The sequence below is a fragment of the Periophthalmus magnuspinnatus genome, chromosome 15, assembly GCF_009829125.3.
Source record: "Periophthalmus magnuspinnatus isolate fPerMag1 chromosome 15, fPerMag1.2.pri, whole genome shotgun sequence".
Lineage (NCBI taxonomy): Eukaryota > Metazoa > Chordata > Actinopteri > Gobiiformes > Gobiidae > Periophthalmus > Periophthalmus magnuspinnatus.
The window spans coordinates 29,268,408-29,376,998 of record NC_047140.1 but is presented as its reverse complement, the minus strand read 5'-3'; the positions used below and the strand labels follow the sequence as shown (position 1 = coordinate 29,376,998).

Below are 108,591 nucleotides of genomic sequence, written 5' to 3'. Positions count from 1 at the left end.
ACAGCAGTGCACACAGACACGGGAGGTGAGGAGGGTTAAGTGTCTTGCCCAAGGACACAACGACAGCAGCATCCATCTGTGTGAGCTGTGTCTGCTCAGGGCCCGGGACATTAAAATGATCTGACTCCACTGGGGGCCACTGAGGCGACCCGCGAACAGTAAGATGCAGATTATAATAAATAATAAAATAAGTGTAACTGAATAACAGCCAGAGACACTACACTCCAGACAAAGCTCTAACATCCCCCTGGAAACACTTTAATGTGATAAATGATAAACTGCCATTTTGGAGCAAACTTAAGAACAAGAAAAATCAACAAATACCAGAACAAAACCCAAAGAGCCACACACACACGACACGCACACGACACACACACGACACACACACGACACACACATGATACAGGTCAGATCAGGTCAGTCAGAGTTGTTTGGTGAAACTTCAGGGAAAGTGCTGAAATGCCATCCACAAGAGTAACGTGAAACAAACATTTACTCGTCTATTACCTAATCTTTTTTCAACAATGAACTAAATATGACACATTTATCCTCATATGTGGCCCTGTACTACAAAGTAATAAGCTGTTTGGGGGGCCCCCTGTTGGCTGGTTGAGCTCAATGCATCTGCACACACTGCTTATGCCAGGAAACATAATGAGACTGTAATAAGTTTTATCGGGTTAAGTGTTTTATTATGGCTCCACCTTCTGTAACAGTTAGACATAAATGAGCCTGATGTAGATGATTTGTGCCACAGTGAGCTCCACAAAGGTTCAATCAATTCTCTTTGCATGTCATCAATACTGTTCAATACTGGAGTGTGGGAAGCGGCGGGGGCCTGCGTACACAGGGGTACTCTGGGATTCATGGGAGTCATTTACTTTTGTGTTTGGTGAGTTTTTAAAGACATGTGTTTACTCAAACTCTGAGTTTGTCTGAGTTTATTGAGGCGACGAGTAACACAAAACTCCTGAAACACAGAGAAATAAAATGTATTCTTAAACGGCTCATCATTAATACAATTTGCATCTATAAATGACGTGTAAAACGGTCACCTCACTAAGCCGTGTTTGCACTGTTGTTCTGATGTTGCTGTTGTATTTTATTTTATTTTTAAGTATATCTTTTTTAACTTTATGCACGTCCTTATTTGTACTTATTCAGTGTTTTTATGTTGCACTTTATCACCAAAGAAAGTTCGTAGTTTGTGAGCTGTGTTCACCGACAATGGCAATAAAAGTCTGACTGTAGGACATGGTAGGGCACATGTGTCAAACTCAAGGCCCGTGGGCCAAATGCAGCCCGCCATGTCATTTTATGTGGCCCGTGACAAAGTAAATTAAAAGGTATGACTGTCTTAAAATGTCAGTTGATCATTAGCTACACAGTTACACAGCCATTTTTTTTTTTTTTTTATATCTATCCAAATCCAAATGGAATATTTGTAACTTGAATAAGCAATAAATATAGAAACGGTTCATTAACAAGATTAAAATGTGGTGACATTTCTCTTACAGTTCTGGCCCTTTGAGAGCAACCATTTTGTTGATTAAGGGGTGAAAATTAGTTTGACACCCCTGTGGCAGGGGCAACAGTGGCTCAGTTGGTAGAGCGTTGATCCACTGATCTGAAGATTCACACAACAAAAATAAATGTTCAACACAACATCAACACAACCACTGGTAAAAAGACGACAAATTCTAGAGGCTCACAACAGCGATAACCACAAGTTTAACAGTATGAAAACATGTGAGGAAGTGGGTCGGCCAGAGAAAATAAACAAATCTAGACATTTATTTCTTGGTTTCTGGTGCATTTTAATGTGTAACTGATTCAAAGTACATACGCAGAACAAGTCTAGGTACAGGAAATAAAAAACATCTAGTTGTTTAAGAGGGAGACTAGTAGACTGTACAAACACCCAAGTGATATTTAGTTTAGTTAGTTTACAGGCTGTTCTGGGCCCTGTAAGTGGTTTAGTCAGGCCCTGGGTGTCGTTGTGAGTAAGAAGTGGGCAGTGAACAGTGAGCGTCAGACGAGTGCCGTTGTGTCATCTGGAAGACACAGTACGGTGGAGGTTTCTTGGATGTAAAACGCTTTGAGAGCCTTGAATTTGGAAAAGTGCTGCGTAAAAATATGATAATTTACATTAAACTAGGTCAGATTTACCATCATGAACCGTTTTGCTAATATATGATTCATCTTATGGAGCTAAAGTGATTTTTTTTTTTAGCTTCCTCAAAACTGATAAGAGGGAGTAATACTTTGACAGTAAAGAACTTTTATAGTACCTTTGATAAAAACAATATCCTAATCTCATATTATAAACTAGTAGGTCAGTACTTTACAGGAAGCAAAATTACTTCCGAGTTGGTGGAGGGTGAATGAGACGCTCTGAGTCACTGCTGCTCTTGGACACACTCAGAACCACAGGGCTGTTACTATGGAGACGCCTATGAGGTACTCTGAAATGTGTAAGATGATACCGGAAAATACATGAAAAAAGTGACCCCCGGACGCTCCTTATCATGAATCACTGTAAATCTAAAAAATGTCAACTCAATTTCACTTTGCCAATTTGCATAGATGTAAAAAAAAATAAATAAATAAGACTGTAACTGCCTATCTAATGATAAACTGACATTTTAAGACAGTCATAAACTTTAATTTACCTTGTCGCGGCCATATAAAATGGCATGGCGGGCCAGATTTTGCTCCTGGGCCTTGAGTTTGACACATGTGCTGTAAATGGTCTTCAGATGTCCTAAAATACACAAAAAGAAAATTGGGTTTTTCTTTACTCGGTTCAAGTTTCCATAGAACATTTGAAACAACTTCAGCTGATAAAAGTGCAACACGAAACAAAGAAAAAGAACAACAAAACACTTGCATTTCCTGTCGGGTGTTAAATGCCAGGGAGGAGACGTGGGTTTTCAGCCTGAGATCGTCTGACAGGCAGAGGGCGCTGTTCCACTGATCCGAAGGCTGGAGGTGCAAATCCACATCCACCCACGCGCAGTTTGACGTGCGATTCCAGCTCCCACAGATGATGTCATTCTGTCGTTGTGTCCATAGGCAAGACACTTAACTCAGCTCGGCCCCCGGGTCTGTGTGCACTGGTGTGTGTGTGTGGGGGGGGGTGTGTGTGTGTGTGTGTGTGTGTGTCTTGATGTGACGAGCTTTGAGTGTCTTGAAGGTGGAAAAGAGCACTTATTTTGTACATTCTGAACATGCTCATTTATTGTGTTTGACCTAAACAGCATTTACACGAATAAAAGACTAAACCAGGACTAAACCAGGACTAAAACAGGAATAGACCGGGACTAAATCAGGACTAAACCAGAACTAAATCAGGAATAAACCAGGACTAAACCAGGACTAAACCAGGACTAAACCAGGACTAAACCAGGACTAAACCAGGACTAAACCAGGACTAAACCAGGACTAAGCCAGGACGAAACCAGGACTAAACCAGGACTAAAACAGATGGACATTATGCTCTGCCATCACAAAACTGCAGCTTCTTTCTGTCCCGAGTGTCCGCACAGAGACTGAAGTGGCATTTCAATATTCTGCACCTTCAACATGGAATAATTTACAAAAAGTCTTGAAATTACAAGAACTGACTTCAATAGTTCAATTTAAATCACACACAAATAAACACAGGACGCACAAGACAGAAGAAGCTCACACACAGTATACAGACCCACTTTTACTCTGTGGCTTTTAACTCTGCGTGAGTCGTATGGTCCTCTGTTTTCTTTTATTGATTTTAATTGCTTGTTTTATTTGATTTTATTGTTTTATTGGTAATTGTTTTATTGCTTTTATATACATATTTATTATTTTAATTATTCTATTTGATTTTAGTTTAAATGTTGACTAGTTGTTTTTATTTATAATGTATTTGTGCAGCACTTTGGAAACTGCATTTGTTTGTGAAATGTGCTAAAAACAAGACTAAACCAGGACCGAACCAGGACTAAACCAGGACTGAACCAGGACCAAACCAGGACTGAACCAGGACTGAACTAGGACTGAACCAGGACTGAACCGGGACTAAACCGGGACTGAACCAGGACTGAACCAAAAGTAAACCAGGACTAAAATAGGGCTAAAACAGGACTAAACCGGGACTGAACCAGGACTAAAACGGGACTAAACCGGGACTGAACCGGGACTGAACCGGGACTGAACCGGGGCTAAACCGGGACTGAACCGGGGCTAAACCAGGACTAAACCTGGACTGAGTGTCTTAAAGATGGAAAAATCTAAACTATTTTGTCCTTTCTGACCATGTTCTTTTGTCATGTCCATTACACATTTGACCTAAACAACATTCCCAAAGACATTCCCACTCATAAAATCCATATTGATTCCCATTCCCTGAACCAGGCCTGTGTAATACGTGTGTGAGCGCAGAGACGGTTGTCCGGCAGATATTGACGAGGCTCTATTCAAATGTAACGGGGTGGGCTCTGTGACCCTCCCCCTGTCCCGCACAAAGGACAGCACCTGGTCCAACAGAGGGAGAGTGTGGTCATCATAATATTGACTGTTGTAATGTGAGAGGTCAGGACACAAAAGCAGAGTTCACACACACACACACACACACACACACACACACTCAGAGGGACGGTCCCGCGCTGAGCTGCTCCGGGACAATTAGGATCAAACACTCAAACTGTAAAATTGACTTAAATGAAGCTCGGAGTGTGTCTTTTTAATAAAACGCACACCTTAATTAGCCTCAATAAAGCGCAGATAAAGAACAAAAACATATAATAATGACCAGAACCTACTACTGGGATGAGACGAAACGCATTCACTCTGGAAAAAAAAAAAAGTATGTCCAGAATTCAAGTTTCTCTGGAGATGGGACCTGCCTGGACGATGGAGGAATCACACACTGCGTCTTCAACATGGAATAATTTACAAAAAGTCTTGAAATTACAAGAACTGACTTCAATAGTTCAGTTTAAATCTATGTTGAAAGGTTTGGAAATTAAGTCTATGATTTGTAATTGTTTTTTAAGAATCCATTTTGTGATGTGTTAATGTGTGTGATGTAACAGGACTCCCTTGAAAAAGAGATGAGTGATCTCAATGGGACTTTCGTGGTTAAATAAAGGTTAAAAAAAACAACAAAAAACTGAAGAAACTACTCAAAATAATCCAGCCCTGGGTCAAAATTGGGTCAACACACATCTGGGTTATTCTGAGTCAGCAGTTTGGGTTGTTATTTTAACACAACTTTTCGACTACGTAATCCTGGGTTATATAAACGAGGACTAAACCAGGACTAAACCAGGATCGAACCAGGACTAAACCAGGATCGAACCGGGACTTAAACCAGGACTAAAACAGGACAAAACCAGGACTAAACCAGGATCGAACCGGAACTAAACCAGGATTGAACCGGGACTAAACCAGGATCGAACCGGGACTAAACCAGGACTAAACCAAGACTAAACCAGGATCAAACCGGGACTAAACCAGGACTAAACCAAGACTAAACCAGGATCAAACCGGGATTAAACCAGGATCGAACCAGGACTAAACCAGGACTAAAACAGGACAAAACCAGGACTAAACCAGGATCGAACCGGGACTAAACCAGGACTAAACCAGGACCGAACCAGGACTAAACCAGGATCGAACCGGGACTAAACCAGGACTAAACCAAGACTAAACCAGGATCAAACCGGGACTAAACCAGGATCGAACCAGGACTAAAACAGGACAAAACCAGGACTAAACCAGGACTAAACCAGGATCAAACTGGGACTAAACCAGGATCAAACTGGGACTAAACCAGGAGAAAACCAGGAAAGGTGAGAAAATGTCCATTATGTTTTGTTTTTTTTGTTTTTTTTTACCTTTATTTAACCAGGAAAGTCCCATTGAGATACTAACTTTTCAAGGGAGTCCTGTCCAAACAGCAGCACAATTATAGTTACAGTTACACACAGACATTTCAACACATCACAAAATGGATTCTTAAAAGCAATTACAAATCATACACTTAATTTCCAAACCTTTTGATTTAGATTTAAACTGAACTATTGAAGTCAGTTCTTGTAATTTCAAGGCAAGTTTATTTGTATAGCACAATTCGTACACAAGGTAATTCAAAGTGCTTTACAGAATAAGAAAGAATCAAACAAAGAAGAATCACACAAATCAGAACATAAATAATCACAAATAATCATCATAAAATTACTATTAAAAGAGAAGAGTGCAGAATAAAAACCTTTCATTCATATGCACAGACAAACCATTTGGAGACTGGATTTAAATATTGTCAAAGTAGAGGCCTGTCTCACATATATATTCCAGGTTTTAGCTGCATAAAACTTAAACGCTGACTCCCCATTTTTAGTCCTGACTCTGGGCACCAGCAGGAGGCCGGTCCCTGAAGTCCTCAGAGTGTGAGATGGTTCATATGGCACTAACATGTGGGAGATGTACTTTGGACTTAGGCCATTGAGAGACTTATACACGAGCAGAGCTGCTTTAAAGTCTGTTCTTTGAGCCACAGGAGCCAGAGACCTGAGCACAGGACACATGTGTGAAGTACTTCCTGGTTCTAGACCTGAGCACAGGACTTATGTGCTCGTTCAAGACTTTTTGTAAATTATTCCATGTTGAAGGCGCAGAATATTGAAATGCCACTTTTCCAGTCTCTGTGTGGACACTTGGGACAGAAAGAAGCTGCAGTTTTGTGATGGCGGAGCATAATGTCCATCTGTTTTATGTTGGATATACAATATAGAGGGAGCAGACCCATAATCCCTCTGTAAATAAACATGTACCAGTGGCTCTGAGTTCAGCCTGTGTATCCAGTGCTGTCTTTGAAATGTCCTCACTCTGTGACAATGACCAAAAAATAGACTTTCCATCTTTCACTGGTGCATTCTGGGAGATGAGATTCTCCTGCTTCTTCATTTTATGGTATCGAAGGTTTCGTTATCAGTTATAAGATGTTTATGGAAAGTAACGGTGTTGCTAAACTGGCTACACGTTGATACTGCCACTTTATTAATGTAGTTGTTTGTCATATTTTGTGTTTTATTTTAAAAATGAAAAGTAAAAAAAACAAAAAACTTTAATGACAAAAAAATAGAATAACCCAACAGCCCTAACCCAGAAAATGGACAGAAATAACTCAGTATTTTCAGGGAGATAGTTACAGACCGTGAGGCATTTGTATAAATTATGTGTTCATTATGATTTAAGTGTTTGTTCATTATGATTTAAGTGTTTGTTCATGCTTTTTAAGAATATAAACATGTTGGAATTTTTTATTTTTTTTTTCATTCTAGAAGCGTTTATGGAAGTCAGTTCAATTCAATTAATTTATTTTTGTAACGCCCAAAATCACAACAACAGTTGTCTCAAAGGGCGTTCATGTTTTGGTTGATGGGGGAAACCGGAGGAAACCCATCCAGACACGGGGAGAAACATGCAAAACTCCACACAGAAAGGCCTGGGCGACACGGGGATCGAACCAAACCTTCTTGCTGTGAGGCACCGTGCTGCCTACACACAAAAACAAACAGGAAAAATCAGACAAAACAAGAAAAATCAGTGGTGCATATGTCCTGTTTCATTCTGTCTTTGTTTATTCTTTATCTGGGACCGTGTACAAATGTGTTACTCTCACAAAAGAACAGATTATTTGTACCAGATCGTCGTAACGTCTGACAGGAGGGACCAAAAATACAGAACTTGGGGAAAGGTTTTACAGTGTTTATTTACAGAAGTGCAAAGTGCAAAATGACGGCAGATCGATTGGTGAGTCGGGAGCGGGGCGTTTGCCGTGGTCCAGGGACAGAGCGTGAGTGGCAGAGACTGAGACGGGACAGACAGTACCTGTAGAGAAGAACAGGGTCGGTGGCGGGACAGTTGAGCGGGTCCAGGGAGCGGGATCTGGTGAGGAGCAAGAATATCCAGTTTAGCAAAGTCAAAAAGTGCAAAAACATGAACTGAGTCAAACAGGGAGTACCACAGCGATATGTAGGCGATCTGGCGCTGAGTGTCCGGTCCTAGCTCCTCTTATCCTCCCCAGGTGCAGCTGATTGCGGATTAGCTCCAGGTTTGAAGGGGAGGAGCCAAGATGTCCACCCCAGCTCCAGACTCAGACACAGAAGGGAGGGGAAAAAGCACAAAAAAAAAAGTGCAGGACCAACAGGACTGGTTCATAACTACACTGATTCAGATCTACAATTTCAAACTGTCCGGAGCTGGTTTGCGGTTTGGAAATATGCAAATTAATTGAAACTGCACAAGAAGTATTTATAGGTTTGACAGTTGGATGAGTTTTGACCATTGAGAAAGTTTGAATAGCATTGAGCTGCATGTTAATCTCTCTGAAGCGCGAGAATACCAGACATGGAGGAGGATATTTCCATTTTGCTTCTGCTTTTTTACTCATTTGAACTTGAAATAACCGTTTTTCACTTCCAGCTCCACCAACGCTGGCTCCAATTCATTTTAAATAGAAAAACTGTCACTCCTCTCTGTGTAATTACTGCAGTGAACCTCATTATTTGGGTCTTAAATGTTCGTATTAACATGATTCTGGTGTTTTTATTTCACGTTTGTGTCTGTAAATCAAGATATGAACATTAATAACAGACAAATCCGACGCCTTCTTTACCTGAGATCACTCCCTCTAGTGTTTTGTATTTGACTGTGTGGTTTCAACCTAAATATCTTGCATTTACAAGCATAAAGTGCGCCAGAGTAAACACTAGATCATCTGTTAGCGACTCAGATCTGGTGGTTTGCGTTTTATTTCCGCTCTTGGCTCTTTTGTTCAGTGTCCAGTGGTGATCAGCCGCAGTAATAATGACATGACTGAGTGTTTTAGTTTAAACCTCTGACAAATTGTGAATCATTTAAAAATGTTGTCGTAGGAGTAGTGCAGGAATTTGTGAACAAAGTCACTGTTTGAACATCTGGAGGGATGTACCAAACCAGCAATTAAGTTCCAGACAGGACTTGATCGTGGGAACACTTCCGGCTCCATCACCTCTGGCCTCCATTCACTTTCCATTGCAAAACTGTGGCTCCTCTCTCTGTCTCTGCTGCTTCAGACTCGTCATTTTGGTCTTAAATGTTCGTATTAACCCTCTACATGATCCTGGGGTTTTTATTTCACTATTGTGTCTGTAAATCAAGATATGAACATTAATAACAGACAAATCAGGCGCTAAACCAGGACTAAAACAGGACTAAAACAGGATTAAACCAGGATTAAACTAGGATTAAACCAGGACTAAACCAGGACTAAACTAGGATTAAACCAGGACTAAACCAGGATTAAAGCAGGACTAAACCAGGAGTATACTAGGACTAAACCAGGACTAAACCAGGACTAAACCAGGATTAAACCAGGATTAAACCAGGACTAAACCAGGATTAAACCAGGATTAAACCAGGACTAAACCAGGACTAAACCAGGACTAAACCAGGACTAAACCAGGACTAAACCAGGACTAAACCAGGACCTTTGACAATGTTTAAATCCAGACTCAAATGGTTCTGTTTATCTGTGCATGTGACTGAATGGGGTTTATTCTATCTTGATTTGTTGTTTTGTGATTTTAATGTCTTTCTTATTCTGTAAACCTCTTTAAATTACTTTGTGGACCAATTGTGTTGTACAAATAAACTTGCCTTGCCTGAACAGAGACCCATGAAGCAGAGTGTGGGCGCTCTCACTGGGTCTCCTTGTGCAAATAAAGATAAAGAAAGAAAAAAAAAAACCTCTTTATTTGCATTTGAGATCCAACGCCTGATTGACACACAGTAACTGAAAACAGGATGTGTGTGTGCATTGTGCGTGTGCGTGTGTGTTTGTGTGTGTGCATTGTGCGTGTGCGTGTGTGTTTGTGTGTATGTGTGTGTAGGTGTGTGTGTGTGACAGGGCAGTAGTTGTCACGTTGGTGTTATCAAACAGTAGTGACAGACACAGTCCTGCTCACACATGGACCTGGTTAAACACACGACTCACATAAACACTGAGAAAGTGTCAAAGTCTGTGCTAATGTTGTTTCCTCCTCAAAAACAGACCTGGACTTGTGTTTTGTTTCATTCACACATGTTTGAGTAACTTTATTATTAGTCTGTACATCTCCAAACCTCATAATGATCTGACCCAGCTCCTTTAAACTACAAAAGAATGTCTTGAGTTACACTTTTGGCAGATGCTTAATTCTATTGAATGTGAAAAAGCAAAAAAAAAATAATAATAATAATAATAAATAACTAAGAGAGACATAATGAAATGCTTAAAAAATTTAATTCTCAATGGGGAACAAATAAGAGCTTTTTTTTATACCATCTGTCAGCCTTTTATTGATTATTTTAATAATAGATAAATATGGAGACAGTCCTCCTATGTGTATAAATATTAATATGTTTATGGACCTGTGTGTGTATGTATATGTGTAAGTTTGTATATAGATTTAGTACATGATTACTCTTATTTTTTAAACAACTGTGCAGGTATTTAATTCTGTTATTTTTATTTATTTATGTATTTATTTTATTTTTTATTCATGTATTTATTTATTCATTTATTTATGTATTTTTATTTAGTATTTAGTATTTTTATTTATTTATTTTTTACTTTTTATTTTATTTTTATTATTTTATTTACTTATTATTTATTTTTATTCTTTCATTTTCATTTTTTTGTTTGTTTTATATTTCAAAAACATAATAATAAAAAGAACAGCTACTTTTAACTTTAGTTCAGTAAAAATGGGTAATTCCATGTCTGAAATGATCCAAATGATTCTAGTAAAAACACAGCGGAGCACTTCCTGTCTCACCACACGATGACATCACAAGGTGGAACAGAGTGTTTTCAGTTTGAGAGAAGAACTCAGCCTAAATATGCAGATGTTTGTGCGTTAAACATGTGCGAAATGAAACAAAAAAACACAACTCCAGGTCTGTTTGTGACGAGGAAACGACATTATAACACAGATCTGAAAACAGTGTAACACGGGACGTTTAAAAACTTAAGTGACTGTCAAAGAAAATACATTGTAATGGTGTAAAGTGAAATAAAACGGAGGAGGATTCGTGTCATAACCCTTCCAAATAACCACACACATGCACGTATATATTTAAAAGTATCGCAGCAGAATTACACTATAAACCTTCGATACTCACCTTTTAATGAAGTGATGTTACTCTATATGTTTTGGTGAACTTGTTGTACAAAAGGGGATGTAAATGTAAGTATGTGGTCAACACCAGCCCCTGTGTAGCTGCACGCGCCCTGTACATGCAGCAGGTCAATCGAGTCAAACTGGAAAACAAAAGCTTGAGGTTAGACATGTGCATCACTTGTTCAGTGAGGAAATGGAAAAACAAACCTCGTTACTCTAATAGTTGGTAGAGTGAAAGTGTCACCTCCTCCTTAGAGTGGAAAATCTCATTCTGTTTACATTTTAGTTTTAGGATTTCGTTAGGCAGCGCAAGTGTGTTTGTACAGCACAGACGGTGCGCAAAGTCATTTAAAGTGTTTTACAGAATAAGAAAGACATTAAAATCACAATGCAACAAATCAAAATATAAATAATGATCATAAAATTTACATTAAAATGAGGAAAGTGCAGAATAAACCCCTTTATATTCATATTCACAGATAAACAGAACAGAAGTACAGGCCTGTCCCACATCTACAGGAAGAATGTTCAAGGTTTTAAGTCTGGTTTAGTCCTGGTTTAGTCCTGGTTTAGTCCTGGTTTAGTCCTGGTTTAGTCCTGGTTTAGTCCTGGTTTAGTCCTGGTTTAGTCCTGGTTTTGTTCTGTTTTAGTCCTGGTTTAGTCCTGGTTTAGTCCTGGTTTAGTCCTGGTTCAGTCCTGGTTTAGTTCTGGTTTAGTCCTGGTTTAGTCCTGATTTAGTCCTGGTTTAGTCCTGGTTTAATCCTGGTTTAGTCCTGGTTCAGTCCTGGTTTAACATGTCAGAGATGAGTTTTAGCAGAGCATAAAATAGGGGGTGACGAGAGGGGAGAGACATTCAAAGCTAATTATTGATGTTGTGACCTCCTCAGCCGTAGTACCTGTTCGATATAGTGCAGTACAAATACCTGTTAGATATAGTGCAGCACAAATACCTGTTCGACATAGTACAGCACAAATACCTGTTCGACATAGCGCAGTACAAATACCTGTTCGACATAGTGCAGTACAAATACCTCATGGCCTGTTTTTTGCTGAAAAGTGACGTCAAACTCATTTATTTACTTCACGACATCAACCAAATGATTAACTGAGGGAGAATCACCACAACGAGAAAAAAAACGAGGAAATGATTCTTTTGGTAAAGCTGCAAACTACAAATGAGAAGGAAAAACTCTAAAAGAATAAAAAGAAAAAAACACAAAGCAAAACAAAATGATCCAGGTGATTCAGAACAGTGTGAGTTTGTTCAAATGTCACATGAAATAAAGTAAAATGCCATTAAACATCTGAAAAACATGATTTTCACAGACAGGATGCTGCTCTTTACGTTAAAGGTCCTGGTGTTTCCCCCGACTCACGGTGCAATATTATAATTTCACTGGAGTTTATATAAAGTGAAGTATTTTCTCTCATAATTATTGAGCAAAATATATTTAAAAAATCACGTAAAAAATAACATCTACAGTGTGAGGAAAAGCTGCCAGGTGTACATAAAATAAAGAAAAATACTTCAAATAAACAAACATACTTCGAATAAACAAAAACATTTCAAATAAACATACTTCAAATACACAAAAAATACTTAAAAGAAACATATTTAAAAGAAACAAACATACTTCAAATAAACAAACATACATAAAATAAATATAAATACTCCAAATAAACAAAGGTACTTCAAATAAACATTCTTAAAACGAACAAAAATACTTCAAATAAACATACTTCAAATAAACAAACATACTTAAAGGTGCACTATGTAACTTTTCTGTTTGTTTCCCTGGAGATGTTCCAGAGTAAATTCTTAGGAATGTATATTGATAAATAAAACACACATTGAGGAGCTGGTTAAAAAAATGATCCAAAATTGTTGCCCTGCTGTTTAAAATACATGTCCTTCCATTAGAGGCTCTGCTGACACTATGAAGATCTTTGTTCCAGACTCACCTGAATTATTGAATTATTGCAGTGTGATCTGGTCCATCTCACACCGCAAAACTTCAGATATTACAAAAAAAAAAAGCCATAAGGGCGATCACCTGGTCCTTGTCAAACTCTCCAACACATCCACTCCTCCACAGATATGGCCTTTTAAATCTATGTAAAAGTAACATCACAATGCTCGTCTAATGTACAGTGTGGTTCATAAACTAAAATGTACGGCAAAAGTTAAAATCAGGACTAAACCAGGACTAAACCAGGATTAAACCGGGACTAAACTAGGATTAAACCAGGACTAAACCAGGACTAAACCAGGACTAAACCAGGATTAAACCAGGACTAGACCAGGACTAAACCAGGACCTTTGACAATGTTTAAATCCAGACTCAAATGGTTCTGTTTATCTGTGCATGTGACTGAAAGGGGTTTATTCTGCACTTTTCTCCTTTAATGTTAATTTTATGATGATTATTTATGTTTTGATTTGTTGTTTTGTGATTTTAATGTCTTTCTTATTCTAAACTAAAATGTATGGCAAAATAAAATAAAAAAAAAAAAAATTCCATAAACTTTACAGCTTCTTGGGGTTCCATGTTTTTCACCGGGTCAATGTGAACGATATACACTTCTATATGTAGCATGTAAACGCTGAGGTGTAGATGTGTGTGTGTGTGTGTGTCCTACTAAACTTTGACCATTGTGAAAAATAAAATTGAATTGAGAATTGAATTGAAACTGAAAAAAACTGAATTGAAATTGAGTTTGGCATTAAATGGATCAAGATTGTATTTATATAATTGCTGGGTTTTTTTTTATTGCTAAAAAAAACCTTTAAAAACATGCATTATTTCTGTGACTGGGCTCGCCTTTCCATAGATTTGATCACACAAAACTTCCTTAAAATAAACAGATGTATTTAAATAAAGACACACACTTAAAATAACTGTACCAATATTAGCCCGAGCTGTTTCGGTTCATATAATTTGCGTTAAAGCTCAGCGTGTGCCACTCTCATGTTCAAAGCATGTTAGTGAGAACTTTCCACAGAGACAGTGGGCTGACTCAAAATGAGAAGTAGGGTTTCCTCTTCGACCCATAGGAGTGGAAAAAGAGCTTTCAAGTCTGCACACATGAATGCATATGGACACAAATACATACCATAACAACATCACTGTTACAACGACCAAAATAGAGACACGTACAGACGCCTCGTACGGGCCTTTTGTTCACGAGGCGTCGACCTGTTCAGCCAAAGCAAACGGCTCCCGGGCAACAGTGACAGACACGGGACTGAGCAAACACGGGGTTTAAACGCAAAGAGACGTCCCGAACACTCAACCGGGACAATCTGTGAACCAGACCGGCACTTTACAAGACACTTATGAAATATTAGAAAGGATTTAATCGTGCGGATGTGCAGCATTTTGTGTCGTCTGTGGTCAGGACGGTGTTTGTGCTCGTCCCAAACTTGAATAAACCAACAGTTACATCAAGAAAAAAACATGACGTGAATGTTTTCTCAGCAAAAACGATGACGTGCGATGAAACTGTCCCAAGAGAAAGCGGGATAAACTCCGTCCGACGCATCTCTGGGGTTATATCGCTTTAATAACACAGTGGATGTTGCATTATGGCCCGCTGGTTTCGTTCTGCTGCTGTTGCTTCTGCTGCTAAATCTTCACTTTTCAAAGAACGACTCGCCCCCCCAAACCCTTCGCCTTCAAATACCGCCGTCATTGTTTGATGTTTGATGCATTTTTTCTTCATTAAAGCCAAAAAAACTACACTTTCCCCGCTCTACACACTTAGACGTTTCTCCTACAGTCAGATATTCTTCTTATTTCAAAGCGTGCAGCAGAGTTTGTGAGTGGGAGGAAGAATAAGTATGATTGGAAAAAAAAAAAAAAAAAAAAAAACCTCGCTGAAGTTGTGAAAATGGTGTGGTTTTTGTCATTTAAAACCTTCACCCACGCAAATAAAATACACAAAAACAAAGAGTTGCTTGACGCTAAACGCCTTATACATCATCAAACTGCTTCATTCAAACGGTTTTGTCCATAAAAACATAAATGATTATTAGAGTAATGGCATTTTTTCCCTCTGACTCACGTATTTCAGTAAGTTACATGTCGTACCTCACGTTCGCTCCTAACTCTGACAAGAACCGCGTTGCCCTGGATCTAAAATGGCGGCGTGTACGTGTCAGACATGCCTCTGACACTCTGACATTTCATTTTGAACGCTCTGGGGTTGGATCGTCTCGTTTTGTCGTTAATAATGAGTTAGTTTCGTTAGAATATTTATTTCAAACCTGCACATACTTCACATACAGTATATTTCACATAAGAACATAACAGTACAGACACAGATGTATATATATATATGCACAGGGCCGGTACAGACTATAAGCAGAATGAGCAGGTGCTTGGGGCCCCGTGGTCAGCAGGGGGCCCCTAAGAACGCATACATTTATATTGAAAAAATTTAATATATCAAGTTTTTTTTATTGGAAACGGGGCTAATGTGTTCACTGCGGACGAAATATCCCTCTAAAACAATTATATTTGTTTTATATTTATAGTAGTAAAATATCTGCTGCTGCTGCTACGTTTGTTTTTGAGTCAGGCAGAGGTGAGGGCAGCTGTAATGTAAACGTAAGCCCACTGTCGCCAACTGGAACGCATTAAAATCCACCAGAAACGTGTCTAGAACTTGAAAAATCTTGACTCGCCCTTATATGTTTGTGTTCTGTTCTTGTGACTATTAATATTCTATCAGAGGATCACAGTCATGGGACACATTACCCGCCCATGTCAGGAACTGTGGGTCCTTTTTCAACCTTCAAGAACACTCTGAAACATTGGTTGAAAAATAATTAAACACGTTCACACAGGTAGATTATTTTCTTCTTGGGGCGTCTTAAACTCAGAGAATGGTCTGTTGTGGTACGCTTGTTGTCGTGTCTATGTGCGCTTTTGTCTCGTCTGTGTGTTTCTTTAAATGTACGATGGATGTAAACGAGCTATTGTGCTAATTCTGACATATTTACATTGATGCTGTTTGTTGACGTTTTCATTAATATGCACTGTCCTGATTAAAATAAATAAATATTTGTGACATTCTGGATGTTTTCAGTCTGATGTTGGTCAGATAAACACAAATATAATCGGTCAAAGTGATGAAAGCAGAGTCAGAATGTCGTCAAATGTGAATCACCAACAGCTGAGCCAGGAGGGGGCCCCAGAGACACATTCAGCTTAGGGCCCCCTGAAAACTAGGACCGGCCCTGTATATACATGAAACTGAAACTGGGATGGCTGAAGGAAAACTAACAAATATCACTACAAATAAATGTTTTCAAGTCGCTTTTCTGGTAAAAATCTTGACAGAAGAACAGCAAATGTTCCATAGTACGTTTTGTGTTAAGTGTCTGGCTTTTGTAAGATGCTATATGTGAATGTTTGAGATTAAATTGGCAAAAAGATGTAAATATTAAGATAAGTAAAGATGTGTGGGACGGGGTTGTTTCAAATGTAAGCTGGGCCAAAAGAGAGATGGTAGCAGTAAACTTATTCATCTTTTTATTTTATTTTACTCCATTAAAGCTGCACAAAATGAGCTTATTGCTGAAGAATAACTGCTGGAAATGTCAAAGTGCCTTCTGGAAACGTCTCATCGTGTCTAAATTTTGAACTGATGTTATTAAAAACCTGGAAAAGTGGATTGTCGTACGTGTCCCAGCGTCGCTACAGATGTGTCTTCTGGGAGGTAAGTTGTCTCTTTCCTCCTGGATTCATAGTGGACATGTGCGGTTTTATTGTGGCTGGTTTTATTGTGGCTGTAGGACTAATTTTGAGGGAAAACAGAGAGCACCGCATTTGAAAAACTGATGTGTAAATTGTAAAACATCAGACCAAAACCAACAGGACATGGACTCACTTTTTGTCCTTCATGGTGAGTAATAAACCGCTTGATTAATCCTCTCAGTTGTCGTATGTTTTGTTTGCGTTGTGTTTGTTTTTCGTTCTTAAAATATTAGAAAAATGTTAAAGAACACACATTGGATTAGAGGCTTTCGTCTCGCGCACCTGGAGCCCACCTCAGTCAGAAGCTGATTTGAAACTTGTTTGTACGTGCGCCCTTTTCATCAGCACTTCCTCTGGAGTCTGGGGTACTTTTGTGAGCGCCCCAGTGTGTGCGTGTGTGTGTGTATGTGTGTGTGTGATGTGGTGCGGTACAGCGAGGGGCACACGCAGCTGCGCTCTATCAGCAGCTCCATCTCTTTTTAACCAACTCGACAGGTGTGTGACGAGCAGCTCTCTGGTTTACACAGGCACAGTACGGTCAGATAATGTTTGTGCAGAATCAACACGTTTTTATTTATTTTTGCGAGTGGAATGACCTCACTGGGGCTTTACATCGAGACTTCCTGTTTGTAGGAGGGGGATTGGAGGACCTGACCTGGCAGCCATTTTGTGTACTGTGGTCAGAGATGAAGAGAATACTTTGAAAATGTTACAGAATACTGAGATCCGGTGTCCTCGTCTGTGGACAACACATTTTGGGCTGTTTAGGACACAGTGCAAATTTTTAGCAACAGCAACAAGAACATGTTCAATTTTGAATATTTCTAAGAGTGTAGAATATTTATTTTATTTTTATTTTTATTTTTATTTTTATTTTTATTTTTATTTTTATTTTTATTTTATTATATATTTTTTATTTTATTTGATTGATTTATTTTTATTTTATTTTATTTTATTTTATTATTTTTTTAATTAATTTATTTTTTTTGTATTTTAATTAATTAATTTATTATTATTTATTTATTTTATATATTTATTTTTTTCTCATTTTGTTTTTTACACAAAATGTATGTGTTCAAGCACTTAATAGTTTTTGCAGATAAAGTCCTGCAAGAGCTCAGGAGATTAATAATACTGTGTTCTAATACTTTCACATTGAGTTGCATTATATTATAGTGTAAAAACATGACGTATAATAAAAAAACAACTTTATATTTGTGTAACTGTTTGCTCTTCATGTATGTGTCACTGATTAGACAAAGAAAAATGGCTCATGCCTCGTCACAATCGCTGCGTTTTCTATTTTCTTCACTAAAATGCTGCAGTTTGAAGCCAAAATTGCGAGATCAGGTACCACAAAGTAACTGTACCAGAATACTCAGTACTACGGTTAGTCAAAATTAGTATTTGTGAAGATGTATTTCAGTCACTTCACACTGACTCTGGTCCAAAGCAGCAAAATGATCCAAAGAAGAGTTTTTGTAGAAATGTTTTGTAAAAGTAAAACAGTTTTGGACACTGGTCGTCTGAGTGAGTGATGTGTTTTGTTCATTTTTACGTTGGTGCTTGTGGTTTTGTTTTCTGTTGTTTTGATCACACATCACATTTTCATGTAAAGTCACAGCGATGACTGTAGATGAATCAAATGTGTTCGTCTACAGTCCTTTATTATTTCCGATTCTGACCACGAGTGCCCCTGATTGGCTAATCCACCTGTCAATCACGCCCATCTGAAAACATACAGGGTTGAAAAAATGAAAAAAAATGTTGCTTTTCCACCTTCAACGGTCAAAACGATTTACATCAAGAAACCGCTCACACATTCACACACCACTGGGGGGCGACGTGGGTTAAGTGTGTTGCCCAAGGACATGACGGCAGCATTATCTGTATATCTGGAGGAGCTGGACCTGTAGGTCACTGGATCTGACCGCTCAACCAGTGATGTTTATGTCGAGAGCGGGATTTGAACCGTCAACCTTTGGACAAACACTGCACGGGATGAGCCACTGTCGCCCCAACATTTAAAAATAAAAATAAGCTCAAGTTCTAGAGACGTTTAACCTCCTCAGACCCGAGCTCTTTCATGGATTTATTCATTTCTCTTTGTTATTTAAGCTGATTGGACCTGATGAAGTAAAAAACAAACAATTATCTTTTTACTTTATGTAGTTTTTGAGAAAAGTGATGTGAAACGAACGTCCTCATATGTGCACGTTTTAATTCATTTTATCGGGAATAATAAAGGAAGGAGCTGAAAAACATGGCGGATTTCTGTAGAATCAGTGAGCGAAGTTTAAACTCTGTTATTAGTTTGAATAATGATTTGGAAAAACTATTTATTAAGACCCTGAACACAGCGACATTTGTCCAGAGTAAAAACAAAATGAGAAACAACAATTGTGCCTCTTGGAAAAACGTGTCCCGTGTGAAGAGCAGGAGCCTTTACACAAAATAAAAACAATATTCTGAACATTATAAACTCTTAAATATTCTAAATTGAACATTTATACATTGTTCCTGTTCTTCTTCTTCTTCTAAAAATTTGCACTGTGGCCTAGACGACCCAAAACGTGTCGTCCGCAGATGAAGACGCCGGGTTCTAGCAGGTTAAAGAATTAATTTTATTTGAATGACAAGACACAGCTGCTTCTGTTCTGGTGTGGAACTGTGTGTGAAGGAAGTTTAAACTAAGTCCATAGTCCAAACTTCTGTGTGTGTCTATGGAATCCCCAAACAGTGAGTAAAAGCGTCGCTCTGTCGCCCCCTTGAGCACATAATCCGACATAACACAAATCTGCCAAGTGACATATTTTGTGAAAGATTCATTGTCTGACATGTGTTTCCAGTGTTTACCTCCATTTTCATGTCCAGATTAGTCCACAGTTCCTCTTCAGACTTGTCCTGTGTCATTAATACTAAAAAATTTGAGTTTTATAGGCGAAATAAAATGAGACTATTTATTTATTCCTAGTGCGTTTCTGTTTGTTTTGAGACGATTAAACTCCATAAAGCCATTGGTCTGTATAATCCAGGTTACTCTATACTCAGTAGTTCTTGTCATGAGCAGAGCAGTGTTGGTGTTTCTAAAAATGAGAGTTTTTAATGTGACGCTCCTGCTGCTGCAGACAGTTTCCAGTGCGTGGGAGGACGCGGGGGAGGAGGGCGGAGGAGGAGGGGTTTCCTCTCACATACAGGCATCCCCAAGTGTGAAAGAGACTGAGGACTTTCCCCTGAGCACACACACACATGCACACACACACACATGCAGCACACACACATGCACACACACACACATGCAGCACACACACACACGCACACCCCTGCACACACACACATGCTCACACACACACACACACACACACACACACACACACACACACACACACACACACATACAGCACACACACATGCACACACACACATGCACACACACACATGCACACACACACATGCAGCACACACACATGCTCACACACCCACGCTCACACACACACACACATGCACACATGCCCACACACACATACAGCGCGCACACACACACATACATGCACACCCCCACACACCCACACACACATGCACACACATGCAGCACACACACACATGCACACACATGCAGCACACACACATACACATGCACACACATGCAGCACACACATACGCACACACACATGCACACACATGCAGCACACACACACACACCCCCACACACATGCAGCACACACACACACACATGCACACACATGCAGCACACACACATACAGCACACACACACATGCAGCACACACACACATGTAGCACACACACATACAGCACACACACACATGCTCACCCCCCCCCTGCTCACACACACACATGCTCACCCCCACATGCTCACACACACACACACATGCTCACACACACACACACATGCTCACACACGTGCAGCAGGCGTTTGGCGGGGGGGGGCCTCTGTGCACAAGTCTGTCCAAGAAAGAGCTTTTTCATCAAACTGATTAGTGTTATCAGTGTTTTTTTTTATCAGGAAACAGGCTGTAAATCGATTATTCTGCTAATAATCTGCAGAGTTCAGGTGGTGCCATGGGTTACGATGGATTATGTCGACTCTGCGCTTTCTGTTTTCTACAGATCTGTGATGTTAAATAGATCCTAAAGGCTTTTCTAACCTAAATAATCGAGTGACATTATACACACACATGCAGCGGTGCGACGTAATCAAGTAAAAGTAGTAAAGTACTGTGCTTAAGTAAACATTTTAGGTGTCTGTACTTTATTTAAGTTGATTTTTTTATGTGATGGTGGGACTTTTGGCTCTTTTATGGGATCTGAAGCTTTTGGATCCATCCCAAAGAGCCGTTCAAAACACCGGCTCTTTTATGATTTATTCATATGACAAAAGGCAACGTGAGAACTCATTTTATCTGCAAACTAATCACAGAAAGAATCAAAACAAGGCTCAGATGTGTTTAAAATGGTTCAAACTGACAGTGGGAGTGTTTTTTTTTTTCCTTCAAAATATTCAAAATCGCATTACAATGATGATAATGTTTAAAATAGCTGTTATTATTATGCCAAATGTGTTTTTGTGTCGTCTGTTCTGCCTCTGAGCTGATTCTTGTGTTGGTTCAAAAATGCATACAAATTAGAAAGAAAATGATTCACCTTTTTTGAAAAATTAGATTCAGTTCCAGTCGTTCACGTTCAAGAATTGTTCAAAAGATACGACGTGTTCACAAACGTCACAGGACTAAACCAGGACTGAACCAGGACTAAACCAGGACTGAACCAGGACTAAACCAGGACTGAACCAGGACTGAACCAGGACTAAACCAGGACTGAACCAGGACTAAACCAGGACTAAACCAGGACTGAACCAGGACTAAACCAGGACTGAACCAGGTCTAAACATGTTGAATCAGGGTTTCAGTTTTGTTCAGTTTAAACCTGGGACATTCTTACTGAAGATGTGACTCAGACCTCGACTTTGACAATGTTTAAATCCAGACTCAAACGCTTCTGTTTATCTGTGCATGTGACTGAATGGGGTTTATTCTGCACTTTTTTCCTTTAATGTTGATTTTATGATGATTATTTATGTTTTGATTTGTTGCATTGCGATTTTAATGTCTTTCTTATTCTGTAACTGCACACGGCTCTTCTGTGGTGCAGTTATGGACGTGGGACTTTCTGCAGGTTCACCGTGACCTACAGCTCAGGATGGGATAATAAACAATAATAATAATAATAAATAATATCCTTTATCGTGATAAAAACAATCAACAATATTCGTGGCACTTTATATATAATCATGATAATCACAAACAAAGATAATCACCATTGTGTCGCTAGAATGTGCAGAAAAAAACTGATCATCTCCTGTAGATCACCGTTTTTTTCACTTATAACAAAGTACAATACAATACGGAACCTATTCATAATATTAAAATAGTAATTACTTATATCCAGAACATTTTTAAACAGTCAGCAACAATAATTATCGTGACATAATCATTAATCACAATTATTTTGGCGATTTTGTGATAATAGTGACGTCAAGTTTCAGTATCGTCCCGTGCTCACCTACAGCGACGACTTTATGCTTCTGCTGCACAGTGTCAGTGCGCCGTTTGTGGACGCCGGCATCTCCACTGAACGTACACATTTACGCGACGTCTGGAAGTGTCTGGAGATGCATCATAAAGACAAACAACCTCTGCTCTGGGACGCACTGGACACAGACTCCACTCCTTCATCAACTTTATGGACTCATTTGGTTGCTTCGTGTACTTTTCTTTCTTTTTCAAACCATGGACTGAAAAATATTTGTGTCTGAAATAAAGAATAAATAAAATAAGATAAAAAATAAAATAAAAAATAAGATAAAATTAAATAAGATAAAATTAAATAAAATTAAATAAAACATTAATAAAATTAAATTAATAAATCTAATTAATAAATCTATCTTACTGAGAAATAATTCAGCTGGAGTTTTCTGCAGCTCAAACGCACGGAGCAAAAAACATTATTTGCTGGTCTAACTTCCTGTCCAAAATCGAGATCTGAATATGTTACGTATATCTGAGGTTTTTTGGGTTGTTGTTTTTTAACTATGTGGATGCTTCTTTCAAACTGTATATTCATGAGAGATACACAATATTTGTACGCTCAGTTCTTTTTTATGTATAGTACAAAATATATGTATATGTATATGTATCCAATCCAATCCACTTTATTTATATAGCACATTTCATAAACAAATTGTTTCCAAAGTGCTGCACAGAGACAAAGTGACATAAAAAAATAAAATCAATAAAATCAATAAAACACATAAAAATAAATAAAATAATATGTAGGATATGTATGAATATGTATAATGCAATTTCTGCTGATGGAGGAAATTTGCAATTACTGTATGGAAGGAATTCAAACCTGGACGGGATTATTTTCAATATTTTACTTTTTATATTATTTATTTATTTATTTTATTTACTTATTTATTACATTCTATTATTTCTATACATTATTTTGTATTTATTTTGTCTTTATCGTGTAAAAAGGGGGGAAAATGTAATTAGACTGTAACCTGTATAGCTGCAGTTGAGAACAATACTTGAATAAAAAATTTTATCACAAAAAATAAATAAAATAAATCAGCATTCATGAAGCTATGGAAAAAAAAAATCTCTACAGGAGACGCAGACGTTTATATTCTCCATGTCTTAACTTCCTCAACTTTAAAAGCCGTTTACAGAAGAAGAACACCACACTTTCTCTTTTCCCAAAATGCGTTTTAATTTTTTTGTAGTCTGTTGCCCTCTAGAGGCAAACAAACACCATCATGTTCATTAATATCAAAATCTAAAAACATAAAAACGGAAAAATCTAACATTTCTTTGGCAAATTAAACATTAACAGTCGAGTCCAAAGCACCTGCTCAGAACATCACCGTCACCGTAATTCTGAGGTAAATCGAATAATAGAAAAAGGTTTAACGTCATTGCAATAGAAAAGTCATATCAAAATTAGCTTATAAGTGTAAAGATATAAGTCTGTCGAACCTTTACATGATTAAAAGCATTACAAAATCAATCATTCTTAGTCAATTCAGCCATTATTTATAACAAATACTGACTGTAACAGCGTCATGGTAAAAATATAGTGAAATAGCACCACACATGACAACGTATGGAGAGGATGGACACTATATATGCATGAAAAATACAAAAATATCCGTTTACGTCACTCACACAGACCTCCGGACGCGGACAGTTGCAGCATCGGGAATTGCGTAATTGTTCCACCTGGAGTTGAAGTGTTTTACTGCAGTTTTCCACATGGAGTTTTGCAGTTTGTAAAGTATTATACAACAGAAGTGGACTTGGAACTCCACCACCTCTTGGCCGCCATCGCAACTGTTAATATTCCAGCTGAGATGACATACGAGGCCCCGCAGAGGTGAAAGGTCGAGGTGTACGCTCCTGTCGTATCCACCAGCAGACCTACGGACAGACAAGAACGTTACGCAACATCAGTGTCAGATAAAAATAAAAAAAACACGCTCTTCGGTGATAGTTCCAGCGTTACCTCCGATGGGCGGGCTGACCAGGTAAGGTACGGCGTGGAGGAAGTAGACGACGCCCAAAGCCGGGGTCAAGCACGAGGGCCCGACCACATCTGAGACGACCACGGGGATGAGCGCCACGTAGGCCCCGTCGAAATATCCGTAAAGGACGACGCACACGGCGAGACCGGGGAACGAGAGGAGGAACGGGAAAACCATACAGCACAAACCCTCCATCAGCACCGCGCACATGTAGTTCAGGAGGCGGTGTTTCTTCAGGAATCTGCGAAATACAACGAGTTTGGGTCAGAAAAATGCGCTACGGTTGATTAAAACAAAGTAAAACTGATGCCAGAGCGTAAAGAAACAGCGAAACCTCAGCCAGATGAATGTGTAAACCACTTTTAACGGTGAATTAGCGACGGCGACACAAGAAAATACCACAAAAACGAAACAATATTGACTCTGGTGTTTACTATAGACTGTATATATAAATGGACAGCGCTAACCTGCTAGTTCGCGTTCACTTTGAAGCTTCACTACGGGATTTGCAAGACTGTTTTTTTTTTATTTCAAGGTGTATTATGCAACTTTTCTGGTCGAGGGTCCACTACTTTTGCCTGAAATGGTGATGGTGACGACATAGAACACGGCTCAGGGATAAGCTCCTTCTAGACTTCTGTTTGGATGAGAAGGAGGTGGAGCGTTGACTGTTTATGTAAATCAGGGGCAACAAACACATTTTCACAAAGGGCCACATCAGCAAAACGGTCACTATCAAAGGGCAACGTGTAATGCAAATAAACTACTTTTTTAACTTGTTCATTAACCGTCTCTGTATTTATTTCTTATTCGAGTTACAAATATCACATATACATTTCCATAGATGTAAAAATATGGCTGTGTAACTGTATCTCCTGATAAACTGACATTTTAAGACAGTCAAACCTTTTAATTTATCTTGTTGTGGGCCACATAAAATGACGTGGGGGGCCAGATTTAGCCCGGGGGCCTTGAGTTTGACACATGTGATGTAAATAGACTTTGTTCATAAACCAAGATATGAACATTAAAATCAGACAAATCAGGCGCCTTCTTTCCTCGAGGTCTCTCCCGCTAAAGTTAGCAACAGGTTTGATTGACAGCGTTGCTAAGCCGCTTATTACCTTCAACGACCTCGCTCTGTATTGGCTCTTTGGTTGCTATGATACTCCCAAAGTCGCCCTATAACCGCTCTGGCCTCGATGAGCTTCATTTGACTGGAGCCGAACGCTGCGGGTGACGTCACGCTCACTTAGTCCACGTCAAACTCAAGGCCCGCGGTCCAAATGTGGCCCTCGATAAGGTAAATTAAAAGGTAAGGCTCTTAAAATGTCAGTTTATCAGGAGATACGCAGTTAGATGGCCATATTTTTTACATCTTCGCAAATCCATATGCAATATTTGTAACTAGAATAAGTCGTAAATACAGAAACAGTTTATTAACAAGTTAAAAAAAGCAGTTACGTTTATTCCTGGCCTTTTGAGGGAAGCGATTTTGCCGATGTGACCCTCGTTGAAAATGCGTTTGACACGTCTGGTCTATGTTTACAGAGCTCCTGGTTTGTCATGTATCACTGAAAAACTGTATTTTTAAACTGTGAAAAGTTTAAGATCTGAAAACACTGAGAAACGCCCAAAAGACTTAAATGTAAACTTTACCTCCTCTAAGTTTGGATCATGACTGAGGCGCCGTGGCTCTGGCCCTTTAAACACGTTCTATGACGCAATAAACTGTTTAAACGAGCAACACGTGACCTAACAATGTACACATAATGGTACACAGATGTATGCGTATAGTACATCCATTGTGTCAGTACTTTTTGTGTTGGTTCCAACTCAGGAAGTAAGTACTACTATTGTGCTCAGATCAGCAAATACAGAAAGTACTATTTTTAATCCAAACGTACTGGATGTTCTTTGGCGTTTTCATATAAAAAGATAAGAACATTATTTATGAAGTCGAACCGAATCAAACAAACATCACACCCACAAATTCCCATCCACTTACGGCCGGTCTGTGATCCAACCAAACGTGATGTTCCCCACGATGCTGCTGATGCCGAATATGGACATGAGGAAGGCGGCGTTCTGGTGGTCCACGCCCACACTGAGAGCGTAGGGCACCAGGTAAACCAGGGGGGCGCTGCAGCCGAACGCCATGAACAGCACGGACACCAGGAGGATGAGGAAGTCCGGGTGGAACAGGAACCTGAACTCCTCCTTCGACTCCAGGCACAGACACAGGCCGCAGGGTTTGGGGCTCACGATGCAGGCGCGGGGCATGTTTGCATCGCCGGGTAAAAAGTTCTGACTGTCTTTATCCGCGGTCGTGTTCTTCAGGTTCATGCTCGCCACGGTCCTGCTCTCGATAGACTTGTTATTGTTGGAGTTGTTGGCGTTGTCGTGTTCGAGTTGAGCCAGTTCTTCTTTGGTGAGATCTAATGAAATCAAGTCGGTGTTTTTTGGCATTTCGTAATCTTTCTGGGCAGCCATTTTGTCTTCCCATATCCTTTGGAAATGAAAAACATTTTAAGTTTTAATATTTGTGGAAGATGTTTGTCAGTCAGGTGTGGTTCATTACTTTTTTAGTGTTTTCGTGTTTCATTAGTTTATATTTTGTGAATTTTAAGCTTAAAACTGCAAAAATGTGAAGCCCTGACTTTTCATACTGGCATTTCACAGTTTCGTTTTTTGTATTTTTTAAACTGAAAACAAGACTAAACAACATTTTTGAACCGTACGTGCATGACTTACAATCTAAGTAGGTAAATAAGATAAATTAAAAAGCTCTTACACAATAAAAACATTTTAAAAAAAGGTTTAAAACATGACTTTTTGAAAATTATACGACTCAGGAATGATTAACGTGAACTGTCATGTTTTGTAGTTTTTCTTTTGTTTACATATCGAATAATTTATTCCATCCATTTTCTTCCGCTTATCCGAAACCGGGTGGCGGGGGCAGCGGTCTAAGCAGGGACTCCCAGACTTCCCTCACCCCAGTCGCTTCCTCTGAGTCATTTGTCGTAGAACTGATGCTGCTTTTCTTTGAATTGTTGTGCGTAAATTCAGCCTAAACCCTTTCGGTCATGATAGAAATGTTATGTACAGCCTTATACAAGTTGAATAATGTTTAATGAATGTAATGACTGAATAAAATATCGATAAAATATGTGGGCGGAGATAGGGGGTAGGTGAAAACTGAACTTTTTGGAGCATTCAGGCCTTGTTTGTGCAGAAAACATGTATGAATCAATCGAAAGACAACTTGTTATAGTGTTTTAACTTGTTATGACCTGGTGAAAAACTGATAAAAGTCCATTTTACATAATCACTCTGCACAAAAACAGCGTCCGTCCCAGATCTGCCTCGGTTTCATTGCCTTTTGGTTTTGTTAAACGACCCTGTTTTTAATTACACTGTTTTCTAGATCCATGTTTATAATGTTGTTTCCTCGTCACAAACAGACCTGGAGTTGTGTTTTGTTTCATTCACACATGTTTAACGCACAAACCCTGCAGATTTAGGCTGAGTTTTTCTTCTTTCAAACAGTAAACACGCTGTTCCACTTTGTGATGTCATCATGTGGTAATACAGGAAGTGCTTCTCTGTGTTTTTAAACCCCTTTTCTTCTTTTCGCTTGAATCATTTGGATAATTTCAGACCTGGAATTGCCAATTATCTCTACTGAACTAAAGGTAGAAGGAGCGGCTAACTTGAAAACTACCACTTCGTGACATCACAAGGTGGAACAGAGCGTTTTGAGCTTTGGAGATGTACAGACAAATAATAAACCGTTACTCAAACATGTGTGAATGAAACAAAACGTAACTCCAGGTCTGTTTTTGATGCATTCACAGCATTAAAACATGACTTAAACCTCACAAGAGTCACTTTTTCATAATATTGGAACTTTAAAGTTAGTTTGTCTTTTATATTTTCTTGGTTATTTCTTTCAGCAGTACTTTTTTTTAAAATTTGATTCACTTACAGACGACGATTCCCAAGTCACATGAGGCAGTAAAATCCCCCAAAACTAATTACGATGTTAAATTTCATCCAGTTGAACCTAATTGTGTCGTTGTATAAAACAGTATTGAAAGACTCCACATTGACTCAGCTTAAGTCACTGTATTTGTGTTTAAAAAGTACACAGAGAGGAAGTACTTGCCTGTCGTCCTCTTCAGGTTTGGGTTTGACGGGCCTCAGTAGAGCTCCACACACACACAGATTGGCCACGAACCCGCCCAGGACCAGCAGAGCCCCTCTCCAGGAGTACAGCTCTATCAGCAGCTGGACGGCAGGGGCCAGGATGAACGTCCCGATGCCGCTACCTAATTAATAAATAAATAAATAAATAAATAGATCAAATTAAAAAAATAAATAAATTGATACAATAAAAAAATTAATGATAAATAAATAAACAAATACATAAATAAATAAACAAATAAATAGATCAAATAAAAAATGTATAAATAAATTGATAAAAAAAAAATAAATAAATAAAATAAAAAATAGATAAAATAAATAAATAACTAAATGGATCAAATTTAAATATATATATAAATAAAATGGGGAGGTTATAATGAGGTTGACAAAATAAGACATATTTAGGCAGAGCAGTGTTATGGAACATAAGTGTCATATTGTGATTACCTGAGAGGCCAATGCCGTAGGCCAGAGCTTTTCTCTCGTGGAAGTAGTTCCCCACCATCGCCACAGATGGAGTGTAGCTCAGAGCAAACCCAAGCCCTAAGGAACAAATTCATGTATTTACTGCAGTGTTTCTTATTGTAAATGTAGTAAAACCTTGAGGAAACGCCATCTTTTACCTGTCACAATGCCCATGGTCACATACAGATACGGCAGACTGGTGGCAAACGAGCTGAGCACCATCCCAGTGAAGGACAGCAGCCCCCCCGCCATCACTATCGACCTGCACGAGAAGTGGTTCCCGAGGAAACCCCCCAGAGGCGCTAGAGAGACAAAAACACAGTTACGACGTAGAAATTTAAATACAAAGTGGTGTTTTTCCAGTGACTTTACCACAAAACATCGTGATCCCATCGATGGTGCTGTGGATCCAGGCCGTGGAGGAGTAATCCCGACCAAAGTTCTGCTGGAACTCTATGAAGAATATGGACACGCATCTGCGAAGGAGGACAAAAATGAACCGGTTCCCTTCTAATCAGGCATGTTCTGATGTAGAAATGATATAATAAATGAAATGATAAAAGATAAAAGAAAAGAAATGATAAAATTAGCTGAGTTATGCATCAATTCAGCTGATATCCTGGCTGGACCTTTAATTCGATGTAATAAGACTATTTATAGGCTAATTTTGGTCTACAGTGTCTCAAAATGTTGGACTTTTATCCATGTGAAGCTGTTCTCTAGATATTTGAAGAATACGTAACAGTTAAATATAACAACTGGATCCCTTATGTAATACGTTAACATTTGATTTAAGGAAGTAAGTGCCATGTTCTGTCTCTACACTGAGCGAACAGGGGCGTCAGACTGGGAGGGGGGTAAAGGGCCCAGGGCGGGGGAGGGGGGCCCTGTATAAAGTCTATAATGGGCATTTTTCATTGAATAACATGTAGTGTGAGCCCAGTAAGATGATTTGTGCCCTAAATTTGGTGCTATCGGGTATTGAAACTGAAAAAAATAATAATAATACATGAAAAATTGATCAGTGAATCCCTAATTTTAACTAATACTATTATCCAGTCTTTGTTTTGTTGTCGTGGCCTGTAGACAATACTTTTTTATCAATATTTTAAAGTCCATTGCGAGGCCTGACTGAAGTAAACACTGCAGTTATTTTCAGAAATTAACTTTTCTCTTTTGTAGAAATGAAAACAAATGATACATTAGCATTTCTTGCACTCGTGTGAGCAAACAGCCACTTCTTTAGCTTCCATTAGTAAATATATCGGCTTGATACACTGGGATTTTTTTACTGAAACCAATATCTGAAACCACGCCCCAGTCCAGGCTCCAGATACACAACCAGTCACAGGATCTGACACGTTTTTCTCATTATAATGTTCTGTTTTTTCATATTTAAATTGTAGATTCTCACTGAAGGACACACATGCAGTGGAGTAAACAAAGTGCGAACTAAACATGTTTTATATTTTCGATTCTTCAAAATGACCTCACTTGGTTTGATCTCTGCTTTGTTCACTAATGAACCTCGACAACACAACGATGTGAACTGAAACACATTTGAGACGAGTCTGTGATGAAGCTCAGTGAGAGAAGGACGAGGGGTTTATCTGCTGATTCTTTACATCTTGGTCCATATATTTGATGGATTCAGTATGTGTCTACAGCATGGACTCTATATATAAACGGACATAGCTAACCACTAGCCGCCGCGTTTCAAATAGGAAGTGAGCCTGAGCGCACTTCTGGCTCCATCGACTCCAATTCACTTCACATTCGAAAATTGTGGCTCCTCTTTCCATAACTGCTGCTGTTAGACTTGTGATTTCGGTCTTAAAATGTTCGTATTAACCTGCGCCTTCTTTCCCCAAGGTCGCTCCTGCTAGCGTTAGCAACAGCTTTGATTGACAGTGTTGCTAAGCGCCTGCTCCCTGCCAGACCAGCGGTGTGGGCGGGAAGGGGCGTTACCTTTAATACCCTCGCTCCGGATTGGCTCTTTTGTTGCTGTGATATTCGTGGTAGGAATTCTTAATACAGCTCCAAATTCAGTGCTAAAACTGCTCTAACCTCGATAAGCTTCATTTGACTGGAGCCGAACGCTGTGGTTGACGTCTCACTCACTTAGTCCACTTTTTTATACAGTCTATGGTCTACAGCACGTGTCAAACTCAAGGCATCCAAATCATTTTATGTGGCCCTCGACAGGGTAAACTACAAGGTGTGATGGTCTTAAAATGTCATTTTATCAGGAGATACACAGTTCCACAGCCGTATTTTTACATCAATGCAAATGCAGATGCAATATTTATAACTAGAATAATTAATAAATACAGAAACTGTTAATTAACAAGTGAAAAAAGACTCCACAGTATCAAAAGTAAACATTAAAAACGCTGTGATGCTGTGTGCAAATTTTTGACAGCTCCTGTAAGTTACGTAACAGTCAGTTATTCTTCAAGTGGCGACGTAACAGCAAGTTCAAACATATTCAGGGCCAACAATAACCTTTAGATAGTGAGTGATTAGCCCAACCGTGAGCTAATCTCTGGAGTCAGTTGGTGGTTTTCAGACTCTAGACTGTGATGATGTCAGACTCTCAGACCGGGGTCAGTTTGTCCTGTTCTTTACATTGTGTTTGTGCCATGAAATCAACTTAATCATTTGTTTCAGCCACTAGACCCAAGAACTCGCTGTACTGCACATATCTGCATCTGCCCCGTCTGTGGTAAATATCATTGGAAGATAGAATGTTGTGACGTCATCTGAAATCAACGATATATAATATACAACCGATATAACACACACGACCTGTCAAGAGTTTGGACACGCCCTCACCCGCTCTCATTCAATGTTTTCTCTTCATTTTTACTACTTTCCACATTTTTATACAAACAGAAAACATCAAATATATGAAGAACGATAAATGGAATTATGCTTTAAAGAAAAAAGGGAAATAATTCTACCAAATATATACACACACCGTATTTTCCAGACTATAAATTACACTTTTTTCATAGATTGGGGTGCGATTTATCCTCAGACGAGACTTATATTTGAAATATATGTTTTTTTTCTTTATTATTATGTATTTTTTGGCTGGAGCAACTTACACTCCAGAAAATATAGTGCATATGTTTATATTTTGGTTTAAAATCCTTAAAGTATCTACCTTTTTTTTGTTGACAGCGCTTCAAACCCTTGACCTTCTCTAAAAGTCTCGGAAATTGTTTTCAATGCAAAGTGCCCCATGTCTGGGTCAAACGCAGAGATAAAAAGAGTTATTTTGAGTTTAAAGTTTTTGTTTACTACCTTCCACCATATCACATGTTTTCAGTCATAGTTTGAATTCCTTCAGTGAGAAAATCCATTGTAAATAATCCCGAATCCCAAACCTCGACATAAAAAAGGCTACACTGCTGTTGTGTCGTTGGGCAAGACACTTAACCCATTTCGCTCCCAGTGTCTGCGCAGTCGTTTCTTGATGTAAAACGCTTTGACGGCCTCGAAAGTGGAAAAATCGCTAAGTAAAACTGTGACCATTTACTATTTACTCATTTAAATAATCATGGAATTAAAGAATAAACATAAATCAATGCAAAAATGTCCAAACTTTTGACTTTTGGTCGTGTATTAAATCAAATATAGACCAAACAGATTCAGCGAGGTCAAGCGAACGTCGCACAAACCCACCTGGTCACGGCGCGAGTGCAGATGTTCGCCAAGAAACACCCGGCGACGATCATCCAGCCCCAGCCTCCCTCCTTGACCCTTGACCTCCTGCCCTCTTCTGCCATGATTCGCGCCGTGTCCAATCAGTGCGCTGCGTTCTGCCTCGTCTCTCGAGTGTCAGGGGGAAGCTCAAGTTCACCGTCAACAGCTCCGCTCATCAGCTCTGACTAGATCCAGTCGGGAACCTGTAACGTCACCATATTCCTCTGTCGTCCTCCTCGTCTTCAGCTCCTAAACGGAAAAACAAAACACACGACTAAACAAAACAAGAAAGTATCATACTGTACACACTGTAACAAAGATTTGGCTTGATTTCCAAAGTGCTGAGACCTTGAAACAACAAGATTCCTGGACAGAGTTTGAAACGTTCACCTGATAAGAAGCTCCGAGTGAAAATAGACACAGAAGCAACTGCGTAAAGTATCAAAACTGCTCAGAACATAACGGCACAGCATGGAATATCTCCAAAGAATGATGGTGTAGACGGAGAACGGAGCAACCTGTCCCGTTTCTCTGGCACCAGATAAAGTAAAAAACGTTTTTTTTGATAACAACTTCAGGACTTGGATTTAAAAAACTGCTTAAAACTAACTGCAAACGTGACACTTCAAAGCCCATACGCCCAAAGTACAACGCAGATACTGGGATAAGAATGTTTGTATTTAAAGGCGCTCTGTGTACCCTTTCTGGTTGGACAGTCCGCAGTCTGCTTGTCGCCGTGGAGATGTTTTTGATTGTTTTGCCTGGAATGATCCCAGTTGTAGCATTAGAGGGAAGTATCTGTGCAAGGGCGACCACTTGCACGAAAAAAAAATGCACGTTTCAAGCTATTTCCGAGCCAAAAAAATCATCATAGTAAGCGTTTAATGCCATACTGTGTGACATTCCAGCCAGTGCAGTCGTATCTGGAGATAAACAGGAGGCTGACAGTGCAGTTTTAAGTTTAAAGCTTGAAGTAAACCAAAGAAAACCAAAATATTCAGACTTTTGACACACTCGCATGCAACAAAACGCGAATAAAAACACAAACCTTGAAAATGCCTCCTTAAAACGACCTCTGGATTACTGTACACATTGCGCTCACAGTAGTCGAGTAGCTGTTGGTTTGGGGACTAGATGCACATGTTGTTTTCCCTGGAGACTTGTAATCTGATCTCTAACCTCTTTAAACGCCTTGACTCAGCACGAGCGTCTCCTGACACATATATCTGGGCCATAACAGGTTAATTTAGTGCTCGCCGGTAAGGATATATGTTTGTTTACTTTTCCGGACATTTTTATTGCAGCTGTTTATGTTTTCGCTTTCCCAACCGGCTTCTGGCATCAGGTTTTCAGACATGTGACTTGTCCGTGTGTCAAAACAGTGGAACTTCATGTCAGGGGTCAGAGTTCAAGGATCAGCAGGTTTGTCACTGAGGCCAGGGACAGATCAAGAATTCCAGAGCTCCCCTAAAATTCTTGCACCACTTTTCTGCACGTGGAGGTCAACCTCGGGGGCCCTCAGCTCCGCCTCTTCCTGTCCCTCCTCTGAAACGGGGTAGGATCCACGTGAGAGCGCAGTTATGAGAGTTCTTTGTGTGCAGCCCCTCTCCCCAAATGCGTGTACAGTAGTTAAAGTTAGTACTGAAATCAGGCGGGAGTAGAACCGCAAACGTGCAGAGTGACAGCACGTTTTGTCATATCCACCTGTTTCGTCTGCCCCTATAAAGCCCACTCCAGTGTTTCTTCTTCCTTTTTCTTATTTATTTTATCAAAACACAGGGTTATCATAGGTCAAACAAACACAAAACAACAGCAGCGTCTCTTATCCGACCAGTAAAAGAGCATCAAACTTCCAAGAACGAAGGTAGAAACATGCACAACTGATAAAAAACCGCTCAGACTGCGCCGGTTCCAGAGACAAAACAGCAGAAAACAGGAGCAGATCCGCACTGCACTGCACATTTATTATTTATTTTATAGCTCCACAATGTGACGTTTCAGAGTCAAGCCCTTCTCCGGACAGACAGAGCGTCTACTGTGAGCAATCAAGCGTCACGTATATAAAAAGCACGACACATTATCAGATATAGATAAGACACGATCACGTTATCTCTGGATTTGTTTTTGTTGATTTTTATGTGAAGAACTTTGGTCCGCTGACATTGTTTTAGAAATAAACTTGGATTGAAGTGATTTAACGGTTAGAAAATCAACGAAAAAGGTGTGAACTCTGGACTAAAATACCATCTCGAACAGAACAAACTCGTCTGGATTGAGTCGCACCAGATATAGATGGTTCTTATTACCTCCCGGGTGCATTTCCTCGTCTGTATCTCTAATGAAGCGGTGGCCTCGTTCACCTGGCCAAAGGTCTCACAGCTGTTCTCCGGTTTCATCACCTGTAGTGCCGTAAGTTCAACTGGACAAAAGCAAGCCTGACACATCGATTCACTGGACTTATCCGCAGAGAATCCCCCTGACACCTGTCCATCACAACAGCACCACAGCATCTAAAAAGTGTGTTTGTAAGGAGGACGCTGATGTTCTGCACCAAAAACTGTAGCAAAAAAGGCAAAACCAGGACTTTTAGAAGGAGAGAATAAGAGGAAATAAAGGAGTTGATGTACCTGAGCTGCCATTTACCCGCTTCTGCTTCAGTGTTTCATGGTTGTAAAGTGAGCGCGCAGAGACCGGCCCCACGTCTGCCCCCGAGAAGAGTCTGCGTCTGTGTGGAAGAAGAGGGACAGCAGCTCGGGGAGGACAGGAGAAAAGAGGAGAGGAGGAGGAAGAGGAGGAGAGAGAGGAGGAGGAGGAGGAGGAGAGGGGGTCCAGGGGAGGGAGCATTTGCATAAAAGGTTCAAGTGAATATGAGCAGATGTCAGGAGAGGAAAGATAACTGCGGGTGAGAGTTTTAAACAGGTGGAATGGACACGTTGGAATGACAGATTTTGGAAGTTTTTGTTGTTCGTTTGCAGCAGAAAATTGGACTAATATCACAAAAAAAAATTAAAAAGTACTTTATTAATTCTTTATTATTAATATAAAACCTCACACCAAGGTTTGATGAAGTACAAATGTGTCTGTGCAGATCTGAAGCAGGAGCGTTTCAGCCGATCTCATTTGAAAAATTTTTACAATAAACTGAAAGAGTGTGTGTTTGGAAAGTAACAAAGTACAAGTGTAAAGTACTGTACTAAAGTAGAAGTGTTATGTATCTGTACTTAAGTGAAATACAGATACAGTAGAGACTTTTTACTTTTACTTCACTACATTTGAGAGCAGTATCTGTACTTTACTCCACTGGACTGTAAAGTAAAAAGTAGAGGGAGTATTTTGATCATCTTCCTGGAAACACCTTGACTCAAGCTTTTTGAGTAAAACAAAAATAAACACAAAATTCATAAGAAAAATAAGAAATTGATTTGTGTTGTTACTGTGGCCAAAATATGTGTCATTTTTTATCAATATCACTACATTTATACTTCAGTGAAATACTTTAACTTTTTACTCTTTTTTTCAGGTGATACTTTTACTTTTACCTGAGTAATTTTTCACCTCTGTATCTGTACTTTTACTTAAGTAGTAGAATTGAGTACTTCATCCAGCACTGCTCAGTTCTCATGATCCTCGCTACATAGACCTCTCTCTGAAACAGGAGAGCAGACTCTGAAACAGGAGCGCAGACTCTGAAGCAGATTCTGAAGCAGGGACGAGGACTCTGAAGCAGGGACGAGGACTCTCTGAAGCAGGGACGAGGACTCTGAAGCAGATTCTGAAGCAGGGGCGCAGACTCTGAAGAAGACTCTCTGAAGCAGGGACGAGGACTCTCTGAAGCAGGGACGAGGACTCTGAAGCAGGGACGAGGACTCTGAAGCAGGGATGAGGACTCTCTGAAGCAGGGACGAGGACTCTGAAGCAGATTCTGAAGCAGGGGCGCAGACTCTGAAGCAGGGACGAGGACTCTCTGAAGCAGGGACGAGGACTCTCTGAAGAAGGGACGAGGACTCTGAAGCAGATTCTGAAGCAGGGACGTAGAGTCTGAAGAAGACTCTTTAAAGCAGGAGCACAGACTTTCTGAAGCAGGTCTGTGGAGGAGCGTGTGGTCGTGTCACGTGACCAGCTCAAAGGCAATGGCTCTGACAGTTTTAATAAAATCAATACTTCTACAAATGAAATGAAAAATGAAGCTCAAGTGAATCATCTGTTATCGACTTATTCAGTCTGATTCACTCCTGAGTCACATCACGTCCGGACTTAGATTTTATAAAATGTTCTGTTCTGTCTGTTCACAGTATCTGCCTCAAACCCAAAACACTGCACTTTTCTGCTCGTATCAGTTGCAGTGTTGCATTATGGGAACTTTGCAGCGCTCTGAGGTGACCAAGGATCCACAGGAGCATTCTGGGTAAATGAGCCAAACGGAGGAAGACGTGGATCTGGAGGAAACGCTCTGTCCGCTCATGACCATCACTGTCACTTTTATTCCTACTGACACAAAACCATATTTATCGTTTTAAATGTTGTAAATCTCTGAAATTGCTTAAAACGATCTGCGCCAAGAAAATGTAATATTCACTGTCCCGTCATTTTGTTTTAGTTTAGTTTTAATCTCCTGAGACCTGGCGTCCTCATATGTGGACAACACGTTTTTTGGCTTGTCTAGGCCACAGTGCAAATTATTAGATGAAGAATAACAGCAACAAGAACAGCAACAATGTAAATATATTATTTATATTCATTTTAACCGTTTAGAATGTTTAGAATATTTTATTTTATTTTTGTTTGTTTTTCTTCCTGCTCCTGTCTCTTCACAGGAGACACTTTGTTCCAAGAGGCACAATTGTTGTTTCTCATTTTGTTTTTACATTCAGGACAAATGTTGCTGTGTTCAGGGTCTTAATAAATAGTTTTTGCAAATCATTATTCAAATGTTTTATCAAAATGAGTAAAATGTCACACATGAGGACATTTGATTTACATATTTTTTTCTCAGAAACTACATAATGTAAAAAGATAGTTCTTTGTATTTAGACTCATCAGGTCCCGATCAGCCCAAATAACAAAGAGAAGTTAATAAAGCGACGCAAGAGCTCGGGTCTCAGGCGGTTAATTTTGTTTTTATAATCTCAGTGCAAATGTGCTTCTTTTTCTGCCTCACAAAAGCTGTAATCCACATTTTATTTTTTATACAGTCTGTCACGTCCCTCTGCAAGATAATGTAATTAAAAAAATGTGCATGTGCAAATGTCATGTGCATCCTGCCTATGACCTCTGACCTTTGACCCCAGCTGCACCTCACACCTCACAGTGATTTGTCATGTTTCAGGCAGTTTACACTTTACACAGTTCAGTTCACGCACGACCGAGCTCCTCCTGTGGTGACATCTTTGATGAGTTTGAGAAAGATGAAAAACTAGGGGCGCTGCCATAGCAACTAATCAATTAAAACTAAATATTGTATCATTTGAATGGTGAAAAGTCCTCAAAATGTCCCCCCCTGTCACAGAAAGCTGCAGCAGATGAATACACAGCCTAACGTAGCCTGCGGTGCAAAGAAGCGGCATGTTTCAGGAGCGCCGTCAAACACATCCACGGGTTTGTCTCCGATTGACGCAGATGCTGTGAATAAACCAATCAGAAGCTTCCAAACACGTGACGTCATCATGCGTTTCCAGATCGTTTAAATGTGCAGTGATCTGACTGTGTGTTTGAAGAAAATCTGGAAAAAATGTCACACAAAAAAAATCCTTCTTTCATTATTCTGGCGTTTAATGAATAGAAATAATGTTGTTAATCCAAACTGACCTAAAACAGGAAAAGTTTGGTCTGATTACATGTCACACAGTGAGAAAAAAAACACACGCATGTCTGTCTTTTTATATAGTGTGTGTAAACGTGTGGTCCTGCAGCGTCGTGCTCCTGAGGGTCAGAGTTCACAAACTGAGAGGAATGTTTCACTTATTAATTTTTTTCACGTGTTTTTCTTCACTTTGCTGGGAATTTAAAAAAAGGACACCAGGTTATTTCAGTTAAACATTTATACTGTCATTCTGTGTACTGCCATATTGTGTACTGTACTCTGTGTACCGCTATACCCGGTTTATGGAAGAAGAATACTTTGAAAATCTAGGCTATTTACTTAAACAATAACTAACATCTGCATTAAAATGTTTTTCTCCATATTCTGATACATGGTCCTGTGTTCTGAATACTCTGAATACTTTTACCCAGAGTTGCATTTAAATTATAGACTAAATACGCAACCATAGGATTAAAAACTACTTTGTTTCTGTGTTTTCTGTGTTTTCTGTGTTTCCTGTCACTGACTGAAGATGGAAAAATCTCACCTGTCTCACCACAAGAGCTGAGTTTTATATTTTTCTCACCAATTCTTTGCAGTTTGAAGCTTAAATTACATCATCAAATACTGCAATGTGCTGCTTTGATTTAAGGAAAGTAACTGTACTCTGAATACTACAAATGAAAAAGTATATTTAGTTACTTCCACTGGGCGTATCGTTCATTTCTTCAGAAGCTTTTGAGACGTTTCACTGCTCATTTTTAACTTTACCCTCACAAAATCTACTATTTTTAATATTAAGGAAGACAAATGTTTGATGATTAGTCTGATCTTACAAGAATTCACACACAGTAAAAGAAAAAAATCTAACTTTTTGTCCAGTTTTTGACTTTTTCCTTTACTATGGCTCATACCTGAACACAGTTACAGTCAGAACGAGTTTATATTTTAACAAAATAAAGCCAAGTAGGAAAACAGAAACAGAAAACGGAGTACAGTTTTAGGTTTATTCCATTTAAAAATCTCTTCACATCAGAGCATACATTGCACAAGGCAGAGAGTCTCGTCATTAGTCGTTTTAACCCTCTTTTCCAAACCAGAATCAACAGCAGCAGCAGCAAAAACTGGCTCTGAACCACGAGCTCGTCACCAGCAGCTCTCCGGTTCACCCACCGAACCCCGGCAGACCTAGACTGACGCAGCAGCAGTACACTAAACGCTAAACGCTAAACGCAAAACGCTATCTTATCCACATGCTTCAAGCGGCCGCTGCTTTGGAATTTCAAAGTGTTGAGGAAACCCGGCCCTCGCGCGGATCTCGACTCTCGTCAGACAGATGCTGGTGTTGGATAAAACCTATTACTATTTATTTACAAAATCTCTGTACAATAGAGGCGAGGTTTAGTGCTGCCAGGGTTTCAATGCCATGTTTGCACAACAGGAAGTCTGACCTTATTAGGTATCATGATGCAGGCTGGGAAAAACAACCATAGAACACAATGTAGTACTGCAGTTCTTTACAGGAAAAGCGGCGCGAACACGAACGGGAACATAGTTTAAAAACGCGGACAGATGCATAGATCCAAAGACCATTCCAGTTTTAAAAAGGTGCTTCTTTCTGGTCAGCAGTGGAGTATGCGAGTAAAAGTACAGATACAGAGGTAAAACGTTACTCGAGTAAAAGTATTTAAGTGCTTGTTTAAAAGTGTTTGTTGTTCGTTTTTTAGTGTTAAATGTAGTAATACTGAGTCAAAATGATTCATATTTTGTTCCACTACGAATCAATTTCTCAATTTTTCTCATGAATTTTGCGTTTTTATTTTTGTTTGCTCAAAAACGAAGCTTGAACTCGAAAACTTTAGTCAACATTTTTCCACGAACTTGGTAAAATAACCCCTCAAATCAGATGAAAAGTACTTTTTACTTTCCAATCGTGTTAAAAAAATGTAGTGGAGTAGAAAGTACAGATACTGCTCTCAAATGTAGTGCTGTAAAAGTAAAAAGTACTTAAGTAAAGTAAAAATTCTACTTTACTTTGTTTTTCACCACTGCTGGTCAAAAGAGAAGCTTAAAAAGGAGACAACTCTCTTTATCAAGATTAAAACAGGACAAACTGAGAATAAAAAAAGAAAAAAACAAATATAAAACAAGCAAAATTCCAGATAGACATAAAAGTTTGAGTTTGGTGCAGTGTTAGATCAGAGGAGGAGTTACTGCATAGGCTTTAGATGATTACTTCAAACAGTAAACATTCCTAATAGTACTGCAACATGCTCCCTTACGTCATGGTCCCACAACAGCAAAATACACTGGGCTATTTTCAGATACAAAATATACTGCGGTGTTGAGTTAGTACATCTATGAATACTGAAGATATGGGTCAAAGAACAATGCCATATCTCAAAAACAAACAGAAAAATACAGTTTAAACAGTTTGGACGTGTTTGCCTGGGATCCAGAATACACACTTTGCAATACTTTGAGTCTAGTCACCCATGAAACAACTTTTTTTTCAAATGGGCGTGACTGACAGGTGGAGTAGCCAATCAGGGACATGCACAATTTGTCCATATCGGAAATGAAATAGGGGGAAAAATATCACATGGGCTGAAAAACATGGACAATTTCTGTAGAATCAGGAAACGAAGCCTAAACTCTGTTAAAGAGGCGACCAATGAGCTGCGTCGTTTCACATGTGTCACTGAAATAAACAGATCTGATTGGACCGGGTTTGTAACCAGACAGATAGAGCTCAACAGTGACCGCTCAACTCGTGGTTCTGGAACAAACTTTACCATTAATTTTTCTGAAAGACTTTCCAAAAAAAAAAAAAGGATATTAAAAGATCAGGAGTAATCAGTTACATTGTAAGTACTGACCACAAGTTATACCTATAGTTTAATTTAAAAACTGTTTCTGAAAGGTTATAAACTGCGACGCTATTAAAACATTTAGCATAATCTGGCATTTTAAAAGACCTTTTTAGACTTAAAACAACCACATTATGCAGATTAGTTAGCACAAAGCTGGTTAGCGACGCCTTTGAACTCTTAACATCTGAATTTTTCCAAAAGTCTATGAGAAAAATTAACGTAAAAGTTACTTCCAGAACAGTTGAGCTTCATGTCAATCTGTATTAAAAAAATACAGACATCATTCTGGATTCACCGGGCAAAAAACATCTGAACAACAACACGATGAAATTATAAAATGCCTCAATTGACATCACAGGCCAAAAATGTCCGTACATATCAAAACGTAATAAAAACCAAATTCCTGCTTTTGTTTTTTTCTTTTAAACTGCAGTTAAATGCACTAAATAGTTCAGAAATATTAAGAACGAAAAGAGTAACTGAAGGACACACGTGAGTTAAGCCGAAGTGAAGGCCTGTGGGGGAAAGGTTATGAGATTTTAAAGCAAAGGCGACACCTGCTCAAGGCTACGGTTAGAAACGCAAACGTAAAACAAACAAGGCAGATACAGGAAGGGAGAAAAACACCACAAATACATAAATATCATCATCGTTGCAAGACTTGGTACTCAAAGTTTCCCCAGAGTTAGTAGTGTGTCACGACCCTCCGTTTACGTTAAAACTATCGTCGTCTACTCAACTATTCAAGATTACACATAGAGTTACAAAAGCGAGTCGATTGTGAGGGTCAAAGTTGAACACGGGGATCAGTTTAAGTTTGTAAAAAGAATCCGTTATGTCGTCATCGTTATCTGGGTCGCTCTGAAGAAGATACTAAACAAACGGGATTTTGTTTTTACTGTAAAACGCTGCGGCTACTTGGGTAAAATCAAGCTCGATCTCCGGTTGGTGAGGCCTTAGAACGATACAAAAAGTTGGAAAAATACAAAAATATAATGCACAAAAAGTAAAAGGCGTTTGTTTAAGTACAGTGCAGTGCGGAAAAGTGAACGCAGAAGGAAGCGGAGGAGACTACGGTTAAAAGCGTTATATCACACACAATACGACCACGTTAAGCTTGTTCGGATTAACTCTGAATAAATAATAATAAGTAGTCATGTGGCGTGATTTTTTTTTCCTGCAGATGTGAAAAATAAAAAGTCAAAACGCAGATTAAACCGTTGCCTTTTTCAGTACCTTGCTTGGTCATCTGAGTGTAACGACTTACTGGGTCACGAGTACAGTTTGCATATGCCTTTAGGAATAGTTTCCCTCTTGGTCCTGTCCTAACACAAACACGTACGCATGTAAAACTCTTCAAGGCAGCAGATGGCGCTGTAGTTTAGGTCACTTAGACAATAGGTGTGTTTAAGATGGTGAAATCCTCGCCGTTTGGATCGTCGGCTGCAGGATGAGACTGAAATCAGCACGGACGAGCCTGAGAGAAGAACACACATCTCACGGTAAAGTTCACGAGTTTACGCCTGGTCTGTGGTGAAAATTACTTTCATCTCAAGGTATTTATGGGTTAATCATGTGTAGAGATGAGGCTCTTTCTGTCTGATGATATAAAAGCAGATAGAACGCAGCTGCAGTCGCTTTTCTCGCCTTTTTCCCTCGTCTCTCAAGGTGCCTGCAGCCATCTCGATCTCACAATATCCGCGCGACGGCACCTGCGATACCTCAAATCGACTGATGGCTGCAGCGCCTTTGCTCATCTTAAACGCACCCGTTGTGTCGTAGGGCAACAGGGGGCGTTGCTGAGGCAGAATGGACCGATATTTCTGCTGTAGTGCTACCAGGTGGAAGACAATGCCTTGGTCCCAACAATGTAGAACTCAGTGTCGTAAAGATGAAGCCGGCCTAGGACACTTCTAATGGCGTTATCGAGCGGGTTTTAAGAGCAGATCAAAAATGTTTACGTATAAGAAACATGTTTTGCTTGGCTTAAAAAAAAAAATAATGCGAGTTGGACAAGTATTTAAAGTTTGGCTTATGCGTGTGTGTAGTGTTGTGGCGAGTGCAGCTACTGGCACTTGGTTTGACTGTAAGAGTGAATGTAAACTGTATCAGACAAAAAAAAAAAAGACTTTGCATCACTGGGGCACTACAGCGTTCAAGACTTAATGCTACAGTAGTTATTCACACAAACACGCAGAATAAAACCACTCCATGTCTCCCACAAGTCACAGGAAACACTAGAGTCAAGTTACATTAGCATAAATTAATCTTACATAATAAAATCTCTATTATAAGGGAGCCTCTGCTTGGGAGAAGAGTATTAGAAGTTATCCTTATTTACAGAGTATAAATTAATAAAATGGCTTTTCCCAGTTTCTGTATCTACAGTATGTCCCCTCCCCTCGAGAGTTCCTTTAGCGGCCTCCAGGAGACCGATGAGCAGCATTGAGAAACACAGTCGGAGCGTCGACAGATGTTGACATCACAGTTGAGAGAAGCACGTGCCGGTCACAGGTCCTCGGAAGCTTTGAGCAGCTCCATCAGAGCCCCCACCGCTCCAAAATAACCCTGAGCGAGAAGAGAAAGGAGATAGTACATTGTACAACAGCCCAAAAGTCACTGAGACTTTTAAATCTTCAATATCTCCTGTAATTCTTAGGTTTTACTCAGCAAATTTTAGCAGTACGTAAACTGAACTGAAGATTTTTGGAGATATATACAGTTAACTTGTTGTTTTTTTTTCTTTTTTCTTTCTTTATTTGACAGGGACCATGTACAAATTCATTAATCTTACAAGGAAAAGATGATTTGTACCAGATTTAGCTACTGCTACTTTCCATCTGCAGTCCCTGGGCAGGTGAACACACATTAAAAAACACATATCAATTACAAGTACAATATACGACTACCAATTTGCCATACAATAATAACAATTAAATACAATAAAAAAATGACTCCATGTCCAGTACAGTATGTCCCCCCCAGTCCAGACTAATATAAAAATCATTATGTGCAGGTTTATACAGTGAGGACAGAGCAGCACCAACTAACTACACTGATGTGGACACGTTTGATTATTTAAAATGGACTTTTTCAAATTTGTAGTAAAACTATTAAAATCCACAGACAATTTCAGACTGTCTGGAAGCCGATTCCTCTGCCTAATGGTTTGATAAGAAAAAGCCGATTGAGCAAAGGCCGAGGATCTTTTTGGAACTATGCAATTTCGGTTTACGGAGGAACGAGTGGATCGGGTAGTTTGTTCAGAACAAAGGATAGTAAATTTTTTAATGTAGGTGAAGCTGCATTATTAATAATTTTGAATAATTTTCTTAGATTTGAATACAAAATTAAATTATTGAAACTGAACATTTTATATTTACTTAAGATGTTGCAGTGGTGATAATGGAGGTTTTTTTATCGAGCACCTTTACTGCCCGATTATATATTATGGATCTGAGAGATTTTAAAGCGCTCGCATTGAACTTTTCACTACTTAAACTCGGGGAAGTAAAAATGACCAAATTTTTAAACATTTTTGTCTTGAACAGCCCGATCCAACACACTTTGCAGAACATTTGAAAGCATTTCCTTATTTGATCCTCAATATTACGTTTTAAGCCTATAGCGTCGGATGTTACCGTCGGTGACAGACTCGCGGTTGTGGACTTTCCATTACTGTAACTGTAACCAATCGTGCGATCATGTAAATTCAAACGGCGTCTCGAAGCAGAACCACTTATTTTACCAAAGATTACAAACTCATAAGCTGCAGAACTTCAGATATTCTTTAGTAAACGTCCAAAAAATATGACCTGGCAAAATGTCTTAGCTGCATAAACGCCTGACTTTTTTTTTATAGGAAGGGCTGTAAAAACCTAACCCTGAGTACAATCTGCAAAATCTCTAGTATAAATGTTTACTATTGTTCAAATACGTAATTTAAAGTGTTTCTGAGCTCGCCAGATAGTTTTTTCATTGTTTGCTTGCATAAAAGTTACTCAAAAGTACATTCGTTTTTTTTCATTTTTCTTCTACTTAAACTGGTATTACACATTTATTTGATGCATCAATGGAAAAATAAGGATGGATTTGTAAAATAGAGGTAGTTGTGAGAAAAAGGGCAAAAGTACATGTTGATACCTCCTTTAACATGATTTTTATGGCTAAAAAAAGAAAAAAAGTCTAGGTGTGCTATAATGGTCGATAATGTACTGATGAGTCCTTAAAGGGTTAAGTCGTTTATCGTCTGAGGTTTATTCACAAACACCTTTTCTTTAAGATCGCTACACAGGAAGTAATCGGGACTAGTCAGGTCTGTGGAGATCACACACTGCCCCCTGTCTTTGAAAAACACTTATTATTCCTTTAATGTCGTTTACGCTCGACCCGTGTGACTCAAAGTTCCACTGTACAATGAGGGTTCGTTCCTCGGTGCTGGATTTGCTCAGATTAATGTGGGAAGAGTCTTTCTAAACGCTCTGAAAAAATAAAGAAAATATGTAGAAATAAAAAGAGTCATGATTTTTTTTCAACGGTCAGTGACTTTTGGAAAATATCTGCGCAATCCCTCAGTCGTCCAGGTCCGATCCATCGCAGAAGAAAACGTTGTAGGAGTGAAGACGTTTCTTGGACGAGCAGCGAAACGTCTTCACTCCTACAACGATTTGTCCAGTTGACAGATTTCATTTTTCTTTCCGATTATATTTGGAGTTATTTTGAAATTACAGCGCTTTTTTACGTTTTGCTCACCTCGTGTTCCAGAAAGAGCGCCTTTAGCTGCCCTTTGGACCAGAAGTCCATGGCGTAGGCTAGAAGTTTGGTGGATACTGTGTTGATACGAAGAAAGTTCCCGACAAACACCACACGTTCAATTTTCTGCAGAAACAACACACAGATCTAAATACAAAAAACAATCTCAACTATTTCTGCGTTTGCTTTTGTCTTTACTGACACTTTCCAAACACAAGGTGGAGCCAGAGAGAGGATGAGCGTAGTCAGAGTAGTAATAGTAGTACTGCTGTTGTATTACTGGTGATGTTTGTGACGTCTGCTTGTTTCTTTTGTGAATTGCTCGTCTAAACACAGCGTTTTTTCAGACTTCCACGTTTATTTAAGTGCATTGACCCAACGTCAGATTACAGCCGGGTCAGTGCGTGACATTCTGACCTCACGTCGTTAAAAATTCAGAGGAAATGTCAAAGGAGAGCGGGAGGTTATCTGCGCACTGTACACGCTTTTGTGTTGTGCAACCTGAGACTGTGTCAAAGTTTTAGTTACACTCTTCATTACAGAAAAGTCTTTTATGCTCAGTACATTTAGCTTTATATTTAGAAGTACACGGGCAGAACAGTGAAGTATACACGTTGAAGTACCTACAGAAGTTTGTCCGTGTGCTGTGATAGCCCTGTACAATGCTGCTTGATTGCCATGCCACAAGGCAACACTGTAAAGAAGCCCACAGAACACAGAGATCTCCGCAGCTCGTCCGCACAAAGCGAACTTACCCGTCGTGCGACATTCAGACACGTGCGAGTATGTGCTCACCTCATTGACGGCGCACATGCGAGCGATGGAGCCGATGTTGTTAGTGATGGTGACGAGCGTGGCCCGGGCCAGGTCCTCTTTGCTGATGCTGTCGCGTCGCTCTTTGCACATCATGTGGCCAAAACTGGGGTCAAAGAAATCAGACAAAAAGGTTTGACATTTGTTTTGCATAAAAGAAACAAGAAGAATGTGAACCCTCCGGAGAGACGTGTCTGTGATAATGTTCTGTGATAATAATGGGATCAGTTATTATGCGTAAACATGTTTTGGCACATCCTGAGCTAATGATGCCAATAAAAGCTGGTCTGCTCACTTCAGGTTTATAGACCAACCTTTGAACAAACTGGACGTCATAGCCCTGATTTAGACCTGGTTTAGACCTGGTTTAGTCCTGGTTTAGTCCTGGTTTAGTCCTGGTTTAGTCCTGATTTAGTCCTGATTTAGTCCTGGTTTAGTCCTGGTTTAGTCCTGGTTTAGTCCTGGTTTAGACCTGGTTTAGACCTGGTTTAGACCTGGTTTAGACCTGGTTTAGACCTGGTTTAGACCTGGTTAGACCTGGTTTAGTCCTGGTTTAGACCTGGTTTAGACCTGGTTTAGACCTGGTTTGGACCTGGTTTGGACCTGGTTTAGTCCTGGTTCAGTCCTGGTTCAGTCCTGGTTTAGTCCTGGTTTAGTCCTGGTTTAGTCCTGGTTTAGACCTGGTTTGGACCTGGTTTGGACCTGGTTTAGTCCTGGTTTAGTCCTGGTTTAGTCCTGGTTTAGTCCTGGTTTAGACCTGGTTTGGACCTGGTTTAGACCTGGTTTAGACCTGGTTTAGTCCTGGTTTAGTCCTGGTTTAGTCCTGGTTTAGTCCTGGTTTAGACCTGGTTTAGACCTGGTTTAGACCTGGTTTAGACCTGGTTTAGACCTGGTTTAGACCTGGTTTGGACCTGGTTTGGACCTGGTTTGGACCTGGTTTAGACCTGGTTTAGACCTGGTTTAGACCTGGTTTAGACCTGGTTTAGACCTGGTTTAGACCTGGTTTAGTCCTGGTTTAGACCTGGTTTAGACCTGGTTTAGTCCTGGTTTAGTCCTGGTTTAGTCCTGGTTTAGTCCTGGTTTAGTCCTGATTTAGTCCTGATTTAGTCCTGGTTTAGTCCTGGTTTAGTCCTGGTTTAGTCCTGGTTTAGTCCTGGTTTAGTCCTGGTTTAGACCTGGTTTAGACCTGGTTTAGACCTGGTTTAGACCTGGTTTAGACCTGGTTTGGACCTGGTTTGGACCTGGTTTGGACCTGGTTTAGACCTGGTTTAGACCTGGTTTAGACCTGGTTTAGACCTGGTTTAGACCTGGTTTAGTCCTGGTTTAGTCCTGGTTTAGACCTGGTTTAGTCCTGGTTTAGACCTGGTTTAGACCTGGTTTAGTCCTGGTTTAGACCTGGTTTGGACCTGGTTTAGACCTGGTTTAGACCTGGTTTAGTCCTGGTGTAGTCCTGGTGTAGTCCTGGTGTAGTCCTGGTGTAGTCCTGGTTTAGACCTGGTTTAGTTCTGAGTGTAAATGCTGACATTGGTGTATTTCCCGTGGCTCTTTTCACACTCTAAATGCTTGTGGGACGGTGACGGGGCTGTGCTCACCTCGATGCCACCGCAGAGCCCTGCAGCCCAAAGCGCTCGTAGTCTCCTCCATAAATATCTTTGACCAATTTGTCCACATTAGTAGAATCTCCCTTGCTGGCCATTTCCAGAGCTTCTTCAAACGTCTCACAGCCCGTGAGCAGACAGCAGAGGCCCAGGAACGTGCCACCTCCGAGACTGAACAAGAAAAACACAAGAGTCACACCCAGGGTTTGTCATTCTATAGAGTCTGTGTAAAAGCCAAAGTCAAATCTGTCAACTGGACCAAGCGGCTCATCCAAGTTCTCAAGAAGCAGCGGAACAACTTTTTGGTCCATTTATTTTTGAATTTTCCATTGGGCATAATCTTTACACACCTGGGGAAACATCATCTGTACAATTTACTATTTATAAACGCAGGAAGTTAGGTTTTTAAATTACGTTTCCATAATGCCAAAGGAAGAAAAACAATAAGGAAGTTAAAAATAGACTTGTCTTCCTTATTGTCAGGATGGAAAGAACCGCCCACAAACTTCTACGAACAAGGCAGACACACCACAAACAAGTATTAATCTGACTCTCCGGCGTAAACACTCGGAGTGATTCTGTGTAGTATTTGAAGTACCTCGTGCCAGTGACCCGTTTGTAGTTGTCCTGAGAATGCACGGCCAGGATGGACACGCCCGACCCGATGTTGACCAGCAGCATGGGGAAGGGGTTGTCCAAAGTGCAGGGCCTCTTCACACAGTTCTGAGTGTCCGACGGGTTCTGAAAATAGTAGCACTCGGGGTGACCGTTAAAACCCACGCGGTCGACGAACAGCAGCCCCCGGATCAGGCAGTCCAGCTCGTCCAGCTTCAGGAGCTCCAGGTCGGCCATCTGTGGGGGGGGGGGGGAGGGGTAGAGCGAGAGAGGGGGGGGGGAGAGAGGAGGAGAGAGAAGGAGGCAGGAGGAGGGAGAAGAAGAGAGGGAGAAGGAGGCAGGAAGAGAGAGAGAGAGAAGGAGAGAGGAGGAGGGAGAAGGAGGCAGGAAGAAAGAGAGGGAGGGGAGGAGGGGGAGAGAAGGAGAGAGGAGGGGAGATAGAGAGGGAAAGGAGGAGAGAGGAGCAAAGAAAGAGAGAGAGTGAGAGAGAAGGAGGCAGGGGGGAGGGGGAGAGAGAGGAGGGAGAAGAAGAGAGGAGGAGGGAGGGGGAAGGGAGAAGGAGGGAGGGGGAGAGAGAGAGAGAAGAGGAGGGAGGGAGAGAAAGAGAGGGAGAGCGGAGGAGGGAGAAGGAGGGAGGAAGGAGAAGGAGGGAGGGGGAAAGAGAGTGAAGGAGGAAAGAGAAGGAGGGAGGGGGCAAAGAGAGAGTGAGAGAGAGGAGGGGGGAGGGAGAGAAAGAGGGAGGGAGAGAGGAAGAGGTAGAAGGAGGCAGAGGGAGAAGGGGGAGAAAGAGAAAGAGAGGATGAGAGAGAGGAGGAGGGAGAGGGGGAGAAAGAGAGAGGGAGGAGGGGAAGGGGGGACAGAAAAAGAGAGAAAGAGAGGAGGGAGGGGGAGAAAGTGGGGGAAAGTGCATAGTAAGAGGGAGACAGGGAGAGATGGGAGGGGTGCAGAGAGTGAGAGAGGCAGGTGGAGTAAGAGGTGAAGAGAGTGAGAAGGAGGGAGGGGGAGAAAGTGGGGGAAAGGGCAGAGAGAGGGAGAGAAGAAGGGAGGGGGAAGAAAGTGGGGGAAAGGGCAGAGAGCGAGAGGGAGACAGTGAGAGAGTAGAGGAGTGAGGGATGAAGAAGGGAGGGATAAAGAGTGGAGGGGTGCAGAGAGTGAGAGATGGATGGAGGGAAAGGGAGAGAGAGAAGGAAGGAAGAGGAGAGAGAAAGAAGGAGGGAGGGCCAGAAATTGGAAGAGAGGGGCAGAAAGAGACGAAGAGAGGGAGATAGTAAGAAAGAGCGAGAGGAAGCGTCAGAAAGAAACGAGTGAGGTGAGGGGGAGAGAAAGAGGTGTGAGAGAGATAGAGGGGGGGAAAGGAGGTGTAGAGAAAAATAAGATGAAATGATCTCACCATATGTCAGGCTACACCACAGTCAAATGTTTGGACTCAGTCTCTTTATCTGTTTTTTCTTTATTTTCACTACTTTTTACATATTATAAACACACAGAAAACATCAAATATATGAAGTAAGATATATGGAAATATGTAGTAAAGAAAAAAAGTTTAATATCTCTATTTTTGTGTGTATAAAAAATGTAAAAAGTAGTAAAAATAAAGAAAAAAAACACAGAATGAGCTGCTGTGTCCAAACGTTTGACTGGTGGTGTATTTGTACTTTTATTTTCACAATAAAATGAGCCTAAAATCCTAAAGTTCCACTAAAAGCAATGTCGAAAACTGAACTTAGCACTGAGATTTCCAAAGACCACAAGGACATTGACTGACAAATATAATGATTGCAATAATAATTTGCCAACAACAAACAAAAAGCAAAAGAAAATGTAAAGACGTTAAAGGGCTCAGACGACACGATTCTCTGATCTGTGTTATTATGTCATTTCCTCGTCACAAACAGACCTGGAGTTGTGTTTTTTTGTTTCATTCACACATTTTTAACACACAAATACACCTGCATATTTAGGCTGAGTTCTTTTCTCAAAATGAAAACACTCTGTTCCACCTTGTGATGTCATCATGTGGTGATACAGGAAGTGCCCCACTGTGTTTTTAAACTCCACACACCTTCACTATAGTTCAGTAGAGACGGGTGATTCTAGGGCTGAAAAGGAGGATTAAAGGTAAAAGGAGCTGTTCACTTGAAAACTACCACTTCATGACATCACAAAGTGGAACAGAGCATTTTGAGCTTTGGAGATGTGACAGACTAATAATAAAGTGTCACTCAAACATGTGAGAATGAAACAAAACACAACTCCAGGTCTGTTTTTGAGGAGGAAACAGTTTAGTCCTGGTTTAGTCCTGGCTTAGTCTTGATTTAGACCTGGTTCAGTCCGGGTTCAGTCCGAGTTCAGTCCGGGTTCAGTCCGGGTTCAGTCCGGGTTCAGACCTGGTTTAACCCTAGTTTAGTCCTGGTTTAGTCCTGGTTTAGTCCTGGGTTAGACCTGGGTTAGACCTGGGTTAGACCTGGGTTGGACCTGGTTTAGACCTGGTTTAGTCCTGGTTTAGACCTGGTTTAGTCCTGGTTTAGTCCTGGTTTAGACCTGGTTTAGTCCTGGTTTAGTCCTGGTTTAGTCCTGGTTTAGTCCTGGTTTAGTCCTGGTTTAGACCTGGTTTAGGCCTGGTTTAGGCCTGGTTTAGGCCTGGTTTAGACTTGGTTTAGACCTGGTTTAGTCCTGGTTTAGTCCTGGTTTAGTCCTGGTTTAGACCTGGTTTAGACCTGGTTTAGACCTGGGTTAGACATGGGTTAGACCTGGGTTAGACATGGGTTAGACATGGTTTAGACCTGGTTTAGTCCTGGTTTAGTCCTGGTTTAGACCTGGTTTAACCCTGATTTAGACCTGGTTTAGACCTGGTTTAGACCTGGTTTAGTCCTGATTAACAGAATTATAACATGATTTAAACTTCACATTAGTCCATTCTGTGGACTGATAAACTCTCATTACTGATACTGAATAACTATTTTTTTGGCAAACATCAGACTCACGGTTCGGAAATCATTCTCGAACTTGTAGGCTCCGCCCCCCGTGGCGCAGAGCGTGGTGTGCAGGCTGGAGAAGTTCTTATCGCTGCCCATTTGAATGAAGCGATGCATGGCCTGTGTCGGGAAGCGGATAAAGTGGAGATTCCCGGTCCGGCCGCACATGGTCAGGTTCCTCAGCTCCAAGTGCACATCCCGGACGCCCGTTTTACCTTCACAAACAAGATGGCGGACTGGTCAGATTCAGGTATTTAAACTTAATGAATGCAGCGTGATGCTGCGGCACAAACCATAGGCCACGTTTGAGGTGAGGTAGCGGCGGATAGACTTGAGGTTTTCCACTTCCTCCTGTTCTTCTTCTGCGGTGATATCGACGGGTTCGAAGTACACCAGCTTCACCAGGGTGCCCCCGATGTCCATGCCAAACCAGGGGAAGGCTGCGCATAGAAAAAACATTATAAATACAAAAAAAAACAGCGGTTGCTTTAAACAGGAAGGCCTCCCAACTCAACGCAATATATTGGATTTTGCCTCAGCACTAAAACAGAAAAAATACTAGTTTCCATGGCAACTGAAACCCCATCCACGGCGGTTTCTTCTTTGTCTTCAGTTCTCACTTCAATCTGTACCAAAATATGTATTAAGAATATTCATTTTTTGAGTGTATTCTGGTACTTCTGGGATAGTTAGTTCCCTAAAATCAAAGATAAAAAAAGGTACGTTCTCATGAAACTGAAGCATCAAACTGCACAGTATTAATGAGGAAAATGGAAAAAACAGCTTTGTGCAGATTTCATGTACGATAAATACACGTGTGCGTTCTTTTATTTTGCTTTACTGGGATATTTTTTGGGCTATATCATAAGCTTTAAGTCAGAAAAAGGTTGAATTAATAGCTGTTATGACTCATTATAGATGCAAATGAGGTACTTTGTGTTTCCTTTTGCTGTTTATTTATTGCAGTTTGTGTTTTTTTAACAATATTGTAGATTTATAATAGTTTTCGTGGTTTAAATCTGCTCTTGGGTTTTGTGTCAGTGGCTTAAATGAGTTTCAGTGTTATCGTTTATCGTTTTCATTGACTTCAGCGATATATCGAACTTCAAAATGTGTTATCGTGTAAAGGCCAGTTCATTTACATTTTTTGGAGATAAATTACAGCTGCACTTTCATTATGAACACTAGATGGCGATAGTTAGGTACTCCTCCATATTAATAAAGGGATTAAGGTGTGTGTGTGTGTGTGGGGGGGGGGTGTGTGTGGGGGTGTGTGTGTGTGTGTGTGTGCCAGGTAGACTATAGTTTTGATTGTGGTAATTAAAAAAGGGCGATATATTGGTTCAAGTATCAGTATTGGCCGATTTAGACAGAAATTCGCTGATATCGGTATTGGTTGATATCGACATTCAGTACCGATATTTGTCTTGGCTGTGCCCCATTCTCTGAGCTCCTTTTCGAACAGACTAATGAGGAAAAAATGGAGATATAATGGCGTCATATGGTTGTATTTTTACACCAACAAAAAGATTTTATATTCCAGATAAACACATTTTCATGTTATTATTTTTATGCAAGTTAATTAATGATCTTTACTTCAACTTAAAATAAAGTTGTGGGTCTTGGTATGGATTTTAAAAGGGAAATATCGTCCTGTACGGGTTTTTTCATGGCTGATGCAGATACTGATTGTTTAGAATCCAGAGTAAATAATGGCTGATGAGCTCTGCCGATATATTTGGGGTCGATATCTAAGGCCGATTTTGATCATTTCCCCCTAATTGTGTTTTGCTGTTGTGTAATTTCAGTTTACCCCAAGTTCCTCCACAGCCTTTTGACCATAAATGTGCAAATGTGCGTTCACACCAAGACGTAAAAAAAAAAACACGTTGGACACCTCTAGTTGGACGCCTTTGCATTTGAGGACAAACGCTTTCGATGTGCATCAGTCGGAGAAAAATAAAGTCTGCGAGTTCCTTTGGGTGTTTCGTTTTCCTTGCGTCTTTGTGAACGATGCAGACCAGTTTGAGAGAGTCGCTTTAGTGTATTTATGACATAAAACCCATCAACGAACGCGATCGGCTCTGCGGCGGCGCGTCTGAGTCTGTGATTAGCCTTTCTGCTAGCCGGTGCGCTCAGCAAAATTAAGTTAAATCGCTGTAGCGTAGCCTCTGATCGGTCGACACTACACGTCAAACTCTATCGTCTGACGCTTGGGACGAGCGAGTAGAGCGTCCGACCCGTGAATGCTCAAGACACGCCCCGTCAACGCCAGATTCGCACCGCTCTGACGCTTGAAAACGCAGAGTGGCAAAAACACGCGTTCGCCATAGACTCGCATGTAAACTGGACGCTCCTGACGCCCCGGTGTGAAAGTACCATAAGAGTCGTGTGTGTACTCATGTTTTCTACAGTTGTCTCTTCACACTCAGGTGTTCAAGTACAGCTTTATGTTCCTTAGGCAGCAGGTCGGCTAAAACAAAATATTGACCTCTGCTGAAGATTTAAGGCCGATCAGCAATGTATCGAACTTCAGAATGTGTTATCGTGACAAAGCTAAAGTGAATATAGACGATAAACGATAATACTGAAACTAATTTATGCCACTGACACAAGTTTAACCCACAAAAATATTCTAAATCGCCAATATTGTAAAAAAAAAAAAAAAAACACAAGCTAGAATAAATCGCCAGCTGAATGAAACACTTTAGTTCTTAGTTTGCATCTGTAATGAAGCAAAAGTTATGAATTCCACCTTTTACAGCTTAAATCTGACCATATCGCCAAAAAATAACCAAATATTTTCCAGTACTGCAAAGAAAATGTACACAGGATAAATATTGACCCGAAAAAATATTGTTCAAGCTTTCATATACTGAATGATAAGTCAATTTATTAATTATCATGACCAAATAAACCAAAAAAAATGCAAGTATCAGCCAATCGTTACTATCTCCAGCAACACGGTATATTACAAACACAGCCTTTAATGCAGGTATTTATAAAGTTTACTTCCTAACACCCCGCCCTGCATATCTTTCCTTTCTAAACTAATTCCGTTATTTTGTCTGATGAACCTGAGAAAGCGTTTTACAGCCACTTTGACATATTTTTTATGTTCTCTGTGACGTCCTTATCTTTATTGTCTCGAGGTGTTTGCGAGTTTTGTCCGAGTTATCTTGCCCGCGGTTCTTAACGTGGAAGCTATGTGGAAAATTTTAAGCGTAGAAAATGAAGATGCCATAGCACAAAAGGTCACAATAACAACCTTGTGCCGCTGGAAAACACGTGGCTGTTTTGACAAATGCAATTGTAGAAAACATTCGAGTCCCAGTGCCATAGTTCACATGCACAGCTGCAGATTCATTAGGTTTTGCCGTAACAAAAAGAGACAGAACCGTTTCTTATTGCTGGGTTTCAGATGACATCCACACATTCTACAGGCCAATCATGTTTAAACGGCTCATATCACGCCATTTTCTGATCTGCGTTATGTTAAAATGCAGTTTCCTCGTCACAAACAGACCTGGAGTTGTGATTTGTTTCATTCACACAAACACAAACGATGCATATTTAAGCTGAGTTTCAGTTCTTCTCTCAAACAAACGGATAATTTCAGCCCTGGAATTGCCCATCTCTACTGAACAAAAAGGTAAAAGGAGCTGTTACCATGAAAACTAAATAAACAAACAAACAAAACACAACTCCAGGTATGTTTTTGAGGAGGTAACAGCATTAGAACATGGCTTAAACTTCACAATTTTGCATAATATAGGACCTTTAATACAGGGATAATGTTGTTTAAAGGCAATTTTTTGTTGCAATACAGAAGGATTTTAGTCTAGTTACATATAAAAATGATCAAGTTCAACATTTGTGAATTGTCTTTTGGATATTTCACGACAAAATACAGTGTAATCAATAGGAAAACCTGGCTCTTGCGCCCCCTCTGGCAGTATAACATCATCACGCACAGAGTCCCATCTCTTATTCAAAGACAAACTGTGAGGATAAAAAGTACCACTCTTCCATTTGTGGTATTTAATGCATGTGTCGTCTAAAATACTGGGCAATGCAACTAATTCTGAACTAAAAACTAAACCCGTCACAATAACTCGACTTATCGCTCAGTATATGAAACCTGGAACAATATTTTTGAGGAGTTTTGGGGCATTTCCCATGTGTTTTCTTTGCACAACTGGGACATTTTTGGTTATTTTTGGCTGTATGATCAGATTTAAGCATTAAAAAGTTGATTTAATAACTTCTGTGACTCATTACAGATGCAAACTAATACTAATTTAAACAATATTGTAGATTTAGAATGTTTTTTCTTGGGCTTCTTTGTGTCAGTGGCATAAATGAGTTTCAGTATTATTGTTTATCATCTGTATTTACTTAAGCATATATATTGACCTTCAAAATGTGTTATCGTGACAGAAGTTACACACTGACATACTTTTATTTTGAAAAATGCCCCTCCATGTTCAGACTGAGTGGCCCTGAGGCAGAACGATGGGATAAAAAAAACCAAAAGATTCAAGAAAATATTTATAAACTGGAAATATTTTGAAAAGGAAACATTTTTCTAACAGAATAAAAACAAAAGCAGTTGCACATTCTATGGAATAACCACAGTAAATAGTTTTTTTGGTCGATGACGCTGTTGTTTTCAGCCAATAATAATAAAATCTACACCTGTCATGATCATTCAGCATATGAAAGTTATATTTTGGGGCTCAATATTTACCGTACGCACAATTTCTTAGCAAAAACTGAGATCTGAGGTATTTTTGTTCTAATAAAAACAGATTTGCGCTGTATAAAGTTGAATAAGTGACTTGTATGGATAAATTACTGCTTCATTCTGTCTTTTAATGATACTATTTATTTTAAAATCATTTACTGGAATTGTCTTTTTTTCCTGCCTAATTATATCAACACACACACAGAAACATGTTTTTTAAGGAGACAAAGGTTCACTTCATGTGTGTCTGATCCAAATTCTGTATTAATGATGAACATGAGTGTGTGAAGTGTCTCTGTGGTTTCACCGTTCACTGGTTTGGGTAAAATGATCACATGGTCACATTTTTACATAGCGCTTTTCCACCTTCAAAGCGCTTTAAGTCAAAAAACCACACATCTATTCATACACCAGTGTACACAGACACTGGAGGCGAGGTGTGTTAAGTGTTTTGCCCAAGGACACAATGACAGCATTCATCTGTGGGAGCTGGAATCGCAACGTCAACTTGTGCGTCAACGGATCTGTCTGCTCAAAAAATGACATTTATATAGAGAGTTTTCCACTGTTTACTTCATTTTCTTGTTTAAAAATACAAAAGGACAAACTAAATATTAAGTTTATCTAAAGAAATGTAGACTTTTATATTCACTATGTCAAAATTTTACACGTTTGAAGCTGTGACAGAAGAAAATGCCGATGCTCGTATAAAGTTGCCACCCATTTAAAAAAAATTCGGAGTGTTGCGATGTGATCTGCAGAACCTTAATGAGAGCCGTGCAGAGATTCTCAGGGCTTATTGAGGCAAAGTCCACTCTCAGATTACAATCACTTCTTGTGCATTCAGGTTGGGTCGCTGAGAAACACGATGTTTGTTGATGAATACCAACCATTTTAAAAGGTCCTATGTTACGCAAACCTGATTCATGTGAAGCTTTAAGACATGTTAGAATGCTGTTACCTCATAAAAACAGACGTGGAGTTGTGTTTTGCTTCATTCACACGTTTGAGAAACGCTGTATTATTAGTTTGTTTACATCTCCAAAGCTCTAAACGCTCTGTTCCACCTTGTGATGTCATGTAGTGGTTGTTTTTAAGGAGTTACCAGCTCCTTTTACCTTTAGTTTCGCAGAGATAGGCAATTCCAAAGCTCAAATTATCCACATGATTCTAGTAAAGGTGTGAGATTAAAAGTGTTTGAGAGAAGAACTCAGCTTAAATATGCAGGATTTGTGTGTTAAACATGTGTGAATGAAACACAACACAACACCAGGTCTGTTTGTGACGAAGAAATAACATTAGAACATCAGAAAAGATCACAGAAGTGTAATATGGGCCCTTTAAAGTTAACTAGTATTCCTTTGTGCTTTGCAGTGCTCAGACCTTTTGTGTGGTCACCTTTTACCTCTTTAATAACTACGCGGTTTACAGTTTAACCTTTCGAATTCACCTATTGCACAACTCCTTCTTTAAGTCAAGATCTGTTAGCACTGACCAACGAGGAGGATGTCGTGTTCTCATGCAAACTAACCAGATCCTGCTACAGTCGCTAACAAAGGCCAGTCTGTAAGCAGTCCCCTCTTTGTGCTCTTTCTGAATTAAAACCCCATAAAGGGCAAGGCCAAAACCGGAGGTGGTTGTATTGGTAAAGGTAAGCGATACTACCTGCTCTCAGATACAGTTCATCTGACTGGCCTCGCCTTGTACAGAACTGTCCAAATAAGCGTAGTTACATACCGAAGGATCACTGTGTGGCATTAGCTACACAAACCAGAACCAATTATACAAACAGATCAGCTGTGAAATAATGCACAAACGTGAGAACAGAACCGTGCCTTCCTCTACGTCATAAAAGAACATAGATTACAATATAAACATAATTTTCCCTGTAAATATATTCATTTGATTCAGCTAATGTTATAATTTGCACATTTTAAACTGCATTATTCATCTAAAACAATAAAAGAAACAAGTTAGCCGACTTCCGTGTTAGAAAACGGTGTCCAATGAGAGCTGACGTCAGTGTAAACGTCGTCAGGACAAAACGCCGTGGAGCTGTCGGTGTGGATCGTATGGATAACTGCACATCACACGAGCGAGCAGACTTTCAAAATGACTAGGCGACGCTGCTGAATCCTCTGCGTATCACTGATTAAGAAAATATACTCGAAGAACGATGTAAGTAGGTTAAAAACGTGGGCGTGTACCGGTGGCGGTGAAAAAGGGGGTTGATCTGCAAAATGGCGTCTTGAAAATAAGCGATTACAGATTCCTCAAACATGCACGAATCGCTCCAAATACAACTTCGAGAGAGTAAATGAGAAGGTAAACAGCTAGAACATGTGTTTCCTTAGTTTTATTATAACATTTATGAAACGTGAACTGTGCATGGAAATAAAAACTCTTGAGATATTTTACATCCGAATTTGAAAACGCAGAGAGAGCCATTACAGCAGTGAAAATGAGTCACTAGAGCTGAAGTACTAAAGAAAATCTCAGATCGAGTATTGGTGATACCAGACAAACCACAGAGCCTCTTTCATATACACAGTACAGTGTCATTGAAGGCTGTGACTCTCTGCACACCTGGACCAATGCCCACAGTCTGCTCTTAAATGGCCTAGACTTTCTCTTGTAATTGCTATACACACTACTGTCAGATAACAAGATTTACTACCTACACACTGCAGAATTGTAGTGCAGTAAATTGATTCGGCCTTAACTTAACTGGTTTATAACATGAATCTGCGGAACAAATAAAGGGCTGGTTTGAGACTAAAGATCATAAGGTTATTGGGGTTTATCAGAGCAGCTGGACTCTACTCAAAATGACTGGGTGGATATTTCAAAATCAACCAGTGTCCCTTTGTAGTGAAATATGAGGCAGGGAATTCTATTAAATATGTCCAAATGAATGCAGTGTACTACAAATTAAGCTTGAATTGTGCATTGTTTTGTATTTTTCCTTTCAGACTAAGACCTTTTACATACTTGTAGAATGTGCAGAGGTCTTGACTTTCTAAGAATCAAAATTGTACTCAAGCAGAGCAGACTTTTGAGCAGCTAAAGCAATGCAGACACACTGGTAGAAGAGCAGTGACAGACAGGACACCGTGAGACTCACATGCACTAACAATAACAACATAACTCTGTTAAGGACAACAACTTCATACCACGTGTGTCTACTCAGATTACAATAATTAAAGTAGCTCAGTCCTATTAACAAAATTAACTTAGAAACATCTTCTTCTTAATTTTACCCAAGATCTGAACCACAACAGAAACCACAAAGCACTTACCCGGTTTCTTATCACTAATGAGCTTCATGTTGTAGTCACTGTTGGGAAGTGGAGTCAGAACTACTTCAGTCTTGTAGAGAATGCGGCTTTGACAATCTGTCTACTCTTTCATGATGGCTCAACACAGTCAAACATACAAAATTTAACTCATTCTTTGCACTAAGTGCCACTTTCTACCAGGCTCCTGTCACATCAGGCGGAAGCACCACGCCAGTAAATAAGAGGGCGTGGCCCTGCCTCATGGAGACAGAGGGCGCGCGCTCATTGGCCCAGTCAAGCCAAGCCCACTTATCAGGAGCTTTTTCACCACCGCCTCTCCACCAATCACAGCACACCAGCGGCAACCACAGGGTCCACAAAACAAAAGGGGGTCTCCCTGACGACGAGGCTCAGAGCAGAGAAATGGGATGAACGAGCTGTGAGGGAGAACTGTTTGTGCTCACAGGCTGTGCCCCTGCAGCCTGGAGCCTGTGCCCCTGGAACCTGTGCCCCGCAGCCTGGAACCGGCGGGGGCACAGCCTGTGAGCACAGCCTGGAGGAACCTGCAGGTCCACAGTCTGTCTGCAGGTCCACAGTCTGTCTGCAGGTCCACAGTCTGTCTGCAGGTCCACAGTCTGTCTGCAGGTTCATAAGCTGCAGGTTCACCCAAATTCTACAATAACACGTGCATTATTCAACACAACATTTTTGTGCAAGGAAAAAAAAAACCTCTAAGAGCAGTAATATCCACCAGTTATTAATATAAATCAAAGTTTTCCAGTACATAACAGCACATTTCCATAGAAGCTGTGAGACTCACGCGGGCGGTTCCGCCGCACAGACTCGGTTCTCCTCCGGAGCCGGGACCTCTTGGCGGGGGAGCCGGTGCAGTCGGGCTCGTCCCCGCGGTGCAGGTGGTGCATGTCTCCGTTGCTGCTGCAGGCTCCGTTCGCTGTCACGGAGGTGAAGCTCCTCTGCCCGTTGGCCACATGAAAAGGCCCTGACGCCCCCTTCTTGTCCATCATTGACTTGGCTTTATCCATGACAGCTGTTAGCCTAGCTTTAGCTTAGCATCTGCAGAAAAAAAGGAAAAAGCCTCGTCGCCCGTGAGAGAAACAGGCTAGCGCCGCTTAGCTTAGCCGCTAACGTTAGCACCGAGGAAACACAGAGATAAACCCCCCGCAGCTGCCCCGGGCCCTCGGCTTCACAGACACAACCACAAACAGACTAAAGCCGAGCGCACATCGCAATAAGGCGGAAACGCGCGTGTGTCCAAACAGCGGCTCCAGGCGCGTCCTCGAGGTCACTCTCGGTCATTTCCCACATTGAGCTGCGCGCGGCGCTGCACGCGGCTGCACGCGGCGCGAGGACCTACGTCACACGGCTCCCACAGACCCACGGCTGAACCCGCTCACCTCCACAGACAGGAGCAGAATCCAGACAATCGAGTCTATGTTTCTATTTGGAGAACTTTATTAAGATAATTAAACTTCACACCCGCGCGTCTCTGAGGCGCGCGCAGCTCTGCCTCTGTCAGAAACATTCCCCCAACATGAATGTAAATGCAGTAATGTCACTCTAGTGTGTGTTTTATATGTGGGGCCGATGTTTAATGTAAAAGAAAAAAACAAAACAAATAAAATCCGTCCTGATTTGTGCAGCTCTTCAGGCCTGTGACTGTCATGGACTCACTGCCCCCTAGTGGTGACACTGTGGCACTGATCCTGCTCTTTATACAGCCTGCACTATATATAACATGTAATAGTATATATACACATATACAGAGAATGGTGCTGCTGATGGTTGGTGCGCGTGAGGCTGGATCGTTTTCGGGAAGAATCAGAATGTCAATGTTCCTTGGTGGGCATTTCCATGGCAACAGGAGGGCTCCGTCTGTCTCTAAAGTAAAGATTACAGAACGGGTTAGTATCATTCTTCTAGATGAGGGGCAAATCCAGCGGTGAGATTGTAGGTGACATTATCTCAGCTTGTTTAGGTCCAAAGGTTCAAAAAACACAAACTGGGACTTTGTCTGAACGTAAGGGTAGAAGTTACACAACTGTTTTACACCATATAATATCTATAAAATGGATCTAAGTGTACATTTTTTATTTTATTTTGATAATTTATGTCTGAAATTACGGGCAGGTTTGTGTTTTTTTTTGTTTAGTAATGTGGTTTTGGGTATTTTATGATCATGTAAGTGCGTTAATGTCTGCATATTTACTCTTACACACGATGACTTCCTATGCCTAAGCTTAAAAATATAATGTTCTTTATTGATTTAGCACAGGTCAGCTTAACACATTTACATGATATGAAGTGAAGGCAAAGACGAGCGCATGTTTTCTGAGTTGAAGATGCTACCAGGGCAACTCCGCCCCGTCCCAGCTGTAGGCTTTACCAGTCCGGCTGATATTCAGAGTGTCGATGATGCTCATGAGGCAGTTGACGGAGTGCTCGGTGCTGAACAACTTGTCTTTTGGGACATTCTTGTGATAAGGCCTGGACAGATCTGTGTTCACTGTCCCGGGATGTAAAGACACACACAGCACCTGAAGACAACAGTTCATCTTTGTGAGGACCAGTGGACTGATGTACTGTATTTTCCGGGCTATAAGTCGCACTTTTTTTTTCATAGTTTAGCCGGCGGTGCGACTTAGATGTGGAATTATTAAAATATATAATTACACATCTTCGTTATTGTCACACTGACAACCACACGGGGGCGCTCTAGGCTTGTGTACAGGTATCTACTACTCCTGTACCACTGAAGATTTAAAATTTCAACATTACGGTAATTTAAAAGACGTCTGAGAAAGACTTTTGCTCATGTTCACTAAAAGAAAATCATATTCTGCTGAGTCTGATGAAGCCACTTCCGGAGTTGGTGGATTTGTTCAGAAGCGACACCGAGGATGAAGAATTCAGCCGATTTTTTGATTTGGAGTGAGATCCAGAGTAAAGTTGTTGCTTGTTTTTTATGTTTTATTTATCTGATTAACTGTTAATATCTTACGTTAACAAACCAGACACGTGTTCAGTTCTGTCTGTGCTTCATGTAGCTGAATAAATATAAATGTGTTACGTTAGCATTAGCGTGACGTACTGATATTCAGCCTGTTATTGTTTTTATTATAATTTGCCTTTAAAGATAAAATGTCTGTTCTTGGTCTCGGATTTTGTAACATAAATTTCCCCAAAACTGTGACGTATACTCCAGTGCGACTTTTATATGTTTTTTTCTTCATTATTATGCATTTTTTGGCTGGTGCGACTTATACTCCAGAGCGACGTATAGTCCAGAAAATATCGCACAGTCATTTACCTTGGATTTGCCACGGCCCAGTTCTATGGACAGATTTCTAGTTGCCATATTCAGTGCTGCTTTTGACATTCGATAACTGTACCATCCACCAAGACCTATACAAAGAAAGCAGCATTAACAGGACAACTGACTGATGATGAGTGATAATTTACCCTTGAATGATCCAGAACACCCAGGTACCAAGTAGTATCAGATATTTCTACTCACCATTATCACCAATGGATCCGACTTTTGCAGTAATGTTCACGATGATTCCACTGTGATGTTTAGATTTATTTTCAGGCTGTTGACCAAAACCACCTCCACCTTTCTGCAGAAGTGGCGCAAAATACTTGGCCATGACCAGAGGACCCACTGTGTTTGTCGTCAAGGTAGATATGACGCCCTGTTACAAGATAAAAACAAAAACACTTTAGTCCAGGGCCGGTCCTAGCTTTCAGGAGGGCCTAAGCTGAATTTGTCTCTCGGGCCCCCGACAGTGGATGGTTCAGCTGTTGGTGATTCACATTTGACACATTCTGACTCTGCTCTCATCACCTTGACCAATTGTTTTTGTGTTTATCTGAACAACATCAGACTGAAAACATCCAGAACGTCACAGCTACAATAGTCACAAGAACAGAACACAAACATATAAGGGGAGTTAAGATTTTTAAAATTCTAGACGTGTTTCCAGTAGATTTTAACCCTCTGGTGCACAGCGGTCACTGCAGTGGACAGCCACTAAAACAACTTTCTCTTTAATGCATTGGTTTATGTGGTGGAGCCTCTGGAGTGCTCTCTGCTGCCACACTCCATTGAGATCAATTCAGTGGTCAGTCGGTGTAACTGCAAGTAAATTTCCTCTGGTTTTCTTATTCAGGCCTAAACATTGCATCTAAACAGTGTTGAAATTTCCCCAAAAATGTTTAAATGTTTTTCAAAGCATAAAAAGAAAGATGTGTTTGTATATTTACAATAGAACACAAGTTAATTCATATTTACAGACAGTTCACAATGTTGTTTCATGTCCCGAGAAGAAGAAAAACACTTCAGAAAAAAAAAATCTTGACCAAGGCTTTCAAAATTCATGCATCAGAGGGTTAATGTGTTCCAGTTGGCGACAGTGGGCTTAAATTTACATTATGTCGGGTCCTTGCTCCGGTGTAAACACAGAGCTGCCCTCACCTCTGCCCGACTCAAAAACAAATGTAGCAGATATTTAGCTACTATAGATGTAAAACAAATGGCCCTCAAGAGCCCATACATTTATATTGAAAATAGTATATATCATGTTTTATTGTTAACAGGGCTTGTGTGTTTACAGCAGCTTAAATATCCCTCTAAAACAATTACATTTGTTTTATATCCATAGTAGCTAAATATCTGCTGCTGCTACATTTGTTTATGAGTCGGGCAGCTACGTGTTTACACCCGTACAAGGACTCTTTATAAGAATCAGAAGACTTTTTAATGCCATCGTCAGTGAACACAGCTCACAAACTAGGAACGCTCTTTGGTGATAAAGTGCAACATAAAAAACACTGAATAAGTACAAATAAGGGCATGCATAAGTTAAAAAAGATATATGTTTGTGTTCTGTTCTTGTTACTGTGGTAGATGTGACATTCTGGATGTTTTCAGTCTGATGTTGGACAGATAAACACCAAAACAGCTGGTCAAGGTGATGAGAGCAGAGTCAGAATGTGTCAAAAGTGAATCACCAACAACTGAGCCAGGAGGGGGCCCCAGAGACAAATTCAGCTTAGGACCCCCTGAAAGCTGGGACTGGCCCTGACAGTAAGCCACATAGGGGGGATGACTTAAACCACACATTTAGGCGTGTGAGGGAAGCTTATTTTCCCTCCAGTGTGAGTTTTTATATTTAGATAAAGGCTGTTAGAGTCAGACCTGCGCAGACACATCCCTCAGACTGGTCTCTCCTTTCCCTGAGGGGTGGAGCAGGGCGGAGGAGTTCACGAGCAGGTCCAGACGCCCAAACCTCTGACTGACCACCTCTGAGACACTTCGGATGTCCTGCTCCTGATCCACGTCCAGCCCCAGCAGCGTGACCCTCCCCGCGTGCACAGCAGACAGCGCCTTTAACTCGGATGCCCCGTCAGGATTCCGACACGTGGCGATGACAACGGCTGGACTTTTATTTTTTAAGATGTGTTTGCAGAAAGCGAGCCCCAATCCTCTACTGGCCCCTTGAATAAGCGCAACGGGCGCAGCCATGACTCCAAACAGCAGAGAGTACATAAGAGTGAGTGTAAGAGGCGTTTAAGCTGCAGCTACAGACGAGGAAGACTTTTATAATACAGCAAATTAGTCCACATAATTTAAATAAAAACACTCTGTAGTATTATATGTTAATTGGACTTGTTTTTTAATGTAAATATCCAGTTACAGCACAGGAAATGCACTGAAATATCATTTTTTAATTAAATTGCATTGCGGAAATTAATGTTTTACGAGGTGTACTTAAAGGCAGCACATTTCACAACAAAGGTACAGCGCCCTCTGCCGGTGTTTATGAGGGACACTTACACAACCGCCTCATTTTCGACCAGGGAATCTTGTTTTTTCCTTTTAAATGTGTTACTTTATTCGTTTTTTTTGTATATTTACTGCATAAATACACATAAATCACTTCATCATCATATTATCTCCCGTCTGTCTGTGCGGTTGGTGCTGCTGCAGTTCTACTTCTGTCCTGCAGGTGGCGGCGTTGTACTGTCTGAGCTGGAAAAGGCCGCGAAGAAGAGCGCGCTAAAGGCGGTTGCTTAGCGACCCGTGGAAGCTGCTGGAGCTAAACGAGCTGCTAACGGATGGACCGGGCTTTTTTAGACAAATAAATGGCACCGAAAAGAAAAGGACCTTTACAGTTGATTCACAAAGACGTGGACACGATTAAAAAGAAGGTTTGTTTGACTCTTTATTTCTTTATTTAGTTTATTTTCTCTTTTGTATGAGTGAGATTTCATTACATTAGCACTTGTACTTGTTATAAATAGTATTAATACATAGATTTTTCTGCTTTTAGGTTGATTCTTTAGCGACTGATGTGCGAAACAAGAGTGGACCCACCTCAGATTTAATCCAGAGGTATTTTTTTCATTCATTCATTTCCATTATTATTCTTTACAGTTTAGTTTTTACCTCAGTTATTCAAACAGGTGCCAAGAACTGCAGATAAATGGAGAAAAGACCCTAAAAGCACTTAACGCATTGACAAAGGTTGGTGTAATGTGGCTTCATTTTATAAAATCAAGATGAGATTTGGATGAATTTGCTTTTGAATTTGCTTCTGTGTTGGAAAAGGCAGATGAACCAGCCCCGGTTGGGAACTATGATCAGAGGAAACAAGAGGAAGTAACAAAACTGCAGAACATACTGAAGCTTTTGGAGACATTGTTTTTGGAGCTGTCACCGCCAGGACCCAGCTCGACGACAGAGTCAGCCCCGAGCGCACGTCTGATACGCTCCATGTGGTTACACCTGTCCTAATCAATATAAATCTGTGTTCAGGGACATAACGACTGAAGCTGGTGAGAAAGAGGAGGAAGAGGCAGACGACAGTAATGAGATCAGTGATGAGGATGATGATGAAGACACTGAGGATGTGAGCCCCTCTCAGTCAGACCTCCGCTGTTACACCGTCCTCAGTGACTTCAATGGGGAACAAGAAGGAGATCTGTCTGTGAAGGTAAAGCTGTTCACTTTTACAACATTTTTGGGTGGTGTAGTGGCGTCGTCCCTCCCCTTGAGCATTTGCCTAATGTCTCTGCCCTCTCTTGCCCTGTTTCACGCTACAGTGTCCTGTCCCATAAAGCCTTCCAGCCAGAATTTTGTATTTTTTAAAGTTCTATTTATTTAATACAGGAGTTTTCGTTAGATTTACATAAGTTTACTATTATGTGAAATACCCAGTCAGAACATAATTTGACATATTTGCTTATATATCTGTATTATGTATATTTCTATTATGTGTGAAAAGGATAATATTCCGAAGTAGTACAATAATGAACAATCATTTATATCAATTAATCAAATCAATCAAACTTAATTTTTATTAAGTTTAACAACCAAAGCCGACCAAAGTTCTGCACAACATTAAAAACAACATAAAAAACTATAAACAACATACAAATAGGTCAACAAAGCACATTACACCATTAAAATAAAGAAAGTGTCACAGAGCCACTAAGTGTTAAAAGCCATTCTAAATGAGTAGGTTTTAAGTTTGGCTTTGAACAAAGGCAGGTCAGTGATGGAACATAACTCAATGGGCAAAGAGTTCCAGACTGAAAATCAGAGCTATGCTAATCTAAACAAAAGGACGTAAAAGATAATAAATAGATAAAAAGATAGAGATGAGGCCCAAATACTAACCTTCCATCAGGAGCCCACGGGAGAAGCCCCGGCAGCCGCAAACGCCCACTGCTCTGGGCACAGAGCGAAGAGGAAACACTGGAGAGTCTGAAAGTGATAAAACAAAATGATTTAAAATTTAAGAACTAGAATTAAGAATGTAATATAAAATAAATAAGTATTATCAGTGCATGTAATAATAAATAAATACAATTAAAATTACAGATATCAGGGCAAGAAACTCAAGTAAAAGTAAAAGTATCACCTGAAAAAATCTACTTCAGTAAAAGTATTAAAGCACCTGTTTAAAAATGTACTTAAAGATTAAAAAGTAAAAGTATTTTGTGCAGATTTTGAGATTTAATAAAGCTTCAAATGTAGTGATTTTGAACTGAATCAGTTTTTTTGTTTTTTTTCTGCAGTTGTTTTTATTTATATATTTTTGTTTGTTCAAATTATGAACCTTTACTTTTCATTACAGTTCAAAAATGTAGTGGAGTAAAAGTAAATGTATCCACAAAAATTTTACTCATGTTTAACTTAAGTACATATTTTAGGTTTCTGTAATTTACTGAAGTACTTTACTACTTGTACTTCACTGGTCCTGAGTCATGAAATACTCTTGTTCTTGGCTGCAGAGAGGAGAAGTTTTGACCATTATTAGAAAAACAGCTGATGGATGGTGGCTTGCCCAAAACGCTGGAGGAAGCAGAGGAGTAGTGCCAAAAACCTTTTTAAAAGTAAGTTCCATATTTCAAATGTTATATTAATTTAATCATTAGGAAACGGACGTCTCACTCAATCCAAATCATATTTCAGTTTGGCCTCGGCGTGAGCGAAGAGGAAGAGAGTGACGATGACGAAGGTGGCAGTGATGAAATGGAGGACGTCCCAGAAAAATCAGATGAAGAAAAATGTGGAGATGCCGAGAACAGACAAAGGTTTAACTGAATCAAAAACAGCTCCATCTGATTAAACCATAGACTGTGTGTATAAATAAACCTTTTAAATAAACCAAGCCTCCTACATACAGTCTATGGATTAATCACATGGATGTTATTTTTCTTTCTTTCTTTCTTTTTTTATTCTTTTTTATTTTTTATTTTATTTATTATTATTCTTTTTTTCATTATTTTATACTCATTTAACATATAATAAAAAGGACAAAAATAAAGAATAAATAAATAGTAAAGAAAAAGCAGGTGCAGGAAGAGGCAAAAAACTCAAAGAGCTTATATTAAAGTCTCCACCTCATGAACACATCAAACTGAACAATTTAGCCGTGCATTAGTTAAAAAAATACATTTACGGTCCTTTAAAAAAATAAAATAAAAAACATTCAATTCAAACATGGATTAAAATTCAATTAATCATCCAACAATAGAAAGATTATCAAACATTATCATGTAATATCAAACATTTCCTTAAACTCTTTTTAAATGACGTTTCTGGTTTGCATCATGAGTCAGATCTGTGCACCGGCTCCACACTTTAGACATATTTCTGTGTCTCAGGCCAAACTGGAACATGTAAATTGTAATTCTTTTTATTTTTTATGTATTGATTTTGTTATCATACCAATTTAAAAAAAAAAAACTGATTGCAAAAAAAATAATGATAACAAAATCAAGATAAAATAAATCAAAATCTAAATAAATAAATAAATAAACAAAATAAAAATCCCCACAAATTGCGGTTTTGAGGAGCATTATATCTATGAATCTCTGAGTTAGTTTTGATGTAAAATTTGAAATGTTCCGGGATGGTGGCTCTGTTATAAAGAATTGTTATTTATCAGATGTGTCTTTTTATAAATACATCATAAATATTAAGAGCTTGTACAATAAATGAGCATAAGATGTGGCACAGAATGAGCCACACGTTTTTGCATCATCAGTGTTTTCTCTTCTGCTCCATCTCCTGACAGCACTCCTCACTCCAACTGGTCTACGGTGAGAAAAGCCTTGTCTGAGGTTTGTATTTGCTCATTTTGTAGCTCCTCCCATAACGTAAAGGCTCATGTTCAATGTGTTTTAGATCGATGCGACTGACGTCCTCTCTGCCATGGGAGCGATACCTTCAGGATTCAGACCATCAACCCTCAACAAACTGCTCACAGAAGAAGGTGATTCGAGCACAATGTTTGTTTCGATTTAGAAGTTATCAAATCTATAATTACGTTCATATATTCGACAGGCATAAAATACAAAGGAAGTCATTACCTCCAGCCTGAACTCAGTGAATCCCAGCTCTCGTTTAAAGACCTCTTCTTGGACCCAGACTCGGGCAGAGTGAGAGCAGAACAAATGCGGAGCAAATGTGATCTCTGAAAGTAATTTGAAAAATGTATTTATTCAAATGATGTCTTTTCTGGTGCGCAGGTCCGCCCTCGACAGGTTAAAGTTAACGTTTGTTTCACTCTGTGGAGCTGTAAGCAGATTCCGACGCCTGGAGTGGGAGTCCAGGTCCTCAGTCGACACGTCCACCTCTGCGCCTTCGACGGGAATCAGGTCACGAGCATTCACGTCATTTATTTCAGTTTTTATTTATTTATTTAATTTTTTTTGTCGTCATATACACCACCAGTCAAATGTCTGGACACACCTTCTCATTCAGTATTTTTTTTCTTTATTTTTACTACTTTCTACATTTTATATACATGCAGAAAACATCAAATATATGAAGTAAGATATATGGAATTATATAGTATAGAAAAAAGTAAATACTAAATATTTTCTACATTTTTTATATATATATTCTCATCCTTTATATATTTTATTTTTTTCTTTGCTAGATAATTCCATACATCTTTCTTCATATAGTTGTTGTCTTCTGTGTGTATAAATGTAGAAAGTAGTTCAAATAAAGACAAAAAAATAAAGAAAAAACAGAGTGAGAGGGTCCTGTGTCCAGACTTTTTTCATGGTGTTTAAACCTACACAACCAGTCAGAAGTTTGGACATTCATTTGTTTTTCTTAATTTTTCACTACATTTAATATATACACAGAATACATCAAATATATGAGGTAACATATATGGAATTGTGCAGTAAAGAAAAAAAGTGAAATAACTACTAAATATTTTTTGACAAAGGGAAACCACTTTGAGGATTTGAATATAAATATTTTCTCTTTACTACATAATTCCATATATCTTACTTCATAGATTTGATGTCTTCTGTGTGTATATAAAATGTAAAAAGTAGTGAAAATAAATTAAAAAAACATTGAATGAGAGGGTGTGTGTAGACTTTTGACTGGCCGTGTATAGTTGTGAAATAGTCCAGAAAATACGGTATGTTTTTTAAAAATATGAATAGTGTAATTATCATTTTAAACAGTTTATAGAATACAGCAGCTTCAAACTCAGTGTCATTTACTGATGTTATTATCCACCTTATTCGGCCCCGCCCACTTTAGCCCTAAATGCTCCTAAACCGCACGTTCTTTGTGGTGGTCCGCTAAATTTCAGTCATTTCAATGGAGAATTTGAGACAAGTTTTGCCTCTAAAATCTGACAGAAAGTCGGTTCAATTGTGTAAAACGTTCAGTGTTCATGTGAGCAACAAGTCGACATTGCTCCGACTCTGGAGGCTTTAAAACAGCTCTGTAGTCCATTTAAACGTGTGTACTGTCAAGATCAGCAGCCTCACACAAAATAATACAACCTGAATGAAGATGGCGGCGCCCATGGCAACGTCCAGAATAAGAAAGTTGAAAACAGCTAAAAAAAAACAAAAACGTTTTGCTTATATGCCATGTTTAGAATATCATGTGCAGTAAAACATTTGAATAAGCTACAAAAACAGATAAATAAATAAATAAACTAACTTGCTGCATAATTCTTTCCAATGAGGATAAAACGTGACATTTCTGAACAACTTATTTGATTGTAAAATATATGAAACTCTTAAAGTTTTTATCTGTATTTCAGGTGTTAAGTAACATCCACACGGTCAGAGCGACTTACAGCCCCAAGAATCCAAAGACCTGGACCTTCTCACCGAGGGTAAGACAAAGACTCTGTGAATGTAGAATGTTCTTCAGACCAAACTGAGACTCGTCTTAATGAAAATAGAGTTTCAGTCGTTTTACTGCTGTGTGTTTGTGGCAGATGACGGGGATCCTGCCCACTCTGCTCCATGGAGACTGTTTTCTACGCTCCGACTCATCCTCTCCGGATCTCGGCATCCTCTTTGAACTGGGAGTCACTTTTATAAGAAATGTAAGACACACATTTATTTAATACAGATAATTATTACAGGATCATTAAGAAGATTTCACACTGCTCACTGCTCTAATATGAGTAATTCAGCGATAATTGGACCTAATCGAGCCTGAAGTACAGTAAGGCTCAGTGCAGTACATCCAGAACACTGCAGCTCGGGTCCTGACTAGAACCAGGAAGTACTTCACACATGTGTCCTGTACTCAGGTCTAGAACCAGGAAGTACTTCACACTACACCTGGACTACACCAGAACTACACTGGGACTAAAACTGGACTAAAATGGGACTAAAATAAGACTAAAGAGGACTAAACCAGGACTAAACCAGGACTAAACCAGGACTAAACCAGGACTAAACCAGGACTAAACCAGGACTAAACCAGAGCTCAACCAGGACTAAACCAGAGCTCAACCAGGACTAAACCAGGACTAAACCAGGACTAAACCAGGACTAAACCAGGACTAAACCAGGACTAAACCAGGACTAAACCAGGACTAAACCAGGACTAAACATGTTGAATCAGTGTTTCACTTTTGTTCAGTTTAAACCTGGAACATTCTTCCTGAAGATGTGACTCAGGCCTCGACTTTGACCATGTTTAAATCCAGACTCAAACGGTTCTGTTTATCTGTGCATGTGCCTCTTCTCTTTTAATGTTGATTTTATGATGATTATTTATGTTTTGATTTGTCGTATTGTGATTTTAATGTCTTTCTTATTCTATAAATCACTTTGAATTACTGTGTGGACCAAATGTGCTGTACAAATAAACTTCCTTTGCCTAATTTTCAGTCAACCGGTGAAAGAGGAGACCTGAGTTGTGGCTGGGCTTTTCTGAAGCTGATGGATGACAGTGGAAACCTGCTTCCCAATAGGTGCTGTTTCAAACATGTTGGATTTTCTTTATATTTTTGAATTTAGAAATGATCAAAAATGACAATAGTTCTTTTAAAGGTTCAATATTACTCTATTTTCTGATCTATGTTCTAATGTTGTTTCCCCATTTAAACAGACCTGGAGTTGTGTTTTTTTTGTTTCATTCACACATGTTTATCACATAAACCCTGCATGACAATTACCACGTCATGACATCACAAGGTGGAACTGAGCATTTTGAGTTTTGGAGATGTTTGAATAACACTTTATTATTAGTCTGTAACACGTGTGAATGAAACAAAACACAACTCCAGGTCTGTTTTTGAGGAGGAAACGACATTATAACATGACTAAAACCTCACAAGAGTCAATTCTACATAATATCGGATCTTTAAAGTTCTGTTTCATGTGTAGAACCTACGAACTTCCAGTTAACGGTGGGACGCCCTATGAGAAAGACGTGGCAGTGGAAGCTTCCGTCAACAAAGGATGTAAGACTCTGAATTAAATCTGTTATTAAAATGGTTTTGTATTTTTCTTATACACTGCACAAACTCTTAAGACTCTATTTACTCCCTCTTCTTTTTCAGCCCCGACCGGTGTTTTCCAGCAGATGCTCCAGTCCAGACGACAGCCCAAACTCATTATTAAACTGAAATCTGCCGACAGCCGCACCAGGACACAGCTGAGGTGAGGGACAGACATACGATCGTTTATTTATCGGATAGCGACACAATTTGGGGGGAAAAATCCATCGTGATTATAGTCGCAATTTATATTTCAGATCAGGACTGAGAATTCACACTGTCCAGTTTAAATCAGACCTATTCTGCAAAATGGATTTTTCATATCTTATTTTGTATCTTGCTCTTGAGTACCCCTTCTAATCATATAATGGTGTTTTTTTGGGTAGTTTTCTTACTAATACAGCCACTTATAACAATTACATTTTCTTATTTAACGATAAATATGTCAAACACAAACATTATTAAAGTAAATTGTATTACTAAGAACATTTTAGGTTCGAGTACAATTCAATTAAATCAATCTGAGACCAGTTTAAATACCCCCTGGCAAGTGCCCATAGATTGTATGCTGTAAATTTCAGTCTATAGCGCGCAGCTGAATTTAAGCGGCTAAATTTTAAGAGAAATTCAAGTAATAATAATAATAATAATAATAATACATTTTATTTATAACGCACTTTACATTCAAACAACAAATCTCAAAGTGCTACAGTAAAAAAGACATTAAAAACAGAAGACAATTAACATTAAAAAGAGAAGACAATTGGTGTAAAAGCAATAAAACAATAGCCAGGTGTTTAACTGTAGGCCAAGGTAAAAAGGTAAAGTTAATATTTATATTTCAGATCAGGACTGAGAATTCACAACGCCTGGTTTAAATCAGACCTATTCAGCAAAATGGCCTTTTCAGAGCTTTGAACCGTGTTATAGTTGTTTCTTTTTCATTGACTGTCTGAAGTTGTATTTGGAGTGATTTGTGCATGTTTGAGTCATCTTTAATCTCTTATTTTTCGAGACACCATTTTGCGGATTAACCCCGTTTTCCCCGCCACCGTACGCCCACTGTTTGTTCTTCAGGTTTATTTTCTTACTCAATGATACACGTAGGATTTGGCAGCGTCGCATAGTCATTTTGGTACAAATTTTTAAAAATCCTCTACATGCTTATGCTAGTGAGATGTGCAGCTGTCCATAGGGGGCGCCAACAGCTCCACAGCTCTTTGTTGTTCTAACGCAGAAGTCAGTGAACTTGTTTGTTTTATTAAGTCGTTTTAGATGAATATTATGATTTAAAATGTGAAAAATATAACATAATGATCCCCGGGTGTCACAGATTATAACTCTAGAGCGACACAAGCACAACAGAGCTGAATTAAAGAGAGCTCGCCTCCACCTGCTTCTCTCCGTAGAGATGTTATTGCTTTGTTTAGAATGTATGAGTCCACAGTCTGGCATTAAACGTACTGTACCTATCTCCATGGAGACAGAACAGCACATAGCACCACCAAATTATAGGGTCTAGTCTGTGGAGAGGCGAGAGTCCACTCATAATTTAACTGAATCTACATTCCCCGGGGGTGTGGCGCTAACTGTAGGCTCTCCCCTGTCTGAGGTGTGTTAAGACTTTAATCTGAGTTTTATTTTACCATAATCTGATCATAAAGAACTGGTCCAACTGGAATTTCTGACAGGTGATCTGATTTGTGCCGTTAAACACATATAACATTACAGTTACAGTTTTTCTCTTAGTCTCTCTCACCTTTTTGTTGAGAGATGAACAGTTAGTCTTTGCGATTTGATCATTTAACAAAAAAAAGAAGTTTAAATGTATCTTTATTTCTACAGAGAGAGAGACGCCCTCTTCAAATACAGAGAAAATACAACAAAACTAACATTTAAGTCCATTTAAAACATTAAAAACAGGAGCAGATGTGAGTTTAAATGTTTATCACAAGATTATTAAAATGCATTTGCGGCACTAAAGTAAAGTAAATTTTGCTTGTGCTTGAAATATATTGTATTTTTGAGAAGGAAAAACATTCAAAAGCTTTTTCCCCTTTCAGTTCTAATGGACCAGTCCCTTAGGCTCATACAATATAATCACGACATCTTAGATTAAAAGTTTATGTATCAAAGTTCAAAAAGCAAGTGAGATATTGAGTCTATCGTCGAAGTCTCTTATAAATACATTTTATACAGTGTTGTTCTCTTCTGACAGATAGCGATGGCCACTTTTACTTTTTCATTTCAGTGCAGTGACGGGTTTTATATTAACAGCTCTATTTTGCGTTGTGTTTCTCGTCAGCCTGCTCCCAGACACTCTGCTTCACTGTCTGAGCTGCGTCCACGTCCTGACTCTGCACAGACAGCTGCTGGCCGACGCCCTTCTGATGGACAGGCCCACGATGCAGAGCGCAGGTACACAGCCAAACGAGTATATATAGTATGTCATATAAAGTACTACGTTCCATTTAACATCACAGGACACGCACTGTTTCTCTGTGTAGATCTGATCTGCAGCCCGGTTCTTGCCACGTTTCCTCAGCTTTTGGATCAGCCCGATCTGCTGGATGCTCTCAGGGTAAACGGAGTATTTCATTATTTCATTATTTCACGGCAATACAGATTACACTCAGCAAATTCAACTGGTTTTGTTCTGAAAAATGTGCCCGTTCTCCTGGTAAGATGATGATTAAAACATTATACAGTAAATAAAGAAAAAATAAACCTATTGTTATTACTAGGGCTGCAATGATTCATCAGAATAATCATTTTTTATTATAACAAAGACAGAAAAATTATTCAGTTTAAATGTTTTTCACCCCTATGTCCCTAATACAATTTTTTGTTAATAAATATTGTCCATCTAGAAGCCTTCAGTCTCCATATTTCAACTTTTATTTTGTTAAAATGTATTTAAAGGTCCAATATTACGGAAAATTGACTCTTGTAGCTTTAAGCCATGTTCTAATGCTGTTACCTCTTCAAAAACAGACCTGGAGTTGTGTTTTATTTCATTCACACATGTTTGAGTAACACTTTATTATTAGTCTGTTACATCTCCAAAGCTCAAAATGCTCTGTTCCACCTTATGATGTCATGAAGTGGTAGTTTTCAAATTAACAGCTAACTTTTACCTGAAAAGGTAAACGTTAGCTGAAATGATCCAAATGATTCTAGTGAAGGTGCGTGGAGTTCAAAAACACAGTGGAGCACTTCCTGTTTTACCACATGATGACATCACAAGGTGGAACAGAGTGTTTCTGTTTGAGAGAAGAAACAAAACACAAGTCCAGGTCTGTTTGTGATGAGGAAACAACATTAAAACAGATCAGAAAATAGCGTAATATGGGCCTTTTAAATCAGCAGTGCACAATAGAATTACTTTTTGACTAATTTAACAATTATTGGGCAAAAAATGTATACGTTTGTAGAGTCGATGATGAACACACTTTCACTCTTTTCTCTAGAGCGCCTGGATGGACGCCGACTCCAGCATGAGCAGATCACAGCGGGTTCGTGACGCTATTTCAAAGATCCGACGTCTTAAATCCGCTCGCATTTGTAAATAATTGTTCTTTTGTCTGTAGAGAAACCAGTCCCACGTGAAGCAGGAGTTCTACAGAGTCTACATGTCGTCTGTCTACTTCCTCCTCCACTGCCCCGCGCTGCCGAGCTACCGCTGGGCCGACCCCACCGCGGAGGAGCAGAGAGCGCGGGTCATTTACACCACACTGGACTCACTCAAACACAAGCAGCAAAACAGCGAGACACTAGGGGGCGCTGACGTCTACCTGAGCCCGGACCACGAGCACCTGGCCTTTGATATCTCAGAGTGCAGCTTTGACCTCCTCAGTGTCGCAAGGTAACGGCAGGAGGGTCAGGTTTTAGCGTTTGAGTCTTAATCAGTCACAGTAATAAAGAAAATTAGGACAAATTGATAGATTCCAGATTAGAACTGTTTGGGGAAAAGTCTTTATCGAGTCACAGAAACTTTATATTTCCTGAAAGCAGAGATGAAAACCTCACTAAACTAAAGATTTAACACCAGCTGTGGTCTAGTTAAACCCTTTGACTCCTCCAAAATATTACAAAATATTTACAAGAGCCAAATAAAATCTATAAAAACATGTTTCACCACCTGCTTAAAACTTTTGCACAGATCTCAGTGAGCCACATAAACTCTATAAATCAAAAGTTTGGACACATCCTCTCTTTTAGTGTGTGTTTTTTTTACTACTTTTTACATTTTAAATACACACAGGAGACATCAAATATATGAAGTAATATATATAGAATTATGTAGTAAAGAAAAAAGTAAAAAAAAACACCCTAATAAATATTTTTCGATAAAGCAAAGGTTGGCTATTTGGAGGATTTGAATCTAAAATATATATAAAAAAATTACCATGCATCAATTTTCTTCCCTTTATCCGGAGGCACAAGTCTAAGTACTTCCCTCGTCCTAGACACTTCCTCCAGTGGGACCACCAAGTGTTCCCAGGCCAGTCGAATTTACATAAACCTTTTTTCTTTACTACATAATTCCATGTATCTTGCGTCATATATTTGATGTCTTTTGTGTGGATATAAAAATATAGAAAGTTGTAGAAATAAAGGAAAAAAAAAAAACATTGAATGAAATCAGAGGGTGTGTCTCAACCTTTGCCCGGTCGAGTATGCACACGGTACTTGTTCAGATGTCAGATATTCTCGTTCTAATTCAGATTACTAAAGGAATTCAAAAAAAGCAGCTCATAATAATGCGAAGAGATTTTATATTTTGATGTTATCCCTTGTGTAAATTGACTTTGTAATAAACATTCTCGTACACAGATGCCGTCTTTTCCACTGAATGAGCATGAAGTGCATCCCACCCTTTAGTTCAACATGAGAGTGAGGTAGTGTAGGGTTACAGGTGAAGGGGCGTGGCCTGGATGAATGATCAGGGCCCGGTCTTTTTATAGGCGGCTATAAAAGCAGCTGTGGCGGAGCGCGGAGGACGGACGGGCGCAGACGGGCTTAGGTCATGAGACGGTTACTATTTCACTTATGACAACCAGCACAATGATGGACACTTTGAATAGAGTTTGAACACGGCATCGGGTTACCAGGAAAACGGGCTCTTGTTCCCAACTCACATGACACACAACATTATAAGTGATAAGTAATGGAAGGATGTAGTACTACAAAGCAACAAGTACTAAGAGGAAGTACTCTTCACTAATCCTTAAGATACTGTTACTTCAATTAACACGGTGAACGGCCATGTTTTTATATTTATTTTCCACCTTCTAGGGACCACTCACTCATTACACAGTACACAGACACTGGGGGGAGGGGGGTTAAGTGTCTTGCCCAAAGACACAACAACTAACTAACTCTTAAACCAATTATTTTTTATGTCCAGAGCGGGATTTAAACCCCCAACCTTCAGATCAGTGGACAAACTCTCTACTAACTAAGCTACATCTGCCCCAATAAAACAAAAACTCATCAAAACTGTCTCAAAATGCTCACACAGGAACTTTAACTGCCATGTCAATCTTCTCTGGCAACAAACGGACAAATTTAATTCATGTAAAACAAAACATGTAGTTGTAGAAGGAATCATAGCATTTAAATGAAATTAGATCTATAAATGACACATCTATTTAATATGTACTATCAGGGCCGGTTCAGACTATAAGCAGACTGAGCAGCTGCAAAGGGCACCAAGGCCACTAGGGGGACCCCAAGAGAGCATACATTTATATTGAAAAACATGTAATATATCAAGTTTTATTGTTAACAGGGCTTGTGTATTTACAGCAGGAGCCTAAATATCTTCCTCAAACGATTACATTTGTTTTATATCTATAGTAGTGAAATATCTGCTGCTGCTACGTTTGTTTTTGAGTCGGGCAGAGGTGAGGGCAGCTCTGTGTTTACACCGGAGCAAGGACCCGACATAATGTAAATGTAAGTCCACTGTCGACAACTGAAACACATTAAAATCCACCAGAAACTTGTCTAGAGTCTTAAAAATCTTGACCCCCCTTATATTTGTGTTCTGTTCTTGTGACTGTGATAGTTGTGACATTTTGGATGTTTTCAGTCTGATGTTGGTCAGATAAACACAAATACAATTGGTCAAAATGATGAGAGCAGAGTCAGAATGTGTCAAATGTGAATCACCCACAGCTGAGCCATCCACTGTTGGGTGCCCGAGAGACAAATTCCCTCTGTTTAGTATGAACTGTTATGATATATTACATCATTATGGTCCGTTTGCCATTTTAAACTGAACTCATAATGCCCCATATCAGGCAGTTTGGACGAAGAAATCTACTGAATTATTATAACTATTTCAAGACTGGAAAAATGTCTGTGTTATCCCTCAGTTTTCCAAGTATCATCCCTGTTCAAATCTGTCACTCTTACGTCTATTTGCCCTCCTGACAGATTTGAAATGTTCTTTTACTATTGAAATACTGCTTGTAATCAGGAGAGAGGTCATTCCGGAGCTGGGTTTTACGTCCTCGTTTGATCTCAAGAGGACGACACACAGAGCAGTGGTCCAAAAAGCCTTTTAACATCGTCCTAAAGCGCTAAGTGCCCGAGCCGCAGACCGCTCTCTGATGGAGCTGATGCTGGGCCTGTATTTCCACATTCCAGCGCAGCTTTTGTTTGGTCAGTATTGTGTTGTTAACTGGGTTACCTTCCAGAGTACGGATGGTTTATTTCTAACCTTTAAGCCCCTCACGAACACAGTATTTCAACAGTGTTCACAAGACTAATGTGTTATTGTTGTTATTATGTGGTCCAAGCTGTCTACTGCAAATGAGTTTTAGAACATGATACAAGAAATGTTTAGTAGGCAAAGCAAGGCAAATGTATTTGTATAGCACAGTGTGTACACAAAATAATTCAAAGTACTTCACAGAATTATAAGTATTAAAAGGTCAGTGGTGTTTAAAGGGCCCGTTGAACGTTTAAAGCAGGTGTGTCGAGCTCATTTTCACCGAGGGCCACATCAACAAAATGGTTGCTCTCAAAGGGACAGATGTAACGGTAAGATAAATGTAACTATGTTTTAATCTTGTTAATTAACCGTTTCTATATTTATTACTTATTCAAGTTACAAATATCGCATATGGATTTGCATAGACATGGAAAAAATGGCTGTTTAACTGTGTATCTCCTGATAAACTCGCATACCTTTTAAGTTGCTTTGTCGCGGGCCACATAAAATGACGTGGCGGGCCGCATTTGGCCCACGGGCCTTAAGTTTGACACGTGGTTTAAAGGGTCCATTTTACACCATTTTCTGATCTATGTTTTAAAGTTGTTTCCTCGTCACAAACAGACCTGGAGTTGTGTTTTGTTTTATTCATTTGTTCAACGCACAAACAAACCTGCATATTTAGACTTGAGTTTTTCTCTCAAACAGAAAACACTCTATTTTACCTTGTGATGTCATCAAGTTGTAATACAGGAAGTGCTCCACTGTGTTTTTAAACTTCATACACCTTCACTAGAATCATTTGGATGATTTCAGCTCTGGAGTTGCCACTTATCTCTGCTGAACTAAAGGTAAAAGGAGCTGTTCTACTTGAAAACTACCACTTCATGACATCACAAGGTGGAACGGAGCATTTCAAGCTTTGGAGATGTAACAGACTAATAATAAAGTGATACTCAAACATGTGTGAATGAAACAAAACACAACTCCAGGCCTGTTTTTGACGAGGAAACAGCATTAGAACACGACTGTAAGCTCACAAGAGTCAATTCTGTGTAATATAGAACCTTTAAATTTAGCAGAATAAGACATTTTAAATCACAATCAGCAGAAGTATGCAGTAGTATAAAGTAGAAGACAGTGCACATGGAGGTGGCTCTGGCAAAGGAGAATCCAGAGATGAGTGGGGTCTGTGTTGGGACCAGTTTGGGACCAGTCCAACGGGACGGTGCGTTTCCTGAGGGGCAGCGCGTCGGGAAAGATGATCCCAGACACACAGGATGTTTTTTCTATGTGTGTGTGGAGTTTCAGTCAGATGAGTCCGTTTCAGTTGCTTATACAAACACATCTATACATGGACGTACTATGGACATGACGCGTGCTTAGATTAATAACCACGTTCACCTTCATTGTTTAAGGTCATTCAAAGGGCAACAATTAGAATTCTCACAATCTTTTCATCCAGTCCAAATTATTAAAATTTCCTGACCTTGTAAAATATTATATTGGAATTATATTATTCAGTGTTTTGCTTTTAAAGAGAGAACTTACAATTTGAGAGGCTATGGACATTTTATATTACCTAATGTTTGAACGACTTGTAAAAGTTTTTGTGACTGTGTGTGAGGTGAAACTGTGGAAAGCTCTGGATTTAAAACAAAAGCAATGCCAAAGTATTTATAAATTGAAGTTTTTCTCTTTACAAAGCATGAACAAAGCGTTTGATTTGTGTCCTGATGGAAGACAGGGGTGGGACTTGACAAGTTTTCTTCCTCCCACTCCTTTTTCGAGCTTGTATAAGAACAGATGTGAGATGTGCTTTAGGTGAACCTGTGCTCAAACTAAATAAAAATGAAAGAAAAAATGAAAAAAAATCTAGAAAAATCAAACTTAAAACCCAAAATATTTGCATGTGCCCAGCAACATGTCCCTGCACCTCCTCTGCACTTTCACAATCCTGTATTGTTTGGTGCCAGGCTGAGAGTAGTTCCCATGGCATTTGTGTGTGTGTGTGCGTGTGTGCTCATGTGTGTGCTCATGTGTGTGCTTGTGTGTGTGTATATGTGTGTGTGTGTAGTGCACGGCTGTAGCGTTGAAACCAGAGCCATAATGGACGAGCTGTCCAAGGCGTGTCCCTCCTGACACTGGTCAAACACATTTGTTTGCTGCCCACAGAATGCAAACCCAGAGCTGCTCAAGAGATAATGGTATTTATAAATGTAATAAGGTCAAATAAAGACACTGTCATTTTGAATTTAACAATATGAATAAATAAACACGAGGACTGAAATAGAGGTTTACCGTTGTTACAGGAGTAGATGAAGTCATGACTAAATGTTAAAATAGTGCTGGGTATGAGCGTTAGAATGACTGTGTCTGACTTTCTGATGTTACATTTTTACAGATCAAATTTACTACCAACCTCCACAGCACATTTATTAAAAAATAAAACAAAAATGGCAGCAATTGCATGGTCAGGTACGAGCCACAGCTCAAAATCAGTGAGATATGCCTTTTAATTTGCTAGTTAGGGTTAGAGGTTAGAGTTAGGGGTTGGAGTTAGAGACTAGGGTTAGGTTGGGGCTAGGGTTAGAGGTTGGGGTTAGGAGTTGGGGTAGGGAGTACGGTTAGGATGGGGATAGGGGTTGGGGACTAGGGGTTAGGGACTTGGGTTAGGGGTTAGACGTTGGGGTTAGGGTTCAGGGTTCGATTGGGGTTAGAGTTAGAGGTTGGGGTTAAGGTTTAGGAGTTAGGGGTTAGAGTTAGGGGTTAGGGTTCTTGGCTAGGGTTTAGGGGTTAGGGATTAGGGGCTAGGGTTTAGGGTTAGGGCTTAGAGGTGAGGTACAGCCCACATCTCAAATCAGTGAGACACATTTCATCCATTTGAATAATCTGCTCTGTTTTGTTTACATCAGACTGAACACTTAAATTCCCTTCCCCTTGGATTAAAGTAGTTTATAATTTGCAGTATTTTAAACATCGTGTTAATCCCGCCCTTTGCCACATGCCAGGACTTAAATATGTCCCACATCGTGTTCAGAGTTAGCATTAGCGTTAGCATTAGTGTTAGCCTGCGCTTACAGGACAGGGCTGAGATACAAACACAGCGTCTTTATGGTCGTTAAGCGTTAGCCATTAGCGACTGGAAGATAAGACTAAGACTGAAGAAAAACTATCAAGAAACACTGACGGGCTGAAGTGTAGAGCCAAGTAAAACAGACATGATACGGCTGGAATTACTGGATTTACTGAAACGCATCGACTGAAACGCATCGACTGAAACACATCGACTGAAACACATCTACTGAAATGAATCTACTGAAACAAATCTACTGAAACGCATCGACTGAAACACATCTACTGAAATGAATCTACTGTAACAAATCTACTGAAACACATCGACTGAAACACATCGACTGAAACGAATCTACTGAAACACATCGACTGAAACACATCGACTGAAACGAATCTACTGAAACACATCAACTGAAACACATCGACTGAAACGAATCTACTGAAACACATCGACTGAAACACATCGACTGAAACACATCGACTGAAACGAATCTACTGAAACACATCAACTGAAACACATCTGCTGAAACACTACTCAGCTCCATTACTCTGATAACAACACATGTGCAAAGAGCAGGTTAGAGGTTAGCGGTTGGGATTAAGGGTTAGAGTTTAGGGTTAGCGGTTAGTGTTTGAGGTTAGGATTAAAGGTTAAGACCATTTAGAGTTTGGGGTTAGGGGTTAGGGATGAGGGTTAAGGGTTAGGGGATAGGGTTTGAGGATAGGGTTAATCCCATTTAGAGGCTGGTGTTAGGAGTTAAGGTTAAGGATTAGGTTAAGGTTAGAAATTGGGGTTAAGCGTCAGGGATTAGGAATTAGGGTTAGGGGTTAAAGTTTAGGGTTAGGTTAGGGTTATGGTTAGAAGTTGGGGTTAAGGGGTTAGGGACAGACGGAAGGGAGGAAGACTTTAACGTCCAGTTCAATAAAACAGAAGTGTTCAGACTAAATGTGCAGTTCATTCAGTGTCAAGAGATTTTATTTATTTAAGAAACTCTTATCAGAAAGTCACATTTGTGCCAATCAGGGCTGGATTTGATCAGCGTTCCCCTTTCACCTTTGACCTTTCTCTGTGTTTCAGGAAGGATCTGGACAGTATTGTGTTATGGGAGTGTTCATGTTGCTGTTTTGTGTTTTAGATCAATCCAAAAGTGTTTCCAGTTGCAGCACTGTACAAATGAACACTGTGCTTTTCCAACAGGGAACAGGGCCATGGAATCACGGAAGCACGAATCCGAATTATCAGTCAAATAACATTCAAAATATAGTACGACATGTTTTTACTAACACAAGGCAAGTTTATTTGTACAGCACAATTTGTACACAAAGTAATTCAAAGGGCTTTACGTTCTGGATGTACTGTAGTAGTAGTAGTAGTAGTAGTAGTAGTAGTAGTAGTAGTAGTAGTAGTAGTAGTAGTAGTAGTAGTAGTAGTAGTAGTAGTAGTAGTAGTAGTAGTAGTAGTAGTAGTAGTAGTAGTAGTAGTAGTAGTAGTAGTAGTAGTAGTAGTAGTAGTAGTAGTAGTAGTCGTCTAACCTACTGGAGACAAATGCATGGATAAGTCTCTCTAAGTCTGACTTTGACAGTTTACCTTTGATTTTTGCAATGTTTTTTAGGTGGTAAAAAGCTGCAGATGTTATTGATTTGATTTGGCTGTTAAAGTTCAAGTCTGAGTCCATTATTACCTCTAAATTTCTGGCCTGACTTGAAGGTTTTAGAGAGACTGGAGGTGATGCTGACACTTTCTCTATGTTTCTATGGGCCAAAGATGATGACTTCAGTCTTGTCTGAGTTTAGCAGAAGAAAGTTGTTTTTCCTCCACACACTGATCTGTTGATGCAGTGAGTGAATCCACTGGTCCATATTCACCTGCTGCAGTGAGATATAATGTTTCCTCATCACAAACAGACCTGGAGTTGTGTTTTGTTTCATTCACACATGTTTAACACACAAACTCTGCATATTTAGGCTGGGTTCTTCTCTCAAACTGAAAACACTCTGTTCCACCTTGTGATGTCATCATGTGGTAATACAGGAAGTGCTCCTCTGTGTTTTTAAACTCCACACACCTTCACTAGAATCATCTGGATCATTTCAGGTCTGGAATTGCCGATCTCTACAGAACTAAAGGTAAAAGGAGCTTGAAAAACACCACTTCATGACATCACAAAGTGGAGCAGAGTGTTTTGAGCTTTGGAAATGTTACAAACTAATAATAAAGAGTTACTCAAACATGTGTGAATGAAACAAAACACAACTTGAAGTATGTTTTTGATGAGGTAACAGCATTAAGCGTCCTAAAGATAAAACAGGAGCTTTAAATTCAGCTGCAGCTTCATTATCTCCAGCACTTCTTCAAAGAAACACAGAGGGAATATTTCAACACAAACACATTTGGATGTATTTTTTGAGAAATACTTTTGCGTAAACAACTGTGGTATTAAATATACGAGCTGTTGGCCATTGTTCTGTGTTAATCCTGCAGCGTAGAGACTATTGTTTTGCTGATGTGAGTCACAAAACACAGAAACTCACAAAGGAAACGGCTCAGTGAATCACACCAAGAAGAAACAGAGTCACAACATTTGGAAAAACACCATCTCTTCTTCTACTTTGAACCTAAATCATGTATAAAGACGTGGACTAAGTGAGTGCGACGTCACCTACAGCGTTCAGCTCCAGTCAAATGAAGCTAATCGAGGCGAGAGCAGTTATAGCGGCGAATTTGGGGGCGAGATCCATATTTGTAATTCCGACCACGAGTATCATAGCAACCAAAGAGCCAATCCGGAGCGAGGCTGTTGAAGGTAACGCTCCTTCCCGCCTGCATCACTAGTTTAGCAGGGAGCGGGCGCTTAGCAACACTGTCAATCAAACCTGTTGCTAACGCTAACGCTCAAAGAAAGAAGACGCCTGATTTGTCTGTTTTTAATGTTCATATCTGGATTTACAGACAAAATAGCGAAATAAAAACCCCAGGATCATGTAGAGTGGGTGTAATCGCCCGGATTGCAACTTTAGCGGTTAAAAGAGGAACAGAGCAGAGCTGAGACAGATTAGCTGCCTCCTCATATTTGTACTTTGATCACAAGGAAAAATAGTGGCTCTTACTCCTTGCGATCAAATGATCAGTTGTTGCTGTCTGTTCCTTTTGCCCGCACAGAGCTGGGAAAGAAAAGCCTTTGTTCACTCTGCACCTTTTACTTGGAACTTGCTGCAGAAAGACTGGAAACTGACTGAACTGTTGTCCTTAAATGTTTTTAAAACTAAACTCAAAGCCTTACAGACTGCCTCGATTATGTGCAACTGTTTTTCATGACCTATGCAATTTTAACATTGTTTGTTTGTATGTACTTGTTTTTGTAATGTGCTGCCTCTTGGCCAGGACTCCCTTGAAAAAGAGGTTTTTAATCTCAATGGGACCTTCCTGGTTAAATAAAGGTTAAATAAAAAAATAAAATTAGTCCAGTGCAGACCCAAGTGCGTTTATTTTTCACCACAAAAATTTCCAAAAAAAACAAGAAAAAAGTTTAAAAGAATCAGCCTTTGCAGTACCTGTTATACATACAGCCCCCTCTCCTTTTATAGAGCCCCTCCCTTATTGGCTGAGTCCATTCTGTATCACAGGTCAGTTTTTCCCAAATCCAACTCTCTTGTTAAAATTTAGCTCCAATCAACCAGTGTAACAATTCATTCAACCAAGCTGTTAATCAAAATAGAGCTCCACGCTTCTCTTCAATTGTTTCAACAGTGAAAACCAATCACGTTACCCACAAAGCTCAAATATACGACACCCCTTCTTGTAAACCCCCAGTGGTCTGCCCCGGAACCTGTTTAAGATGCTTCGGCTCCCCGGGGACTCATTTGACCGAAACACTTAAGGCAGACGACACGGGTGAGTTAAAATTTGCACAATTCAATTACAATCAATTCAGTGATACACATTTATCAATAAAACATTTTAAACGTTTGTGTGTGTCCTTTCTTTCTGCCTCAAAGACGGTAACGGACGAGCTACATTACAGCGGGTTAATACGAACATTTAAGACCAAAAGGACGAGTCTGACAGCAGCAGGTACAGAGAGAGGGGACATTTTTTCAATAGAAAGTGAATCGGGGCCGGAGTCGATGGAGCTGGAAGTGCACACATGATCACTTCCTGTTTGGAACGTGGCGGCTAGCAGGTTAGCTACGTCCATGTATATAAACAGTCTATGATCTACACTCACTGAAATAGTAAATAAATAATAAGTACATATTTGAGTAACTGTATTGCGGTACAGTTACTTTCTTTCTCTTTATTTATACGGGGAAACCCAATGAGAACGTGTTAAAAATACAATACAGACAGAAAAACAAACCAAACAAGTATAAAAGTCCATTTGAAACATTAAAAACACACGCAGGTATGAGTATAAAAGCTTGTTACCACATTATTACATTGCGATTGTGGAATCAGTGTGTTCAGTTTTACTTTTCCTTGGAGTGTTTTCCATTTTTACGAAGCAAAACAGCTAAAAAACCCTCTTTTCTGTCTCAGTTTTGGTGCAGCTCGTCCTTTATCCTTGTGCAGCCATGTGATCTGGTATTAAATGTTCTGATATCAATGATTAACAAGTATTCAAGCAAGTATTTATGGCAGTTTTTGAAGTATTCGCCTTATAGATGCATGTCGTACAGGGCTGGCCGACCCACTTTTCCATAGAGAAAACAGTGATGGTATTTGGTGATATTCAGAGTACAGTTACTTTTCTAAAATCAAAGGAGCACAGTACTAACATGACAGTACTTGATCACACAGTTTAGGCTCAAACGACTCAGAACCAGTGAGAAAAATAAGAAAAAAACGGTTCTTTTTATGAAGCAAGTGCGATTCTCATTAGTAAAACGGACAAACATGAAGCTGTTTTTTAATCCTACACTTTAGTTTAAATGCAAATTGTTGTAAAAGTATTCCAAGTATTCCAAATGCAGTACTCTGTATCAGAACTCATTACAAATACATTATAATACAGGTCATTTTTCAAGTTTTCCTCACTGTCTATATCCATTTAAAAGTACTGTTCTCTACCACTGAGTATGAAGTATTTATACTTTTCAGACAGTTGTGGAGAGTTGCGTGATACGTTACTTATTGCAAATACTTCAAATAGTATCTATGAGCATGAGATATATTTATGCAACTCCCTGACTACCACAATTACACACACTACTAATTACCACACTTATACTAATGACTTTTTTAATTAACTTGATTAATCTCATACTTTTCCTAGAATACCTGCGTACCTCACAAATTATACTTCAAATACACTACTGCACTACTGATTATAATCGCCCGTTTTGCAGATATACTTACTACTTACAACAAAAATACTTAAGTTTACTTGTGTTTTTAGGTAAACATAGACTTGTATTTACTTGATTAATCACTTACTTTTCCTTTACTACCAACTTACTTCACAAATTACTCAAGTACTTTTTACTATAGATCAGACCTGGACGACTGAGGGAGTACACAGACTTTAACTACTTTAATATACAATAATATACTGCAAATACACTACTGCGCTACTATTTATAATCACCAGTTTTGCAGATATACTTACCACAAAAATACTTAAGTTTACTTGTGTTTTTAAGTAACCTATATCACTTTTTACACAACATAAACGTGGAGTATTTGAGGTATTTGAAGTTGAATCTAAACAGTTTAACTCTTTCCTCTCTTTACACAAACTAGTATTTTTGAGTACTTATTCCAGCCCATGACTACTACAATCACAACACCCTCTTTTCTACTTCGCATACTTCTCCTATACTACCAACTTACTTCACTAACTACTTATACTGCAAATACTGCTTATAATCGCCCGTTTTGCAGATATACTTACTACTTACTACAGAAATACTTACGTTTACTTGAATCCAAACAGTTTAACTCCTTCCTCTTTACACAAACTAGTATTTTGTAGTATTTCTGGCAACTCATGACTACTCCAATGACGACACCATCTTTTCTACTTTAATTCTTTCTTTCACTTGATTAATCACATACTTTTCCTGTACTGTATTACCAACTTACTTCACAAACTACTTACTACTGCAAATACACCACTGCACTACCCCCCGTGGACAGTACATTTTGGGTTTTTTAGGCCGCAGTACACATTTTTTTTCTCTTCAAAGTCCTGGTGTCACATTTGAGGTCATGAAAATGTCACTTAAAGGCGACAGAAGAGTTTAAGACTTTATGGTTTAGATTCGACATGGACTTTGTTAAAGGGATGTGTCTTTGTTAAAGGGATGTGTCTGCAGCTCTTCACATGACGCACAACTGTTGCTGTGTTCAGACACTTAATAAATAGTTGTTTTTTTTGCGACGATTCGACTGTGATTTAATTTTGTTATATCAAATTCATTAAAAAGTACAATTAATATCCTCATTTGTGGGCATCATTTTTCTCATAATGTAAAAAGAGAATTATTTTTACACTTATCAGCCCAAATAACAAAGAGAATTTAATAAAGTCATGAGGTTACTGCTGTATTTTAAGTTGAATCCAAACAGTTTGTATAATTGTCAGTTTTGCAGATGTACTTTTTGGATTTAAACATAAAAACAAACTGAGGTACTTGAACTGAAACCCATTCTTCTCCTTAAACAAACTAGTATTTTTTGCGTATTTACTTGATTTACTATAAGGATTTGAACATAAAACACTTCAATTCAAGTACTTCAGGTTGTCTTTAAGTTGAATCCACACAGTTTAACCCCGTCATCTTTTTAAACAAACTAGTATTTTTGAGCATTTACTTGATTTACTCACTAACTTTTCCTCTACTACCACCTTACTTCACAAATTACTTCAACTACTGTAACATAAAATAAAATACTGCAAATACACCACTGCACTACCGTTTATAATCGCTAGTTTTGCGGATATACTAAGTACTTACTACAAAAATACTTCTGTTTACTTTGGTTTTTATGTAAACACGACACACCTATAGCACTTTTGGATTGACACATAAACGTGGAGTATTTGAGTTGAAGTATTTTAAGTTAAATCCAAACAGTTTCACCCCTTTCTCTCTTTACACAAACTAGTATTTTTGAGTATTTCTGCCAGCTCATGACTACTCCAATGACGACACCATCTTTTCTACTTTAATTCTTTAATTCACTTGATTAATCACATACTTTTCTTATACTGTACTACCAATTTACTTCACAAACTACTTACTACTGCACTACTGTTTATAATCGCCCGTTTTGCAGTTATACTTTTAGGATTTGAACATAAAATACTTCAATTCAAGTACTTCAGGTTGACTTTAAGTTGAATCCACACAGTTTAACCCCTTCTTCTCTTTACTTAACCTAGTACTTTTGAGTATTTACTTGGTTTACTCGCTTACTTCACAAATTACTTCAACTCCTTTAACAAAAAATAAACACAGAACTGCTGTACTTTCAAAAATACTTCAGTTTTCTTGCGTTTTTAAGCAAACACAGGCCGCACTGCCGCACACCTGTAGCACTTTTGGATTTGTACACAAAGACGACGCGGGGGGAGTATTTGAGTCGAGGTATTTTAAGTTGAATCCAAACATTTTAACCCTTTCCTCTCCTTGCACAAACAAAAAACGCTGAGGGAGACAGGAGGAGGAACAGAGGCGGAGGGAGGGGCAGGAGGGTACAAAAACTGGTTAAACTTCTCTCAAACACTCACTCCGTAGAGACACGCTCAGACTTTTTGGGACTATGGCCTCGGGCTCGTCCACAGGCGTGATGCCGACAGGGGGACGCATTTTCAGCACCGTCCCAGACATCTTCTTCATCCCGGAGTTTGTGAGTCTGAATTACATCATCCTAGAGCAAAAAAAAAAAAAAAAAAAAGACAAGAATGAGGTTTAAATTTACTATTAAATTGACACAACACATGTTTAAACTAGTAAATATATTAAAAAGTATGGATTTTCTCAGTTAAATAGTGTTATATTTTTGTCGTTAGTGTTTCTAAGTTTAAAAACGGTGCTGTGGTTCATGGGATTATGCGTTTCCATGGTTACGACGAAGCAAAAAATGTGGAAGTATTCAATTAAAAAAGACATTTACCGAGCCCAAAGACGACGGGAGGACGCATTTTCAGCACCATCCCAGACATCTTCTTCATCCCGGAGTTTGTGAGTCTGAATTACATCATCCTAGAGCAAAAAAAAAGACAAGAATGAGGTTTAAATTTAATATTAAACTGACAACACATGTTTAAACTAGTATATTTATTTAAAAAGTATGGATTTTCTCAGTTAAATAGTGTTATATTTTTGTCGTTAAGTTTAGAAACAGTGCTGCGATTCGTGGGATTATGCGTTTCCATGGTTACGACGAAGCATTCAATTGAAAAAGACATTTATCCAGCCAAAAGACGAACATCGGCGCTAATATTGTGCGTGGAAATAGTCAAATCCACTCACACGTCTGCAGATAAATCACAAAACGCCACTGCCGTTATTCAAATCTGAGCTGAACGTGTTTGTTTGCAGTCTGCCCCCCGGCGTCTGCGTCTGCGGCTGCACAGATAGTTTGCCCGCATCAGTGTCAGTGCGTCTGGGAACTAGTTAAACGCCGAGAGACTTTGAGAAGCGTCAGATAAGACGTAACGCTCCGTCTCAGCAGGTTTTCCGAGTCGTTTCCCATTACATTTTTTCCATTTGCATTTGCTTTTCCAGACGTAGATGCTTTGTGTTCGCTGTAAATTTACATAAATAAAATAAAAATAATAAAAAGCTGAAAGTGTCTGCAAGCTAGCCTCACAGTAAAAAGTCTCAAACGAAGTATTTACTACAAAAAATGATCATAAATAAACATATATACTGCTGCGTTTAGACGTATGAATGGCTTTTTTTCTTCAGTTCTATTCAGTTTTGCCTTATATCCGAGTTTTTCCTGTTGATTTAATTGAATTTTTTGGCACTGGAGGATTTACGCAGCCTCCGTCCACATCTCTACACCCGCCCCAGACTAAAAAAATGTAAAAAAAAACATGTTCTGCGACCTCAGATTCACTTCCCGCATCTGTCAAACATGAAAACGTGTGGTTTTGACTGTGCGCAGGTGGATCGACTCGTTTTACATGTGACGTCATTATAAAAAACAAAGAGGGAGGGGGATCGCATCGTTTAAAACTCCGATGTCGACGTCGTGGGTGGAGGGCGAGGGATTATAGCGTCCAAGCTGCAGAGACGTGAGGATGTGTGCGGTTTCGTGGGTGTAAAAACGTTCTTTGGCACATTTATAGTTTAATTTCTGGTTTGATTTACAAAAAAAGATGTGACAGTTTTGCGTTTGTGTTTCGAGTAAAGGTCATAAAAGGGACGTAAAGGGCGTGGCCATCAACGTGTGTTTGTACAAGACTCAACTGTCCAGGTTCAGGTTTTCAGGATTTGGAGTTTGAGATAATAGAGTTGCGTCATAAACAGAAACACAGACAGTTGGAATTGGTTTATCGCTTAATCACACCAATTGTCTGCGTATGATTAAACCGCGAGGAATGTTCTGGCGTGTAACCGTACGCTGTTACGCAGGTTCATCATCTTCTGTTTTTTTGTTTGTTTGTACATCAGACAGTTTCAAACAAGCCAAAACAGGGCTGTCCAAACTACGGCCCATGGGCTAAATCCGGCCCTCAGATCAATTTTTGTTGGTCCTCACGCCGCCTCCTAAACCCGCCCAATTGATCAGGAAGTATTTTTATTACAAACTGAAGAGATTCTACCACTATAACCTGAATTATATCACTTTGTATTGTGACATAGGCCTAAAAATAATCTTCTAAGTCGTATTAAACGTGTTAAATTCACCGTTTCACTCTCTGTGTCGACATGTTTCAGCGTGTGGCCCTCGGTGAAAAAAAAAAGTTTGGACACCTCTGAACTAAACTAAAAGAGACAGGTGCAAGCACGTATTAACAAGCCTTTAGTATCAACATCAAGTTTGAACCGTTACCATGACAACGCTGACATGTTCCATAGTGTTTTTTCATGTAGTCGTCACATTTTCAGTCTTAGGATTTTTTTTTTTTCTGAGTTTGCAAATCAGACATTTTCAAACCAACTAAACTAAAAAAGACAGATACTGGACTAAATGATTAATACAAGTGCACATTAACAAGCCTTTAGTATCAAAATCACATTTAAATTGTTACCATGACAACAATAACATGTTCCATAGTGTCTTTTCAATATGATTATGATTTTTTTTTCGAATTTTAAAAAGGCTGAGTTTGCAAATGAGTTATTTTCAAACTAACTAAACTAAACGAGACAGATTATCCAGCCTTAAGTATCAAAATTAAGGTTGAAATGTTACCATGACAACGCTAAAATGTTCCATAGTGTCTTTTAAGCATTTTTTTAAATTCTAGGGGGGAAAAAACACCAGTTTGCAAATAATAAGAGTTTTAAAGCAGATAAATGACACAGATAATGTAGTGATAAGATTTGACTCGAGCTGTTTTCAGACACACACACGAGACGTTTATATGAAACACAAAGTCCCAAACTAAAGCTTTACTCTGTGTTTGACAAAGGCGTAAACTTTTGTTTGAGTCTGAGGCTGGTTTCTCCTGGTGTGAGCCTCAAACAGTAACAGGACTGAATGAACACAACAAAAAGTACAAGAGGCAAAGTACTGCACTTAAGGGTTTTAGGTATCTGTACTTTACTTAAGTACATTTACAGTGCATACTTTTTACTTGTACTTCACTATATTTGAGAGCAGTATCTGTACTTTCTACTCCACTACATTTTTAAGAGGACTGAAAAGTAAAAAGTACTTTTCATATGATTTCACAGGTTATTTTTTTACCATGTTCAAACTTCAGCTTTGAGCAACAAAAACAAAAAAGAAATTGATTTGTATTAATTTTTTAATCGATATAAGGACAATTAACACATTAAACTTGTGTGAAATACTTTGACTTTTTACTTTTTTTTTTTTAACGTTTAAAGTACTTTTTTTTAACAGGTACTTCAACATTTTTTACTTTTACTTGAGTAACGTTTTACCTCAGTATCTGTACTTTTACTTAACAGAATTGAGTACTTCATAGTGAAATCTAACCTCGTTTTAACGCAGAGCTTAAGTAACAGTTTGTTCATTCATAAATTTACTTTTACGTAATTTTAAGCTGCACAACTTTGACGATCTCCTGCAGGTTGTAATTATTTCAAATTAATTGGATGCTCAGATCCTAATCAATATTAAAGTGTGTGTTATCAGGCCGTTTGTGTCAAAATCAAGTTTGAGTCAACAAAGATTTTCAACGATGACTGACGGATGATATTTAAAGTGTTCTGCTCAGATAAGGTTTAATTACCTGCTTCACTGTGAGATTTCTGGTTGGTGGTGGAGTGAGGGGAGGGTGGAGGGAAGGGAAAGTGGGTGGTAGGATGAGTGGATGGATGGGTGGGTGGTTGGTTAGTTGTGTGATTGGATGGATAGATGGGTGGATGGGTGGTTGGGTGGGTGAATGGATGAATGGTCGATGGGTGGGTGGAGGGAAAGTGGGTGGATGAATGGATGGATATGTGTGGGTGGATGTGTGGATGGTTTGTTGTAATTTTTCCAAAAACAAAACAAGATAAACATTAACCCGAGTAGTCGCCTGTAAACTGTCCAACTGTCAATCAAGTTTGAAATGTTGCCATGACAACACTAACACCCCCCCCCCCAACATGTCCCACTGTGTCTTTACATGTAGAACTCACACTATGATGGTGTGTGTGTGAGGGTGTCGGTGTGTGCCGGTGTGTGCAGGTGTTTGGGGGTCTTTTGTGTGTTTTTTTAGAATATTGAGGTGTATATATGTATGTATGTGTATGTATGTATGTAGGGGTGTGTGTGTGTGTGTGTGGGGGTGTGTGTGTGTGTGTGTGTGCAGGTGTTCGGGGGTCTGGTGTGTGTGTGTTTATAATAATGCGGTGTGTGTGTGTGTAGGTGTTCGGGGGTCTGGTGTGTGTGTGTTTATAATAATGCGGTGTGTGTGTGTGTGTGTGTGTGTGTGTGCAGGTGTTCGGGGGTCTGGTCTGGATCCTCGTGGCCTCCACTCGGATCGAAGCTCCAAATCCTCTGGGCTGGGTCATGTTTGTTTCCGTTTTCTGCTTCATCGGGACGACTCTGTGGTTCTTCATCTTTCTGTGTGGAGCCAATCAGAGCAGCATCTGGCCAGGACTGGTGAGATACACACACAAACACACACACACACACACACACAAACAAACACAGACACACACACAAACAAACAAACACAGACACACACACAAACAAACAGACACACACACAGACACACACAGACACACCCCGACACACACAAAGACACACAGACACACACAAACACACACACAGACACACAAACACACACAGACACACACAGACACACCCCGACACACACAAAGACACACAGACACACACAAACACACACACAGACACACCCCCACACACAGACACACACAGACACACACACAGACACACCCCGACACACACAAAGACACACACAGACACACCCCGACACACACAAAGACACACACAGACACACCCCGACACACACACAGACACACCCCGACACACACAAAGACACACAGACACACACAAACACACACAGACACACAAACACACACAGACACACACAGACACACACACAGACACACCCCGACACACACAAAGACACACACAGACACACCCCGACACACACCCCGACACACACAGACACACCCCGACACACGCAAAGACACACAGACACACACAAACACACACACAGACACACAAACACACACAGACATGGACAAACATACACAAAGACACACACAGACACACACAAAGACACACAGACACACACAAAACACACACAAAGACACACAAAGACACACAAACACACAGACACACAAACACACACAGACACACAAAGACACAGACACACAAACACAGACACACACAAAGACACAAACACACACAAAGACACACAAACACACGGACACACAAACACACAGACACACAAACACACACAGACACACAAAGGCACGGACGCACAAACACACAGACACAAGTTAAATCGCACACGGCCGCTTTTAGACATGAAAATACAGTTAAGATGATTATATTTAAGATTTGACCAAAAACTTGACACAGTCGTCCCCAGTTTCCTTCAAAATCATGACATGAAATGGATGGAGGGGGGGAGAGAGTTTGTAAGGGAAAGAGAAAGAGGGAGCGAGGGAGGGAGGGAGAGAGGGAGTGTATAAGGGAAAGAGGAAGAGAAGAAGGGAGGGAGAGAGGGAAAGAGAGAGGGAGGGCGGGAGGGAGGGAGATGTGGAGGGAGAGAAGGAGGGAGGGGGAGAGAGAGTGTGTAAGGGAAAGAGAAAGAGGGAGAGAGAGAGAAAAAGGGAGGGAGAGAGGGAAAGAGAGAGGGAGGGAGGTAGATGTGGAGGGAGAGAAGGAGGGAGGGAGAGAGAGAGCAAGGGACAGAGAGGGAGAGAGAGTGTAAGGGAAAGAGAAAGAGGGAGAGAGAGAAGAAGGGAGGGAGAGAGAGAGGGAAAGAGAGAGAGAGGGAGCAAGGGAGAGAGGGATGGAGAGAGGGAAGGAGGGTTTAGCAGGGAGCAGACGCTTAGCAAAGCCGTCAATCAAACCTGTTGCTAACGTTAGAGCGACCTCGGGGAAAGAAAAGCGCCTGATTTGTCTGTTATTAATGTTGATTTACAGACACAAAAGTGAAATAAAAACCCCAGGATCATGTGGAGGGTTAATACGAACATTTAAGACCAAAATGACGAGTCTGAAGCAGCAGAGACAGAGAGAGGACACAGTTTTTTTCAATAGAAAGTGAATTGGAGCCAGAGTCAATGGAGCTGGAATATTAATTTCAGCTGCTGCTCATCTGTATTAAATTTTATTGGTCGATCGATGTCGGGATGTCACCTGAAACCCAGCGATGCAATAACGGTTCCCTAGCAACCACGTAGTGCACGGAAAACTCCTCCAGTGTAAACAGAGGGTAATATTTGGCAAACGCAATAATAAAAAAAACAAACACTTCCTGGAAAAATACAATTCTCCGAACTCTACAAAACAGAACGCTGCACGTCCTGTGATTTTCAACTTCGCAAATTGCTTAAAATTAAGTCAAAATGCCACAGACACTTTAAATCAGGGGTGTTCATTACATCGATCGCAAAAGCATTTTGTGTAGATCACGTCCCGTCATCATCCAGTCACATGACTAATATACAGGACAACAGTCACCTGACCCGAGGTCACATCATGGACCTGCACACGCAGAAACAAGCGCGAGTTTAACCCTATAGCGTCGGATCCTATCGTCGCCGATAGAGCGGGTTGTGGACTTTCCAGCAGCGTAACTCTGCCCAGTCGTGCTCTCATGTAAATTCAAACAGCGTCTCAAAGCGGAGACAAAACTTATCTAAATATTTTACCGTCATTACGGTAATCTGCCTCTGATGTCCGTCGAAGGCGACGAATGAGAGCGCGGCGCTGTGGGGATTTTCACTCATTTATTCAATGCGTAAAAGAAAAAAAATACGGATGGATGTGTAAAATAGAAGTAGTTGTGTGAAAAAATGCAGTAAATTCTGATACTTCGTGAAAATTCTGATACCTGATTTTTATGGCTATAAAAAAAAGACAAAACCGTAATCCACATGATTATCTCTGTTATCACTTTCAAACGAAAAATGCAGTTTTACTCCTGTCTGTCAGAAGCTTCTGCCTGAACTCTGCCCTCACTGATTCTATTCATCATACAAGTCATTATGAACATGTAAGAAGTTCAGTTGTGTTGTGCAGTTTTATCTCATGACGTGTGAAGTACATGAAAATGCACTGTACATGTAAGAATTCATAAAACATTTACAAATAAATATATGTTTAACATTTTTGTATTAGGTGGTAGATCTTTCAGACACGATCATTTTAAAAGCAGCTCACATACTGAAAAAGTCTGAGCACCCTGACCTAAATCAACTTTGTACAAGAGTTTTGAGATGTTCAGAAGCCAAAACGCAACTAAAATGTGTCACTAAAAATATACGTCACTAAAATATAAAGATCAGAATTATTTCCCACAAATGTTTTGTGTCAAGACTTTTCTTCCTCCTCCAAAACTTCAGATGTTTAAATTCACACAAAGTTCAAGGATCAAAGTTCAAAGCTGTTTTGTTTGTACAGCATCCATCCATCCATCCCCTCATCCATCCATCCATCCCCTCATCCATCCATCCAACCCCTCATCCATCCATCCATCCCCTCATCCATCCATCCATCCCCTCATCCATCCATCCATCCCCTCATCCATCCATCCAACCCCTCATCCATCCATCCATCCCCTCATCCATCCATCCATCCCCTCATCCATCCATCCATCCCCTCATCCATCCATCCATCCATCCCCTCATCCATCCATCCCCTCATCCATCCATCCAACCCCTCATCCATCCATCCATCCAACCCCTCATCCATCCATCCAACCCCTCATCCATCCAACCACTCATCCATCCAACCACTCATCCATCCAACCACTCATCCATCCATCCCCTCATCCATCCATCCAACCCCTCATCCATCCAACCACTCATCCATCCAACCACTCATCCATCCAACCACTCATCCATCCATCCATCCAATCACTTATCCATCCATCTATCCACTCATCCATCAAACCACTCATCCATCAAACCACTCATCCATCAAACCACTCATCCATCAAACCACTCATCCATCCATCCAACCACTTATCCATCCAACCACTCATCCATCCATCCTTCCATCCATCCATCCACTTATCCAAACAACCACCCACAGTAATCATCTTTTAAAATGTCGTCTGCAGCCTCTTTTTTTAAACTGTACAATATATTTGAATCCTACATAAAGGCAGGTTTATTTGTACAGCACAAACTGTCCACAAAGTCATTCAAAGTGTTTTACAGAACAAGAAACACATTCAAATCAAAACATAAATAATCATCATAAAATTATCAGTAAAAGAGAAGAGGCAGAATAAACCCCTTTCAGTCACATGCACAGATGAACAGAACCGACTGGAGCCTGGATAATGTCATAATAATCATAATATAATGTAATAATCCTCATGTTTCCTCCCTCAGGACACAGGCTTTCATTTCGTGGCGATCGTGTTTTACCTCAGTGCGTCCGTGATTCTGGCGTTCTCCACTTTAGTAGCAGCGGCCAACCTCGAGGCGGCGGGCGTGGCCGGACTCCCCACGGACCTGCTCTTAAAAAACTACAGGCTGGACATCTCAGCAGTGGTAACTCATGATTTAACCACGTTCTGTTTCATTTCCTCGTCTTTTTTTTAGGCTTGTTGTTTAATGTTTTGCGGTCGCATTTGCAGGTGATGTCTTATCTGGCCACGCTCCTCTATTTCCTCCACGCCATTTTCTCTGCCCTGCGATGGAAGAGCTCCTAGAAGTACACGATAACACAACGGCATTTTTCTTGTTTAAATATTATTATTATTATTTAGTCACGCCTTTTCTCCAGAGTGGATTATTTGCATTTTTATGTAATCAAATAAAACAAACGTCAGTGTGATTCCCTCAGTCTGATCCAGAGTAAAAGAAACAGAGTGTTCCTTCCTCTATCTATTTTTTTTTACAGTTATTCTATATATTTTTGGCTGTAAAACCCCTCACCACACACTTTATACACTTTTCTCACACAGGCGTTAACATTTTCTCACGTTTCTCTCTCGTTTAAACTCTCTCAAAGTTCAAACCTTCGTAGACGCCTTGTTCGGAGCAGAAATGTGATTCGCTTTTGTGGAGATTAACAAAAAACAGAAGTGAATTTCTGTTGATATTCGATAAATCATTTCATTTTTCATACAAATCATAAACATAATCTTGATTTTTTTTGTTTTTTTTATATTGGCTGTATCCGAATGTCAACACTATTCCCTACAGGGGGCGCCATTTATGAGGCCACAGCCATTTTTAGTGTTGTCCAAATGTCCAGTTAGTGAGAAAACAGTGCGTTCAAACTAAAACACAACTCAAAAAAGTAGATAGAAGCGCATTTATGTACATTTGTCTGGAAAAAAAAAACATGCAAAATCCGCGAAAACAGTGAAACCGTGAAAGGTGAACCACGATATAACGAGGGACAACTGTATATAAAATCCGCTAATTGGACAAAACGTTGTAGGAGTGAAGACGTTTTGCTCTTCGTTCTTCAGTTCTGGTCAGATTTCTGCTGGACACTGCCTTATATTTATCTAAAAAGGGACAAACTAACTACGCTGAAACTGGACGAGCAGCGAAACGACTTCAACTCCTACAACTTTTTGTCCTTTTTGGCAGGTTTTACGCTTTTCTTTTACTCTTTTACTAAACTTCTTTCAATATAATCACACGTGGAACAACTGAGGAATTACACAGACGTTAGTTTTGTCGAATAAAACTAAATAAATTGACCGTTAATTACATATAAAGGCAGTAAAAGGGGCTGTTGCGTCTGTGCTCACATGGAGTTTACATAACGTCTGAAGTATGTGTGCAGTGATGTGATGAGTATCAGAAAAATCAGCGTTTTTTTCTTTTTTTTCTCTCTTAATGCTCAATCTTTTAAATTAAAGTCTATAAAACATGTTCTTTTAAATCTACAGCATTTCAGAACTTGTGTGTGTTTTTACGCTTTTGTATCAAACTCCAAAGTCTAAATATGTGGGGGCGGGGCTTGAGAGTTGGTCATGTGACTGACTGTTTACTGTAAACTTGGAACATAAACACGACTCTGCAGACGCTTTTACATCTGCGGCGTGTTTCGTTTTACGCTTTTTGGGTTTAAGTGCATTTCAAAGTTCTGTGTGAAACTTCGCTTGTGTAAATACGGCTTCACAGATTATCACTTTAATTCAATAAAAGTAAAAGTTGTTTCATAATCTCTGACCCGTTTGTTTCTCCGTTTTGTGTTTGAAATGTGGAAACGTAACGCAGCTGCAGCAGGAAAAGGAACAGAGACTGAAGGTTTGGATGTGAAACTGAACAGAGCTACAGCTGTGGGAAAGAAGGTGGAGCTGTAGTGAGAGTGATGGAGAGATGGAGGGATAGAGCGATAGAACGAGGAGGAGGAGGAGGAGGAGAACAGGGCTGATCCGTGGGTTTATCTGATGAGCTCTGCTGGTTTTTCCACGCAGCCTCGGGACACGGCCCTCGCGGCTCCATCTCTGCAAACTCCAACTGTGTTTACACTCAGTTTATTTGCTCAAGAGTCGAGTTTCTGGAGCTCCAGGAAATCTGCACGTGAGAAGAATAAGAATAACAGAAATAATAAATAAGAAGAATAAGAATAACAGAAATAATAAATAAGAAGAATAAGACTAAGAAGAATATTTATGTTTATATTTATAAGTGTCTTTCAAAACATCCAAAGAGACAACAACAGAGAGAACAAGGGAGAAACATTAAAACAGGTGAAAAAAACACAACACGAAACAGGAAGGAGCCTGAGGTGTGGAGGACAGGAAGGGGGGAGTTTTAAAGGTGAGGAGGAGAGGAGAGAGAGGAGAGAGAGAAGGAGAGGAGAGAGAGGAGGAGAGAGAGAGGAGGAGAGGAGAGAGAGAGAAGAGAGGAGAGAGAGAGAAGAGAGGAGAGAGAGGAGGAGAGGAGAGAGAGGAGAAAGAGAGGAGAGAGAGAGGAGGAAAGGAGAGAGAGGGGAGAGAGAGAGGAGGAGAGGAGAAAGAGGAGAGAGAGGAGGAGAGGAGAGAGAGGAGAAAGAGAGGAGGAAAGGAGAGAGAGGGGAGAGAGAGAGGAGGAGAGGAGAGTGAGAGGAGAGAGAGGAGGAGAGGAGAGAGAGGAGAGGAAAGAGAGGAGAGAGAGAGGAGAGAGAGGAGGAGAGGAGAGAGGAGGAGAGGAGAGAGGAGGAGAGGAGAGAGAAGAAAGGGAGGAGAGGAGAGAGAAGAGGAGGAGAGGAGAGAGAAGAGGAAGAGAGGAGAGAGCAGAGAAAGAGAGGAGAGAGCAGAGAAAGAGAGGAGAGAGAGAGGAGGAGAGGAGAGAGAGAGGAGAAAGAGAGGAGAGAGAGAGAGGAGAAAGAGAGGAGAGAGAGGAGAAAGAGAGGAGAGAGAAGAGAGAGAAGAGGAGAAGGAGAGAGCAGGGGAGACACAGAGCTGGAGAGAGGAGGAGAGAGAGGAGGAGGGGGGAGAGGAGGAAAGCAGAGGAGAAGGAGAGAGGAGGAAAGCAGAGGAGAAGGAGAGAGGAGGAGAGGGGACAGAGAGCTGGAGAGAGCAGGGAAGAAACAAAGAGCTGGAGAGAGGAGGAGAGAGGAGAAAGAGGAGAGAGAGGAGGAGGAGGGAGAGGAGGAAAGCAGAGGAGAAGGAGAGAGGAGGAAAGCAGAGGAGAAGGAGAGAGGAGGAGAGGGGACAGAGAGCAGGGGAGACACAAAGAGCTGGAGAGAGGAGGAGAGAGGAGGAGAGAGAGAAGAGGAGAGGGGACAGAGAGCTGGAGAGAGGAGGAGAGAGAGGAGAGAGGAGGAGAGCAGAGGAGGAGAGAGAGAAGAGGAGCGGGGACAGAGAGCTGGAGAGAGGAGGAGGAGTGGAGAAAGAGAAAGGAGGAGAATGGAGGAGAGAAACAAAGCTGGAGAGAGGAGGAAAGGGGAGGAGAGAGGAGGGATCTGGAGCGAAATAAGATATCAGAAGAGAGCGGAGAAGAGGAGGAGGGAGGAGGAGGAGAGAGAAGGAAGGAGAGGAGGAGAGCAAGGAATAGAGGGGACAGAGAGGAGATGAGTCGAGGAGAGCGGAGGAGAGGGAACAGAGAGATGAAGAGAGGAGGAGAGAGAAGAGGGGAGAGAAGAGGACAGGGGAGAGAAGAGGAGAAGGGGAGAGAAGAGGGGAAGGGGAGAGAAGAGGGGAAGGGGAGAGAAGAGGAGACGGGAGAGAAGAGGAGGGGGAGAGAGAGGAGAAGGAGAGAGAGGAGAAGGAGAGAGAAGAGGGGAAGGGGAGAGGAGACGGGAGAGAAGAGGAGAAGGGGGAGAGAAGAGGAGACGGGAGAGAAGAGGAGGGGGGAGAGAGAGGAGAAGGAGAGGATGAGAGGAGAGGAAGGGAGAGAGGAGGAGAGCGGACAGAGAGCTGGAAAGAGGAGCAGCAGAGAGAGAGGGAGTGGCCGTGTGGAGGAGACAGGACAGATATTGTGACGTTTGTTCTGAAAAGTCTGAATGAGGAGAATTATAAAGTTAATTCTTGATTCTTCTACACGTGACGTGTGTGAGCTCCTAAACTGCACCCGACAAAACAAGACTAACAATAAAGTAATAATAATGATACTAATGATGCAGTATTTAGGAGCAGTAGTCGACAATAGTACTTTGAACAGAGCAGGGAGAGGCACAGGAGGCTACGAGATACTGCATTTAGAAATATTACACTTAAAATTACAACTAAATACTCCAGTTTAAATTGTAAATTGTCACATCAGATCATCAAGACCAGAACAGGAACATAATGAAGTAAAAGTTGTAAAGTACTGTACCACATTTTAGGTATCTGAACTTTACTTAAGTACATTTTAAACTGGATACTTTTTACATTTACTTCACTACATTTGAGAGCAGTATCTGTACTTTCTACTGCACTACATTTTTGAACAGAACTGGAAAGTAAAATAATTTTTCATTATTTTCTGAGACCAGCTGAAAAGTCTGAGGGTTTATTTTTAACACGTTCATAGTTTGACCAAATAAAAATATACAAATAAAAACGGCTGGAAAAAAACGACTAAAGATTTGAGCTGAACTTATCAAAATCACCACAATTGAAACTTTATAAGACTCAAAATCTGCGTGAAATACTTTAACTTTTTACTCTTTAAGCACATTTTTAAACAGGTACGTTAATATTTTTACTTAAGCTGATTTTTTCATGTGATACTTTTAGTTAAGTAACGAAACTGCACTTGTTTTCCACTGGTTATGACACACCTGAAGCATGTCATTCTGATTTGATTTCAAAGACTATTCAAAAACACCCCTCCCATTTTGTAAATACGGGTAAAACTTTGAGAGACGGTGGAAAAAAATGTGGAAACACTTCATCCTGTAAATACTTCAACACTTCTAACGCGTTCGATGGCCGTCGTCGTTACTCCCAGACGACGTCCAGGTCTCATTACGTCCTTTTTGTTTCAGATATTGGCCTGTTTCAGCTTCGTTTACTTTGAAAAACTGTGTGTATTGGGCAGGAGGCCAGAGAGGCTTGTGAATATTGCAGCACCCAAAACTCAGTGAGCTGTATCCCAACAATAGTGTCACCTTATCTGCTCAGGCTTCAGCGTAGCCTCTGGTCACATATTTCTGTCATAGTTTAGCGTCGGCCCAGGTGGACACACACACACACACACACATCTGAAGGGTGTGCCTCTTGCTGTGGGAACAAAAGCAAAACGGGTTTGTCTGCCAGCGTATCCCTCCTATAAGGGTCAGACTCACCCGCGGAGCCTGCGTTTGTCCAGAGCGGCGCAGGAGGCAGACGGAGCAGTTCTGCAGATGGCGGCCACCACAGCTCAGCCCATGTCCAGCCTGCCCAGCGGACTCGGCATCTGCACCACCGCGCCGGACATCCTGTACCTGCCCGAGCTGGTGAGTGGCACGGACACCTGAGACCTGCGGAGGAAAAAGTAATTACGTTTGGGGTAGTTTTGTGATTTGGTGCGTTTTCTTCACAGCAGCGTTAGTGGGAAAACTCAGGATAAATGATGAGTTTTTGTAGTTTTTAAAAATTCTAAAATATATAAAAAATAAACAAATAAATACAAAAAAATAATAATAAATAATACATTAAAATAAAATAATAAAATAAATAAACACTTTTGGCCTGATGTAAAAAATATTCATCATCTTTGGATTTTTTTAAAGTTTCTGGTGAATTTCTAATACTAATTTGATTTTAACTGTCAATGTGGGGTTTTTCATGATCCATAAACGCTGATTATTTAACCCAGAGGCCAATCAGATCTGCTGATATTTTGGGAGCTGATATAGAACACAGATTTAGATTTTTTTTTCACCCCAAATTATGTTATTTAACTTTACTACACATGCACCTATAGACAAACATTTAAGAGAGCTGTGGAGTCACGTTTTGCATCATCTCTCCGCTCTAAACTCTTAAAATAAAGATTTGTGTACACTTTTTAGGCAAAACAAAACATCGGCCTGTGTTGAAGATTAAAGACAGAGTCGATATGCTAAAAAGTGCTAATATTGACCTGATATAGCTGTAATTAGTGAATTATTTACCAAAGTACCAGGGTTTTTTCGCATCAAGTAACACAGAAAGGAAATCTGTGAGAAGCACCATGAAATTTAAACCAAAACCGGACTAAAACGGGATGAATGAGGAACTAAATTATATAAAAAAAGCTACAGCTGCAGAGGAGGAGTACCACAGAAACCAAAGCGTGTAGCGTGCTTATAGTCTAAACTAAAACCAGAACCAAAACCTGCTCCAGAGTTAAGACAGTCCTGACCAAACCGAGCTAAAAAACTGCAGCTGGGTCCATGAGAGCAGCTTTGAAACATGGGTCAAATGCACAGAATACATTTCCTACTGCGACAATAAAATGTGCTTTACTGTAGCTTCACCTATGACAGAACTCTACAACCAAAAACATTTAACATCCACGTCAAACAGAACAAAAATTCCACGTTTCTGGTGCAAGTGCTGAAATCTCGCTTGTCTCAGGAGGGAGCGACCTGGGTCTTCAGCTCATATTTCACTCATATTGTATCTTTGCGTCTAATCTAACCAGAAATGCGGCCAGGCTTTTTCTATAGAACTGACAGAACACACGACGTGCTCAAATAACATCCTGCAGAAAAACAAATCTTTACTGGGAGGTTTTAACTGCACCTGTAATTCTTCTGGAGTTATGTTTATCCAGGGCAGTGCTGGATGAAGTAAAAGTACAGATACAGGTGTAAAAAAGTGTCACGTTAAAAAAATCTACTGAAGTAAAAGTGTTAAAGTATCTGTTTAACAAATTAACAGCACTTGTGTGAAATACTTTTACGCTTAAAGTACATTTTTGAAGTGTAAATGTAGTAATATTGATTCAAAATGAGACATTTTACTCAACAGGAACAAAACGAATCAGTTTCTTCAGTTTTTTGCATGAATTTCCTGTGTTTATTTTTGTTTTGCTCAAAGAACTGGAAAACTTTAGTCAGGATATTACTACAAACATGGTAAAAGTAACTCCTCAGATCATACGAAAAGTACTTTTGACTTTTCAGTCCTGCTCAAAAATCTAGTGGAGTAGAAAGTACAGATACTGCTCTCAAATGTAGTGAAGTAAAACTAAAAAGATCCACTGGAAAAAGTACAAATACCTACAAATTCCACTTACAGTACAGTAATTTACCACTTGTACTTCGTTACCTTCCACCACACATCACATAATGAGAGCTGTGCCTTGATTAAACTGACTCAAGACACTTAAAAATGACATTTCTTTGATAACGATAAAAAAGTGTTTGTACTTTTGAACAAGAGACTGAATCAGAGCCGGTGATTCACGCTCAAGTGGCTATTACGTGAGCAGGAAACGCAATAAAGTCGCATATTAAAACACGAACGACCTCGAAATTGAGCAATTAGAAAGAAAAAAGGCAAAGGGCAAATATTCCACACATTACACGGTTAAATGAAGGGCTGGGTCTGTGTTATTGTGTAAACAGTAGGTTCATGTCAAAGCAGTCAGGGAGGAGTTCAGGGTGTTCGTTTAATGAGGTAAAGACTTGAAATGAGTCGTTCTGGGTGAATTAAAACACTATTGTGGCGCTGGAGTTGAGTATCAGTTTCGTTTGGGCATTTATTTTTTGGAAATAAACATTAACGCAGACAGGATTAAGTAGTTGTTGACCCAGGTGTGCCCCATCGTTGTTTCTAACGACTGTAGTAGTAAAACAAATAGTAGTAGTAGTAAAAATGATCGTTAGGTAACCACTTAAACCTGTGATAAAGCTGGTAATTTGCACGTAGTTTTAAGTCAGAGCTGGTAACAAGTGTTGATTATGAAAGTTGTGGGGGAAAAAAAAGTGAAATTAAATGTTTTTCCATTACCTGCGCAGGTGTTTGGGGGTCTGGTATGGATCCTCGTGGCCTCCACTCGTGTCGTACCCGCGAATCCTCTGGGCTGGGTCATGTTCGTGTCGCTTTTCTGTTTCGTGATGACGTTCCTCTGGCTGGTCGTGTTCGCCTGCGGGGGCCACAAGAACAGCTACGGATGGGCGGCGGCTGTAAGATACTGCATGTTTATTAGATTTATTCAAAACGTTATAGGGGTGAAGATGTTTCGCTGCTCATCCAAGACGCTTCTTCAGTCCCACGACTAATCCGACCAGAACTGAAGACCAGAACTTGGACGAAAGCAGCGAAACATCTTCCCTGGACGACTGAGGGATCACACAAACATATTTAATCCTGACGGTGTGTTTGTTTTTTTGTTTTTTTGCAGGACTGCGCCTATCACTTCCTCGCAGTGACCTTCTACCTCAGCGCAGGAGTCGCTCTGGCCTACATCACGTTTCTCAGTAAAGTTGCACTAACGTATAGAATCTACCAGATCAACATTTCGGCGGTGGTGAGTCTGACATTTTAAGAGGAAAACGTCACGCAGAGAGGAGGTTGTGACCCGTTGATTCGCAAATACTTCTCTCTTTGTCTCAGGTTTTTGCGTTCGCGAGCACTCTCCTGTACTTCATCCACGCCATTCTGTCTGCAATTCGGTGGAAGAACTTCTGACGTCGCTACTGCCTAAACTAGAATGAATGCAGCACTTGTACATGTGTGAATGTCCTCACTTGGAAATAGTTAATAGATCCATTTTTCCATGTCGCTCTAACACAATATTTCACTATAATCAATGTATTTGGAAGCTGATTGTTCTAAATCCAGATCGGTACAAAGTGAAAATGAACACATTACCCTGTAGACAAGTAAAACATATAGATTTACCCCATTCCATTCCATTTGTATAGCCATTTTCCATTAATGATAGTATTAA

At 39.9% G+C, this 108,591-nt stretch overlaps 6 protein-coding genes across 10 annotated transcripts in view; 3 read left to right on the top strand and 3 right to left on the bottom strand.

Moving 5' to 3' along the window:
• Nucleotides 1–24,038: 24,038 nt before the first annotated feature.
• Nucleotides 24,039–33,167, bottom strand: LOC117382244 (monocarboxylate transporter 12-B-like). Its single transcript, XM_033979338.2, has 8 exons — nt 32,919–33,167; nt 29,601–29,704; nt 29,387–29,530; nt 29,211–29,306; nt 28,726–28,888; nt 26,563–27,063; nt 24,536–24,795; nt 24,039–24,450 (listed from the first exon to the last, which is right to left on the bottom strand). Exons 1-8 carry the CDS (start codon nt 33,020–33,022, stop codon nt 24,311–24,313), a joined length of 1,512 nt encoding a protein of 503 aa, XP_033835229.1. The 5' UTR covers nt 33,023–33,167; the 3' UTR covers nt 24,039–24,310.
• Nucleotides 33,168–39,735: 6,568 nt separating this feature from the next.
• Nucleotides 39,736–61,753, bottom strand: pank1a (pantothenate kinase 1a). 2 transcript variants are annotated; one of them, XM_033979566.2, is made up of 8 exons: nt 61,211–61,753; nt 52,659–52,805; nt 52,375–52,580; nt 49,374–49,627; nt 48,770–48,946; nt 47,160–47,283; nt 46,365–46,490; nt 39,736–44,180 (listed from the first exon to the last, which is right to left on the bottom strand). In XM_033979566.2, exons 1-8 carry the CDS (start codon nt 61,431–61,433, stop codon nt 44,121–44,123), a joined length of 1,317 nt encoding a protein of 438 aa, XP_033835457.1. In that variant the 5' UTR covers nt 61,434–61,753; the 3' UTR covers nt 39,736–44,120. The 2 variants fall into 2 exon arrangements, with proteins under 2 accessions (XP_033835457.1, XP_033835458.1); XM_033979567.2 differs by lacking the exon at nt 61,211–61,753 and adding an exon at nt 60,412–60,602.
• Nucleotides 61,754–62,716: 963 nt separating this feature from the next.
• zgc:65997 (uncharacterized protein LOC794398 homolog) lies at nt 62,717–65,948 on the bottom strand. The gene is made up of 4 exons (XM_033979700.2): nt 65,609–65,948; nt 63,926–64,103; nt 63,719–63,813; nt 62,717–62,945 (listed from the first exon to the last, which is right to left on the bottom strand). Exons 1-4 carry the CDS (start codon nt 65,933–65,935, stop codon nt 62,754–62,756), a joined length of 792 nt encoding a protein of 263 aa, XP_033835591.1. The 5' UTR covers nt 65,936–65,948; the 3' UTR covers nt 62,717–62,753.
• A 607-nt stretch (nt 65,949–66,555) lies between these two features.
• Nucleotides 66,556–77,572, top strand: nphp1 (nephronophthisis 1). Of its 2 annotated transcripts, none has more exons than XM_055227457.1 (20): nt 66,556–66,621; nt 66,744–66,805; nt 66,877–66,937; nt 67,022–67,155; nt 67,229–67,406; nt 68,710–68,811; nt 68,891–69,012; nt 69,999–70,044; nt 70,109–70,196; nt 70,268–70,362; nt 70,453–70,581; nt 72,006–72,080; nt 72,186–72,296; nt 73,093–73,175; nt 73,591–73,667; nt 73,767–73,866; nt 76,009–76,121; nt 76,211–76,284; nt 77,174–77,218; nt 77,294–77,572. In XM_055227457.1, the coding sequence occupies exons 1-20, from the start codon at nt 66,556–66,558 to the stop codon at nt 77,570–77,572; spliced, it is 2,040 nt and encodes a 679-aa protein (XP_055083432.1). The 2 variants fall into 2 exon arrangements, with proteins under 2 accessions (XP_055083432.1, XP_055083431.1); XM_055227456.1 differs by having other exon boundaries at nt 66,877–66,941; nt 67,026–67,155.
• A 13,596-nt stretch (nt 77,573–91,168) lies between these two features.
• Nucleotides 91,169–108,591, top strand: part of LOC117382622 (myelin and lymphocyte protein-like) — a 199,993-nt gene continuing 182,570 nt past the window's right edge. For 2 of the 3 annotated variants that reach the window (XR_008648967.1, XR_008648968.1), the window contains exons 1-4: nt 91,169–91,354; nt 95,576–95,740; nt 99,682–99,843; nt 99,930–100,194. Coding sequence is in view for 1 of the 3 variants with exons in the window: in XM_033979829.2 (XP_033835720.1) it covers nt 91,268–91,354; nt 95,576–95,740; nt 99,682–99,843; nt 99,930–100,004 (489 nt within the window). In the remaining 2 variants the exon portion in view is untranslated. Of the gene's footprint in view, nt 91,355–95,575; nt 95,741–99,681; nt 99,844–99,929; nt 101,323–108,591 lie in introns of those variants that run through there. The other variant, XM_033979829.2, reaches the window with a different exon arrangement.
• The window catches only part of malb (mal, T cell differentiation protein b), a 3,724-nt gene continuing 57 nt past the window's right edge, over nt 104,925–108,591 (top strand). The window contains exons 1-4 of the mRNA XM_033979772.2: nt 104,925–105,163; nt 107,657–107,824; nt 108,043–108,168; nt 108,255–108,591. The exon at nt 108,255–108,591 is cut by the window's right edge and continues 57 nt beyond it. Coding sequence (XP_033835663.1) covers nt 105,071–105,163; nt 107,657–107,824; nt 108,043–108,168; nt 108,255–108,329 — 462 coding nt within the window. The 5' untranslated portion in view covers nt 104,925–105,070 and the 3' untranslated portion in view covers nt 108,330–108,591. The remainder of the gene's footprint in view (nt 105,164–107,656; nt 107,825–108,042; nt 108,169–108,254) is intronic.

Bases quoted from the DNA above. Each gene is read 5' to 3' on its own strand.
- nphp1 (XM_055227457.1), top strand. From the start codon at position 66,556: ATGGCACCGAAAAGAAAAGGACCTTTACAGTTGATTCACAAAGACGTG. The intron at 66,622-66,743 runs GTTTGTTTGACT...TTCTGCTTTTAG, and splicing joins TGGACACGATTAAAAAGAAG to GTTGATTCTTTAGCGACTGA. The intron at 73,668-73,766 runs GTAAGACTCTGA...CTTCTTTTTCAG, and splicing joins AGCTTCCGTCAACAAAGGAT to CCCCGACCGGTGTTTTCCAG.
- zgc:65997 (XM_033979700.2), bottom strand. From the start codon at position 65,935: ATGGCTGCGCCCGTTGCGCTTATTCAAGGGGCCAGTAGAGGATTGGGG. The intron at 63,814-63,925 runs GTGAGTAGAAAT...TTCTTTGTATAG, and splicing joins CGGATCCATTGGTGATAATG to GTCTTGGTGGATGGTACAGT. The intron at 62,946-63,718 runs GTAAATGACTGT...TGTTGTCTTCAG, and splicing joins TGGGCCGTGGCAAATCCAAG to GTGCTGTGTGTGTCTTTACA.
- pank1a (XM_033979566.2), bottom strand. From the start codon at position 61,433: ATGGATAAAGCCAAGTCAATGATGGACAAGAAGGGGGCGTCAGGGCCT. The intron at 52,581-52,658 runs GTTTGTGCCGCA...TTGTTTGTGAAG, and splicing joins CACCTCAAACGTGGCCTATG to GTAAAACGGGCGTCCGGGAT. The intron at 48,947-49,373 runs GTACTTCAAATA...TTTCTTGTTCAG, and splicing joins AAACGGGTCACTGGCACGAG to TCTCGGAGGTGGCACGTTCC.
- LOC117382244 (XM_033979338.2), bottom strand. From the start codon at position 33,022: ATGGCAGAAGAGGGCAGGAGGTCAAGGGTCAAGGAGGGAGGCTGGGGC. The intron at 28,889-29,210 runs GTAATCACAATA...TTTATTAATTAG, and splicing joins CTACGGCATTGGCCTCTCAG to GTAGCGGCATCGGGACGTTC. The intron at 27,064-28,725 runs GCAAGTACTTCC...TCATTTCCAAAG, and splicing joins AAACCTGAAGAGGACGACAG to GATATGGGAAGACAAAATGG.